Source organism: Sorex fumeus, unplaced genomic scaffold (genome assembly GCF_029834395.1).
Source record: "Sorex fumeus unplaced genomic scaffold, SorFum_2.1 ptg000010l, whole genome shotgun sequence".
NCBI lineage: Eukaryota > Metazoa > Chordata > Mammalia > Eulipotyphla > Soricidae > Sorex > Sorex fumeus.
In genome coordinates, this window is record NW_026606067.1 from 27,437,027 (window position 1) to 27,581,205 (window position 144,179).

The window sequence follows — 144,179 nt, forward strand, 5'->3', positions numbered from 1 at the left end:
ACCAAATTCTTGCTGCCTATAAGAGCTACATCTGAACAGTCAGAGCAGAGAAAATACAGGCTCTAACACAAAGGCTGGAAAACAGTCATTTAAACAAATAATTCCCTAAAATGACTTTCTTTATTAACCATGCTTATATCAGAAAACATAGATTTTAAACAAATTATCTAGTAATGTTTTAAATTTTTCTAGAAAAAATAATTTTAAATAATGTCACAATCCCATAAAAATTACATTCTGCCATCTCATTACATTAAAAAGGAATCACAGTTTTTGCAATACGTCTACTGCTGAGTAATTTCTTGATATGTAACAAAAATTGCTATTAGGGCTAGAGTAGCCGTAGAGCAGATAGGGCACACACATGCTCAAGCAGCCCACCTGAAGTTTAACCAACAGCACCATATATGGCCCCCTGAATCCCGCCACAGTAATCCCTGAGAAACATTGAGTGTAGCTGAAAAACAAACAGGAAATGTTGTAAATGTAAGCTTAGCCTAGACAAATTAATACATACTACATCTTGGCTCATACTATTAAAGTAAAAATTGCACTGAATAATGCTTAAGACACAAAAATGTTTTATTCATGATTATTGAAATAGAGAAGCGTGATTGAAGGAACTCATGTTAACACCCATTGTGAGGATCTCTAGGAGCTGACTGAAAGAAAAGTATTGAATGACAATAAGGAAGGATTGATTGTGTGGCGTACTAAGCATATCGTGTCATTCTTCAGATTGCATCTTCAGATTGAAGATGCAGCTTTCTATCAGAGAGAATAATTCTGTATCAATCCTCCGACTGATTTCATTCAGCATAGTCTCTGGATCCATCCAGGTACTAATAAATTGCAAGATTTTATCTTTTCTTATAGCCCACTAGTATAACATAGTGTACATAATAATATTGCTTCAAAATAATGGATTCAGGTTCTTAAAAATATATGTTTCTTTGTAAGTAATATACCATCAGTCTGAAAGATCTACCTACATGACAAAAGGCAGAGAAATATTTTACTACTGTGAGATTTCTGAAGTAAAATGTTCTTTGAAAAAGGTCATACCCATAACCAGTAAAAAAAATCTATCTAAGTTTTGTCAAGCTGAGGAGAATTAAAGTCTTGGTCCATAGAGAAAATAATTTTGAATTTATATTCCAGGTTGCATTTTTTTATATTAGTAAATTTTAAATGTTCCATTATTTCTTATTTAAGTTTAATAAACTTTTTAGTTAAAATTTTAAGTAGCTATTCTACATACATCCTACATATTTATAACATATGACATAAGAAAAATTATTAGCATATTCATTTCAAGGATTCTAGAATGCTTAGTATTGTTAAATTTTATTTTATTTTATTTTTTTCTTTAATTTTTGTTAGTGAAACACCATGAGGTACAGTTGTAGACTTACAAACTTTTGTGCTTGGAATTCTGTTATACAATGATTGAGTACCCATCCCTATATCTGTGCCCATTCTCCACTACCAATGATCCCAGTAGCCCGCCCATATCCCTATGCCCCCATCCTATCCCGCCTCTGTGGCAGGGCACTCCATTTTATTCTCTCTCTCCTTTTGGGTGCTGTAATTTGAAAAGAGGCATTGAGTGGCAATTATGTTCAGTCTACAGTCTACTTTCAGCATGCATCACCCATCATGGGAGCATCCTCGCAACACCCTTTACTTGGTGCTCCCGTCTCTATCTTTGCTGCCTTTTCACCTAGCTGGTCTCCAAGCCATGGAATGAACCTCCTGGAACTTATCTAAACTATTCTTGGGTGTTAGTCTCCTATTTTCTTTTTAATTTTTATTGGTGAGACACCATGAGGTACAGTTGTAGACTTACAAATTTTTTGTTAGTCTCCTATTTTGATATTTCATATTCCCCAGATGATTGCAATCTTTCTATGTCTGTCCCTCTCTTTCTGACTCATTCTGCTTAGCATGATACTTTCCATGTAGCACTACTTGTATGTAAATTTCATGACTTCATCTTTTCTAACAGCTACAAAGTACTCCATTGTATAGATATACCAAAGTTTCTTTAACCAGTCATCTGTTCTGGGGCATTCTTGTTTTTTCTAGATTTTGGCTATTGTGAACAGTGCAGCAATGAACATAGAAGTGTAGATGTCATTTCAACTATGCTTTTTTGCCTCTCCAGATATATTCCCTGGAGTGGTATTGCTGAGTCAAATGGGAGCTCAATTTCTAATTTTTTGAGAATTGTCCATACTGTTTTCCCAAAGGGCTGAAACACTCGGCATTCCCACCAGCAATGAGGGGAGTCCCTTTCTCGACACATACTAGCCAGCAGCTGTTGCTTTTGTTCTTTTGGATGTCTCCGTGGTGTGAGATAATATCTCATTGTTGTTTTGATCTGCATCTCCCTGATGATTAGAGATGTAGAGCATTTTCTCATGTGCCTTTTTGCCATTCGGATTTCTTCTTTGAGAAATTTTCTGTTCATTTCATCAACCCCTTTTTTGATAGGGTTATATGTTTTCTTCTTGTAGAATTCAACCAGTGCTTTGTAGATCCTGATATCAACATCCTGATAGGGTGAATATCCTTTCCCATTCTGTAGATTGTCTTTTGTATTCTGGTCACTGTATCTTTTGAGGTGCAGAAGCTTCATAATTTAAGATAGTCCCATTTGTTTATCTCTGTTTCCACTTGATTGGTCAGTGGAGTGTAGTTTTTTAATATACCATTAGACTCAATGTGGTGGAGGGTTTTGCCGACCTAGTCTTCAATGTACCTTATGTTCTTTTGCATTATGTTCAGATCTTTAATCCATTTTGATCTAACTTTTGTGCATGGTGTTAGTTCGAGGTCTAAACTCATTTTTTTTTGCATTTGATTGTCAAGTTATGTCAGCACTGTTTGTTGAAGATGCTTTTCTCGTTCTACTTCACATTTCTTGCTGCCTTATCAAAGACTAGATGTCCATACATTTGGGGTTGTGTATACGGATATTCCACCCTGTTCCATTGGTCTGTGGCACTGATTTTATGCTGTTTTAATTATTATGGCTTTGTAGTAGAGTTTGAAGTTGGGGAGGGTAATGTCTCCCCATGTCTTTTTCCTAAGAATTGTCTTAGATGAACTAGACTGTAGAAGTGGGCTGGGGGATCAGAAGGAAGAGAAGAAGGATGAAGGGGGATGGAGAAGGAGAATGAAGTAACATGGGGGAGGAAGAAGCAGGGGCAGAGGCAGAGAAGTGAGACTGGTGTGGATGGAGAGATGGAGAGATGTGAAGAAGACCAACCAGTCTGGCCCTTGTTCCTTCCTTTGCCTGCCCATCGCCATCAACCTCCCCGGGGTGGGGGAAGAAGGTTGTGTCCCACCCAGGAGCACAGGGTGCTGCCCCCAGCTCACACAGTGGCTGCCCTATTTCCTCTCACGCCAACACTTCGGACTCTAGAAGCTGGGTCTTCCTGGGAGCTGTCCTTCTCAAACAAATTCATTTTTTTAAAAATCAATCCTGGATGGTGGCCGCATGGGAGCCTTGTGGACAGCAGGTATGAGCCAGGGGTCTGGGGGCGATGAAAACCTCATAGGAAGAGGAGCGTTCCGGCCCATCCTTCACGCCCTACCGAGGTCACCAGTTGCCCCCCACGAGTGGCTCTCCGGCATGGCCACGGCCCCAGAAGCACAAGGACTTAATGCAGAAAACCAGCAGCTTGGAGCAGAAAAGAGAACGGACTATGCGTTAATCCATGCCATCATGCCTGCCCGGAGGGGAAAGGGTGTTGCTCCATTCTCCATCTCCTCTCTGGAAAGAAAGATGGCAGCCGCATGGGAGCCTTGTGGACAGCCGGTATGAGCCGGGGGTCTGGGGGTGATGAAAACCTCATGGAAAAGGGGGCGTTCCGACCCGTCCTTCACGCCCTACCAAGGTCACCAGTTGCCCCCCACGAGCGGCTCTCCAGCACAGCCATGACTCCAGAGCACAGAAACCAATCTCTTAATTATCTGACTTTTAGTAGAAATACTTCCAGGGTTAATAAGTAAAATAGCAGAAATCCAAAATCGCGTGGCCGCTATTGGTATTGCGGCCACGCGACGACATTTATTTCTTGAACCCAGCTGTAGAAAGCAAATCATTTCACAACATTTTTTCAGCATGTCTGATTTGGGGGAGGGGGTAAACTCTAAATAATAATGGTGCATCTTTTATCAAAACAATGAATCTAGTCAAAATAGATAGGTGTTAACTAGAACTCATTTGCCTCACAGGAATTGGGAGGGGTGGGAGGTGGGGTTTTATTGGGGTTCGTGGTAAAAAATGAGTATTGGTAAAGGGAAATGTGTTTGATATTTGCATGACTGAGACCTAAACCTGAAAGCTTTGTAACTTTTCCCACATTAATTCAATAAATAAATAAATTATTTAAAAGAAAAGAATTGTCTTAGCTATTCGTGGCAGTTTGTTGTTCTATTTGAATGTCAGGAGTTTTTGATCTATTTCTTTGAAGAATTTCATGGGTATCCTTATAGGGATCGTGTTGAATCTGTATAATGCTTTGGAGAGTATTGCCTTTTTGATTATGTTAATTCTTCCTATCCATGACAGGGGATATGTTTCCATTTTCTCCTGTCCTCTTTTATTTCATGGAGTAGCGTTTTGTAGTTTTCATTGTAGAGGTCCTTTATCTCTTTATTTAGTATTTGAGGTATTTGATTTTCTGGGGTACGATTGTGAACAGGATTGTTTTTCCATGTCACTTTACTCTGTCTCATTATTTGTGTATAAGGCCATGGATTTTTGGGCATTAATTTTATAGCCTGCTGCTTTACTGTACAAGTCTATTGTTTCTAGGAGTTTCTTGGTAGAGGATTTATGATTCTTGAGATATAGTATCATATCATCTGCAAGTAATGAGAGCTTGATTTCTTTCTTTCCTATCTGGATTCTTTTAATGTCTTTTTCTTGCCAAATCGCTATTTCAAGTACTTCCAGCACTATGTTAAACAGCAGTGGTGATCGTGGACATCCTTGTCTTTTCCCTGATCTTATACGAAAGGCCCTTAGTTTTTTCCATTAAGGATAATTCTTGCCATAGGTTTGTCATAAATTGCTTTTACTATCTTGAGGAAAGTTCCTTCAAAACCTATTTTGGTGAGCGTTTTCATCATAACTGGGTGCTGTGTCTTGTCAAATGCTTTCTCTGCACCAATTCATATGATCGTATGGTTTTTATCTTTACTTTTTTTTGATATGATTGATTATGTTGATTGATTTCTGAATATTAATCCATCCTTGCATCCTTGGGATGAATCCCCGTGGGTCGTGGTGTATGATCTTTTTGATGAGTTGTTAGTTGAGGATCTTCACATCCATGTTCATCAGAGATACTGGCCTGTAATTTTCTTTGTTAGTGATGTCCTAGTATGCTTTTAGTATTAGGGAGATATGTGCCTCATAGAAACTGTTTTGGAGTATTCCTGTTTTTTTTTTCTTTTTCCAATTTCCTGGAAGAGCTTGAGGAGAACTGGTAACATCTTCTTTAAATGTTTGTAAAAATTCACCAGTGAATCCATCTGGACCTGGGCTTTTGTTTTGGGGAAGATTTTAATATGGTTTCAATTTCCTTGATTTGAATGGGTCTATTCAGGTATTTCAAGTCTTCTTGGTTTAGTCTTTGGAGATTGTGGGAATCCAAGATTTTATCCATTTCTCTATGTTCTCTTGTTTCATGGCATACAGACTCTCAAAGTAATCTCTGATGATGTTTTGAATCTCATTGGTTTCTGTTATGATGTCCCCCTTTTCATTTCTGATTCCGCTTATTAGGGTTTTCTCTTTCTCTTTCTTTGTGAGTCTTGCTAGTGGTTTGTCAATCTTGTTTAATTTCTCAAAGAACCAGTTCTTGGTTTCATTGACTTTTCTGATTGTTTTTTGTGTTTCCATGCTGTTAATTCCTTCTCTAAGTTTTATTATTTATTACCTGCGGGGGGACCCGTGGAATCACCTCCCTGTCCTGCAGGGAGGATTCCGGGTTCTGTACATGCAAGGAGGGATTGACCAAATGGACACACAGACACAAGAAGAGACAAGAAGCTAAGAGAAAGGATAGGACAGGACAGAACATACAGAACAGGACAGACAGGACAGGACAGCACTTTATTCAGGGCATCAGGGGCTTATATACCTATCAGTACAGGAAACTATGCATACAAAGCATAAGCAGTTACACAAAAAGGTCATATCCATATATGGTTAGGAAAGTTACAAAGTCTATACAAAGCATAAGGCAGTTACACAAAAAATGTCATGTCCATATATGGTTAGGAAAGTTACAAAGTCTATACATTTCACATACATGGTTAATCATTGTCAGTTACTTCTTGTTTTTGCGGACCGCCATGGCAGATGTTTCTGTGATGGAGGTTTCCTCAAGATAACCATGCATATTACAGGATTCCATGCATAGCACAGGATTTGCGCAAGTTGGGACTTGGCCTGCCACGGGTCACGTAGGCCCGTGGTCAGTTAGATGGCCAGCATCCCACAATTACCTTAAGCCGGGCTTGGGTTTGTTTTGTTGGTATTTTTCTAAGATCTTGAGCTGTGAAATCAAGTTCTCTATGAAGGCCCTTTCTTCCACCCTTAGGAATGCTTGCAAAGCTATTAATTTTCCTCTTAACATGGCTTTAGCAGCATCCCGTAGGTTCTGGTAGCTCGTGTCTTCATTCTCATTTATTTCCAGGTATCTTTTGATTTTGTCCTTGACTTACTTCCTGACCCACTCATTTTTCTACATTGAGTTGTTTAATTTTCAGGTTTTTGATTTGGTTGTCTGCGTCTGTGTGTGATTTGCTTCTATCTTCAGTGCATCGTGGTCCTAACAGACAGTTGATACAATTTCTATCTTCCTGATTCTTTTGGGACATATATTGTGACCTAACTAACATGGTCTGTTTTAGAGAATGTTCTGTGTTCACTGGAAAAGTATGTGTATTCTTTCTTTTGGGGGTGTAAAGCCCTGTATAGGTCTGTTAGCCCTCTCTCTTCTATTTCTTCCTTCATAGCCAGTGTTTCCTTGCTGAGTTTGGTTCTTATTGATCTATCCGGAGGTGACAAGGCAATGTTTAAATTTCCAGCTACTATTCTTGTATTGCTGGCAATGTCCTCCTTAAAATCTGTTAGCAGTTGTTTTAAGTATTTTGCTTGTCCCTCACTAGGTGCATATACATGAAAGATTATATTTCTTCCTCTTATACGTACCCCTTAATAAGTAGAAAATGGCCTTGTAATATTTTTCAACCTGAAATTTGTGTTGTAGGATACTAGTATGACCACCTCAGCTTTTGGAGAAAGTTTTTTGCTTGCAGGATTGTTTTCCATCTTTTAACTTTGAGTCTATCTTTGCACTGACTGTTCAGATGAGTTTCTTGTAGGCAGCAGAATGTTGGTTTCTGTTTCTGGATCCATGTTTCCACTCTGTGTCTCTTGATTGGTACACTTAGAGCATTGACATTGAGAGAGATTATTGTCATAGGGTTTTCTGCCATCTTTCTATAAGGGTTTGTTGTGCTTATGGTGTATTCCTTCTTGAATTACAGTAGCCCTTTTAGTCCTTCTTTTAGGTTTGGTTTTGATTCTATGAAGTTCCTGAGTTGTTGTTTATCTATAAAATGGTGCATCGGTCCATTGATTTTGATTGAGAGTTTAGCTGAAACAAGTATTCTAGGCGAGGAATTCATTTCGTTGAGTTTTTTCACTATATCCCACCATTGTCTTCAGGCTTGGAGGGTTTCCTCTAATAGGTCTTCTGTAAATCTAACGGGTGCTCCTTTGTATGTGATTTGTTTCTTTGACTTGCTCCTTGCAGTATAGTGTCTCTATCCATAGCATCTATCATTCTGACTATGATATGCCTTGGAGTGTTTTTATTAGGGTCTATTTTAGCTGGTACCCTTCTGGCTCCTTGGATCTGGATTTCTGCATTCCTTCAATGCTGCGAACTTTTCAGCAAATATTTCTTTTCACTGTGGCCCCTTTTTTTCACTGAGGTTGCCTTCCTGTCCTTCTGGTACTCCGATGATTCTAGTGTTGTTCCACTTGGAGTCATCCCCTAGTTCTCTCATTCTGCTTAGAGCTATTTTGAGGTCATTTCCCATTGTTTGTTGTTGCCTGTATTAATTCTGTTGCTCATCTTCAAGATCACTAATTCTGTCTTCAGCTGTAGACATTCTACTGCTGAGGGTACCCACTGAGTTTTTAATTTCATCTACTGAATCCTTTATTTGGGGCACTTCTTTTTGTAGCTTTCTTATTTCTTCTCTCATTTTCTCCTGTATTTTCTTGACTATTCGTTGCACTGTTTCTTTCATTTCTTCCTTTAATTTTCTGGATGTCTGCTCCATTGACTCTTTTAGTAATTCCTTGAACATCTTCAGCATTTCATCTTGGAATTCTTTATCAGAGAGATCGTATTTGTGGGTAATCCCTGTTGAGTGTTCCGGACTCTTTTCTTTGTCCTCTCCTCGTAGTGGAGATTTGCGCTGTTTCTTCTTGCTGTTGTGTTGTATGGAGGTAAAACCTTGAGGTTCACTAGCAGTGTTTCTTCTCATTGTGGAAAAGCATTCTGAATAAGGTTGGTCAATTGTGCTCAACTTTCTCCCATTCAGACATTAATCTGTGGCTTACGATAGAAATCTAGCAAAGTGTTGGAGGAGGTGCTCTTTTATATTGGGCTTGAACAGCATCTTGCCAACTGGCCTTTCGTTGGAATTGGAGTAGGTCAGTGGATTATTATCGTAGTGTGTTTGAGGTGGCCAGGACTTTTTCCAAAGAATTAGGTGATATAGTTTGGGATGTGAGTCGAGAATGCTGGGAGTGGGAGATATATCTATGGCCACACAGAAGGCCACGCCCACTTTGAGGAGGTCACGCCCCCTACATGGAGGCCACGCCCCCAACCAGTCAAAATGCTATTCCACAGACTGGCCCAAGGGCCTTTTTGTAGGAGAGGCGGGGGCTGGGTGGGCATGCACACCACACCGGACCTGGATGGGGGGAGTGCCCTCAGCAGCTGTCTGGGTGGCAGGCGAGTGGGATCGCAGGGCTGGAATGGACTGGGGTATTGTTAAAATTTTTATAGTTTATTATGCTATCTTCTTTGTTAAGATTTTTTTTTCTCATTTTCTGTATTCACTATTGAAGGAAATAAAAAATAATTAAAAGAGAATGAATGTTCTTACAAAAATAGAGTAATAAAGTAATTGCTTCAATCAAAAGACTTCTGTTAATTTTTTTGAGATGAAAATAGCTTTTAGTTCTCACCTGCCTAGTTTAATAATCATTAAGTAATAGATGTTAGTAACCTCTCTTTCTGAGCTTGGAAAGAATTATTACTAGTGTTGTTTGAGATTCTACAAGTAGTTAATATGTGTTATATAAAAAAGGTTTAATGAGAAATAAATTCCTTAACTTGAATCTGAATAACTGTTAGAAATTATTGTCTAAAGCATAAATTTGTAGTCCATGAAAAATAATGATCTTCTGTATCAGATATATATAAATCATATATACATGTGTGTATGAGTAATTAAATATATAGAGATATATTTTAATACTCTTTATATATATACATATATGTATATATATATTATTACTCCAGGTTGTTTCTTTCTGACATCCAGTTTGCTAAAATATAAACATTTCCATAAAAATTATGTCCTTAAAAGATAAATTCTACTAAATATTAAATATTAAATTCTAATATTTAACTTTTTTTAAAACGTTTAACATAAGTACTAAGCAGTGTAGAACAGGCTTGGAGGGTCCCTCCTGGTGATCCTAAGCAATCTGGCTTGTGGTTAAATATGAATCTCCAAAGAATCAGTTGTTGAGGTTTACTAGGTCACTCTGGTGGTGCTTGGGGGTCTCTAGGGTCGCACCTGGTGAAGTGTGGGGAACAGAACTAAGCTCAACTGCATGCAAATCATAAATTATAACTACTCTATACTATCTCTTTGGTCCCTGATCACCATATTTTATTTTATAATTTATTTACTTTTGTTTTGCGGTCATACCCAATGATGTTCAGAGGTTACTCTAGGCTCTGAATTCAGGAATTACTCCTGGTAGTGTTCAGGGGACTATATGGGAAGCCAGGGATTGAATAAAGGTTGGCTCTTTGAAACTGCTTAGGAGGACTTACCACAGGTAATCATGTTAGTATTTCTAATTTTTTCCTATTCAGCCTTCACTCAGTTTTCTTAATGCTCCCAGTCAAGGCATCCTGAGAAATATTCTCACACATGCTACCCTATTCCTACTTCTGCTTTTATACTCTTCAGTCACACCCTAGAATTTAATCATTTTTTTTTTTGCTCTCATAATTCTCTGGTCTTCAAAAGGAGGTCAGAACCAGAATGTCCCATTTTGACTCTGATTGTCATGTAGGGCTTAAATTTTACTAGGAGAAATTATATTAAGACTTGTATTAAAGCATAGTTGTTATTGCTATCTAATGTTTTCTGCTGGTGATTCTGCTGGGACCATCAAACTTATTCATTGTACTGAGGATATGAGAATTCTTTGATGTGGATAAAATTGCTTATTACCATTTAAAATTATTTCTCAATTTGAGATGATTCTTATTAAGACTTCTTATAGTTATAAACTATGGAAAAATTATGGCTATATATTTTAATCATAACTGTTTTTCAGTTACATTATTATTAATGTACACTTTTAAAGGTATATCTTCATTATGATAAAAAATAGTAATTAATAATAGCATATTAAAAATTGACACGAAAATTTTTAAATTAGGTCCTCTACTACTTTTAGCAAAATCAAGTTATTTAAGTAGTTTATTAAATGCTCAGTAACACCTAATAACTTAATATGCAAGTCACTGTTTTGACCATGAAAAGAAAGCTTACTTTCTTTTTTGTTTGTACTAGAAAGGAAATAAAATTTGTTTTATTGAAATCCAAATGATTTGTTAATCTGAAGCTTTATTCTCGAACTAAAGCAATGCTTACAGATAACTCATAATTTATAAGAATTGAATAGAAAATACTCTGATGATTAACTAATTTCAAAGTCCCATCATCCTTCAAATCAATATATAATTACATTTTATTTTAAGAGTATCCCTAAGAAAAAAGTAGCAATGTTGTTTGTGGTATACAGTGAAATGAATGCTTTTATGTCTACTAGTAGGGAAATTGTTCTTTAAAGAATATGTTTGTTTTGTTTGGCTATCATGAATAGTGATACAATTAACATAGGAGTGCAATATATCCTTTATTGGGGGTTGGGGCAGTGCTCATTTCTGATTCTGTACTCAAGGATCACTTCTGGTGTTGCTGGGGAACCATATGTGGTGCTGGAATAAAACCCAGTGTCTTAGCTGTTCTATTCTCTCTATCCAGCCCAGCATGTACATTTGAAAGCAGAGCAATGACTATCACATCAAGCGTTGTAGAAAGATAGCTTTTAAGAAGGTTAATAACTCATGTACTATTTTAATTTTGGTACGTTTTATATTTATTTTTAAAATCATTATAAGTCATCATTTTCTTGTAAACAGTTTATACATATGTCTTTTACAATGAAGGTTTATGAAAATATCATAAGATATGCTCACTTGAGAACATGTAGGGGCTGGAGAGATAGCACAAAGGGTAGGGCATTTGTCTTGCATGCCGTTGACCTGGGTTCGATTCCCAGCATCCCATATGGTTTCCTGAGCACTGCCAAGCGTGATACCTGAGTTCAGAGCCAGGAGTAACCCCTGAGCATCACCAGATGTGACCCAAAAAGCAAATAAATAAATAAAAATTAAAAAATAAAAAATTAAGAACATGAAGCTGTTAGTATTTTATTTTAGGGTGTCAACTTCAAACATAAACAAATGTCCTTCAGAAATGTATGCCTATTATTAAAATTTAACTTTCCTGAAAGTTATAGTGAAATAATCAGAAAACACCAAATCAGTAGAAATTAATCTGTTCTGACAGATAAGCATAGTGACTGCTTAATGTGGTCAACAAATTTCTTCTCGGGGTTTAGCATTAAATTAGTACCATTCTGCGGACAGATGCTGCACCCATGCTGACTTTGCTGACTAGGAAAATGCTTCTGTGTTTGAGTTTGGAAAGGAGTAAACTCACTTTCCCCATATATCTTTATTCTTTCACTTGAGCTTTATTTGGGAGGGATGACACAAAAGACTCTGTGGAGGTAGTAACTTCCAAACAGGGTCCTTACTTTCCCATAAATCCTGAAACCCACCACTGGAAGATAACATAATTGATAGATAATGTTGGCAATGCTAGTCTATGGATTATTTTTCAAGAAATTGGGCCCATAACTGTAGGATGACAGCTTTCAGACAGATCTATGGAAGGTGCTGAAAAATATCTGAAACCAATGAAGCCAATAATAAATGAGAATAGGTAAATTGTTACCAAAATTCAGAAATTATAATTTCCATCAAGACATCAGGAAATGCAAAATAGTTTCAATGTTTACAAAACTGTGTATATGAAATATAACTAAAGTATTCTGCAAGACACAATCTCTTCCATGCCATTATTACCAATAAGCAATAAATTATTAACAGTTTCTTAAAATCCTAGTTTATCCCATAAACTAACTCTGTGTTTTCTCTAGTTTCCTTTCTGTATCCCTGACTCAATTTCCTCTTCTGTAAAATGAATATGCTATACTCGCTCAAAAATTAAGATGAGGGGTGATAACTAGTATAGGCATTAAGGTGCTTACTTTGCATGTAACCAACAGATTCAATCCCTGGAAAGACATATGGTCTTCCGAGCACTGCCAGTTGTGGCCTCCAAAATATAGTTATACTAGTATAGGGATGTTGCTCAGTTATAGACATATGCCTTTTCTGTGTGAGGACGAGGATTTGATCCCTGCTTGGAAAAAAATAAAAGTAGATTTATAGAATGGTATGAACTATGTATAAATGTTTCTTTAAACCTTAACTTCTATTTATATGCATATTGACTTATAGATTTTTTGTCATTTTTTAAAAATGTTATTGATTCACCATGAGATAAGGTTACAAGCTTTCATGTCTGAGTTACAATCACACAATGATCAAGTACCCATTCCTCCACCAGTGCACATTCCCACCACCAATGTCCCCAGTATACCCACACCTTTCCCACCCTCCCACTGCCTCCATGGCAGACAATATTCCCCATACTCCCTCTCTACTTTTGAGCCTTATAGTTTACAATATAGATACTGAGAGGTTATCGTGTTTGGTCCTTTATCTACTTTGGTCACACATCTCCAATCCCGACTGATTCCTCCAGCCATGATTTTCTTAGTGATCCCTTCTCTATCCCAGCTGTCTTCTCCCTATTCGCTGGTGAGTCAGGCTTTGAACTATGAAGCAACCTTCCTCACCCTTCTATCTACTGTCCTTGGGTGTCAGTCTTGTGTTTATGTAATTTTTTACTCCACAAATGAGTGCAGTCCTTCTATATCTGTCCCTTTCTTTCTGACTGATTTCACATAGCATAATACTCTCCATGTCTATCCACTTACAAAGAAATTTCATGACTTCATCTCTCCTAACAGCTGCATAATATTCCATTGTTTAGATGTACCAAAGATTCTTTAACCAGTTGTCTGTGCTCGGGCACTTGGGTTGTTTCCAGATTTTGGCTATTGTGAACAGTGCTGAAATGAACATATAGGTAGCACTGTAGTACTGTCCTCCCATTCTTTATCGATTTGCTTGAGCGGGCACCAGTAATGCCTCATAAAAAATTGTGAGACTTGTTACTGTTTTTGGCATATCGGATATGTCATGGGTAGCTTTCTAGGTTTTGTCATGCAAGCAAGATACTCTCTGTAGCTTGCCAGGCTCTTCAAGGGGGCCGGAGCAATCGAACCTGGGTCGGCCTAGTACAAGGCAAACTTCCTACCCGCTATGTGCTTTTTTGCAGTCTTGGGATATATTCCCAGAGTGGTATTGCGGGGTCATATGGAAGCTCAATTTCTAGTTTTTGAAGGACTGTCCATATTGTTTTCCCAAAATGATGGACCAGTTGGCATTCCCAACAACAGTGAAAGAGCGTTCCTTTTCCCCCACATCCAGGCCAGCACTGGTTGCTTTTGTTATTTTGAATGTGTGCCACTCTCTGTGGTGTGAGATGATATCTCATTGTTGTTTTGATTTGCATCTACCTGATAGCTAGCGACGTGGAGCATTTTTTGATGTGACTTTTGTCCATTTGTATTTCTTTTTTGAGGAAATTCTGTCCATTTCTTCTTCCCATTTTTTGGTGGGATTGGAGATTTTTTTCTTATATAATTCTACTAGTGTCTTATATATCCTGGATATTAATCCCTTATCAGATGGATCACAGGTCACGGTCCTCCCGTTGTTCATCGATTTGCTCGAGCAGGCCCAGTAACGTCTTCATCATATGAGACTTGTTGTTACTGTGTTTGGCAAATCGAATACGTCACGGTAGCTTTCCAGGCTCTGCCATGCAGGTGAGATACTCTCGGTAGCTTGCTGGGATCTCCGAGAGGGGAGGAGGAATCGAACTCGGGTCGGCCATGTTGGCCGCTTGTAAGGTAAACGCCCTACCGCTGTGCTATTGCTCCAACCCCATCAGATGGATATTGGGTAAATACTCTTTCCCATTCTATGTGATCTTTGTGTATTTTGGTCACTGTTTCCTTTGAAGTACATAAGCTTCATAGTTTGATATAGTCCCATTTGAATCCCATTCACAATAGTACCTCAGAAAATCAAGTGCCTCAGACTCAGCTTAACCAAAGAGGTGAAGGACCTATACAAGGAAAATTACAAAACACTAGTTCAAGAAATAAAAGACGACACTAGGAAACGGAAACCCCTTTTGATGGATAGGGAGGATTAACATTATCAAAATGGCAATACTGCCCAAAGCACTATACAAATTTAATGTGATGTTAAACTTTCTGATCTATGACAGGAGATGCACCTCCATTTTTTCATGTCCTCTTTTATTTCTTGAAGCCTCTTCAACATGTGATTCTGGGAAAAGTGTAAATTTACTTGTAAAAACATGAACTCAGATCTCTCTAGCACCAGTCACAAAATTCATATCAAAATGGATTAAAGACTTAAAATTAAGAGCAGAATCCATATAGTACTTGGATGAAAACATAGTCAGAACCCTCCATGGAATTGAAGGTAAAGGCCTCTTTAAAGTTTCAATACCACTGACCATGCAAGTGAATACAAAGATATACTAATATGACTACATTAAACTGAGAAGTTTCTGCACTTCAACAACAACAACAACAACAACAAAACGGTGACCAAGATACATTTACAGCTTACAGTTGGGGAAAAATGACTTACCCAAAACCCATCAGATGAGGGGTTTATATACAAGATATATAAAGTACTGGTAGAATTTAATGAGAAAAAAATCTCCCACCCTATCCGAAAATGGTGCAAAGAAATGAACAGAAACTTTCTCAATGAATCAACACAAATGGCCAAAAGATGTATGTAAAAATGTTCTACATCATTAATCATCAGGGAGATGCAAATCAAAACAACAGTGAGATACCACTTACACCACAGATGCTGGAACACACAAACAAGAACAAGAACAACCAGTACTGACGTGGATGTTGTGAGAAAGGGACTCTCTTTCATTGTTGGTGAGAATGCTGGTTGGTTCAGCCTATTTTGGAAAACAATATGGGTGCTCCTTAAAAAACTAGAAATTGAGTTCCCTTATGACTCAGCAATATTAATTCTGGGAATACATTCTCAGGGTGCAAAACCACACAGCGGAAATGACATCTGCATTTGTACATTTATTACAGCACTGTTCACAATAGCCAGAATCTGGAAACAACCTGAGTGCTCTGGAACAGACAACTACTTAAATAAACTATGGTATATCTATTCAATGGAATACTATACAGCTGTTAGGGAGAAAAAATGGAGTCATGAAATTTGCTTATAAATGGATGACATGAAGAGTGTTATGCTAAGTGAAATAAGTCAGAAGGAGGATGGACAGCACTCTGTATGGAATATATTTTAAAAAACATAGTATGAAACTAACATCCAAGGACAATAGAAACAAGGTTCAGGATGAATGGTTCAGGACTGTAGCACTGTAGCACTGTCCTTCCATTGTTCATTGATTTGCTTGAGCGGACACTAGTAATTTCTCCATCATGAGACTTGTTACTGAATTTGGCATATCAAATATGTCACAGGTAGCTTGCCAGGCTTTGCCGTGAGGGCAAGATACTCTTGGTAGCTTGCCGGGCTCTCCGAGAGGGATGGAGGAACTGAAGTCAGGTTGGCCACATGGGCCACATGTAAGGCAGACACCCTACCTGCTGTACTATCGCTCCAGTCCAATATTAGGCATTGAAAATATGTCAGGATCTCCGCTAAACTTTTCATAAGCATGTCACTTAATCCTCCCCCAAATGCTTATGTGAAAATCATAAGCATGCCAAACTTAATAATTAGAGGAAGTCTTAAAATTCTATTTAGTTCACATAATCTATTTGTGGTGGGGGTGGTGGTTTTTGTTTCAATGAAGCCCCATATTTAAAAAGAAAAGAAATGACTTTTGGCTCTGAAGTAGCCAAGGCAAGCACTGGTAGGCATGGAATAAATATGAGCGAGCTTTGGACTCCCTGAGGTAGAAAAACTAAATTTATTTACCCAGGCACATAAAGGGCAGATAATTATATAACACAGCATATTCCCAAATCATATTATAGATGAGCTTCTATTTTGTACAACCATTACCAAGGATGACGTAGCTTTAACTTTTTTATCCCTGCCATCAGAGTTAATGAAGAAGCGGCGGGTCAAATCTTGAGGAAAAGAAAGAATACAACCAGCAAGGCCCCACTAAGCAACAAACTAGCCATGTTCAATAAATAGTCTAGGTCGGTTGGGCTATGGGAAAGATTAAGCAAACAAAAAAGGCAATACCATTAACATAGAAGAATTCAAATTTTGTTTTGCAAGGCATGGAAAAGGAAGGACTGATCTTCAGGGGCCAGAGAGTAAGCTCATGCCGGCCACGGGGCAGTCCTGGATCCCTACACTGTGGGGCAGTGGGAATATTAAGAAAGGAAAGAAGTAAGGAAGGGAGAAAGAGAGGAAGGAAGGATGAAGGAAGAGAAGGGAGGAAGGGAGGAAGGAAGAAAGGGAGGGAGGAAGGAAGGAAGGAAGGAAGGAAGGAAGGAAGGAAGGAAGGAAGGGAGGGAGGGAGGGAGGGAGGGAGGGAGGGAGAGAGGGAGGGAGGGAGAAAGAGAGGAAGAAAGAGAGGAAGGAAGGAAGGAAGGAAGGAAGGAAGGAAGGAAGGAAGGAAGGAAGGAAGGGAGAAGGACAAACAAGAGACAGAAGAGTCTCAATCTTAAAACTTAGGCACGTGAAAGAAGTGGGGCACTAAATTGTATCACACCGCAGTAGCATACACTCAGGTGAAAATATTTTCCTTCGGAAAAACAATTTGTGAACTCATACTCCCTGGATCTATCCTTGTTGGGTCTCTAAGGCATGGATGTGAAGAAACAGCCTCGTTCCTGACGCTCCATTCGCTCTCAATGGAACCACCATTTCCGAATGCAACAGTTATATATATCTAGGTCGAGAAATCCACATGATGAATGACCTGGCACCTGAGTTATGCAGGAGGAAGAGAGCGGCTTGGAATGCTTTCAAGTGCGTTGAAGAAATAACTAAGAGGACAAAGAACTTCCAGCTATGAGCACATCTCTTCGATCCCACTGTTCTTCCTGCATTAACATATGCCTCAGAGACCTGGGCCCTATGAAAACAGGATGAGAACCCTATTTGGTTCTCTCAAAGAGGAATCGAAAGAGCTATGCTTAGAATATCATGCTTCACTCAAATGAGAGATAGAATCCAGAGTTCTGATCTCCATCAACACTCAAGAATCAGGGACGCTGTCTCATTTGCCAAATCATCAAAAATCAGATGGGGTGGACATGTAATGAGGTTTACAGACAACTGCTGGACTAGAGCCATTACTGACTAGATTCCACGGGACATCAAAAGACTGCGTGGATGCCCACCTACAAGATGGTCAGACTTCTTCATCAAGACCCTGAATGATCGGTTTGAGGCTCTGCATGTTCCTAAAATGAACAGATGCCACTGGGCTACGCTAGCACGCAACAGGGATGAATGGAGACGTTACTGGCACCCACTCGAGTAAATCGATGAATAACAGGGGATCAAGTTATCAAGTGATCATGGTAATTCAGTTTTAAAAGACCACAAAATATATTAAATGCAAATATCATATATGGCACTTTAAAAAAAAATCTCAGGACTGGAACGAAGGAGATGTTACTGGGGCCTGCTCAAGGCAATTGACGAACAACAGGATGGTCGTGATCGTGATCATTGTCCAGAAAAACTAAATTAAAATAAAAAATATGTATGCCAAATTTGTACTCTTAAAGTTACTCACTTAATGTTCTAGTATATATGAGTTAATTTTATTTACAGACAAACAGAGAGACAGATACACACACACACACACATATATTTGCAGTTTTATATATCCATTCAGTTTTCCATATCATATTCTTGTTTAAAATTTATTTATTTAAACAATGTGAGAACAGTCAAAAAGCCTTTTAGTTCAAGTCTCAGTTGGTAATACAATGATTAAACACCCGTCCCTTCACCAGTGCACATTTTCCTCCACCAACGACTGCAGTGTAGCCTCTCTCCCAACCACCCCCTCCTGTGTGGCAGATTTCCACTTTATTCTCTCTCTCTTTATGTTGATCACATTCAATATTATGACAAAAGACCCAACATTGTTTTTTGGAATTTTCCCCAACATTCAGACCTGCCACAAAGACATCATTAGATAATTTATTTTCTATTACTGATTATGAAGACCATATGATGTCATGTGGCCACAATAGCAGCCACGCAAATTTGAATTTCTAATATTTTAGTAATAAAACTAGGGGAAATTACTGCCAGAAGCCCCTGGGTTTTGAAATTTGTATGTGTGCCTCTGGGATCATGGTCAGTCAGAAGTCAGAGGAGGCAATTGAGGGTGGCAACCCGGAGCACTGTCATGGTGGGAAGCAGGGTTGATTCCACCCCCTATCCCATGAGGCCCCACGTTCCTCGTCAATGCAGTCTCATGTCTGTATGTTCATTAGGCTTTAAAAGATGCTGACTACCATGCCGCAGCCACAAGGGCTCACAGGTGGAGGGACACCCTTCACCTCCCAGGGCAGCATAGCACCATTATTTAAATGCACAGTCCAGATGCATTTCGGTTGGGCATTATATTTTGCTCAGATTTTCCCACCACCATTCAAGCCTGTTTTTCAGGGACAAATGCTAGATCATTTACTTTCCATTGATAGCTTTGCACGTGACCGCGTGGTTTGAAAATAGTCCTGGTAACCTGCATAGCAGAGCCATGCTTGTGGAAACTCATGGTCACCGGGATTCCATCTGGAGAAGGTGGGAAGACAGCACCTACCCCATCTGGGACCTCGCGGTGATATCGGCTCAGTATGAGGCTTGGAAAATTCTCCGGGAGTTGTGGAGCCTGACAGCTGGTTTTCTTTGCTGCTGTGTGCTGTAAACATATCATATTCTTTCCCCTGGTTTCCCATATCATATTTTTTCCCCTGAAATTCTCAAGTATCTAGATTTCCTAAATAACTCATGCAAGCAGCTTCAGATCCAGATGGTGGCAGAGATGGATTTACCTTAACTCAGCTTCTATGCCTCTTTCCTCCTCATATATTTCATTTCCTCTTTCAATACTTTGAACCGGAATGATTCACAACACAAATTCCTACCTATTTAATGTAACTGAACTACCCAGTATTTCATCTACTCACTTCTTCATCCTATAACAAATGTCATAAAAAATGAGGCAGCATTGTGCAACCATATTAAGTTGGAAATCCAGGAAACAAATCCATAATATTAAAGGATGGGAACTCTTTATTGGTTGCATTCCCCTGAGATGAAAGTCTGTAAATGCAGCACAGAAAAAATTTTAAGTATAAAAATATGTTATTGCACTGCATAAAATATAGTTTCTATACTCTTGTAATTTTACAATTCCCCAAATTAAATTTTTAATATTTGGGGATCCATTAAAATATTCCAGATGGTACATGGCCACTTTTTAATTTCTACTTAAGCAGCTTCAGAGACTTCAGGATCTATGACTTGCACAAATGATTTAACATGATGGCATATATGGGAGGTGACCATGGCTATTCCCATTATTAAGATAAGACACCAGAGATCTTAGCCTGGGCACTGGGATATCTAAAATTGTTCACAGTTTGGTGTCTTTGTCAGGAATATGGGTGGAGTGGAGTTAAGCATTTGACAGGGCTATAGCAATGGTGTGTGGGTGCAGCTGCAGGTGCTTTAACAAAAACACATTATCAGCCCCCGGCATTACCAGGGCTCCCTCAGTGTTTTTAGCCAGGGGACCAGTGTTTCCATAAATTTTAGTTGCTCAGCCTCTGTCCCCTTAAAGGTTTATTCAGGACCCAGTAGAGGAGGGCAAGGGCCAGTGGGTAAGTGAACATGGTGACGACTCTGTCTATAACCAGGTTATTCAACAAAAATAAATAAGTACAAATTAAGTTCCTATGAGTTTCAAAGTTATTCATATCCAACACCAATCCTATCACCATGTCAATTTCTCTCCACCAATGTCCCCAGTTTCCCTCCCATATCCCAGGTCTGCATCCTTGAGAGGCACATGTTTAAGTCTGATTGTTGTAGTTTAGATCGTATACTTTTAGATCTAATGATTCTGTGGTTCAGATATGTAAATATATATAAAACAACTCTACACTTCCAAAAGTTATTGTTACCAAATAGGGTGGGAAATAGAAGCAACTAAGCAGTTTCCCACTAATTTCATGTTCTTTGATAGAAAGTATTTTGTCTTCATATATGTTGTGGACTCTAGATTAAATCCACATATTTAGATCCTTGTGGTTAATAAAGATTCTAATAATTTACCTCTCGTGACTGACAAATGCGCAAACTGTAACAAAGGTTTCTATTATTTAATTTAACTCCTGGGGTGATAGCACAGAGGGTAGGCCATTTGTCTTGCATGAGGCTGACTCAGGTTCAATTCCTCCATCCCTCTAGGAGAGCCTGGCAAGCTACCGAGAGTATCCTGCTTGCACCGTAGAGCCTGACAAGCTCCCTGTGGCGTATTTGATATGCCAAAAACAATAACAACGTGTCTCATAATAGAGATGTTACTGGTGCCCGCTCAAGCAAATGAATGAACAATGGGAGGACAGTGCTACAGTGCTACACTTCTAATATGTCATATTCCTACCTCTTGCATTGTAAAAGAGACTGTCTGCCTCCCCTTTAGTTTTCTAGCCTTCACTTTACTTACCTTTAAAACTATTTTTAGCTGCTGTAACAGTAATTTGCATGCATATTAACAGTTTGGGCAAGAGTCCTGTGTGAGAGGAAAAGAGCAAAATTCAAAGAATGAGAAATGTAAATTGAAAACAATAAACAGACCTTTTAAAAATATGCAAGACAGGCTTCTCTGCCTTTGGGGAAGCAGGTGCTCTCTTGAGCGCATCACTGTACTCTCTCCCACTTTCTCTCCCTACTTCCCCTTCCTAAAAACCTCCAAAATAAAATCTGTTTTTATTAAAAATGCAAGACAGTTCAAAGTAGTATAGTATTACAATAGAATTTCACAAAGTCCATTTCAATTGAATTGGGGGCTGAGAAATGAAATTTCAGGTGCATGGATAATCAATTTAAAGCACTGAATCCACAGTAATAAATGGAGAAAGTATCCTAGACAAATAATATAAGAATACAAGATCCCACCTGCAAAATAATTTAAGTGTAGCACTATATTACATCTTGTAAATCAGTTGACCAAAAATGGATTTATATGGTTGTCAAATCCCAAAACATTAAATATATTAAAGACCATAAAAGAAACAAACACAAAACATGTTGTGTTATTAATGTTTGTAGTATCTGTGAGTCCAAAATACGTGGGTTCACTGCAGCCCAAAATAACGGGCAAATGAAGGAGGGAATGGGGGCCACACTGGTTGGTGATCAGCCACTGTTTACTCCAGTCTCCATCCTTCTATTCCCTTCTCACACTGCCCCCCATTCCATTCTCAGCGCTAGTATATAATAATCCTGAAGGATTGGAGTAGCAATTACCCATAAGTGTAGGTGCGGTTGTACAAACAAAAGATGTAAAGCCCTCTCCTCGGAGGATGCTTTTTCTAGAACAAAATATCATCCTTTTAGGAGATCCATCCAAAGGTAGAATTCCATCTAAGAGTTTATTTCTCCTTTTCTTAGTGGATATCAATTTAAACAGTCATCTTAAATTTACTTCTTAATAATATTTCTAGTCATTTTGTATGCACCCAATAAGACAATAAGAGACATATTAAGCTTAAAGGGTAGCTATCCTGGTGACATCTTGCTATATATCCTTGAGATATATATATATATATATATATATATATATATATATATATAGTCGATCACGACCATCTTGTTGTTTGTCGATTGCCTCGAGCAGGACCCAGTAACGTCTCCTTCATCCTAGCCCTGAGAATTTTTTAAAAAGTGCCATATTCAAGGCTTTTTCAGGGTTAGGAGAATGACACCCATAATTGTTACTGGTATTTCGCATATTGGGTAAGCCACGGGGAGTTTGCCAGACTCTGCCGATATATATCAGACTACAGTCCTCTGGCCAGGTTAGTTTTTTCTAACATCAGCAGGGTCCTCATCCAGTTACTTCTTTTTTGGTCATGATTGCTCTTAACTTATTTTAAGTTTTACGGTTCTTGGCCTGTATCTTTTCAATGCCAAATTAGCTTACAACTTGTGCCTTGCCAATGCCTTGGTAATTTATGGCTATCCCTGGGTCCATCCAAGTCCCTCCTTGGAACCCTCCTTTTGGGGTATTAGGAACTAAGAGAAACTGAGGCTTAAGGCAAGTAAATATAACAGATGCCCAGGAGTAAATATTATTCAGGGTCAATTAATTCCCAAGTTACAAAAGCATAGTGTCAGCTGTCTTCCTGTGTCTATACAAAAATTATTGCTCTAAAGTAAACGTTACAAAGTACATCAAGGAAAGGAAAAAACAATAGTACACTTGCATATACAAAATCCAGAATCTTTAGAAGAATCTGACTATATAAGTCACAGTGTCTGATTTGGGGATATAAGTTGATTAATGGATACGGGAAGCTGAGTACAAAGGAGAAGTTAAAGATAAACAGAGCAATGGGAGTGACTTGGGAGCACTGTGATGGCTGTTATTCAATAAACTCCTTGCAGTGGAGGAGAAAGGACAAAGCAATGTTATCCAACACTATCTTCAATGGCATTACTTTAATAGCAAGAAAAATAAAAGCAAATTACAACAAACTAAAACGCTTCTCAACAGTGAAAGAAACTATGATTAAAACAAAAAGACATCAACTGAATGTGTAAAAAATATTTGCAGACAATATATCTAACAGATGATTAATATTTAGGATTTATAAGAACTTCCAAAACTGGACAATAAGACAAGCCCATGAAAAACGTAGAGAAGAGCTTGGTAATCAGTTTTACAAAGGAATGCAGTTACATGAAAATTTGTTCATCATCACTTATTATCAGTAAACGAATACAAATTAACCCATCCTTTGTGGGAAGTCGTATGGAAATTCTTTCAACAATTGAAAACAACTACCATATGATTCAGTAATTTTATCCCTAGGTATCTATCTCAAAAAACAAAAGACACTCAAAACAATTCATGCACAATTTCTTTATTGTAGTGCTATTTCAATAACGTCATCTGGAAATCATTGAGGTGCCCAGTAACATATATGTAGATAAGAATATCACTTGGCTATAAGAAGAGGAGAAATGCCACATTTGTTATAGCGTAATTTAACTGGAGAAACTCATGTTAAGCAATAGAAGTCAGAAAGAGAAAGGCAGCTACGGGATGACTTTACTTATTAATTGGTTCATAAAGAAACAAAACATGCAGACACAATGTCAACTAAAACAAACCCTTAGGCTCTGCAAAAAGGATCCGATGATGTGTGTGGAGGGATACTTGCAGTTTCTCTTCCTTCTTTCCTTCCTTCCTTCCTTCTTTCCTTCCTTCCTTCCTTCCTTCCTTCCTTCCTTCCTTCCTTCCTTCCTTCCTTCCTTCCTTCCTTCCTTCCTTCCTTCCTTCTCTATCTCTTCCTCTCTTCCTCTTTTTCTCTCTTTCTTTCTTCCTTTCGTCACACCTGAAGATGCACGGGGGTTACTCCTGGCTTTGCACTCAAGAATAACTCCTGGCGGTGCTCAGGGGGCCATATGGGATTCTGGGAATGGATTCTGGGTTGGCCACGTGCAATAAAATCATCCTACCCATTGTACTATCACTCCAGCCCTGACACTTGAATTTTAGGGATTGCACCTTTTAACTGTAATATATGTAAAAAATGTAAACGGTAAGGCAATGCTATTTCAACAGAAACAAATTATAACATAAATCTTTTACAAGTACCCTGACCTTATTTTAAAATTTCCTCTTTCCTTTATACAAAAACCAGTTATTAACTTATTTTTGCTTTAGGGCTGGAGTGATAGCACAGCGGTAGGGCGTTTGCCTTGCACGCAGCCAACATGGCCAACCCGAGTTTGATTCCTCCGCCCTCTCAGAGAGCCCAGCAAGCTACCGAGAGTATCTCGCCCTCACGGCAGAGCCTGGCAAGCTCCCCGTGATGTATTCGATATGCCAGACACAGTAACAACAAAGTCTCCAATGGAGACGTTACTGGGCCCGCTTGAGCAAATCGATGATCAACGAGAGGGCCTTTACTTTACTTACTTTGCTTTAGTATTGGATATTGGCCTATATTAATAAATTAAAGATATAAATTTTAGTATTCCATATTTGTAGAATTAATTAGCTTTATTTTAAAGCTAATTTGTACTTGTTAATAAAAATTACATGTGCAACAAACAGAAATACAGATATATTTAGTGAAGTAAAATCTTAAAATAATCCAGTGAAGATCAAACCTGCAAATTATTTAATATGCACATAATTAATTGCCAAACTTTTTATTGTAAAATTTAAACCTATTCTAGCTATTTAGTTTTGAAGTGCTAGGTACATTAAGTGAAAGATGTGAGAAATCAATATTATCCTTCTGGCATTTTTGTTTTAGCTACATGTTCGCTTTCTTACTCAGTATGTAAGAGCTACTGATATTTTGCCTTGATCTATAGAAAAATAAATATTCTATAAAGACAAATCTATTAATTAGAGAGCTTCACATCTTTCCTTTTTGTTAGTGTAATCTTTAAATTGATTTTCCCAATCCACCATGTAATTGTTCCAGCGATGAAATCCTGCTTTCCACTCTCGTTCTGCTTGATCAATGTTTCCTATAAAACATGGAACACATTTAATTAATCTAATTTTTAACCTGTTTACATAAATTGAAAAATTACTTTGATTACAGATGTCATTTTCTTCAAGAGCAATGTCCCCAAATTTTTAATTATACTTTTTATCAGTTTATTTTGCTGTCTGAAGACATTTAATAAATTTTTCAATCATTATATGAAAATGTGAATATTTATGTGAATACTTAATAGAATATGTAAACAGAAAAATCAAAATTAAGTGCAGGCATTGTATTGTCAAATTATTTTAACATTACATATAAATGCTACGTTACTTTTGTGACACATATTCACAGCTAAAATCTTATTTAATGAATATAATTTACATAATAGCTGAATATTACTAATGATGAAAATATCCACATGCAAAATCTCATTAAGACACCAAAAGATTGTGATTATCTTTCTATATAGATGCTACACTTTCCCTATACTAATATTTTTAATGCAAAGTAATGCTTATCAATTTAAGTAGTATTATGGATTTGTCATGGGAGAAGAGTTTATATATCAGGAACAATGTAAGGCAATGAACCATAAAAGTCTATGTAATATAAAAATCTTCACATATTAAATAATATAAAAGTGTATTTTACTAAAACTGAAATTTTGGAACAGTATGAAATCTTAAATTATCACCTTTTAAAACATATATTCATATTTCTAATATAAATACATATGATGAGGACAAAGTGGTTTAAAGTATTTAAATCTATAACTATGTAATTGATTGGTACTTTAAATTGAATACTTTAAAATTTTGAAATAGTGTTTATCTAAGAGCAAAATATTAACTTATTCCAAGTACATAAGTTGTATGCTGACAATTTGCAATATAACACTCCATTTGTAATGTTTAAAATTAATTTTAAGTTTGTAACATATTAATTTGAAGAGAATTGTATTATTTTTACTTTTTATATGACATATGTAGATATACTTATATTTGAGAAAGGATCCATTTTTTTAATTTATACTATTAAGAGAAGAGCATATTCAGTGTGTAATTTTTATAATATATAAAATTACAATTTTTGTACAGTCATCAAAATAATACCTGTATTTTTAAAAAAATTTTTATTAGTGAGATACCATGAGGTACAGTTGTAGACTTTCTAATTTTTGTGCTTGGGTTTCAGTTATACAATGATTGAATACCCATCCCTCCACCAGTACCCATTCTCTACGATCACCAGTTCCAGTATCCCTCCAACTCCCCTTCCCCCATCCCACCATACCACTGTGGCAGGGCATTCCCTTTTGTTATCTCTCTCCTTTTGAGTGCTGTGGTTTGCAAAAGAGACATTGAGTGGCAATCTTCTTAGGAGTATAGTCTACTCTCGTCACGCATTTCCCATCCTGAGTGGAATCTCCCAACACCCTTTATTTGGTGCTCCCTTCTCTATCTGAGCTGCCTTTTCCCTTAGCGTGTGCGGCTGTCCTCAAAGCCATGGGGTAATTCTCCTGAATACCTGTAATTTAAGGTTTGCTGGAGCGATAGCACAGCAGGTAGGGCATTCGCCTTACACGCGGCCAACATGGCTGACCCGAGTTCGATTCCTCCGCCCCTCTTGGAGAGCCCGGCAAGCTACCGAGAGTATTCGATATGCCAGACACGGTAACAACAAAGTCTCCAATGGAGACGTTACTGGGCCCGCTCGAGCAAATCGATGATCAACGGGAGGGCCTTTACTTACTTTACTTAGTTCGAGTGTTTTGTTTGGGAGTCATACAGGTATTGCTCATGGCTTACTCCTGTCTCTATGCTCAGGGATCACTCCTAGTGATCATGGGACTATGGGTGTTCATGATACTATGTGTGGTGCCAGGGATCAAACCAGGGTATGCCATGTGAAAGGCTAGCTCTCTACTTGATATATTATTGCTCCAGCGACAATATATACTTGGGTTTTAAATGTATGTGATGATTTGATATTGGAAAAATATTTGAGAATTTATACAAAATATATCTATTTAAGCAAAACTAGTATTATAATCCAATATCTTTAATGATAAAGAATTATTTTAGTAAGCCAAACATTTTTTATGTTGAAAAAGGACTTTAAATATACAAACTATTCATACTCTATGACAGATCGAAATATTGCTTACGTATAAAATCTACTGTCAAGAAAGAAAGGATAATAATTTTTACATAAAAAATTGAAAATTTAAAATTTAGGCCATCCATGAATTTTAGTATTTCCATCAATGGTCCTAGAAATGATTTTCCATACTAATACATGCGATTTTACCAAAATCATTTATTTATATAAAATTTATTTCTCTAAGTGCTTTCTAGTGTAGAAAAATTCTGTAAACACGAATATATTTTTCTAGAATTATTGAACATTGTCATTGTCAGATACAATGACAACTGAAATCATTATTTTCTAACAAAATTCGGAATTGAACACAACATAGTAAAGTTAATAAATATTTGAATCCAGTGATGATATAAACCAATGCCCAAATTAGGAGTTATTCTCCCCTCCTATTTTCCGATTTTTCTCTTTCATTTCAAGTTATTTTCTTAATATCTGTACTAATTATAGTCACATACAACTATTTTATGCAACTTTCAATACCAGAAACATTATAGATGTAGTCACACAATTTAAATGTGCTGCAATATAACAAAGTGGTTATAGAATTATATTTTATTAGAAATAATATATTTAAAAGTTGACAGATAAAAGACAATTTTAGTACTTTGTTTATTCTGTAGTTAATAAGAATAAATTATTTCTTGAAATATACTTTAAACTCTTCCAATAAAACCCACTAAAACTCAAGCAAAACAGGTGTCCTACCTCATAAACTTAAGCACGTGCAAGATTTTTATGAAACAAAATATTTTTAAAGAAGTTAATATATCTTTTTCATGATTTCAGAAGATAGATGAAAATTTTCCTGCTTGACATTGTTTCTCCACATGTTCAGTGATGAACAACTGACCACAAATATAATGATATAGCAATATTTATCACTGTCCTTTAATTATTTCTTAATAATAAGGATAAAAAAATTCTGCATGTACATAAGTAAAAAAATTTCACATTTTCATTGGAAATAGATGCAATAAAATATTTTATTTGATTTAAATTTATACTTATTTTTCACTTATTTTAGTTATCATATTTAATTGAAGGTGTTTTGCATTACATAAGTTTAAGTTAGATTGCATGTGTTTATGTTTCATTAAAAACAGCATGAAAAATCAATTATCTTCCTCACAATATTATTGCTTCTTAACCTGATTTACTGATATCCACCACTGCATCTGAATCTTCAAAATCATCACTTTACTTATTCCTGATGAACCCCCAAGCTCTGTTGGCTTAAAACCAGAAAACGACTGTTGATGTTATGGGGTGTTGCTCCTACTTATCCATTGTACGTGTGTGTGTTTCTGCTTGTTTGTTTTGGAGCCACAGCCTGCAGTTTTCAGGGCTTAGCCCTGGCTGTGTGCAAAGGGATCATCCTTTGTGGGGCTTGGGGGGGCCACATGTGCCGGATGTGGAACTCAGGTTGGTCATGTGCACAGCTATTGCTTTATTGTACTGCTAGTGTGGCTTCACTGTTCACATATTTCAAAAAATATATTGGTTTAAAACTATAAACATTTTTTAAATTTTGCGTTCTTTATGAAAATGTATTTTACATTTTGTAAAAGATAAAAATTAGGCATGAATGAAAAAATTTTATTTATGTCAAATTCTGACAGATTGAAAATTTTTCATGTGGTATGAAAAAAATACAGTGTAGTTCTTATTCTTAAAAAATTAAGGGAAGAATAGTAATTTTCAAAAATAACATGCACACAAAATTATTTACATTATATTGTAAAATACATTAACATTTAATATAATTCAGATTATTGTCCAACTTAAAAGGTGATAGTTCAGTATGACAGTTATTGCTGGAAATGATCACTCTGGACAAGAACTGAGTGTTGAATGTAGGTAAAGGTATATACCTTTCAGCATCTGTATTGAAAACCATAATTGCCTAAAGGAGAGAGAAAGGGGTGAGGGGATCATTGCCAGTCATATGGACGGCCGGGGTAGGAGGGAAACTAGGGACATTGGTGGTAAAGGGAATGGGTGTCGGAACAGTGTATGACTAAAACCCAATCATAAGCAACCTTGTAACTGTGTACCTCACTGTGATTCAATTAAAGTAAAATAAATAAATAAAAAGCGTTAGTTCTCTAACTATAACTATACCTATTTGAGTATATATCTTATTGAGATAAAATTGGCATAGAACATTCCATGACACAATATTTGATATTTGAATATATTTAAAAAATAGATAATGTGTCATTTCACATATTTGCAATCTTTTTCTTGTAATAATAGCACGATTGTTTTCAGCTTCCTCTGCCATACGTTAAAACCAATGAAGTTAAATTGATTTCAGCCATGAAGGATAAATAAGTGAGTTAAGTATTTTGATATGTTTTCTGAATGTAAAACAGAGTCAGTTTTCTCTCTCTCTCTCTCTCTCTCTCTCTCTCTCTCTCTCTCTCTCTCTCTCTCTCTTTCTGTGTGTGTGTGTATCTGTGTGACTGTGTGTCTTTATATAAATGGAGGAAACAGGTTTCCTGTTGGTGATTGACAGAGGAAAGAAAAATAAGTCTGCAAAGCACCTTTTGTGTGATATAAGTTGAGCAGGAATACGTGAAAGCAGTTCAGTGGTGACTGAAAAATTTCTACATAGGACCTGGGCTTCCTTTGAAATATAGCAAAGAATAGTAAGGGTAAGATATGAGGTTGGAAAAGACTTAGAAGATTCTGTGAACAACAAAGAGATCAGGGTAACCTGAACAGTATTGGCAAGGAGAGAGAAATAAAAAGTGAAAGGGAATAAACAGAAAAGTATTGTAAAATAATTCAGAATGTAGTAGGCTATTGTGAGGACTTTGGTTTCTATTCAAACACAAGTGTGAAATAATTAAAGATTTTGTGTAGCATAGTCCTTAAATATTTTTCTTGGTGGTGCTGAAGTACAACTGGTAGGGCATTTGCCTTGCAGGCCTTTGACCTGGGTTCAATCCTTGGTGCCACCTATAGTCCCCTTAGTCAAAATCAGGTGACTTGATAGCCCAACTCCTGTCCCTTAAACTCTCCAAAATTTTCTTACTATTAAATCTGAACATTTTTATTGAAGTAAACCTTAAACAACTTTAAACAACGTTCCCTTCTACAATGTGCCTAATAAGTGCTCATCATCTTAGCTTTCCTAATAGTGTGTTATTTTCCTGAGTGAAATTGAGAATGATCCTACATTTTTATGTCGGTTTGACAGTGACAGCTGTCTTAAAGGTCAAGTGTATGATTAAATTTGGAAAACATATCTTACTACTCTAAACATGAAATAGTGGTATATTAGTATTTAGATTTATCTTACCATCTTTCTAGACTTGACAAGTAATGATGTTTTTTAATTTAATCTAAGACCAAAATAAGAATTATTGGAATGAATTATTGGGTCAAATATGTTTCCCTTTATTGAGAAGAAAAGGTTTGTACGTTTTAGTAAAATCTTATGTAATTGGTGAAGATTATTGATCATATTGGCATTGATATATCTTGGATATATTTCCATTCATTTATAAATGGTTATGCAATGCTATATAATTATACTCATAATATATGAATTTCCCCACTTCAAAAAAATCAGATCAGTGCATTTATGTGCATTAATAGCATCGGCATATTTTAAAATTTTAGTCATAAAATTAAGTGCGAGAACTTATTGTTTAAACAAATTGCAAGTACTCCTACTTGAAAGCACATATTTTTCATATCCAAACCATTGTTCAAGTGGGTTGGATTTCCATCTTAAACATGGTAAGTATATTTCTTATAATAATCCCAATTAGGAAAGGCTGGAGAGACATACCAGTATGTAAGGAATGTGCCTAGCACGTGGCCAGCTTCTCTGACCATCAACACTAAACCTCAGACATTGAACACCACTGGGAATTATCCCTGAATACAAAGCAAGGAGATCCCTGAATACAGAGCAAGCACTGATGACTGCTGGGCACAGCCACCACAAAGAGGAATCCAATCTGTAATTCTTTTCTATATTACTCTATTTGCATATCTCAATTTTAATTTAAAAAATTTATTTTAATGTAGGAGTATTGCTATTTATTCAGCTATTGATTAGGCTGGTTGAATTGGACATGAACTCCACCTTACTTTTTTTTCTCTTTTTTATAAATTTATTTATTGAATCACCAAATTGCAAAGCTTTTGGGTTTAAGTCTCTGTCATACATTGATGAAATACCTGTTCCTTCACGAGTGCCCATTCTCCACCACCAAAAACCCCAGCATACCCCCATCCTACACCCCCCCCCCACCTGCGGGGCAGATGATTTCCACATTACTCTCTCTCTACTTTGATTACATTCAGTATTTCGACACCAGACCCATCATTACTATTTGGGATTTTACCCCAACACTAAGATCTGCCAAAAAGGCAACCATGGACAATTTGTTTTCTATTGCTGATTATGAATAACATATGATGTCGTGCGGCCGCTGCAGTGGCCATGTGATTTTGGAATTTTGAAATTTTAACAACTAAATCTGGAGGCATTTCTGTCAAAACCTTCTGGGTTCTGAGATTTGCTCCTGAGTCTCTAGCATCATGGTTGTTAAGCAGCTTGATCAGGGACCAGAGAGGCCATTCGTGGGTGGTGAACCAGGATCTCATTGAGGCAGGGAAGAAAGGGCCGGTTCCACTCCCATCCCTTGAGCCTCTGCATATCTTGTCACTGCAGTCAACCTGACTGACCAATGGCCTCTGGAGGATGGCAGCCACCGAGCCACCAGGAAGGACAGACCAAGGCACGAAACCTTTCCCACCTGGGGTGGCCTGGTGCCGGTAACCTACTGCAGGGACAGGACGCATTTCTGTCAAAAGCCACTGGGTTCTGATATTTGTTTCTGACTCTCTGGGATCATGGACGCTAAGCAGTTTGATCAGAAACCATAGAATTCTTGCCTCCAATTACATAGCTGAGGCAGAGGTGGTTTCTTTGTGTGTCTCCTACATGCCTAACTTTTTCTTTTTCTTTTTGGGTCACATCCGGCAATGCACAGGGGTTACTCCTGGCTCTGCACCCAGGAATTACTCCTGGTGGTGCTCAGGGGACCATATGGGATGCTGGGAATTGAACCCGGGTTGACCGCGTGCAAGGCAAATGCACTACCCGCTGTGCTATCAATTCCGCCCCCCCCCCCCCACATGCCTAACTTTTGGCTGTCTACTTTCTTGGGAAACTTGGTCCCAAGTGGTTGGGGTCTGGCCAAAGGCAGAGCAGCAATTTTGGGTTATCTAGAAGTCTGAAGGCACCATCATGTTGCTGAAGCTCTTGCCTCATAAATATAGATTGACCTGCTGGTGGCACCATACCCGAATTTCTCAATTTTTAAAAGCAATAGTTAATGAAAAGTTTAGACCAGATTATCTAAATAATTCCAAAATTTTACTGATGACTAAATTTTTGATGTATTACGGTTTGAAAAACATAAGGTATGATAACTTGTGCTCTTGATTTTTTCATCACTCTAAACTATCTATTCACTATCACTATCACTGTCCATCTGTTGTTCATCGTTTTGCTCAAGCGGTCCCAGTAACATTGTGAGACTTGTTGTTACTGTGTTTGGCATATCAAATACGTCCCGGGTAGCTTGCCAGGCTTTGCCATGCAGGTGAGATAGTCTCGGTAGTTTGCTGGGCTCTCTGAAAGGGGTGGAGGAATCGAACCTGGGTCGGTAGCAAATTATCTATTCATAAATTAAAAAAACATTATTTTAAAACTGGGTTGTTTAAATTTAAATGAATTATTGTCAACACAATATTGATGAATAATTTTGATATGCACTTCCAGTAAGATTTACAAATATTTTATATAATTTTGAGATGTATATGAAGGAAAATTATAAAGATAAAAGTATGCTTTAAAACATACAAAACTCCCTCAGAAAGTGATAATAAGCTGGAGCAAGTTATATTATTTCCAAAAAATCTAGAAGATTGTTCAGCACTTCAGGCAGGAGTAGAAGCTAGACAAAGATTTGGGGGATCGTTTATTCAATATTACATTCAGCAGTTAGGTTTTTAAATGTAAAAATTTTGAAATATATCTTTAAAAGTTCAATATTTAAAGTTTGTTTAAATATTCTACAAAGAAATAATCATCCATATCAAGAGAGGGTTTCGGCAGGGTGATACCATTTCACCAAAACTCTTCAGTGCCACCCTCGAGAACATCATGCGACGACTGGAATGGGAAAGCATGGGAATGAAGATAGATGGTCGGCAACTACACCACCTCCGCTTTACTGATGACATCGTTCTAATAACACCAAACATCAGCCAAGCGGCACAAATGCTGAACGACTTTGACCGTGAATGTGGAAAGGTCAGACTACAGCTGAATCTTATGAAGACAATGTTTATGAGAAACAGCCTTGTTCCTGACGCTCCATTCACTCTCAACGGAACCACCATCTCTGAATGCTACAGTTATATATACCTAGGTCGAGAAATCAACATGATGAATGACCTGGCACCTGAGTTGCGCAGGAGGAAGAGAGCGGCTTGGAATTCCTTCAAGAACATTGAAGAAATAACTAAAAGGACAAAGAACCTCCAGCTACGAGCACATCTCTTTGATTCCACCATTCTTCCTGCATTAACATATGCCTCAGAGACCTGGACCCTACGAAAACAGGATGAGAATGCTACTCGGGTCTCTTAAAGAAGAATCGAAAGAGCTATGCTTGGAATATCACGATTCACTGAAATGAGAGATAGAATCCGGAGTTCTGATCTTCGTCAACGCTCAAGAATCAGGGACGCTGTCTCATTTGCCAAGACATCAAAAATCAGATGGGCTGGACACGTAATGAGGTTTACAGACAACCACTGGACTAGAGCCATTACTGATTGGATTCCATGGTCAGACTTCTTCGTCAAGACCCTGAATGATCAGTTTGAGGCTCTGCATGATCTTAGAACGAACAGATACCATTGGGTTACGCTAGCACGCAACCAGGATGAATGGAGACGTTACTGGCACCCGCTCAAGTAAATCGATGAATAACGGGGATTAAGTGATTAAGTGATCTTTAAAAGTTCTTATATTTAAATTTCCTTTCATCAAGAAACTAATTGCAATGACTTCATGGTCTTGAACCAGGACCCTCATTTTGATTTTTAATATAAAAATTAATAATTTTAAAGTCCTCTTCATCCTTTTCATTTTCCTCCAATAACTATCTCTTTAAAAATACTTTGGGCTGGTGTGATAGCACAGTGGGTAGGGCATTTGCCTTGCACACGGCTCACCCAGGTTTGATTCCCAGCATCCCATTCCCCTGAGCACCGCCAGTAGTTCCTGAGTGCATGAGCTAGGAGTAACCCCTGTGCATCACCGGGTGTGACCCAGAAAACAAAAAACAAAAAACAAAAACTTAATATGTCATTTATGTTACGCTAAATTGTACCTTTCTCATCTTTTGTCAGATTAAACATGTTATTTCATTGTTATTCATACAGGGAAGAAACAAGGGCAGTACTGTAAGTCTGCCAAGGGAAGACAAAGCCCATCTCTGAATTTATATTATATATTATGTCACAGAACATTTGATAAACACACAGACCACTCGTATATCAGAAGCATCTCCCAAACAGATGGAGTACATAATTACAATTTTTGTGAGAAATACCTGGCAACAAAAGGCATATTAAACAATCAAATATAGTTCTGATATGTGCATGTTTGACTTAAATGAACATCCAAACGCTCTACACTAGAAACTAGAAACATCTACTGTATTATTATACAAAACAATGCTAAAAATTATAGATGTACAATTGTAAAGTCTAAGGTAACTTGATTGCAAAGTGTCTTATGGTTGAAAATCAATTAAGTTTATTTAAAAAATATAAAAAATAAATATAAATATATTTATTTTTAAATAAAAATAAAAATAAATATAAAATAAATTCATTTCATTTCATTTCATTTCATCATCCTGTTAATCGTCGATTGCCTCGAGCAGGCCCCAGTAACGTCTCTTTCATCCTAGCCCTGAGATTATATTCACGGCTCTTTAGGAGAATGAGACCCATCATTGTTACTGGTATTTGGCATATTTGGTAGGCCACGGGGAGTTTGCCAGACTCTGCCCTGTGGGCAGGCTACATTCGATAGCCTGCAATAAAATAAATATAAAATAAAAAAAATAGAAAATGTTATTTTTAAAATATTTGACCACCTCTGGCAGTGTGCTGGACTTAATCCTGGCTTTATACTCGTTTTATTCCTGGAAATGTACTAAGAACCATTTAGGGTACAATAGTTTGAACCCAAGTTGTCTATATGCAAAGCAAGGTCCATACCTACTATACTACTTTTCCTAACTCTACAATTCTTCTTGCTGTAAAACTTTGAAATAATAAAATAATCGGAAGGAGTCTTCCCACTATTTAATTTTAAAATTCTTATTAGTTATGTCTGGGATAGTCTATCCTTCCTTACTTTTAACAATACAATCAGTAAATTATCAAAATAAAATACACATACATACCTGTCATTTCCAATACTTTGGGAAAAAACAATTTCCAAAATCGACATTGTTGAGCACGTAGTTTTGTGTTTACTCTTGGTGCCTCTGTACTTAAAGTTAAATATTTTTGGTCAGTGATTTTAAAGACAGGCCATCTTGTACTACTGTTCTGGATCCCATCAGGATTTCTAAGAAGATTAAAGAGACACAATATAGGTCTATTTGCTTTTCTGGATTACGCAGAATATTAATTTTTCTAAAAATATTTACAATAACTTTTAAAAAGCCAGAGAAATTTTGAATTTGTTTTGATTATGTAAGAATTTATCCATATTAAATACATTTTTCATTATAGTGAAAAATTATGTAGCTAAAATTACAAGAGTTGATATTTAAGAAAATTTTCAAGTGCATTTCTTTTAACTATATAAAAACTTATCTAGTCTTTTAATAATGTTAATGTTCTATTCACACTTAAACATGAATAGATTTTATCTTCTCCCTTATTCCAGGCCTAGTCTTTTCACAATGAAAATTAAAACTTATTTATTCAATATTCCTTGCATGTATTTAATTTTTTTTTGTTCCTTTCAACGTTGCCGGAGTTTAGTATCACATACATGGTGTTCTTCTAGAAATTTTGTCTCACTTTTAAGTTAATATTTCATATTAATATTTATTGTTGGTTCCAAAGAAATAGTACAGAGTTAAGGTGCTTGATTACCCCCTTCCAACTTAAATTGTCAGCATTGCATTTGTTTTCTCTAGCACTTCCAGGAGTCTAGGAGTGATTCCTCAGCAGAATCAGGCATAAGCCCTGACTACCATCCTATGTCTCCTGCCTTAACACACACACACACACACACACACACACACACACACACACACACACACACCACACACAATCCATTGTTGAAAAATTCTTTCCTCTTTCCAAAGTTCCCCACTGGGATCTCATAAATGTGCAACTCATATTTTTTCTTATTTTTAGAGATTCTTTTGAATTAAATAATAAGAATTACTGATAATTCTTTAGATTTGCCTTACCTATGTATCTTCCTTACATTTACTCCAGCTATTACTTCTAGCTGGCATCCATTTGGTTGCCAAAATTATGATAATAAGCTAATTCAGAATTTTCACATTCTTTATCATACCAATATTTACTACATTTCATGCTGTGATTCTTTCTTTTCTTTTGTTTGGCATGTTCAGGGCTTACTCCTGGCTCTGTACTTAGGAATCACTCCTGGCAGGTTCTGGGAATCAAACCTGGGTCTTCTGCATGCAGTGTGATTTATAATAGTCAATAACCCTTGACTTACATATTGGGGTTCATTTGCATATCTGTAGCAATCAACAATATATTATTACTCATACCACAGTAACAGAATTTCAAAGAACAAATATTTCTAAAGCAGTTCCATGTATTTCAACATGAATTTTGTGGGTTCATTTTATTTTTATGATTTTATAATTAATCAGACACTACTGTAGTCTTAAGAAATACAAAAAACCCTAAAAAATTTTTTTAAAAAAGGACATTCAAGGAAACAATTCACAAAATCAGGTATAAATAAAGGCACACAAATTGCCAAAAGAGGAATCAGTCACAGTTTTCAAAAAATAAAATTATGTAAGAAGAGAGAGTCTAACTGAAGAAGTAAAATAGGAGATGTAAATTAGAGAAGCTGAGGAAGTTAAAGAAAGTAAACAGAATTTACATATACATAATAAATAACAAGTTAACAAGCTTAGATTTAAAAAATTCCAATCTATATACTTTTGATTATTAGAGAATAGAGAGTAGTATAGAGAACATAAAATGTTTTTTCCCAAAAGTCTCTCTACCAAGTCATTTTCAAAGAGTAGCATTCATCCAGCATGGCTAACTGGAGGCAAATTTTGCCATCAAGGACTTGTATTGAATAAGGAATACAAATTCATATTTTATCATAGAAGCAGATATATTCAAACATGAATTTAGAAACTTTAGACATAAATAGGTTCTTGATGGACTAGTCGGTTTTATGTATAGAAACTAGATGATTTGACAAGAATTATTAATAACCAGAGCTACTCAAGTTAAACCAATATCAGAATATAATTGAAACTTCCTGCTTTAGGGTATTATTTCAAAAGAGGTCATAAAAATTTTCTTCAGATCACAGATGGCACAGTTGTCTAGGTGAATTATGAAGCATCTTTCCTTTTTTTTTTTTAAAGCTTTCAAAACTAATGAGTACAGCTGTTAGAGGCTGGAACTTAAACCAGGAAAAACATTGATCTGATTCAGAACAGTAATTCTTATGTACCTAAATGGCCCACTTTCCTTCTAATTCTGCTCTAATTAGCTTATGGTGCCATTGTAGCTGTTCATTCATTTCTGGCTTCTATAATGGTGACTTAACCAGAGCTGACTTGCACTTGAGTTCAAGATTGAAGCATTAAAGACACTGCGAGAGTTCATTTAACAAACTATCCTATGAAATAACTCATGAAATTTTAACACATTACATAATATAACTTTTTAGTCCATGGATTCAGATATAGCTTTCAAAAAGTGATTTAAGTGGAAATCAAAGAGATGGAACATTTTACCTTATAATTTGAAAAATCTTTATCTTAAAAAAGAGTTAGATATTACAATATTTCTTTCTGTATCAATTAAACATCTTGCTCAATATATTTCCCAGATAAACAATTCTAAAACATAATGTAAAATGTAATCTAAAAACACAAAATATTTTAAATATCTTTACTTCTATATTTTCAAAAACATATTTTCTTACTCAATTAAATATTTCTTTGATAATTCCTAAAAGTTTCTGTGGAACAGGGAAATATACACTCAATTTTTACTATAAAATAATTTTTGCTTTGGATGTGCAAAAATCTTCTAATTTAACTTTCTTCTTATGTGGGTTAAGTAAATTTCTTTTCATTTATCTTGTTTTTGGATTACTCCTGATAGGCTTGGGGGAATCCCATAGGTGCCAACTGAACCTAATTTGGATGCATATAAGGAAAGTCTTTAACTACTTGGCTGTAGCACTATTTTGGAGGGGCATCCTAAATAGGATACTTGGTATCACAAATCAGGGAATTTCTGTCTGTTACCTATGATTCCTCATTACATAATTATCTTGAAGTAATTATTTGTCAGGTTGTTTACAAAACAAATAAAATAAAGACCAGGTTCATAGCTTTCACTTTCACCAGAAATCTTTCATTCATATGAAGTCTCAGAAAATAGTTTGTGTTAGATAATTTTATGTATGTAAATATTTATAAGTATTGATATGTCACACTAAAATAAAATTGTATTTAAATTTAAGATGTATCACTGTTTTAAGAGAATATGAATTTAGAGAAAAATTATTTTATTAATTCAATAAGGGCTTATTTAGTACAAATCATATTATGTTTCTTTGAGTGCTGGGAAATAGAAGACAAAATATGAATTCCTGCCTCTCGCATTTTTCATATGAGTAAGTTAGTCAAAAAAGAAGAAAAATAAGTGAAATAATGTAAATCATATATAAAGATACTAGATTGTAGTGATAATTTCTGAGAGGCAGTGATGAGAGGTGTGTGTTGGATATCATGACTGGATTTTTTCTATAGTTCTTATGAAGTAACGTTTAAATCTATGATTTTTTCACCGTATCTGAGTGTGCTAAGACGTTGACTTGTGCCTCACTTTGAATATCAATATAGAAATTGGGATATTTGTAGAAAGACTTGTAGAAAGATTACTTGATGGTAATTGTGTGATTGTAGCACGGTCCTGTAGCACTGTTCACCGGAGCAGTAACACGGCGGGCAGGGCATTTGCCTTGCACGTGGCGACATGGATTCGCCTCCTCTATCCCTCTCAGAGAGCATGCAAGCTACCGAGAATATCGCCCCCACACGGCAGAGCCTGACAAGCTCCCGGGGCGTATTCAATATGCCAAAAACAGTAACAAGTCTCAAAATGGAGACATTACTGGTGCCTTCTCAAGCAAATTGATGAACAATGGGAAGGCAATGCTACAATGCTACAATACAAATGCATGATGAAGACTTTGAACCAGAGATTACCAGCCTCAACTCTAGAAAAGAAAGGGATGAGGGTAGGATTCAGCAAGTGTAAAATTATTTCATTTATTTTACCTGTATAATAATATTTCAATTAAAATGTACAACTCAAACTCACTTTGATTGCCCCTACTCTTTAAACACGTGGCCATAACTAATAACATGTCAATATTGGATCTCTAACAATGCAGATGCCATGCATTGGGAGCTTCTCACTCTTAGATTCCAGCCTTCCATTGATTGAGAATGATACAAATCCTTTCATTAAAATAAAACTATAATTTAAATCTTAGCACTTAACTGAGTAATTTGAGTTTTTCTAGCAAATCAAAGGACTCCACAAGCATTTTATATTATCTGAAGTGAAAATGACCCTGTAAACTTTTAACATGCAATCGATGTCAGAAGGATAGCTCTTTCAATTCCTCTTTCGGATATCCAAATAGCATTCTCATCCTGTTTTCATAGGCCCCAGGTCCCTGAGACGTGTGCTAGTGCAGGAAGAACAGTGGAGTCAAAAAGATGTGCCTGGAGCCGGAGTTTCTTTGTCCTCTTAGCAACTTCTTTGATGCTCTTAAAGGTGTTCTCTTCCTCCTACACAGTTATAGTGCCAAGTCATTCCCCATGTTGAGTTCTCGACCCTGGTACACATAGCTGCTGCATTCGGAAATGATCGTTCCATTGAGAACAAACGGAACGTCAGGGACTAGTTCATTTTTCATGAGCATTGTCTGTGTGAGATTCAGTTGCAGTCCAACCTTTTGACACTCCCGGTCGGAGTCGGCCAGCATTTGTGCCGATTGGCTAATGTTTGGTGTTATTAGAACAATGTCATTAGTGAAGTGGAGGTGGTGTAGTTGCCAATTGTCTATCTTCACTCCCATTTCTTCCTATTTCAGTTGTTGCATGACATTTTCAAGGGTGGCACTGAAGAATTTCAGTAAGATGGTATCAACCTGCTGAACCCCTCTCTTTACATCAATGATCATTTCCTTGTAGAATGTTGAGATACTGGTTGTGAATTTGTAATACAGGTCAAGGAGGATGCTGATGTACTGAGACTGAACCTGTTTGGTTAGAGCTTCAATGACTGCTTCAGTCTTAACAGAATCAAAGACATTCTTTAAATTGATGAACGTTAGACAGAGCGGCATCTTGAACTCTCACGAAACCTCAATGAGCTTGGTCACCCCATGTGGATATGGTCGATTGTGCCAAATCCTTTTTGGAAACCGGCTTGCTCACATGGTTGTCCTTTGTCTAGTGTTCTGCCTAATCTATTCAGGATGACTCGAGTGAATGACTTGTAGACGATGGACAACAGGCAGATTGGATGATAGTTGCCATTGTCGTGGATGTCTCCCTTCTTATACAGTAGAAAGTTCCTACTAGTTTTCCATTGGGATGGAACCTTGCATTCAGACAGGTAGTGTGTGAAGAGCCGAGCCAGTGCATTGACGAGTACTGGTGGCATATTCTTCAGGTGTCCAGGTCTGACCATGTCTGGACCGGTGATGTATGCTTCTTTATCTATGAAATAAGTGAAATCACATTTCACTCAAGTGAGAGAAGGAATCTGGAGTTCCGACCTCCATTGAGAATCAAGAATTAGGAGCAAGCAGATGCCACTGGGTTACACTAGCATGCGGCAGGGTGAGTGGACATGTTACTGGCGCCCATTTGAGCAAATCGATGATCAACGGGATGACAAGTGATACAAGTGATATCAGAAATCTTTTTAACTGATTGACAGTTTGAAAGTCCTATAACACTACTTTTTTTTTTTGCTTTTTGCTTTTTAGGTCACACCCGGCAATGCAGAGGGATTACTCCTGGCTCTGTGCTCAGGAATTACCCCTGGCAGTGCTAAGGGGATCATGTGGGATGCTGGGAATCGAACCCGGTTGGCCATGTGCAAGGTAAACACCATACCTGCTGTGCTATTGCTCTAGTCCTAACACTACATTTTTAATCTTGGTTTTTGCTTATTTATTTTTTATAAAGGGAAAATGCAGTATTTGATAGGAAAAGAACACTTCTAACTTTAAGGAAGAGAGAAGTAAACATTACAGAAGTCCCCTTTCTGTAACCTAGACCCTCAGTCAATCAGCAAGTAACAAGTAGTGGAAAGTCCCCTAAACCAGTGCCAACAGATTGTAATGCTGGAAGATCAATACCCTGTACTTTTCTGGCTCAGAGCCGCTTGTTCTGGGGAAGCCGCTGTGTCGGTAAGCCTGTTCAAAGGCTCTAGATGGAGCAAGTCAATAAAGATCTGCTTGTGCTTGCAATGGAGTTGGCTCCTTGGTAGTCTTTGGGAAACTGAGTCACAGATGTAACAAGAGCTGTACTAGAAAATGAGAGATACTGTCAGGTCTGCCATTCCCTTGTAATTAAACCAGCTTTACACAATTTAGAAGGAGGGATGGATTTGCAATTGCTGAGATTAAAAATAAAATTAACCCAATCATGATCAGCTTTGTGATTCTGTGTATTGTCGTGATTCAGTAAAAAGAAAAAAATCTTTTTTTTTTCTTTTTGGGTCACACCTGGCGATGCTCAGGGGTTACTCCTGGCTCTGTACTCAGGAATTACTCCTGGCAGTGCTCGGGGGACCATATGGGATGTTGGGAATTGAATCTGGGTCTGCCATGTGCAAGGCAAACACCCTACCTGCGGTGCTATTACTCCAGCCCCAAGAAACACTTTAAGTCATATGTTTCATTGAAAATATAGAGCTTAACTTTTCACATGTTAATTTTGAGATCCAAACAGAAAGGATAAGAAAGCAGTTGAAATTCACAGGCCAGGCCAATCTTCATTTTACTGAGAAATCACTATTAAGTGAATCCTAAATTCTAAATATAGTGTTCCCCAGGAGCATTAACATATAACTCAAAAGATAAATTTTAATACAAAAGTATTATAAAATATATGCATTTCAATAATTATTTCTTAGAATATAAAGAGCCAAAAACAGCTAGATCTTCAGTTTTCCAAATGTTTACTCTAATATCTCCTCACATAAATTTTCCTTGATGACTCAATTAAAATGCAGTCTCTATTTTTCAAAATAATTGAATTTAATTTCAAATACTAAATTACCAAACTGCCGTTTAGCCTATTTTATCACTAGAGATTGCAGTGTCTGAATGTTCAGATAGTTTTAGTAGTTTGGGCTTTGGGGAAGTGTATACACCCTACCTTAGCATCTAGAGGGTCCAGAGACATTGTATATCTCTTTCACTTGAGAAAGCACCAGCTATGAATCAGGTAAAGACGACTTTTATTGTATTAAAAGACAACCTTGCTGGTCCCTTAATATTAGACTTCCAGCCACCAGAAATGTGTACAATACAGCTTGGCAATTTATCATTTAATTAGTATTTGATTTTTATAATGATTGCTCAAACAGTCTAAGACAGGGTTTATGTTCTATCAAAAGATCATTTGACCCCCAGTCTCCAGCCACCCAGGGGTCACGCCCATAAGCCACCTCCTGCCAGCCCCAGATAATCTCCGCATCAGCCACCATCCAGATCACATGGCTTTTTTCTCCCAGAAGGGAGCAACATGACGCCTGCCATAGCGATGCTACCAGACTCTGTGACAGGCTATTTCACTTTGGGTGCCCCAGAGGGTACAGGCGTGGGCCCCACCCCCTGAAGGACCCAGCCCTAGCAGCCACAAACCTCCAGAACCCAACTGCCACCACACTCAAAGACATTCCCCACACACTCAGGTCGAGCCTCATGTTCAAGTGAATGTTTGGGACAGTTTGTGGGTGTGACTGCCTAGCTACTAGAAAACTCAGGAGCTAGAGGGAGGAGGCCCAGTACCACTCTGAGCAAGCCTGGAGATTTCAGTCATGGGTCCCGCATACCTGTTTTTCTCTGAAGGTTCTCTTGTGGGTGAGGCTTGTCTGAGTCTGTGGAAAGTGGCCTTGGACTGTGGTTGAGTTCTGGAGGTTTTCGGCTGCTGGGGTTCTGTTGGGGCAGAGAGGGGAACTCAACCCATCTCCCTCTGAGTTGCCCCAGTGAATTCAGCCTGGCACGGGGTCAGGACCCAACTATAGTAAATTCTTAAGATGAAAAATTATCACTATATAGATAATTGTATTTCTCACATTAAATATATTTCTTAAATTTCAAGAAAATCAGTACTATAAATTGAATAAAAGTATGCTTCAACAATTTTTCCATAGCTATAGAAAATTGTAGGAAATAATTTTAGCACATTCATTAGGTATAAGTTAATGGTACAATTATATCTGAAGATTTAAATAAATTAAAATATTTGATAATGTAGCATATATCCTGTGGCTAAGAATTCACCTCTAGAAGTGAAGATTTAGTACTTTTGAGAAAAACTGAATCAATTGAGCAAACTGCAATAAATGAAAATTAAAGAAATAATAAGTAGTATTATGATTAGTAGTGGTAGCAGCAAATAACACATATCACAAGTTCTTTCTATTATTTTGCATATATAAAGAACAAAAACATTTGTGTATTTATTCTTCATATTAACTATACTATATACTGTAGATAGCACAGCAGTAGAGCATTTGCCTTGCATGCAGCAGACCCAGGTTTGATTCCTCCACCCCTCTCAGAGAGCCCGGCAAGATACTGAGAGAATCCAACAAGCACGGCAGAGCCTGGCAAACTACCCGTATTTGATATGCAAAGAACAGTAACAAGTCTGACAATGGAGAAATTACTGGTGCCCACTGGAGCAAAATTGATGAACAACTGGAGGACAGTGCTATGCACAAAATTAAATAAATTATAAACCAATTATTTCCATCATTTTCAATAGCCATAAAAAATTTAATGCACATTTCTATTCAATTTATTCGAAAATACTTATTTTCCTAATTTTGAAGAAATATAAAAAAAATTCTGAAATTCAAAAATACAAGATATACAATTTTCTATGTAGCAATAATTTTCATCTTAAGCACAAATTGTTTACTTAAATTAGATAACATTATAACATTATTGTTATCTCATTTAATGAAATGAGAACATTATTATCTGTCTTAAAAATATAATGATACAAGTTAAGCAGTTAAACTTATCACTGGAGGATAAGCACAAGTATCTGCACACAGACAGCTCATTATAATAAAAATATTAAACTTTGATGTGCTTTTATTCCATTTTTGAGTGTATTACATTTAAAATTTATCATGATAATTTTTATAAATTTGATTAATTTTAGCATCATTGTCACTGTCACTGTCCTCCCATTGTTCATCAATTTGTTCAAGCGGGCCCAGTAACATCTCCACTGTGATACTTGTTACTGTGTGTGGCATATTGCTTTGCTGTGCGGGCAAGATACTCTTGGTAGCTTGCCGGGCTCTTTGAGAGGGGTGGAGGAATCAGACTTGGGTCGGCCATGTTGGCTGCATGCAAGGCAAACGCCCTACCCGCTGTTCCATGACAAGTAAATATAAAACCTTTTAACTCTATTCAAGCAAGTTAGTGTTAATTCAGCAGAGCATTACCAATACATTTATTGATACTGTCACATTCACGGTCCTCCCGTTATTCATCGATTTGCTCGAGGAGGCCCAGTAACGTCTCCATCGTGAGACTTGTTGTTATTGTGTTTGGCATATTGAACACGTCACGGGTGGCTGTATCCTAGTGTGAGGACTAATTTTATAAATATATTTCAGTAAAATTCATGGTTTTCTCTTAGCTGCCACAATAAATAAAAAAGATGTATCAATAATTTGTGTTTGTATATATATTTATCTGATTTATGAGTCCTATATTTATTATGCATGTGTACATATATGTATTTTATGCTATTTTAATATTATGAATAGCAAAATAAAGTGTAAACGTACCATATATACAAAGTTAAATTTATGTATTATAATTTTTTAAACTAATTGGAATATTACCAAATTAAATAACAACTGAAAATCTTAGACCTACAAGGAAAACATTTGATTAAATTTTTATTTTCAGCAACTTTATTATAAATCTAGGTAAGATGTTCAATAAATAATTGAAAGGACATAATTAATAATTAAGGAGGAGCAATAGCACAGCAGGTAGGGCATTTGCCTTGCATGCGGCCAACCCGGCCGACCCAGGTTCAATTCTTCCGCCCTTCTCAGAGAGCCCCTTTTAGAGAGCCTAGCAAGCTACCGAGAGTATCTCGCCTGCATGGCGAAGCCTGGCAAGCTACCCATGATGATTTTATATCCCAAACACAGTAACAAGTCTCACAATGGAGATGTTACTGGGCCTACTCGAGCAAATTGATGAACAATGGGAGGACAGTGCTTTATATAAATAATATATCCTTAATAATTTGGACATATTTTGGATTAGCATCAGCTATACAGTATGAATTTTTCTAGTACTAAAGATAGAAGTTCTCTTTATCCTAATCTGATCAAATGAAACAAAGTCTCAAATATCACATTTTAAAGATTTAAACATGAACACTCTCATTGATGCAAATTTCCTAAATAAAAAAATATTTGGTTCTAAAAGTCTTACATAGTTTCCAACTGTGGACCATTCCTCCTGGCCCTTGTTTCTACTGTCTTTGAGTATTAAAATCATACCCTTTTTTTTTAAACACCACAAATGAATTCAATCATTCTGGGTCTGTCCCTCTCCCTCAGATGCATTTCATTCAACATGATATTCTCCATGTCCATCTATATATAAGCTACCTTTTATAACTTCATTGTTCTTTGTGGGTGCTTAATATTCCATTATGCAAATGCACCATAGTTTCTTAATCCAGACATCTTTTCTTGGGCTCTAAGGGTTGTTTTCCAAATTTTGGCTACTGTGAGTAGTGCTGCAATGAACATAAAAGGACTGATGGGTTTTTTGCAGTGTGTTTTTGTACTCACAGGATATATTCCCAGCAGTGATGTTGCTGAATTTCAAGTTCTTTCAGGAATGCCCATATTGCTTTCCCTGACTCTGTCAGTTGGCATTCCAACCAACAATGAATGAAAGTCCCTTTCTCCTCCCATCCATACCAGTACCAGCTGCTTTCGTTCTTTTTGGTGTGTATCAGTCTCTGAGATGTGACATGGCATCTCATTTTTGTTTTGTTTTGCAAGCCCTGATGTCTAGTCACATAGAGCATTTTTTCATGTGTCTTTTGGCCATTTGTATTTATTCTCTGAGGAAGTTTCTATTCATTTCTTCTCCTTTTTTTGGTGAAGTTGGCTGTTTTCTTCTTGTAAAGTTCTATCAGTGCCATATATATCTTGCCACAAGTAGTGGTGAGGGGAGGCAGTTGGATAGAGAAGGGATGACTATGACAATGACAGTAGTAAATGATCACTCTGGACAAGAACTAAGTGCAAAGGGAACATTCTCCAATGTTCCTTTTTAGCTGATGATGGAAATTCAGTCATGTTTGGGCAGCATGCAAGGATATTTATTTGTTTGTTGATGGCTAACGGTTACTAACTAAATTATATTTTAAATAAATACTTCCTTAAATGCAACAAGAAACATTTCCCTTCTAAATATAATTCTTCTAAATTGTGCTCACCTTCAGTGAGATGCACTATATTACACCTAAATTTTAAAACTAAATAACATGAAAATCTTTAAAGTGCATTTCTATATTTTTAAGAATAGTTCTATCTTTCTTAGTACTAAAAGAAGTCCTTGTGCTTAATGCAGTTTCCTAAATACAATACTAATGTAGCTGGAGAGAATCAGGCAAAAAAAATTGTTTCCCGGTGCACAGTTCCCATTTAGCAATTAGATTGCACTGCACATTTTTAGTTGTTCATCAGCTGAAAGAGCAACAAAGCGCCACACAAAAGACACCTAAAACCTTTGCTGTACCGTTAGTGTGATTGATGAATGATTCATGGCTTGGAAGATTATCCACACCCCCCACATTTTTTTTCTCAGTATTGTTTGGACAGAAAGATTTGCTTAATTAGCTGGAGAGTTAAAGAATGCCAGACAATTGTTTAACTTCCTCAAGCTTTCAAGAAAATTAACAGGATTGAATGAAAAATTGATTTTGAAGAATAAGAAATTCCAGTTTCCTTTCTTCCTTCTCTCCATTTGCCCTTCTCGGTTTGTCTCCTTCCTTCTCTATTCCCCTCCATACATTCTTTCTGTATGTATTAGCTTGTCAGATGTAGCAAGATATCATGTATAATTTCTAAATGTGAAATAATTTTAAACTTGAAGTTATTTCTAAATGTGAAGTGTGCTATATATATGTATATTTATACACACAGACAGACAGACACACACATATATCTTCCTATTTTGTGTCTAGTGATTGTAGAACATCTATTATCATTTAACATAATCAGAGTCCAGTGGTTCATAGTTGCACTTAAACATGATAGTTGAACTTAAACATGACATAAGCAAACACTTTAATAAGATAACATAATTAAACTGCATTAGTTCTGAATGAGAAATTTAGCTGGGACTGAATATAAATTACAGGGAGGTCTGATTGTAGCAGATCCTGGTTTGATTCTCAGAATCACATAGGTGCTCTGAGTATCAGCAGGAGTAATACCTTTGCATAGCATTAGGAAATTCTGAGCACAGTCAGTAGTGGTCTAATCCCAATCAATCCCCACAAAAAGAAAAGAAGCTAAAACTTTTTCACAAACTAGCATCTTTGCTGAGTCTTCCCACTTTAATTAATTAATACTTTTCTTTTCTTTTTGTAAATCTGCCTTAGTCTGTTAGCCTAGCAGTAAGCCTACAATTTGAGGAATAAGCCTGCGAAGTGCCAAATAAAAACTCCTGGAGATGGTTTTGTAGTAGCATATATAAAACTCAAAAAAATCTTGATTTTAAGGGAACTCATGAATGTTAGAAGAGACTTGGGAAAACAAAAGCTCTAAAGAAAATTATATAAACTTTACTCATTTCAAGTTTTCCTTTAGTGAGTCTTTTGTGCATATCAAATAATTATTCTTGAGTTTTATAGTTACTATCTTTATATCACTATCCTGGAGGTCTCTATATTTGATAATTCCCCTCATTACACCACAAAATTCCACAAGAACACAGAATTGACATTTTTATGCATTCTCTGAGCCTAGCAGTCAGTATTTAATAAAAATGTGACTGAAACAGTTTTACCTAAAGGAAGACTGCTTAAGAAAGTAAACCATTAGACTGATTGAACAGAAATAATCACTTAAAAGGATTGTGTTTATATTGCAGGTGATTAAAAATTGCAACTTGTCTTTCTAAATAAAACGACAAAGTGTTTTGCTTTTCTCCCTTCATTAACAACTGTTGATGGTTATGGCGAAGGTAATTAGAGACTCCTTTCACAGTGATGCAAATAAAACATATTTTTTATCAAATATTAATAGAATCTCTATATATATTTATATATTAGCCTCTGTACAAAAATTTTCTACACTCAAATTCACTGTATTTTCGCAACAATTATCTAAGCAGATTCAGGTCAAATTTACAAGTGTATAATACATTTTGAACTTGTGTTTGTGCATGGTATGAGACAGGACAAATTGGCCAAAGGCAACAGATGATGAGAACTGATATATAGACCTAAGCTTACTAATGTCACCAAGGTAGAGGCATAGCAGTTGGAGGAAGGTAGGGGCACTGAAAATGGTGCAGGAAGGTAGAGAATCTTTGCCGATTGTGATGATGGAAAACCATATGCATGACCCTTATAATTAACAATATTATAAATCACAAGACCTCAGTTGTTGATGGATTTATTTTATATTTTATAAAAATTATACCATTTTATATAGAATCACCACGAAATACAATTACAAAAGTTTCATATTTGAGTTTCAGTCATCCAATGATCAAACATCCGTCCTTCCACCAGTGTACATTGTCCACAATGAATGTCCCCAGCACTAATCCTCCCCAACTCTCCCCCTGACTCTATAGAAAACAATTTCCCCATAATCTCTCTCTTATTTTGGGGCATGATGGTCTGCAGTACTGATACTGAGAGGCTATCATGTTTAGTCCTTTATCTAACTTCAGCCCATATCTCCCATCAGGAACGATCCCTCCAAATATCATTGACTTAATCAGTGACCTCCCCCCCCCCCATCTATTTCAGCTGCCTTCTCCCCCAGGTTCCCAGGCTTCCAACTATGGAGCAATATTCTGGGCCCTTGTGTCTACTGTCCTTAGGTGTCAGTCTCATATTATGTTATTTTATATTCCAAAAATGAATGCAGTCCTTCTATGCCTGTTCCTCTCTTTCTGACTCATTTCACTTAGCAAGATACTCTCCATGACCATACACTTATAGGCAAATTTCATAATTTCATCTTTCCTTACTGCTGCATAGTATTCCATTGTATAGATGTACCAAAGTTTCTTTAACAAATCATCTGATATCAGGCACTCGGGTTGTTTCCAAACTCTGCTTATTGCGAACAGAGCTGCAAAGAACATGTAGGAGCAGATGCTATTTTCTACTGTGCTTATTTTTTTGCATCCTCAGGATATATTCCAAGAAGTGGTATGTAGAGTCATATGGAAGCTCAATTTCTAGTTTTTAAAGGAATATCCATATTGTTTTCCAGAAAGGCTGGACCAGCAGCATTCCCACCAACAGTGAAAGAAAGTCCCTTTTTCCCCACATACATGTCAACACTGGTTGCTTTTGTTCTTTTGAATGTTTGCCAGTCTCTGTAGTGTGAGATAATATCTCATTGTTGTTTTCCTTTGCATCTCCCTGATGATTAGTGGTGTAGAGCATTTTTACATGTGCCTTTTGGCCATTTTTATTTTCTTTTTATTTTTTAGGAAGCTTCTGTTCATTTCTTCTTCCCATTGTTTTATGGGGCTGGAGGTTTTTTTCCTTACACAGTTCTTCTAGTGTCTTGTATATCCTGGACATTGATTCCTTATCAGATGGGTACTGGGTAAATATTCTTTCTCATTCCTTGGCCTTTCTTTGTATTTTGGTCACTATTTCTTTTGATGTGCAAAAGCTTAGTTTAATGTAGTCCTGTTTGTTTATGTTTGTTTCTACTTGCTTGGTCAGTGGTGTTTCATCTTTAAAGATGCTTTACACTTCAGTGTCATGGAGGGTTCTGCCTACATTTTCCTCCATGTATCTTATGGATTCAGATCTTATACTGAGGTCTTTAATTCACTTTGATCTGACTTTTGTGCCCGGCATTAGACAGAGGTCAGAGTACATTTTTGCAGTTAGCTATCCAGTTTTCCCAGCACCACTTGTTGAAGAGGCTTTCCTTGTTCCACTTCACATTTATTGCTCCTTTATTAAAGATTTAGTGATCAAATATTTGAGAGTCTGTGACAGAATATTCAACTCTATTCCATTGGTCTGTTGGTCTGTGGGTCAGTTTCTAGCCCAATACCATGCTGTTTTACTTACTACTGCTTTGTATAAAGTATAAAGTTGAGGAAATTGATGCATCCCCCCATCTTCTTTTTCTCAAGGATTGCTTTAGCTATTCATGCAGGTTTGATGTTCCATATACATTTCAAGAGTGTTTTGTCTATTTCTTTGAAAAATGTCATGGATATCCTGATAGGAACCACATTAAAACTGTATAGTGATTTAGGGAGTACTGCTATTTTGATAATGTTAATCCTCCCTACCCATGAGCAGGGGACATGTCTCAATTTACTATTGTCCACTTTAATTTCTTGAAGTAGTGTTTCGTAATTTTCCTTGAACAGGTCCTTTAACTCTTTAGTTAAACTGATTCCAAGAAACTTGATTTTATGAGGTACTATTGTGATAGCACAGTGGGTAGGGCATTTGCCTTGCACGCTGCTGACCTGGGTTCGATTCCTCCGTCCCTCCCGGAGAGTTTGGCAAGCTACAGAGAGTATCCTCCCAGCACAGCAGAGCCTGACAAGCTCTCCGTGGCATATTCAATATCCCAAAAACAGTAACAACAAGTCTCAAAATGGAGACATTACTGGTGCCCACTTGAGCAAATCAATGAACAACAGGATGACAGTGCTACAGTGCTACTATTGTGAATGGTATTTTTTAAAATATCTTTTTCTTCTTTTTCATTATTTGTACATATAAAAGCCATGGACTTTGGGATGTTGATTTTGTAGGCTGTCACTTTTTGATATAAACCTATTATTTCTAGGAGCTTTTTTGTAAAATCTAAGATTTTCTAAGTTTAGTATCACATCGTCCTCAAGAACCTTTTCCTTTCCTATCTGTATACCCTTAATATCTTTTTCTTGCCTAACTGCTATGGACAGAACTTCCAATACTATATTGAATAGGAGTGGCAACAGCAGGCAACCTTGTCTTATCCCCGATCTTAGAGGGAAGGCTTTCAGTTTCTCCCCATTTAGAATGATGATTGTCATGGGTTTGTGGTAGATGGCCTTACTATACTGAGGAAACTTACTTCAATGCCCAGTTTGCTTAGACTTTTCATCATAAACTGGTGCTGGATCTTGTCAAATGTTTTCTCTGCATCTATTGATATGATCATGCATTTTTTATCTTTTCTTTTATTGATATGATGGACTACATTGATTGACTTGTGAATGTTACACCATCCTTGCATCTGCGGGAAGAACCGTACTTGGTCATGGCAAAATAATACCACATTTTCTCATAGCTTCATAGTATTCCTTTGTGTAGATGTGCCATAGTTTCTTTATGTTCTCAGTCACTCAGGCTATTTCCAGATTCTGACTATTGTGAATACTGTTGCAATGACCATAGCAGTGGAGATAGTAGTCATAAAATGGATGTACATGGCGAGTATAAATAGATATACATGGCGAGTATCATGCTGAGAAAAGTGAGTCAGAAGGGGAGGGACAGATATATCATTTGTAATATATCTACATATATATATATCACTAATATCCAAGGCCATGGAAACAGGGGCTAGAAGGGATGGTCAACGGTTAAAATCTACAAGTGTGTGTTTGGCAGAGGGTGGGTAAAATACAAGAGGTACCAGTGGTATCAATATGATAATAATTGTTGGAAATGATCATGCTGGACAGGAACTGTGTGTTAAAAGTAGATAAAGGGATATACATTACAACTTTTCAGTATCAGTCTTGCTAGCCACAATGACCAAAAGAAAGAAGAAAAGTGTCTGCCATAGAAAGAGGCTGGGGTGAAGTGGAGGGTGGAGTGATGGGAGAGAAACAAGGACACTGGTGCTACAAAATGTACACTGGTGGAGGGATGTTGGAACACTTTATTACTTAAGCCTTATCATGAGCAGCTTTGTAAAGGTCAAAAAGTTAAACTGTATCAAAATAAAATTAAAATAAATAAAATTATATATATGTATATATATCACTTAATCACTTAACTTCCCGTTAGTCGTCGATTTGCTCGAGCGGGCGCCAGTAACGTCTCCATTTGTCCCTGTCGCGTGCTAGTGTAGCCCAATGGCATCTCTTCGCTCCGGGAACATGGAGGGCCTCAAACCGATCGTTCATGACCTTGACAAAGAAGTCTGACCATCTGGTAGGTGGGCGGCCACGCGGTCTCTTGACATCCCGTGGAATCCAATCAGTAACAGCTCTAGTCCAACGGTCATCTTTAAATCTCATTACGTGACCAGCCCATCTGATTTTCGACACCTTGGCAAATGAGACAGCGTCCCTGATCCTTGATCGTCGACGGATGTCAGAACTCCGGATTCGTTCTCTCATTTGAGTGAAACGTGATATTCCAAGCATAGCTCTTTCTATTCTTCTTTGGGAGACCTGAATGGCGTTCTCATCTTGTTTGCGTAGGGCCCAGGTCTCTGAGGCATATGTTAATGCAGGAAGAACAGTGGAATCAAAGAGATGTGCCCGGAGCCGGAGGTTCTTCGTCCTCTTAGCTATTTCTTCGACGTTCTTGAAGGCGTTCCAAGCCGCTCTCTTCCTCCTGCGCAGCTCGGGTGCCAGGTCATTTGTCATGTTGACCTCTCGACCTAGGTACACATAGCTGTTGCATTCGGAGATGGTCGTTCCATTGAGAGCGAATGGGGCGTCAGGAACAAGGCTATTTCTCATAAACATTGTCTTCGTAAGATTCAGCTGTAGTCCTACCTTTCCACACTCACGGTCAAAGTCGGCCAGCATTTGTGCCGCTTGGCTGATGTTTGGTGTTATTAAAACAATGTCATCAGCAAAGCGGAGGTGGTGTAGTTGCCGACCATCTATCTTCACTCCCATTCCTTCCCATTCCAGTCGTCGCATGATGTTCTCGAGGGTGGCACTGAAGAGTTTTGGTGAAATGGTATCACCCTGCCGCACCCCTCTCTTGACATCAACGATCACTTCTTTGTAGAATGGTGAGATCCTGGTAGTGAATCCGCAATACAGCTCACGGAGGATCCTGATGTATTGGGCTTGTATGCCCTGATTGGCTAGGGCTTCAATGACCGCTTCCGTCTCAACAGAATCAAAGGCCTTCTTTAAATCAATGAACGTTAAGCAGAGCGGCATCTTGAACTCCCGAGAAACCTCAATGAGTTTGGTTATCGTGTGGATATGGTCGATGGTGCTGAATCCTTTGCGGAACCCTGCTTGCTCACATGGTTGTCCTTCATCTAGTGTTCTGCCAATCCTATTCAGGATGACTCGAGTGAACAACTTGTAGATGACAGACAATAGGCAGATCGGGCGATAGTTGCCAATGTCATGGATGTCTCCCTTCTTGAACAGTAGTACGGTCCTGCTGGTTTTCCATTGAGATGGAACCTTGCATTCAGACAGGTAGCGAGTGAAGAGCCGAGCCAGTGTATTGATGAGTACTGACGGCAGGTTCTTCAGGTGTTCAGGTCTGACCTTGTCTGGGCCGGGTGCTGTTTGCTTCTTTACTGACGAAATGGCGTGTCGGATTTCGGAAGGGAGAACGTTGGGAACGACATACCCATCCTGTGGAATTTGGTATGTCGGCAAGTGGACATGGCTATCGAAGAGATTTGAGTAGAAGTCATGGATAATCTTCTCCATTGCCGTTCTGGAGGATGTGATGGATCCATCAGGACGTCGGAGGGCAGTCATCTTGGTCTTATAGTTGGCGAAGGACAGGCGGGCGTTACGAATACTTTTCCCGGCTTCTGCCGCATCTACCAGTACTTCTGCTCTTCTCTCTTTGAGGTCTTCCTTGATCGCATCTCTGCACTGCTTTGCAAGCTCGGACGTTAGCTTGCGGTTGCCTGAGGCATGCGCCAAACCACGCTGGCGAATTAGCTCAAGAGTTTTCGAAGATAGGCGACTTTTTGTGGCTATCTCTCTCTTGGCGTTCCTCGCACATTCATGGAGGTGCTGAACCAGTCGATCGTATTCCTCGTCAATGTTGTCAACAATGGCATCTTCCCATGTTGCCGCAATAGTACCAAAGAGTTCCCAGTTGGTGGTCGTTCTGGGAGTTCTCTTTTTGAACTTTGCAGCCCTTTCTCCCCGCTCTGTGAAGTAGAATTTTGCACGAAGGAGACGGTGGTCCGATCCCGTTCGAAATTTTGGGACAACAGCGACATCAGTCAGGCAAAACCGTCGATTGAATATGATGTGGTCTATTTCGTTGTGGAATCGTCCACCGGGAGACTCCCATGTCCATCGTTTAGATTCTGCCTTCTGGAACTGTGAGTTACCATGAATGGTCTTGGTCGACATGATGAACTCAGACAGTCTCTCACCCTGTTCATTCCATTCTAGGCCATGGGTCCCGATGTGAAGTTCTTCAGCTGATCTTCTCGGTCCTATCTTGGCATTAAAATCACCCACAATGATCTTGTAGAAGGTGTGGTCTTCTTTATAGAATTTCTCTAGCTCCATGTAGAACTTCTCGATTTCTCTTTCATCATAATGAGATGTTGGTGCGTAGACAACGAAGATAGAAACTGCAGGCAGTGAGCCACATCTATTCAAATGTAAACGTCCGATTCGGGTTGTTAGGCATTCGAATGAATCAATGCTCTTGGCCAAGTTTGTGTTGATAAGGACACCGACGCCTCCAACACCTCTTTTATCGCATGTTCCGAGGAACAATTCTTCTCCAGTGTCGAAAATGGCATGGTGAGATTCGTGTCTTCTTGTCTCGGTCAGACCAATGATGTCGTACTTGATCATTCGCGCTTGTACCATCAGGTCCTCGATGGATGCATCTGATGCTAGCGTACGTGCATTGAAAGTACAGACGATCATTTTTGTCTTCCTTCGTTGTGGCAGCCTAGGTCGGCCTTGAGATTTTGTCGGCCTCTCCTTTCTCATCCTTCTCAGTGCTGCCATGTCGGTGAAGCCTTCAGGGTCAGGTGAATGAGACCAGTTGTAGTTACTGGTTTTGGCATATCGAATACACAGCGGATAGCTTGCCAGGCTCTTCCGTGCGGGCGGAATACTCTCGGTAGCTTGCCAGTCTTTCCGAGAGGTATAGAGGCTTTTGGGGTGACCTCTAATCACCCTTGTAGGTGTTACCATATTTGAACCCTATCAAATATGGTACGACAATTCCAGAAGACGGGTATTTAGTGTCTTATGATGTGTCGCGCGGCCGCTTCCGGAAAGCGTCCTGGAGTGTGGCGACGGCTGGGTAGTGGAAGTAGTGTCGAGAGTGGAAGTCTGCCAGTGGGGTATTTATCTGGGTAGGGTGGGTCTCCTGTGCACAATTCGATCCCTGGGTGGTTGATGGAAGCAGACAGGGCAGGGTAGGGTGGGGCTCCTGATTAGAATCCCTTTGTCACCTGTGGTGGTGGGAGCAAGCAGAGAAGCTCTGTCCCTGGGTCCGCCGAGCCTGGAGTCCAAGGTCTCAGAGAGTTCCGCTTACCTTGTTCTGTGGGTCTTCAGTTGTGCGTGGGTCTCGGCCGGAGCTGCCGCGCGGTTCCGGAAAGCGTCCTGGAGTGTGGCGACGGCTGGGTAGTGGAAGTAGTGTCCATACATATATATATATATATATAACTACTGAGAGAAAGGCCAGGTTAGTCGGTGTGTTGGGGGCTCTACAGAAAACTCAGAAACATCTTTTTTGCTACCCAGTCCAAGACGCCACTCCACTGTGAAGAGGCAAGTGCTATCCCTTCCAGATTGTGCTGCCCAATCCAGCTAAAGTCCAAGAAAACTAAGAAAAGAGAGGAGTGTTAGGTGAGCCACAATGTCATGTTGGGGACTCTGTTATGAACTAAGAAACACCCATTTTACTACCCATTTCAGGCAGTAAGTACCCCCACAGGCAAAGGTGCTCATGGGCAAACATTCTTCACCTGTTCGTAACACACCATAAACATACAAAGACATCTTAACTCTAGAGTACTGATGACACAAAAATACACAAGAAACAACTTCAAAATGCAACAAAGATCACAAAGGTAAAGAAATGTAAAAAGGAAACTGGCTTAGTGAGTGAAGATACTCTGTTATCAACTTGAATAAGGAAGTTAAATGGAATTGATTAAGGATGCATTAGGAGCTCACAGAAATAATGAAAAACACTGCTGATGAAATACAAGAGAATATGCAAGCAAAAATGAGGAAAATACAATAGGAGCAGAAATGGCAGATCTGGAAAACCTGTAGGTGAAATGAAAAACTCACCAGAAGGCCTCAGCAACATTGCAACAGCTGCTGAGGACAGAATCAGTGAGCTCCAAGATGAGGTGCAGAAAATCTTCAGACAACAGCAGAAGATGAAAAAGAGCTTCAAAATAAACCAGTGGGCGACAAGAGAACACTGGGAAGAATTCAAGGAGAGCAACATAAAAGCCGTAAGTGTCTGAGAGGGGCGGGATAAAACCATGATAAAAATGCAACTATCAAAGCCATCACTGCTGAGAAGTTCCCTGAGTTGAATCGCATGCATCGAAATACAGGAGGTTCTAAGGTACCAGCCAAAGGAAATCCAAATAAGCATACCTGAAGACACATCCTAATCAGAATGATTAAAAACATAAAGACAGAATACAGAAAGCAGCAACATAAAATATGTAAATTACTTATATAAAAGGTCATCCTTAAGTTTCACAGCAGGGGGCTGGAGTGATAGCACAGCTGCTAGGGCATTTGCCTTGCAAGTGGCCAACCCGGGTTTAATTTCCAGCATCCCATATGGTCCCGTGAGCACCGCCAGGAGTAGTTCCTGAGTGCAGAGCTAGGAATAATTCCTGTGCATCACCAGGTGTGACCCAAAAAGAAAAAAATAAAAGATTTACATCAGATAAAACACTCTGGGCCAAAAGCTCATGGGGTATAGTGAAAAAACTCAATCAAATGAATGCCTCACCAAGAACACTTTATCCACTCAGACTCTCATTCAGATTTGAAGAAACAACACACAACTTCACAGACAAACAACTCAGGAGCTTCATAGACTCAAAACCATTGTACAAGATGAATTCAATGGGCAACTTAAAGATAAGACAAGCCCCTCACCAAACAGAAAGATGGCACCAAACCCCTAACAATAATCTCTCTCAATGTCAGTGGGATAAATGTGCAAATAAGAGACAAAGAGTTGATTAGATTGATTAGAATATTGAAGCCAACACTATGCTGTCTACAAGAAATACCTTTGAATAGAGTGAAAACAGATTCAAAACCAAAGGCTGATATACTTCAAGCAATCAACCCCCTCAAAAGTATCCTGGGTGGGCCATAAAAGTATTAGAAGACATAGCCTTTAGACTAAAAAGGTTTACAAAAGATGGTGAAGATCACTTCTTAATGATCAAGGACCTATACATCTGGAAAAATTCACACTCCTAAATGTTTATGCACCTAATGAGCAATCAGCAAAATACATACAACTGCTAATAGACTCGAAGAAAGGCATTGATAGCAATATAATATTAGTTTTAGATTTCAACACCGTTTTGTCACCTCTTGATATATCAACAAGACTAAAACTCAGCAAGAAAATACTTTATTTGAAGGAAGAGATGGAAGAGAGGGAGTTAGTAGATATATATAGGCCTTTTCCCTCCCAAGATCTGAATACATTCTTCTCCTATGAACATTCTCTAAGATACACCACTGAGGCACCATACACAAAAATCAAGAAGATAGACATTGTACGAATTATCTCTTCAGACCACGATGCACAGAAGATAGAAGTTAATCACATACAGAAATTGAGAATCAAATAAAACACCTGGAAATTAAACAGCTCAGTACTGAACAAACAGTATCTTAAAGAGAAATTCAAAGAGGAAATCAAATGATTCCTGGAAACAAATGAGAATGAGGACATGAACACCCATAACTTGTAATTCATAGAAAAAGCAATATTAAGAGAAAAGTTTATAGCTCTCAAGCATTCATCAGGAAGGAAGAAAGGGCGCACATAAATAACTTAATTTCACAGCTTAAAGATCTTATAAAGTGACCAACAAATGGAGTCCAAGACAGGCAGGTAGAAGGAAATGATAAATCTTAGTGAAGAAATTAATGAGTTGCAATACCAACAAACAATAGAAAACATCAATGAAACCAAGAGCTGGTTCTTTGAGAAAACAAACAAGATAACTAAACCAATAGCAAGATCACAAAGAAACAGAGAGAAAGAACCCTAAGAAATTTAAGGATAAATGAAAGGAAAGACATCACAACAGAAATCACAAAAATTCAAAGGATCATTATAGATTACTTTGGGAATATTTATGCTGTGAATCAAGAGAAACTTGAATTTCTGATACATTTCTGTATTTATAAATCAAAATTTCTAAAACTTGAAATTGAAGAAACAGAAACAGTCCTAAACAGTCTATAAACAGATACAGACATCACACACACACACACATATATAGACACACAGACAAGGACACAAACATACACAGAATGAGAGAGATTTACAGGTCAATATCCCTGATTAACATTGATGAAAGATCCTCAACAAAATACTAGCAAAGAGAATCCAACAATTCATCAAAACAATTGTACACCATGACCAAGTAGGATTCATCCTGGGGACACAAGGATGATTTAACATTAGCAAGTTAATCAACATAATCAACTTTATCAATAAAAATAGAGATTAAAAACCATTTTCTTATCAATAGATACATAGAAAGTATTTGACAAGATTAAGTAGCCAATCATAATAAAAACAAAATGGAGTTGAAGCAACTTTCCTCGATACAGTCAAGCTACAGGAAGTATTATTCTCAAAGGAGACATGCCAAAAGCCTTCCCTCTAAGATAAGGCACAAGACAAAGTTGCCCACTCACATCACTTCTATTCAAGTATTTGAAGTACTTGCCATGGCAGCTAGACCATTGCATATATTGAGGGGATCCAGATAGGAAGGGAAAAAGTCAAGCTATCATAATTACCAATGACATACTATACTTATAAAATCCTATATCACAATCACAATCACAACCATCCTGTTATTCGTCAATTGCCTCGAGCAGGCCCGAGTAATGTCTCCTTCGTCCTAGTCCTGAGATTTTTTTTAAAAAGTGCCATATTCAAGGCTCTTTCAGAGTAAGGAGAATGAGACCCTTCATTATTACTGGCATTTGTCATTTTGGGTACGCCACGGGGAGTTTGCTAGACTCTGCCATGTGGACAGGTTACATTCAGTTACATTCAGGTTACATTCAGGTTACATTCAATCCTATATACTCTACAAAAAGCTTCTAGAACAAAATAGATGGGTCAAGTAAAGTACAGGTCACAAAATCAATACCCAATTTTCCATGGATTTCCTATGAAGAAATAATGATATTAAAAAAATCTGTTCACAAACGTGCCTCAGAAAATTGAGTGCCTTGGAATCATCTTAACTAAAAAGGAAATGGATCTATACAAAGAAAACTGCAAAACACTATTTCCATATATAAAAGAGGACATGCACATATCCTGCTCATGTATGTGGAGGAAAAAGATTATCAAAGTGGCAAAACTGCATCAAAATTGGTGAGAAGAAAAAAATAGAAATACCCTCAGAGGAAAAATTAAAATGGCAAAAAAAGCAGATGAAGAAATGCTCTCCATCCCTAATCATTAGGGAGATGCAAATCAAAACAACAATGAGATATCTCACACCACAGAGACTAGAGGACATCAAAAAGACTGACACACATCAGAGAGTGGCACAGATAAGGGCAGAAACGGACACTCATTATTGTTGGTGGGAATGGGGACTGACCCAGCCATTTTCGATGACAATATGGGCATTTCCAAAAGACTAAAAATTGACCCAGTAATGCCACATCTGGGAATATACCCGGGGGTGGGGGACACAAACACTGCAGAAGAAACAATGCGCTTCTATGTTCATTGCAGCACTATTCACAATAGCAGAATTTGGAAACAATGAGTTCCAGAGACCAGATGACTGGATAAAGAAACTATGATACATCTACACAATGGAATATACATGACCACCAGGAAAAAGTAAGTCATGAAATTCGGTTGTAAATAGATGGACATGGAGAGTATCATACTGAGTAAAATGAATCACAAGAAGAGGGGACACACCTAGAGTGATTGCACTAATTTGTGGGATGCAAAAACACATACTATGAGATTAATACACGAGGACAATAGAATTAAGGGCCAGGATAATTGGTCCACAGTTGTAAGCCTGCCTCAGTTGCTGGGTGGAGAAAATAATTGGGATAGATGAGGAACAAATACAACCATGATAGTTGGAAATGCTCACTCTAGATAAGAACTGCTTGCTTAAAGTAGGTAAAGGAACAAGCATGATCACCACGCAGTACCTGTATTGCAAACCACAATGCCCAAAAGGAGAGAGACAGATAGACAGAGGCAGACAGAGACAGAGGTAGAGAGACAGAAGAATAAAAGTTCCTGAGCGAGAGGCAGGCTTGGGTGGGTGATGGGGGTGGGAGGGAAACTGGAGACACTGGTCTTGGGAAAAGTATATTGGTGGAGAGATGGGTGCTGTGCTACGTCTACCTGCCCTGCAGTGTTACAAGGTACACAATGGTCGTATTCATATCAAGGAAATTGAAACTGTAATCAAAAGTCTTCCCTAAAACAAAAGCCCAGGTCCAGATGGACTCACTAGTAAATGTTTCCAAACATTTAAAGAGGACCTATTGGCATTTCTTCTCAAGCTTTTCCAGGAAATTGAAGAAACAGAAACTCTCACAAACAGTTTCTATAAAACTTATATCTTTCTAATTACAAAAGGAAACAAAGAAACCACAAGGAAAGAAAACTACAGGCTTATATTCCTGATGAACATGGATGCAAAGATTCTCAATAAAATACTAGCAAATAGAATTCAACAACTCATCAAAAAGATCATACACCATGACCAAGTAGGACTCATCCCGGGGATGCAAGGATGGTTCAACATTTGGAAATCAATCAATATAATCCATAGTATTAACAAAAGAAAAGATAAAAACATATGATCATATCAATGGATGTAGAGAAAGCATTTGTCAAGATCCAGCACCCATTAATGAAGAAAATCCTCACCAAAATGGGACTTTCCTCAATATAGTTAAATCCATCTAACAGAAGCCTACAGCAAGTATTGTCCTCAATGGGGAAAAACTAAGAGCCTTCCCTCTAAGATCAGGGATGATACAAGTATGCCCACTCTATCCAATGCTGTTCAATATAGTACTGGAAATACTTGCAATAGAAGTTAGACAAGAAAAATATATTAAGGGCATTCAGGTAAGAAGGGACAAAATCAAGCTCTCTCTATTTGCAGATGATATGATACTATACTTAGGGAACCCTAAAACCTCTACCAATAAACACCTAGAAACAAAAGACTTGTATAGTAAAGTTGCAGGCTATAAAATTAATACCCAAAAGTCCACGGCTTTCCTATTTGCAACTAATGAAAGAGAAGAAAGTGACATAAAAAATAATCCCATTCTCAAATGTGCCCCAGAAAATAGAATACCTAGTAATCCGCTTAACTAAGGATGTAAAAGATAAGTACAAAGAAAACTACAAAATGCTACTTCAGGAAATAAGAAGACATGAGAACATGGAAAGATATCCCCTGCTCATGGATTGGGAGAATTAACATTGTCAAAATGGCAATATTTCCCAAAGCATTGTAGAAATTCAACATGATCCCTATAGCAATACTCATGACATTATTCAAGGAAATGGAGCAAACACTCCTGAAATTAATATGGAACAATAAGCACCCAAGAATAGCTAAAGCAAATCTTGGGGAAAAGGAAATGGGAGAAATCAACCTCCCCAACCTCAAAATCTACTACAAAGCAGTAATTATTAAAACAGCATGGTATTGGAACAAAGGCAGAGCCACAGACCAATGGAATAGGGTTAAATATACTGATATCTCCCCGCAAACATGTGATCTTTGAAAAGGGAGCAAGAAATGTGAATCGGAGCAAGGAAAGCTTCTGTAACAAATTGTGCTGGCGAAACTGGACAGCAACATGCAAAAGAAATAGGCACAGACCTCTACCTAACACCATGCCTAAAAGTCAGATAAAAATGGTTTAAAGACCTCAACATCAGACCAGAATCCATAACGTACATTGAAGACAAGGTTGGAATAAACTTCCATGACATTGAAGCTAAGTGTATCTTCAACGATGATAAGCCACTGGCCAAGCAAGTAAAAAAAGAGATAGATAAATGGGACTATCTTAAAATAAGAAGCTTCTGCAACTCAAAAGAAATAGTGAACAAAATACAAAGACAGTCTACAGAATGGGAAAGGATATTCGCTCAATACTCATCCAGTATGGGGTTGATATCAAGGATATACAAAGCACTGGTTGAACTACACAAGAATAAAACATCCAACCTCATCAAAAATGGGGTGACAAACTGAACAGAAACTTTCTCAAAGAATAAATCTGAATGGAAAAAATGCAAATGAGAAAATGCTCTACATCACTAATTATTCGGGAGATGCAGATTAAAACAACAATGAGATATCATCTCACACTACTGAGAATGGCACATCGAAAAGAACAAAAGAACCGGTGTTGGCATGGATGTGGGGAGAAAGAAACTCTCCTTCACTGCTGGTGGGAATTCTGACTGGTTCAGCCCTTTTGGAAAACAGTATGGATAATTCTCAATATATCATAAATTGAGCTCCCATTTGATCCAGCAATACCATCCTGGGAATATATCCAAGAGAGCCAAAAAAGTACAGTCTAAATGACACCCGACCTTCTATGTTCATTGCTCCACTGTTCACGATAGCCAAAATCTGGAGAAAACGTGAGTGCCTGAAAACAGATGACTAGTTAAAGAATCTTTGGTACATCTACACAATGGAATATTATGCAACTGTTAGAAAATATGAAGTCATGAAATTTGTATACAAATGGTTCTATATGGAAAGTATTGTGCTAAGTGAAATGAGCCAAAAGAGGACAGACATAGAAAGACTGCACTCATCTGGGAAATATAAAGTAACAGAATGGGAGATGAACACCCAAGAATAGTTGAGATAATTTCCAGGATGTCTGCTCCATGCCTTTGCAGCTAGCAGCATATGCTGGGGGAAAAGGGACCTCAGATCGAGAAGGGAACACCAATTATAGGATACTTGAAGGACTCGTTCGGGATGCGAGGTTCGTGCTAAAAGTAGACTATAGACCAAACAGGATGGTCACTCAATACCTCTATTGCAAACTACAACACCCTAAAGGAGAGAGAAAACAAAAGGGAATGCCCTAACACAGAGGCAGGGTGGTGTGAGGGGATGGGGTGGGACATGGGAGGGCTACTCCGATCATTGGTGGTGAACAATGTGCACTGGTAGGAGGATGGGTACTCGATCATTGTGTAACTGAAACCCAAGCACAAAAGTTTGTAAGTCTACAAGTGTACCACATGGTGTTTTACAAGAAAGAAAGAAAGAAAGAAAGAAAGAAAGAAAGAAAGAAAGAAAGAAAGAAAGAGAAATAGAGAAAGAGAAAGAAAAAGAGAAAGAAAGAGAGAGAAAAAGAGAGAGAAAGAGGGAGGGAGAGAAAAAGAGAGAGAGAGGGAGGGAGAAAGAAAGAAAGAAAGAAAGAAAGAAAGAAAGAAAGAAAGAAAGAAAGAAAGAGTGAGTTGGAGGAAAAGGGAAAAAAACACCAACATGAAAAAAATAAAAATTAAGTAAATAAATGAATGACAAACCACATAGTCAAATATACCTGTTATGGAAAGGAATTGTGCAGTAATCTAGAGAAGTATATTGAAGGCAAATCTTATCTTTCTGTACTGATAATTTTTAGAATATTTAATTTTGAGATTTTTATTTTTTGGTCAGTGGTATAGACTTATTTTAGGCTCTGTTCTGAAGATCACTCTTGGAACGGAGTGGGAATTGTAAGTGGTGCCAGTGATGAAGAAGGGACAGTAGAAAAAGGCCTGACCACTGTATTATGTTCCAGCACATCATTTTTTAAAATTTATCTAGAAATAGAAATATGAGGAAAATGATGGTGGGTCATCCTCACAGAGGCTAATTATGGCTCAATAAGTTCCTTCAGCTCTTCTTTGGTGTCAATGATGAATATGACTTCTAAGTGATTGCTAATTGCCACAAAATAAAATTTATCTCATTAGTTTTTTATTACTTATTTGAAGGCTCTAAGTAGTAAAGAAGTAATGACAGACACTGAGGTTATACAAAAGTTCATTTAGATTGATAGATTTAGTCTAAATCTATAAAATTTAACTTACTGTCATAGGTAGATGAACCATAATATTGAACATCAATATTTTATCCCTAGAAGCATTATTTAATAACTATGAAATTAATGCGCTATATTTGGATATACTTCTATTAGTAGATCATTTTAGGAAGGGTGATTTTCAAGTCCATGTACCAGCAAATCACTGTGAACATAAAAGTAATCTTCACTAAATAATGTCAAATATATTTCATACAAAATTCTGAAATTTTGTATGATCTCACAGATCATGATAAATAATAAAATTATATTTTAAATTAAATTATATATCGTTTTATTATTAAAATACAGAGATATTTATTTTTCTATCATGTATATGTTATATATATTACACAAAGTACATTTTAGATATATTTTGTTATAGTCATATCACATATTACATTATGTTTACATTGAAATAATGTAAGAATTAGTACAATATTTTAAAATTAAAATTTCATGCATCGTTAATCTTAAAAGTGCAATAAAAGTTTATTTTCTCCATCATGAAAATAAACATTTTTTTTTGTTTACTGGGGCTAGGTGTCTGTGGTTTAGTTCTGTCTTTGTGCTTAAGGTGCTTTGTGCTTTTGGTGGGGCTTTTGGGATCATTTACGGTGCCAGGTATCATCTTCCATAAGTAAGACAAGTGCCATATCTGCTGTTTTATTGCTCTGATAAAAAAAACTGTTTTAAAGATGAGGAGTGTTTCTAACATATCTATCTTATGTTTTGCAACATCTTCTGTTTGTGATAATAAGAGTTATTTTCAAGTGTTATTTCAGAGAGCATAATTAAAACAGTAATACCAACAAATGTGGTGAAATGCAATTAGTCATTAAAAGTGTGATCAGCCCCTGGGAAATTACTCTAAATTCTCCAATCATTTGCTTTTTGTGCAAAATTGATATATTAATGCTATTTTCATGGAGCAGTTGTGAAGGAAAGCATAAAATATCTACCTAGAGTGTTTACAGTCATGCCTTAATGTTAAGAAAGTACAGAATATTTGAAAATTATTATGAAAAAGCAAAAAGTTATGGTGATGATTGAATATTGGTGTCAATTTCTACAGTGAGATACAAATTAATATTGAGCAAGCATCCATAATGATGACCAATGATTTTATTTGAGAAAGGGACCAAGAAGTAAAGTACCTTGTCAATTATAATTAAACATGAACCTCAAAATCTAGTGTTTTTCCTCTAAGATATGTTTCTCCGATTCATTGAAGGTTTCTTGTTACTTTTAAAGTGAAAAAAGTAGGTGGAAGAAAAATAAGAAAGCCATATTAAGGTGTAATTTTTCAGTTTCATCTGAAATTTTATTTTATTGTTTTTCTTGAAAAATCATTAAATACATTTTAGTTACTTGAAAGTTATTTCATACTCTGATATCTTTTAGGAAGTGCAATTTTTAGATATACATATACTTGTAAAATATATTTATATATATAAATATGTATTTACTGTTAAGCTGACTTTTTTTGCTATTGCCATTTTACCATTTAAAAAAATTGACCACACCCATCTTTGTTCAGATCCCTGGCTCTGAGCTCAGGGTTCACTCTTGATAGAGCTCAATGGACCATATGGGGTGCCAGGGATCAAACCCAGGTGGTTCACACGCAAAGTAGACAGGTTTACCCGCTTGACTGTCTCTCCAGCACTGATTCTTTTCTATTTTTCTTTTTTAAATTGTTAATTGACTGTTTCATCTGAGATATTTAAAAGAAAACATTTATGACATATTTCTGTTTGTCATGCGATAAATCAGGAATTTTCCTTTAGAAGGGAAGTGTGAGGAGACAAATGTTGGAGATAAGGAAATGCATCCTGTTTTTGTGACTTAACTCCCCTTTTTATAATATAACCAAACTTTTTTGTTTTTTGCTTTTCGCTCTACCTCATAAATCATTCCTGCAGGCTACGGGGTCTACATACTGGATCTCCAGACTCTGGAAAACCTACCCCAGGTTTGCTGTGTACAAGACAAACAGGCAACCCGTTTTACTATATCTCCAGTTCCTCTATAAATGATCCTGTTGGACTATATTAAAAAGAAAAAAGAAAAAGAATAAAGATTTCTGAAAACACCACATGGGAAATTTTCAATAATGAAAAAAATTGTATCTTTAACTAAATAAACTAAAGAATAACAGGAAAATTATTGTCAAGACAAATATTTCTCAACTGGGGTGCATATGGACTCCTGTTTTATTCTAAGGATATTTCAAGAAGGCTGCAGGTGAAAAATCACATAAATCACATGTAATACTACTACTCAGATGGAGGTAACGCAAAGGGAGGTGTTACAGTCAGCAGTTTACATGTATAAGCTATTATTCTAATTGCAATGAGGAAAAATGAACTAAAAGGAGATAACATTACAGTAGGAGAATTGCTATTGTTACAAACAAAATGATTTCATGATGGCACCATTTTAGCTTATTTCTGATAGCAGCATATCCAAATTATTTTGCCTTTATAAATAAAACATTCTAAAGGCAGGGTTATACAATTTACTAATATAGAATGGAGAAAGTTAGGATTAAAATACTTCTGGTGTTAGGAGGATTACTCCATAACTTAGAGGCCAGCCGGGTATCCTAGAGGAAAGGGCAGTTCAGATAGAGAAGGGAGCACCAAATAAAGGATGTTTGGAGGATCCTCCCAGGAGGGGAGATGCATGTCGAAAGTAGACTATGGACTGAACATGTTTGCCACTCAATGCCTCTTTTGCAGACCACAACACCCAAACGGAGAGAGAGAACACAGGGGATTGCCCTGCCACAGAGGCGGGGGGGATGGGGGGATGGGGGTGGGAGGGATATTATCCATGGTGGTGAAAAACGGGCACTGGTGGAGGGATGGGTATCTGATCATTGTATAATTGAAACCCAAGCACAAGAAATTGTAAATCTACAACTGTAAAAAAAATAAAAATAAAAAAATTTAAAAAAATACTTCTGGTGTTTATTATTTGAGCCACTGGCACAGGAAGGAGACATGGCATTTATGAGCATGAAACTAGCTACGGAGGAATTCAGGAAAGGAAAAGTGAAATACATCACTGAAATTCTAAAGAGCTTTAGAGAAGTAGCAGATGGGGAGAGTTTGTACAACCATTTATTTACTTACAAAATATTGTCATTCACAACGTTGCCTGCAAAATAAATAGATAGGTACCAAGTAGGTAGTTCCATGCAATGTAAAAACGCTACAATGCCACAATTTTGTTGGAAGAGTGATAGTAAAATCTATTTATAAATAAGAGATGCTAAGACAATAAAGTCAATGAAGAAAAGCATTAAGAGTGTAGAAAGTAGGGCTGGAGAGACAATATAGTGTGTTAGGATTGTATATCTCTAAACAGTTTAATCCCTGCATCACATGTGATCCCTGAGCACAGAGTTGGGGTAATCTCTGAGTACTTCAGGGGTATATTGCCCCCAAACAAACAAATAAGCAATGTGTATTCTGAAAAAAATCTTGGCTTGGTTACTTTCAAAAAATTATTTTTATTTTTTGGTTTACAGTTCAATTACTAATGGTTTCGCATGGACATCATTCCAACGCCACACCTATCACCAGAAGACTCTTCCGACTTGAATACTTTAAAAACATCCAGTTGACAAAATTTAAAGAAAAGTAGAAGTGGAAAAGATAAAACATGGGGCTACAAGTCCTGTGATGGCTCCATGCCCAGCATTACATCACATCACATCACCCCAACAACATGCACTGCCAAGAGAGGCCCTGGCGGTGCTCCAGTACTGCCAAGAGTGGTCCACACAACAAATTAACCAGACACATTAGTTTTTGGGTTTGAAATTCTTAGCAAATTCTGTGCGTGTTTATTTCAGGAATATTAATATGTTTGCTGACAGATACTTAGATATGAATGACGGGATATGAGTTCTGAAGGTGAGCAAGATTGAAAAGGGTCATATGGTTAAATAACTTAACATAATTAATTAAAATCTTTAAATGATTTCTAGTAGGAAGTAGGACAGTAAGCGAGAGAATATATTTTAATTAATCCTAATAGAATCCACTATGATTTAAGCTAGATTGCTGTATCATTAATGAAGTGTAAATAGTCGTAGTCTGAGAAATCAGTTTCAAGTGAGTTTTTCTTGAGTCAGTCAAGTGATTTATTCCTAAATTATTCTTCGACAATTATAATAACATTTTAAAAATGGCAAGGAGTTTTCAAGTTAAAACATTATATATATATATATACATATATATATACAGAGCTTATCTGCCATATTATATACAATGAAATAAAATCAATTATTTATTGACTTTACTAAATTTAAATAAAATATGCAGTAGTAGACATTAATTAAAGTCAGTGAAGGGAATGTTTGGTCGTTGATATTACATTTGATCTTAGCCAAAAGGCTGAGAAGCAGTGTGTTTGGTAGTTGAAACTGCCATGTATTTCTTTGTTAGAATGGAATCTAAAAAGAAGAGTTGCAGAAGTTTGAAAAAGATGGACATTCAATTTATTTATTTCACTGATGTTTATTAAAGAAAAATAAATATATTTACAAAGAAAATTAATCCACGGGATTGTTTCTTAATATCGTAAGATATTTTGTTACGTATTTTGAATTAAAATTAATGTTTCTACACTCATTTTTTTAATAATGTAGAAGTATTGATTTTAGAAACCACACATTTCCTGTACTATTTTTTGGGGGGGTCTTAGTTGCAGTTTATTCCAATCCTCTCTCCATTCACTCCTGTCTCTCCTCTGCCCCCAGCCTACTCTTACAGACCCCTCTGCTATTTTTGTATTTATTCTTCTTTTCTAGTCATCCTTACTCTGCAATTTAGGTATATTTTCATTCCTTCCCACCTCAGTGGGTATTGTGTGGACCTGTACATTTACTAGGTTTGTCTCTACATGTATATATCTTACCCAGTTTTACTGCTCAAGTAACCATTTATACCCGATATATTATTCAGCCTAACCCATGTATATCTTGTAATTCCAACTATATATAAAAGATCAAACTTTTATATTTAATCCCGTCATTCACTTAAGGCATTAACAGAGTAGTGTCAAGTCAGAAAATTAAGAATCTTTCAGCAAATTTTCCTTTCTTCGCACACTCTGTATTTCTCCAAGTAATCATTAAATCTCTAAAACACATCATCTTCCCTCCCAGTTTATCTGTTTGTTTCAAGTGTAAAACCCTAACGTATTATTCTTGTTGCCCTGAATCATTATAAGTTTCTGAGTTCCCCTCCCTGTCTTTATTGTTTTTCCCCTTCAGTAGCCTCCACTTGGGTGAAAGTACAATCTTATAAAAATTAAAATTTGCTAGCATTCCCCTTTACTTACATAAGCAAAACACATTTTTCCACAATTGTATAAAATCCTGAACTAATGTGATACAACTTCAAGTTATTGCTATTGCACAGATCTCCAGAATTATGTCTCCCCGAACATCTCCTTAATTTTCTGTCTCTTTCATTCACTTTTGGGAGTCTTTGTCTAATGGTCAAAGGTCTCTGTAATATCCTAATAGAATGAGGTTCTTAAAGTTTTTACTCCACACCATCGGTAGTTAACCATTTCTTGCCATTGAAAATGATAAAATAGTTATTTTTCTTCAGTGCAGGATTACTTTCTGCATTTTATTCTGTGCTCTGTTTCCACAGATAAAAAGGCTTTAGGACTGTAAGGGTCTCCCGTTTGTTGATCTATAGATCTTTGTTAAATGAATGAAATTTTATAATGTTATATAGAGGAAGTAAATTTAATCTAAGACATTGCAGTTTTATAAGTTATGCTCATAATATTGAATAAAGCAAAAAGGGACTAGAACCAGATGCCCAAAATAATGATATAATCACATTATTACAACATTAATTTGTGTAAATCTATCTGAATATTAGATAAAATGGAGGAAATATTGTTCTGTTTGAATGATCAAATTGGATGGTTTACAAAATTGTGCTTATTGAAAATTGTTTTTCAATTAATGAGAAAAACATAGCTTAACTAGAACACTATAATTTTTTTTTTTTTGCTTTTTTGGGTCACACCTGCTGATGCACAGGGGTTACTCCTGGCTCTGCACTCAGGAATTACTCCTGGCGGTGCTCAAGGGACCATATGGGATGCTGAAAATCGAACCCGGGTTGGCCGCGTGCAGGGCAAATGCCCTACCCGCTGTGCTATCTCTCCAGCCCCGAACATTATAACCTTACAGAAAAAAATAATAATGATGCTGCATCTTTAGAATTATTTTTTTCTTTTGGTCAGAAGTGGAGAAATAGAAATTTAAATTGTAGCATATCAGTTGAATTTTGTTATTAAATTTAAATTTTCATAAAAGCACAACTTATTTAATGTGTTTCTTAATATTAATACATTTTTAACAAATGGATTTTTGCTCGCTTGAGCGGGCCCAGTAACGTCTCCATTGGAGACTTTGTTGTTATTGTGTCTGGCATATGGAACACATCACAGGGAGCTTGCCAGGCTCTGCCGTGCGGGCGAGATACTCTCGGTAGCTTGCTGGGCTCTCCGAGAGGGGCGGAGGAATCGAACTTGAATCGGCCATGCTGACTGAGTGCAAGGCAAGCGCCCTACTGCTGTGCTATAGCTCCAGCCCTAACAAATGGATATCTTATTAAATAGAAAATAAAACAGAAGAGTGTGGTAAAATGTATAATACCTTTTCAAACAATACACTAGTTTTTGTTGTTATTTTTCAGTATCTGGGTTGCAAACTCTAATGCCTAAAAGTAGAGAGAGATAGAATGAGAGCGAGAGAGACGGAGAGAGAGAGAGAGAGAGAGAGAGAGTAGAGAAGGCAGGAGGGAGGGAGGGAGAAAGTGCCTGCCATGGGGGGGGGGGTGCAAGCTGGGGGAAGGGCAGGAGGGAAGTTGTTGCGGAATGAGGGAACACTGGTTGTAGGAAATGTACACTGGTGGAGAGACGGTTGCTGGAACATTGTATGACTAAAATTCAATCATGTAAAATTTTATAACTGTGAATGTTACTATGATTCAATTTAAAAATAAAATAAAAATTCATTTAAAATCTTAGTTTTTAACACAGGTTTGATCCCCAGAACTCCATATGGTATCATGTACATTGCTAGGACTTACCTTTGGACACAGGTCCAGAAAGAAGACCTGACCACTACTGAATGTAGATCCAAAATACAAAAACAAATAGATGTAAGTACAAGTGTATAGGTATATGTGTGTGTTGTTTTCTAGAAGCTTGTCTAATTAATTCCCTTAGGAAGTTGATAATAGTTTTTCTCATCTGGAACACAATAATAATTTAATACTTTTAAAAGTTTTGTCCACAACAACGAATATTTCTATACTGTGTACTGTAATGTCCATCTGAGAAATTGACTACAAAATGAAAGAACTTTTAAAGCATGTTACTCATAATGAAAATTTGTAGTTGAATTTCATTAAGAAAATCTGTCTTGTATTGTCTTTCCTGCTTTAAGTAATCATAAACACTCTTTCACTAGCTGTTAACATGCTTATAATTCATATATGCTTCTATAAATTCAAGGATTTTTTAAAAATTTGAGTCACCATGAGAATCATAGTTACAAAACTGTTCATAATCAGGCTTCAGTCAGAAAATGGCCCAACATCCATCACTCCACCAGTGTCTATTTCCCACCACCGATGACCTCAGTTTGCCCCCGCACTGCCCCGAACCCCCCTGCTACCCCGCAACCTGCCTTTATGACTTTATGGCAAGTACTTTTCTTCTTCCCCCCCTCTCATTTTGTAAATTTATCCTAGAAAATTGAAAGTATTCTTTCAAATATTATTCATTTCTACAACATATATAGCACACAACAGTGTTTATTATAATCTAGTGAGAGATAATTTTCAATGTAGTATAGGAAAAGCTTTCATAATTTATACTGCAGGTTTGTATTCCTTTCAATTTTACAGATAATATTGGAAAAAAGGCAAGAACTACTTTCACCTATAAATCTTTAAAATAAAGTAATCCGTAATGATAATTATGGTACTATAAAAAAAATCTTTTTTTTATGCTTTTTGGGTCACACCCGGCAATGCTCAGGGGTTACTCCTGGCTTTGCACTCAGGAATCACTCCTAGCGGTGCTCGGGGGACCATATGGGATGCTGGGAATTGAACCTGGATCAGCCGCATGCAAGGCAAAAGCCCTAAGCGCTGTGCAATTACTCCAGGCCCTACATGTACTCAAGTGAGCATATCTTACCATAGTTTCATAAATCTTCATGGTAAAAGACCCACGTATAAACTGTTTATAAGAAAATGATGACTTATAAGCCATTTTAAAAATAAATATAAAACTGACCAAACTTAATATACCAATGCACTGTAATCACACTTTCGTGTCCAAATTTTGTAACTTATCAAGTGTATGGGCAGAAACACTTAGTTTTATGAGTGATGCCTGTGAAATATGGGAACTGATCAAATTTGAAAATAGAACATGATTGATGTGATCATATTAAGGGACAAATAACAAGAATTACTAGCTTTTGGGGCTGGAGCGATAGCACAGCGGATAGGGTGTTTGCCTTGCATGCAGCCAACATGGTCAAACCGAGTTCGATTCCTTCGCCCCTCTCGGAGAGCCCAGCAAGCTACCGAGAGTATCTCGCCCGCAGGGCAAAGCCTGGCAAGCTCCTCGTGACATATTTGATATGCCAAACACAGTAACAAGTCTCACAATGTTACCGGGCCCACTCGAGCAAATTGATAAACAACGGGAGGACAGTGACAATGACTAGCTTTACAATATGTAGGTGGCTTTTTACTTAAGAAAGAACAAAATGTTTAAGTGAAGTATTGGCACTGTGCGTAGGGAGATTGCCTTGCACAAGGCCCTCCAGGACTCAATCGTTGGCACCCCATATGGTCTCCTCACCCCAGTGGTCTCCTCACCCCAGTGGTCTCCTCACCCCAGTGGTCTCCTCACCCCAGTGGTCTCCTCACCCCAGTGGTCATATGGTCTCCTCACCCCAGTATCCACCAGGAGTGATGCCTAAACGTAAAGACAGGAGTAAGTCTTAAACAGGAAGTCATTCCTTCCCACAAAGGAATTCTGTACTGGTTAATCTTTGCAGTTTCTCCTTGAAAGAGAGCTTTCTTTCCATTTTTTTCATTTTTTAACCCCAACCCAAGGGGTAAGTTTCCTCATTCTTTCTGTGTCTACGTCAATTGAATAATACATCAGCTGTTCTCCTGCTTTAACTCTCCAATAACAAATATAGACAATTCAACCCCATGGATATTAAACAAAATTTAATTTCTTAATTAGTAGTTAAGTAATTTTTTTCATAGTAAAATAATGAAATTCAACAGAGAGAGACAGAAAACAATGAGTACCACTCTATAAATTTAAGCAGAGATTTTTTTAAAAATCTATTCTCATTTATAGAGTCTACTATAAATCTGAACAAATCGATGAACAATGGGAGGACAGTGCTAGATTGCTACAGTGCTATTATAAATCTTCATAACTAATAGGATATATGAACTCAAAGTTAATGGAGAAGACAAGAATAATTTTTTTTTAACTCTGTAGGGCCGGAGAGATAGTACAGCAAGGTTGGTGTTTGCCTTCCATGTGGCTGATGCTGGTACAATCTCGGGCATCTCATAGAATCCCCTGAACCTGCCCAGGAGTGGTTCCTAAGTGCTGACCCAGGAGTAATCCCTCAGAATTGCTCAAAAAGCAAGCCAAAAAAAATAATAAAATAAAAATTTTACACCTTTGAATTCTAATAAATTTAGATTTCTATTATGTTTACTTTGTAATAATATCACATTATTACTAGACCTGAATAATTTATTCTCTAAATATCTTGATTTGATTAGTAAAGAAATTAAAAGCAATTATAAGTGTGAAAAATTTGAAAATAAAAGTGAGATTCCAAGTCTACTGTAAATATATAATTTACTTTGTAATTCAACAAGTAAAATCATATCTCAGATTATTATCTTCTAATTGTTTATTTCCAGGCTAATTATTATGTTTGAATAAAATTTTTATATATGTTTTTATATGACACAGCAAACTTAAAATTCAATATAAAATCCAAAGTTAGAGCACTGTTTAGCCAAGTTCCCATTCATGAGTCTCCAATCTCTGTTAGTTTGATCCAGTTGTGAGAATTAGCTCTTCTTAGAGTCTTATTTTTCCCCAAATTCTTTGTTTTCCTCACAATTTGTGGGCCCTTCACTGACCCTCTATTTTAACTTCTTTCTTACCTTTTCCTATCCAGCTGCTAGAAACGATTTGTCATGCTTTTTTTTTTTTTTATTAGTGAGACACCATGAGCTACAGTTGTAGACTTGTAAGTTTTGTTCTTGGGTTTCAATTATAAAATGATCAAACACCCATCCCTCCACCAGTGCCGATTTCCCATCACCACGGATCCCAGTATCCCTCCCACCCCCCATTCCCCCCCATCCCACCCTGCCTCTGTAGCAGGGAATTTCCCTCTGTTCTCTCTCTCCTTTTGGGTGTTGTAGTTTGACACACAGTTACCTGTAAGACTTTGACTCATAGTTAGTGAATAAACAATTTAATAAGAGCAGTTAAAACCCCTTCTGTTTAACAAAGCAATATAAGAAGAGAGCCACACACTTCAGAGATGTCTCCCGCCTGGACCAGACTGATCCCGTCTGGGGAACCTCAGCGGGAGAGGAGTGTGTTCTCTCACCTACCCAAAAGAACCTTAGCAGCTGTGAACCTCCAGAACCCAATTGACACCATGCTCGGTCACAGGTCACAGTCCTCCCATTGTTCATCGATTTGCTAGAGCGGGCCCAGTAACGTCTCCATCGTGAGACTTGTTTTTACTGTGTTTGGCTTATTGAATACATCACGGGTAGCTTGCCAGGCTCTGCCGTGCAGGCGAGATACTCTTAGTAGCTTGCCAGGCTCTCCGAGAGGGGCGGAGGAATTGAACTCCGGTCAGCCATATTGGCTGCTTGCAAGGCAAACGCCCTACTCGCTGTGCTATCGCTCCAGCCCCCAGCCACCATGCTCATGGCCAACTTTCACAGGATTGGCCCGAGCACCCCACTCATGGGATTTAATCTGTTGAAAAACCCAAGTGTGCGGGACATGTTACTGAAATCTCCAGGCTTCTGGAGTCAGGAAAGTGCCCCTCCTCCCATCTCCCTGCACTTCCACTTTCATGGCAGCCATACCCACAAACTCCCTCTGGGCGACATTTAAGTGCATTAAACGGCCATGGTACAGAGACCCACAAGTGAATCTTGGAAGATACCAACATGCTACAAAGATGTCTTCATACCCCCAAATCACCATCCAGTTAAAAAAAAATTAACTCAAATTCTAGCATAGCGGCTATGTGACATCTCATGCAATTGTGCCAATTGTACCGAGTAGTACACCACATTTGATGGAATGTAAGGTAGAACAAACAATCATTATAAAAACTATATATGTGTGTATATATATATATTCTATGTGTATATTCTATATATGGGATATATAGAGAGAGTGTACACACATATATCTCTATGTATACATATACATATATTCTAGCACACAACTCAAACTCTAACAACATATTAATGATCTCTAATACAGGGGCTTAATGGCTCCTTAATGAGATACAACAAATTTTCACACACTTTCTTCCTTTAAGGAAATATTTTTGGATCATTTTAATTCAATCATTCAAAGCAATCAACACAAAATAATTTGGCATCAGTCTTTGGGGCAGCCTTGGGTGGAAAAAATCAGAATATTGGTGGTGAAAGGTGTAATGGTGGTGGGATTGGTGTTGAAATATTAAATGTAATCAATCAATTATTGTGAACTATTTGAAAATAAGTTTTTTTAAATAAGAGAGAATCTAAAAACATGTTTATCTCTTTTGCTAATGTTGATTCAAAAAGCTGAATAGATGAAGAGACCATGATCCACGCTATTTCAAGAATCATATTGTCTTTGTTATAAATGAAGACTTGGTTTGAGAAATAGTAAGAAAATTCTTGAAGATAAATCAAAGGAAGTCCTTATGTTCTTATAAACACTGGAAATTAAAATATTTTATATCAAAGTAGTACAGATGCCTGGTATTTTAAGAAAATTAAAATATTTATTTTTCTTTTTGAATGGATATTCATGCTCCTCAGTTTTCCTCCTGGGTTGAATTGTTAGAATGTCTGACCCAAGATGCTTGTGAGCAAAAGTAATTGTGATAAATAAAATATGTTTTAGAATTTAAAAACTCGATAGCACAGCGGTAGGACATTTGCCTTGCATACAGCCATGGCCGACCCGAGTTCGATTCCTCCACCCCTCTCGGAGAGCCCGGCAAGCTACCGAGAGTATCTCGCCCGCACGGTAGAGCCTAGCAAGCCACCCGTGACGTATCCGATATGCCAAACACAGTAACAACAAAGTCTCCAATGGAGACCTTACTGGGCCTGCTCGAGCAAATCAATGAACAACGGGAGGACAGTGACAGTGACAGTGACAGGTTATGTAACATACTATGTCTAAAGTCATAAAAAATTATGGCTGGAGCTATAGTAGAGCAGTAGGGCATTTGCCTTGCACATGGTTGACCCGGTTCGCCAGGAGGAACCCCTGAGCATCACTGGGTGTGACCCCAAAAAAAGCAAAAAAAAAAAATTAAAAAGTTATAAAAATGATACAGAAAATTTATCAAGCTTATTAGTCTGAATTAAGTCAAGTTATTTAAGTAGTGGAAAAAAAATCATCTTACAAAAGTTTTGAATAATGTGAGACAAAATGATGTTCTTGTGCCGACAACATCCAGGGATATTTTTATGTAATAGTCGACTAAGTTAAATCTTACTGAAAAAAATTAAACCGAGTGATATAAACACGACAAAAAATACCCTTCTGCTTGCTGCTCAACCATTCCAGGTAAGGCTTGCCTTACGCTGACATCACTGAACCTATTCTGAAACAGAAGGCAGAGCCCTAAATGGGTTGCAGCAGCCTCCACACCTACCTGTGCCATACTATGTACCACAACAAAGCTCCTGATACACTTGTCCATTTACATAGCAGCAGGATTGATGTTTTCAGCAAACTACATATTGCTCCTTCCTGAAAATTCTGTGAGACCAGGCAGAAGACAGAGAGCAACTTCCAGCTTAATCCCTTAGCATTTGAGAGTAGGTAGGTGCAGTGATTACTGCAAATGATTCACCCCTAGCAGATTAAAACTACTATAAAACCAACAGGGAAAACATGCAGAAGCCCACCTACCCCAATGAGTGAAACAAAATCACCAAAGGCATTAACAACACCAGCAAATTCTCAGTGTTGTTAGTGACACTATGATGAGGGTGTTCAATAAATTTAAAGAAACAACAGTACAGGTAGTCAGAAAAGCACAAAAATGATGAGAATCAAAATGCAAAGATCAATACAGTCAAAAATGATAGAAATACAGAACATTGTCAGTGATATTAAAATATTAATAGAAGCGGCAAGAAACAGAATGACAGAATTTAGCAAAATATGAGCTCCAAGATGAGAAGAAAATGGCTAGGAAACTGCAGATGGTGGAAAATAGTCTGAAAAGAAATGAATAGCATACCAGAGATCTATGGGATGAGTTCAAAAGGAACAATATAGAATAATATGAATCCCTGAACTGCATGAAGGCAAATGTGATGAAGAAACAATAATTAGAGGAATTATTGATAAGAACTTCCCTTACCTGAAGCAATATCCAAGAAGCCTGAATGGTCCCAGTGAAAATTAACCCAATTAGAAAAACTCCAAGAGACATTATATTCAAAATGATGAAGTCCAAAGAGAGAGAATATTGAAAGCAGAAATATCAAAAAAGAAAATTACATAAAAAGAAAAGCTCACAAGATATACCACAGATTTATAAAATGAGTCTCTAGAAGCCAGGAAAATATGGAAGGGTATAGTACAAAAACTTAAAAAAATGCACACCTCACCAAGAATTCTCTAACCCGATTGATTATCATTCAGATGTGAAAGAATTATATATTATAGCTTCATGGATGTACAATGGCCTAGGATTAAAACCAATTTTGCAAGAAACATTAAAAATCTCCTTTAAGCGATAAGATCCCCATCATGTGAAATTGTGTATGACACTCACCAATTGGTGTGCATGATTATCCTCTACTTGATTAAGAAGGATTAGAAACATAAACCAACTAATGACCAAAAGTGACTTTTATTTATAATTTTATTTCCCATTGCTTTAAGTGTTATCAAACAAAGCAATATGAAATAAATTTGTTATAAACCTTCCAAAGAGACAGTCTGGAGGGTGGGAGGGTGCTGGGGATACTGGTTGAAGTAAAGGGACATTGGTGGTAGAATCGGTATTGGAATACTATATGCCTAAAGCAACTTAGGTAAAACTTTGTAAATTATGGTGTTTAAAGAAACATTCCTTTTAAAAATAATATTTTTAATGTTTAAATTAAAAAATTGAAAATAAAAGAGCAGTTAATGTTACCAATTAATTATAACAAAATGAAGCAAATACAAAATACAACGTGAATTGTAGATAAAGAACAAAAAAATGTTTAGAGTAAGAAATCTCACTGCCGATACTACCTCCACTACCCAGCCGCTGCCACACTCCAAGATGCTTTCCGGACAAATTATAAGACACTAAATACCCATCTTCCAGAATTGCTGTACCATATTTGATAGGGTTCAAATATGGTAACACCTACGAGGGCGATTAGAGGTCGCCCAAAAAACCTCTATCTGTCTCGGAAAGCCTGGCAAGCTACCGAGAGTATTCCACCCGCACAGCAGAGCCTCACAAACTATCCGTTGTCTATTCAATATGCCAAAACCAGTAATTACAATGGGTCTTATTCACCTGACCCTGAAGGCTTCACCAATATGGTAGCATTGAGAAGGATGAGAAAGAAGAGGCAGATAAACTCTCAAGGTTGAACTAGGCTGCCACAACGAAGGAAGACAAAAATGATTGTCTGTACTTTCAATGCACGTACGCTAGCATCAGATGCATCCATCGAGGACCTGATGGTACAAGCGCGAAAGATCAAGTACGACATCATTGGTCTGACCGAGACAAGAAGGTACCAATCTCATTATGCCGTTTTCAACACTGGAGAAGAATTGTTCCTCGGAACATGCGACAAAAGTGGTGTCAGAGGCGTCAGTGCCTTTGTCAACACAAACTTGGCCAAGAGCATTGATTCATTCGAATGCCTAACAACCCAAATCGGACATTTACATTTGAATAGATGTGGCTCACTACCGGCAGTTAATATCTTTGTTGTCTATGCACCAACATTTAATTATGATGAAGGAGAAATTGAGAAGTTCTACATGGAGCTAGAGAAGCTCTATAAAGAAGACCACACCTTCTACAAGATCATTGTGAGTGATTTTAATGCCAAGATAGGACTGAGAAGATCAGCCAAAGAACTTCACATCGGGACCCATGGCCTAGAATGGAACGAACAAGGTGAGAGACTGTCTGTGTTCATCATGTCGACCAAGACCATCCATGGTAACTCACAGTTCCAGAAGGCCAAATCCAAACGTTGGACATGGGAGTCTCCCGGTGGACGATTCCACAACGAAATAGACCACATCATATTCAATCGACGGTTTTGCCTGACCGATGTCGCTGTAGTCCCAAAATTCTGAACAGGATTGGACCACCGTCTCCTTCGTGCAAAATTCTACTTCACAGAGCGGGGAGAAAGGGCTGCAAAGTTTAAAAAGAGAACTACTAGAACGACCATCAACTGGGAGCTCTTTGGCACTATTGCGGCAACATGGCAAGTTGGCATTGTTGACAACATTGACGAGGAATATGATTGACTGTTTCAGCACCTCCATGATGTGCAAGGAATTCCAAGAGAGAGATAGCCACAAAAAAACGCCTGTCTTCGAAAACTCTCGAGCTTATTTGCCAATGTGGTTTGGTGCATGCCTCAGGCAACCGCAAGCTAATGTCCGAACTCGCAAAGCAGTGCAGAGATGTGATCAAGGAAGACCTCAAAGAGAGAAGAGCAGAAGTGCTGGTAGATGTGGCAGAAGCTGGGAAAAGTATTCGTAACGCCCGCCTGTCCTTCTCCAACTACAAGACCAAGATGACTGCCCCCCGACCTCCTGATGTATCTATCACATCTTCCAGAACGGCAATTGAGAAGAATATCCATGACTTCTATTCAATAGCCATGTCCACTTGCTGACATACCAAATTCCACAGGATGGATATGTCGTTCCCAATGTTCTCCCTTCCAAAATCTGACACGCCATTTCGTCAGTAAAGAAACGAACAGCACCCAGTCGAGACAAGGTCAGACCTGAACACCTGAAGAACCTGCCGTCAGTACTCATCAATACACTGGCTCGGCTCTTCACACGCTACCTGTCTGAATGCAAGGTTCCATCCCAATGGAAAACCGCAGGACTGTACTACTGTACGAGAAAGGGAGACAGACATCCCCGAGATTGGCAACTATCGCCCGATCTGCCTATTGTCTGTCATCTACAAGTTGTTCACTCGAGTCATCCTAAATAGAATTGGCAGAACACTAGATGAAGGACAGCCATGTGAGCAAGCCGGGTTCAGCGCCATCAACCATATCCACATGATAACCAAGTTCATTGAGGTTTCTCGCTCTGTCTACCGTTCATTGGTTTAAAGAAGGCCTTTGATTCTGTTGAGAATGAAGTGATCACTGAAGCCCTAGCCAATCAGGGCATCAAGATCCTCCGTGAGCTGTATTACGGATTCACTACCAGGATCTCACCATGCTACAAAGAAGTAATCATTGATGTCAAGAGAGGGGTTCGGCAGGGTGATACCATTTCACCAAAACTCTTCAGTGCCACCCCGAGAACATCATATGATGACTGGAATGGGAAGGAATGGGAGTGAAGATAGATGGTTGGCAACTACACCACCTCCGTTTTGCTGATAACATTGTTTTAATAACACCAAACATTAGCCAAGCGGCACAAATGCTGGCCAACTTTGATCGTGAATGTGGAAAGGTTGGACTACAGCTGAATCTTATGAAGACAATGTTTATGAGAAACATCCTCGTTCCTGATGCTCCATTCGCTCTCAATGGAATGACCATTTCTGAATGCAACAGCTATGTGTACCTAGGTCGAGAAGTCAACATGACAATGACCTGGCACCCGAGCTGCGCAGGAGTAAGAGAGTGGCTTGAAACGCCTTCAAGAGCGTCGAAGAAATAGCTAAGAGGACGAAGAACCTCCAGATCTGGGCACATCTCTTTGATTCCACTGTTCTTCCTGCATTAACATACACCTCAGAGACCTGGGCCCTACGCAAAGAGGATGAGAACGCTATTCGGGTCTCTTAAAGAGGAATTGAAAGAGCTATGCTTGGAATATCACATTTCACTCAAATGAGAGAAAGAATCAGGAGTTCCAACCTCCATCGAGGATCAAGAATCAGGGACACTGTCTTGTATCCCAAGGTGTTCAAAAATCAGATGGGCTGGTCAGTAATGAGATTTAAGGACAACCACTGGACTAGAGCTATTACCGACTGGATTCCACGGGATGTCAAAAGACCGCGTGGCTGCCAACCTACCAGATGGTCAAACCTTTTCATCAAGATCATGAACAATTGGTTTGAGGGTCTTCGTGTTCATAGAGCGAACAGACGCCATTGGGCTACACTAGCACGCAACAGGGACAAATGGAGACGTTACTGGCGCCCACTCGAGCAAATCGATGATTAATGGGAAGTCAAGTGATCAAGTGATATATAAGTATTGCTCATAATTTTTCAAATTTGTATCAACACAAGAAATAGGTAATAGCATTGCTAGGTAGTATATATGGTAGTCAAAAAAACTGTTCTTCCATTTTTTGCTGTCTACACCATTAGTACACTAAAATTCTATAATTTATACAGCAAGAAAATAGAGAAAATTATTTTTTCCATCCTACTTTAAGGGTTCAAAAATGGAGTATGTATTTTAGTAATTCTTCTGGAATTTTGAGCAATTTAAATTTTCTAAACCTCAATTCTTTTATCACCACCTGTTGAGCTTACTCAGAGTTATGGTTACTCAGAGAGCTGTCATTATAGTAGTAAAGTCCTAGCATAGATTTAGCATATGTTATTTAATAAACATTTTACCTGATGTGATTATTAATACAAATAAACATAGTATTATAGTTATTAAAGACAAAATGGTCAGAACTTTATTAAGATATTCTGACAACAAAATGAGCTATGTTATTTACAGGTCATAGGTGAAGCATGATTTTTAAGCATTCATAATTTTACTATATCCAAATTATTTTATCAAATTAATTTTCTTGTAGACAATGCCTCCTTTCTAGAATGTTAAATTATACATAGAAAAAACTATCAAGCATATTCTGTAGTGTTAGGGTCATTATTTTGTCATTACTTAGAGTAGTTATATATCAAAGTTCTATATCAAGTGCAAAGGTCATATGCACTCCAGTTGCTTGTCTTTGCTAATCTACAATAATTTAGTCAACTATGAAGTTGCTAACTCCTTATAATTATCTCTGAGAAGCTTAGAAATGCTTCAATCAAATAAATTGGAAATGTCTTATGTATTTCTTCTCTTAAAAATAAATCTCTAAGAATTTAGGGCTCATTGCAAGCCAATAGGAGCTATATTTAATATAACGTTTTCTGTTTATAAAAATTACTTTATGATGCTTTTCTTATGCTTAGTGTATTTGGACTGTAGTTTTGTTTATTTTTCCTTTGTTTCCCACCTTACCTTAGTGTTTTGTTCCAACAAAGTCCGAATAACTAAAGATCTGATAGTTTACCAAAAGGCTTACATCTTTTTTAAAGGCATTATTTTCTTAAAGAAAATAAATGAATAGGGGCCAGAACAATTGTACAGCGGGTAAGACACTTGCCTTGCATGGACTTACCAAGCTGGCACTCCAAATGGTCTCCGGAGCCCACCTGGAGTGATCTCTAAGCACAGAGCCAGGACTAAACACTGAGCACTGCCAGGTATGGCCCGCAAAGGAAGAAGAAATAAAACAAATTTTGTTTTATATACTTATTCACTTAAATTGATTAAACAGATAAAATAAATGGATGAATAAAACCATGTAGATGATTATGATGCTGAAACAAAATAAATTAGTAACAGTATGATACCAATCAGTTCAGAAGTGTGTTCTCTTTTCTCCTCATATGCTCTTTTTTGATTTTCTTGTTCCATTTAAAAATAAAGCTATTTCAGGGGCCAGTGAGACAGTACAGCAGGCAAGGCACTTTGCTCCTAATAGCCTTTATATTCATGAACTTACATATGTAATGAAAGCTTACAATCATAAGTAAAGTAAGTAAAGTAAAGGCCCTCCCATTTTTCATCGATTTGCTCGAGCGGGCCCAGTAACGTCTCCATTGGACACTTTGTTGTTACTGTGTTTGGCATATCGAATACATCACGGGTGGCTTGCCAGGCTCTGCCGTGTGGGCGAGATACTCTCGGTAGCTTGCCGGGCTCTCCGAGAGGGGCGGAGCAATCAAACTCGGGTCGGCCATGTTGACTGCAATCATAAATTTGATAAATATATCCAGTACCTGCATTTAATGTTTTATTTTATTTCGCGGAAATAAGCTTTTTCTACTTGCACCCCTACTCTTAATCCATGCTCATTCTCTCTGTTTACCTTTTACTTTTACATATTTTGAGCTAGGAATATTTAAACATATATATTAAACATATATATATATATATACATATACATACATCCTATTTTGTATCTTTAAATAATTACCTATATGAAGTCAAATTTGATTATTTTATCCAAAATTTGATTATTTATTCAGTAATTTTCCTTTAATTTCAGATTTGTCCAAATAGCTACTCTAATGCTACTGCTTAAGGTGCAAAGTAACCTAAAACTTTATCTTAAAACTAAGTATTCAAAAATAGAGCTATTTTTCCCACTTTAATTAAACACTAAAGCTTATATAGTTGTTTAAGATTCATTTGTTACAGGTATTCAATATTCCACTACCAAATCCACCATCACTGTTATCTTCTCTTTACCATTGTCCTATTCTCACAATCACACCTCAAGCCTGCCCCTATAGTATGCCCAAAATAATTTGTTTTTTATTACTTACTACCACCTGTTTTTTATTACTTACCCACCACCTGGCCCCCTGGCGCCGTGTAATCCCATCAGCGGCCAAGACTCAGAGACTATAAAATCCAGATCCCGGACGAGAGCAGTGCAGTCTCTGCCCCCGCGCCTGGGTGTTCCTTCCCGGAGTCCCTTGGAGGGGAGCGGGTTGAGCTTTCCTCCCCACCCCGACCAGGGCTACGGCAGCCGAAGACCTCCAGGACCAGCCACCACCATGCTGAGACCACTCTCCGCACACATGAAGGTACTGGCAGAGGGACAAAGCCACGCGGGTTCCGGGGCCGAGACCTCCAAGCCTACTCGAATTGGAGTCGAGCATCTTCCACCCAGATCCTCCAAATTCCAGTAGGCGGGGGTCACACCCACCACCTGGCCCCCTGGCGCCGTGTAATCCCATCAGCGGCCAAGACTCAGAGACTATAAAATCCAGATCCCGGACGAGAGCAGTGCAGTCTCTGCCCCCGCGCCTGGGTGTTCCTTCCAGGAGTCCCTTGGAGGGGAGCGGGTTGAGCTTTCCTCCCCACCCCGACCAGGGCTACGGCAGCTGAAGACCTCCAGGACCAGCCACCACCATGCTGAGACCACTCTCCGCACACATGAAGGTACTGGCAGAGGGACAAAGCCACGCGGGTTCCGGGGCCGAGACCTCCAAGCCTACTCGAATTGGAGTCGAGCATCTTCCACCCAGATCCTCCAAATTCCAGTAGGCGGGGGTCACACCCACCACCTGGCCCCCTGGCGCCGTGTAATCCCATCAGCGGCCAAGACTCAGAGACTATAAAATCCAGATCCCGGACGAGAGCAGTGCAGTCTCTGCCCCCGTGCCTGGGTGTTCCTTCCCGGAGTCTTATTACCTCATTCCTACTTTGGACAAACTTGCAGGCTATCTGAATGTAGCCTGCCCACAGGGCAGAGTCTGGCAAACTCCCCGTGGCCTACCAAATATGCCAAATACCAGTAACAATGATGGGTCTCATTCTCCTAAAGAGCCGTGAATATAATCTCAGGGCTAGGATGAAAGAGACGTTACTGGGGCCTGCTCGAGGCAATCGACGATTAACAGGATGATGAAATGAAATGAAATGAAACTACCATATAGTGGCTAATAAATTATCAAAAAACTTTAGTAAATAAAAATTTGTGAAAATTGTTATATCTCATCATGGAAACAATTCCTTGTCTGAGGGTTTACTAAGTTGTTGTTTCTAGTTAATAACAAACTGTTGTTAATGTTTTCTGAACAATTTTAAGATTTTGAGAACAGTTTAAGATCAAGTTTAAGGTTACTTTGCACCGTTAAGCAATAGAATTAGAGTAGTTATTTGGACAAATCTGAAATTAAAGTTGTTCCTGTGTTAATGTTTTTTGTTAATTGATATTAAGTTGGCTTTTAACATTTTCATCCAATCTGATGTGGTCCTACTAGGATGTTAGTATTGTAGAGTTTGAAGATGTCACTCCAGAAAATCCAAAATCCAGAACACAAAATAGAACTTTTGATTACACAGTTCAAGCCCTATCTCCCATATTAATTCATGTCAGGTCTTCTGGTGGCTCAATTAAAAAAGAAATCCATTATGAGATATCATTATCTTTCTTAATTCAATTAATCAGAATATTATGTCAGATCTTTTCCACTTAACACTGAATCCAAGACATCATCATTCCTCATATCAAATGCTATCACAGACTTCTAACAGTTATCCATCCCTGCTTCATCTGTCTTTACAGACAGTCAGATATGTAAACATTTTGAGTCCAATCATGTTACTCTGCACCTCTAAATTATTCAAAGCTTTTTTATTCAAGTTGATCACAAAGATTTTACAAGCTACAAATTCTATGTATCTTGATCTGTATTTCTCTGATTTCACTTTCTACTACTTTATCCACACAGGTGCTCTCCCTCATATCAGTTTTCATGAATATCTGTAAAATCCTAAATCATCTTTGAAACATTGTTATAAAATAGCTTTGCCTCTACATATTCGTATGATTTTTGACACTTTATATCAGAGGCTTTTCATTACAACATTACAAATGATGTCATATTTCACACAAATAATATTTGATATTCCCAAATACACTTAATATTTCATATGTTATCACCATGAATTATTATATATTTGCTATCTTTCAATTACATTGTAAGATAATTGAATATAGAGATTGTTACTGTGGTGATTTCCTATTACTGTATTCCTTTTAGGAATTTATTCCTTTAACTGTGTATGTCTTGATTCCTACAATAGCTTACTACCTCTATTACAACTTGGTAATGCCTACCACACATAGGACTTAAAATGTATTCAAGAAATATCAAATAGAATAATGATAAACAAATCACCAAAATATATTACCGAGGTCCAAGAGGGAGAGAAAAGCAGGTTGGGAATTTTTCTTGCATGCAGATCACCTACGTTCAATTATTGACACCCTATAATTTCCCACAAGACCTGCAAGGAGCACAGAGCCAGGACTAAACCCTGAGTACTACCAGGTGTGACTCAAAAATAAAGCAAACAAGCAAATGTGTGTATACATATATATGCAAAATATAATATTTGTAAATAAAGACATGTAATTTAGAAATAAATGTAAGTAAATATATGTAAAAATATAAATGAATATATGTAAATATATGTAAATATTTATATGTACATATATTCTAATTTTGGGATGAACTTGAGCTTTCCAAAAGTGTACTAAATGTCAGAATTTGAGCAAATGCAGTTATACTTGGAAAACAAATTTTTTTTTCTTTCTGCTGAGTCCTCTCACTAGTGCTAAAGATTTGATTTTTCCGTACTTCACTGTTATAAAGAATTTCAAGCCCCACAGTCAAACACATTTTAGCATTATAGCTACCATCTTAGATGTAGCCCTTGGGGTGTCTAACTTTTGTTTCTTATACCACTGTCATTGATGATAAATTATTCCTGTTGTTTTAAGTGGATTTTCAAGTGATCATCCACAGTTTTTAAATTTTCTGCAACCTGATTCTTTCTTCTCATGTAGCTAGAATAATGTCTTTTTCTACCTACATTTATGTTATATCTGTAAAACTTAAGATACTTTACAGGAAGATTTTGCCCAAATTCTCTGGCCAAAGAAAATAGGTCCAAAGAGGAATATTGAGTAGAAAATAAATCAAGATCATCTATATTGATGCTACTCCATTATGCGCAAAGAAATTTTGTTTTATATAAATATCATTTTTTCCCCTTTATTTTATTTTATTTTTTTTAAGTTGTAGATTTACAATTTTTTGTGCTTTGGTTTCAATTATACAATGATCAGATACCCATCCCTCCACCAGTGCCCATTTTCCACCACCATGGATAATATCCCTCCCACCCCCATCCCCCATCCCCCCTGTCTCTGTGGCAGGGCAATCCCCTGTGTTCTCTCTCTCCTTTTGGGTGTTGTGGTCTGCAAAAGAGGCATTGAGTGGCAAACATGTTCAGTCCATAGTCTACTTTCGACATGCATCTCCCCTCCTGGGAGGATCCTCCAAACATCCTTTATTTGGTGCTCCCTTCTCTATCTGAACTGCCCTTTCCTCTAGGATACCCGGCTGGCCTCTAAGTTATGGAATAGTACTCCTGGTGCTGATCTCAGCTATTCTTGGGTATTAATCTCATACTTTGTTACTTTATATCCCCCAGATGAATGCAATCTTTCTATGTCTATCCCTCTCTTTCTGACTCATTTCACTTAGCATGATACTTTCCATATTGTACCACTTGTATGTAAATTTCATGACTTCATCTTTTCTAAGAGCTACATAGTACTCCATTGTGTAGATGTACCAAAGTTTCTTTAACCAGTCATCTGTTCTTGGGCATTCAGGTTTCTTCCAGTTTCTGGCTATTGTAAAGAGTGCTGCAATGAACAAACAAGTGCAGATGTCACTTCGACTACACATTTTTGCCTCTCTGGGATATATTCCCAGGAGTGGTATTGCTGGGTCAAATGGGAGCTTTGAAAGTGATGGATTTGTTTCATTTTTTCCCACAGTGACTCCCTACTATAACTGATCGAGTCCCTTTCAAGCACAGTGTCATTAATAAGTAAATCTTAGTGCTTAGGCCAACCTGCCATAGCTCTTTACCTTAATATTGGCAGCAGGAATTCCGGCTCTACCTGAACAATAGGCTGACATTCAGACTTCAAAGCTTCATGGAACTTAGTGTCAATAAAAAGGGAAATGTTGGTGTATTTTATTTGATACATCTTTTATGCTCATCCAAGTATGAAAGAACTTAGTAAAATAATTCACAAAGGGCATGGAGGGGGCACTTAAATGCTACCCACTACCTGCAACAAGCAGCCTTGAGCCTGGAGTCTCTTACCCGGGCATTGCTTACCCACTAATTCAGATAATGGTTGAAGGCCTGGCAAGGAGGCCTTGGGGTTTGCGTTGACTGTCATGCTCTAAGATCCAGTCTTAATCTGTTGATGTTTTCACCTGCCAGTGGTGGCTCACAGTTGAATGTGGTTTGATTCACACAGATGACAGCCCCAGTGTCCATCCATGTTTTAAGCTTCAGTGAGGTACACCCTGCAGGTCTATCCTCACAGTACAGAGTTAGAATCTCAGTACCATTGCTGAGAAATGACAAAGACACCATTAACTTTACTTTTTGACTCCTGACAAATGCTGAGATAATTTCTTCAGGGAAAGAAGCTGGACTAACTATTTTAGTTACTGCTCTTGATGCTGCTGTCAAACCTTAGGAGATCTTGATGCTTGTGTATGTTTTGTGCTCAAGAATATACTTCCAAAGTAAATCAGTTATAACATTACTAAATGGATTAATAGGGATTTATAGTGTTTATTTTTTAAAAACCTACTATTTTAAACAGGGCTGGAGTGATAGCACAGCAGTAGGGCGTTTGCCTTGCACATGGCAGACCAGGGCTGACCCGGTTCAACTTCTCGGTCCCTCTTGGAGAACCCAGCAAGCTACTGAGCGTATCTCGCCAGCACAGCAAAGCCTGGCAAGGTACCCGTGATGTATTCGGTATGCCAAACACAGTAACAACAAGTCTCACAAAGGAGACGTTACTGGGCCCGCTCGAGCAAATTGATGAACAACGGGAGGACAGTGCAAAAGTGCAGGGCTACAGGAAGATTGCTGCTAATGGTTATTGCTTTATACTTTACTGAGTAACGCCTCAACTATTCCTTATGAGGAAAAAGTGATTTTAAGGGAAAGGAAATTTAAGGTGATAGAACATTAAAGTTCTCATGGCAGCAATAAAATCATTCTAAGGTGATTTGAACTTTGACTCTCTTGCAAAGCAAAGTCATCAAAATGTCCCAGAAAGGCTAATTATGATAACATGCAAAAAATCGTTATGGAATCAAAGGGTAAGAATTTTTTATTCACTATGAAAACTATTTTCAGTCAGCAAATATAATTACAAGTCTGAAAATAATTAGCCTCAATGGCCAGATGACTATTTCACAGTGACTTATGCATATATTTTATGATGTCTAATCTTAGTATAATCTCTGTCCTACCTTTATAAAATTAGCAAGACAGGTATCAACATGCTAACATGCTTAAATTATAATTATGCAGTCAAATGCTCTTTGAAAATAATTTTAATGACAACTTTTAGTTATTCACAGAGCAAGCAGCCTGAAAATTACCTAATACAGGAAATGGAAATTAATAATCTTGAGTCATAGTTAATTTTTGTTCTATTACCTGTTAATTTAAATTCACTTTTCTTCTGCCAAGCATACTTTTTCTCATCTGAAAACGTTATATAATGTAATCATTTCAACAGTGATATAACTATATGTAATGATATAATGACATGTAATAATATAATCCATAAATGTCAAATCTTGTCAGTGTAATGGTTCTGTCATATAAAAAGTATCTTATTCGAATATTTAAAATGTATCATATTAAGCACTGTCCTATAATAAATTTTCAGGATATTCCTTGAGTAGAAATATAATAAAAGTAGATAATAGTGTAATTTAAAAAGCTGCAAAGGAGTATGCACTGTTCCATATAATTAGTTTACACAAAAGCTAAATTATTATAAGAAGATTAAAAATGAAATCAAATTTCTATATGCTTCAGTTTTCAACATTTGCTAGTTCATTTTTACTTAAAAAATTAAAAGTTGGGGGCTGGAGCAATAGCACAGTGGGTAGGGCATTTGCCTTGCACGCAGCCGACCCGTGTTCGATTCCTAGAATCCCATATGGTCCCCTGAGCATCGCCAGGCGTAATTTCTGAGGGCAGAGCCAGGAGTAAACCCTGAGCATCTCCAGGTGTGACCCAAAAAGCAAAAAAAAAAAAAAAAAAAAAAAAAAGGTTCCAAAAGCAAAATCTAGTGCAAGATAAAATATACGAAGTAAGACCTGAAACACTGAGAGTGGCCCTTAAAACAATGCAAACAAATAAATTGAATTGAAATTTTATTTAAATCATTTTATTTCTAGAGATAGCTAAGACTGAATTATGCCTGCTATATAGTGCAAACTAATAAATATGCTTTATTATATAATAAATATTAAAAACATTTAATTTACTATTGAGTATAATAAAGTGAAGGATATCTTTTATATGCACACTATTAATGTTTATGTGTTCATATTAAATATATTTCTTATTTAATTGTACTACAGTGATATCTTAAGTATACATATATCACTTGATCACTTGATCCCCCCGTTATTCAACGATTTACTCGAGCAGGTGCCAGTAACGTCTCCATTCATCCCTATTGCGTGCTAGTGTAGCCCAATGGCATCTGTTCATTCTAGGAACATGCAGAGCCTCAAACCGATCATTCAGGTACTTGACGAAGAAGTCTGACCATCTTGTAGGTGGGTGTCCAAGTGATCTTTTGACATCCCGTGGAATCCAGTCAGTAATGGCTCTAGTCCAGTGGTTGTCTGTATACCTCATTACGTGTCCAGCCCATCTGATTTTTGATGCCTTGGCAAATGAGACAGTGTCCCTGATTCTTGAGCATTGACGGAGATCAGAACTCTGGATTCTATCTCTCATTTGGGTGAATCGTGATATTCCAAGCGTAGCTCTTTCGATTCCTCCTTGAGAGATCCGAATAGCGTTCTCATCCTGTTTTTGTAGGGCCCAGGTCTCTGAGGCATATGTTAATGCAGGAAGAACAGTGGAATCGAAGAGATGTGCTTGTAACTGGAGGTTCTTTGTCCTCTTAGTTATTTCTTCAAAGCTCTTGAAGACATTCCAGGATATATATATCTCAGAAATAGAGTTGACTAATTTAGAAATCTGACAAATCTGGTGCCAAAAAGATAGTATAACAGGTAGGGTGCTTGTCTTGCACACTGCTCACCAGGTTTTATCCTTGCACAACAAACGTTCCTCCCAAGACAACAGGGGTGATCCCTGAGCACGGAGCTATCCTGATTGCAGAGCTAGGAGTAAGCTAGTAGCTAGGTGTGAGCCCCCAAAAGAAAATGAAAGAAAAAAAGTCTTTAATTTCTGTTCATTACAATTATTATATATTATCCAGAAGTAAGTGTGTTTAAAAATTATCCAGTTATGGGCCCAGAGACTTGCCTTGCATGTGGCACACCCAGGTTTGATGCCTTTTATACAATATGGGAAAAGATAATTATTAACCTCAGAGAATCAAAATACATTTTTTAATTAGCCAATTATTTTTAAATTTTGTTTCTCACAATTTATGACTTAATATAATTTCAATTTACTTGTAACTACAAATGTCAGAAAGTGCTCTAGTTTGTACAAATCAGTAAACCATGGAATTGACTATAAATATAGGTTTTTTTCCATTTAATAAATCTTTTTTTCTGTGAATAACTCCCTTACAGTAGAAGAGAATAAGCAAATAGCTATAGAGGAATAGCAACAGGTTTTATTACTTCATTTAAGTAACAGATTAATTGGATCAAAATGTACAAAATGAAAGTGACTATGTCATTATTCTTAGCTGCAGCAAAGACTCAGTAATTATTAAAGAATTTGAAATAATTATAAAGAAATGAATTATCTAAAATATTAAAACAACTCTCACAATTTTATCCAATGTCATCATTTGTTTGAAAATGTAATGGTCTAATTTTTGTATGATAAAAAATTTTTTGGAGAGGGGTGTTTAATTTAAATCTTAAATGGAACAAGTTTGCTGATTTTATACATGTTTGAGAAAAGATATATTTTTTAGTAGAAAGGAGAAATACAACTTATTATGTTTTAAACTATATTTTACATTTTATGAGTAAGAGAAAATACAATAGGGATTTTTAAGTAACATATTTTTAAGTAATACATATTTTGACTTAATTTCCTTAGTTTCTCATATTTGTCTGTTAAATTGATTTTATCTATTTTGTGTATCACTCAACTAGTACTAAAAATGGTTCTTAAGTGTTGAGTAGGTAATGTGTTGACTCTCAAATTATTGCTTGGCTAAAATATTGATATATTTATATGTGTGTATTATATATATTATATGAGGATGAATATAATGAAGTATAATTGACCTCTAATATATTTGTGTATAGTAAAAGTTCACTTCTGATATGGTGTTGCAGAAAAAAATTATCAACAAGCTAAATATATAGGTGACAAGAATTCTTTATAGAGGTAACCTGCAGATTTAGGCTTGAGGACTGGGATAGATATATCTTATATATGATGCTGGAAAGGGAGAAAAGGACTGAGCAACCTGATGAGGATCAGAAATAGCACTGTCCTCCTGTTGTTCATCGATTTGCTCTAGCGGGCACCAGTAACATCTCCATCGTGAGACTTGTTGTTACTGTTTTTGGCATATCGAATACTTCACCAGTAGCTCGCCAGGCTTTGCTGTGCATGCAAGAAACTCTCTGTAGCTTGCTGGGCTCTTCAAGATGGGCGAAGGAATTGAACCTTGGTCCGCCAGGGTTGGCGGCGTGCAGGGCAAACGTCCTACTGCTGTGCTATGGCTCCAGTCCTGAGTCGCGAAAATAGACTGTAAAATGGGTGCCTTTCGATGTATGAATACTGTTTTAGCCTGAGCAGAAAGCCAGATCTTAAAAGTAAAGAATACACTGAGACCTAATATATCCTCACCAAAATGACTTCTAAATCAAATACCTATAATGCCTTTTAAAGTCAAGCTTAAATTTAAGTTTTGTAGAACTTAATGTAATGTCTAAATGGTTTGAAGAATTCAATGGATCCATAGTATTCACAATATATTTGGCCTTGACACATTTTTGAAAACATCCCTTAATCAAATTATCTGCTAAAATTAAAAATAAAACTTTATTATAAAAATTCATGCTTATAGTTCGATTCCTCTGCCCCTCTCGGAGAGCCCGGCAAGCTACCGAGAGTATTAGATATGCCAGACACAGTAACAACAAAGTCTCCAATGGAGACGTTACTGGGCCCGCTCGAGCAAATCGACGATCAATGGGAGGGCCTTTACCTTTACCTTATAGTAGAACAGAATGATACAATATTTCTACTTCAGAATATTCACATCAGAAGCCAGAGTGGGTAGGAGCTTTCCTTGCTTGCCGCCAACCAGGTTTGATACCCAGGACCCCAAATCGCTCACCAAGTCTTACTGGGACTGATTTCTGAGTGACCTCAGGAGTAAGCTCTGAGCATCACCAGGTGTGCCATACACATAAAAACTTTTCACATCACTAGCTATTCAAATAGGAAATAAAAACTTAATGAACTATATACTAAATGACAAGACAGATTAATATATTTAAATATATTAAAGAATATAAAAAATATTCCTTCTAAACTAGGAAAGAGAAGGGCCTCCTAGCAAATTAATAGAACTACTAAAAAAAGAAATATTTATATAGAAAAGTTAGATTTTAATTCACTGAATAATTCTAACCACTGATTGGTGGGGGGAGAGAAAAAAAGTTTGTGATATTTCAAAGAAATCAATTAAAAGTATACAATTTATAAACAGATATGAAACAAGAAAAGTAAATCTAAACTCACAGAAATGTGTAATATCAAATGGCTTATATATGAACAAAAACTTCTGGAAGGAGATGAACGGGAAAAAATTTATGAAATAATCTTTTTGATGAGTTGTTGGATTCTCTTTGCTAATATTTTGTTGAGGATATTCATATCCATGTTCATCAGTGATACTGGCCTGTGATTTTCTTTGTTAGTGGTGTCTTTGTTTGCTTTAGGAATTAGGGAGATATGTGCCTCATAGAAACTGTTTGGGAGATTTTCTGTCTTTATAATTTTCTGGAAAAGCTTGTGAAGAACTGGCAACACGTCTTCTTTAAACGTTTGGAAGAATTTGCTAGTGAATCCATCTGGGCCTGAGCTTTTGATTTTGGGAAGACTTAATTATGGTTTTGATTTCCTTGATACAAATGGGTCTATTCAAGTATTCCAAGTCTTCTTGGCTCAGTCTTGGGAAATTGTAGGAATCCATTTCTTCTAGGTCTCTTGTTTGATGGCATACAGACTCTCAAAGTATTCTCTGATAATCTTTTGGATTTCATTGGTTTTTACTGTGATATCCCCCTTTTCATGACTGATTCAGTTTATTAGGGTTTTCTCTTTCTCTTTCTTTGTGAGTCTTGCTAGTGGTTTATCAATCTTGTTTATTTTCTCATAGAACCAGCAGTTGTAAAGGATGAAGTCATAAAATTTGCAAACAAGTGGTTCTACATGGAAAGTATCATGCTAAGTGAAATGAGTCAGAAAGAGAGGGACAGATATAGAGAGACTGCAATCATCTGGGGAATATAAAGTAACATAATGGGAGATAAACACCCAAGAATAATTGAGATAAGTATCAGGAGGTCTGCTCCATGGCTTGGAAGCCAGCAGCACGTGCTGGGAAAACTCAGATAGAGAAGGGAACACCAAGAAAAGGGTGTTTGGAGGACTTGCTCGGGATGCGAGACACGAGCTGAAAGTAGACTATAGACCAAACACAAATGTCACTCAATACCTTTATTGCAAAGCACAACAAGCTAAAGAAAAGAGAACGCAAAGCACCCTGCCATAGAGGCGGGGCGGAGTGGGGGGATGGGGAAGGTGGGAGGGCTACTCTGTTCATTGGTAGTGGAGAATGGGCACTGGTGGAGGGATGGGTATTAATCATTGTATAACTGAAACCCAAACACAAAAATATGTAAGTCTACATCTGTACCTCACGGTGTTTCACTAAAAAATAAATAAATAAATAAAACTGATGAAATAATGACCCCAAACTTTTAAAATGTGACATTAAAAAAAGAGGAAGAATCATAGTGAATCTTTGAATGGTTACATATGCATGTATATACTCTCTATATATTATATATCACACATATTACTTATGACAGAAAATTGGTTGAAAAGTCAAAATAAAGAGAAACTTTCACAGTAATCCAGGAGGAAAGAAGTAGCACACTACTACATACTGAGGAACAATAATATGAATGAAGGTTCACTTTATATCAAAAATTAAAAGATAATAGAACACATGTTTGTTTAATTTGATAAAATAAAGAATCCTCCTCAGAACTCTACATTCTTTAAAAAATATCCATCCTTCGAAGTAAATTAAGTGCATTCTCAGACAATGAAAAACTGATAGAATTTAGTATACAACCTGCACAGTAAGAAATCTCAAAGGATGTTCATCAGTATGATGTCATATGGAAATTAGAATATGCAGGCAATAATAAATAAGGATAGAAATGTCAAATATCAAATACATTGGTAAGTATGAAAGTTATTTTTTATTTTATACATTTTCACAAAATATATCATTAAGGTCAATAATTTTCATGAGGAATTTTATATCTTACACTGCAGTGGAGTACACAGGAAACTACTGTTAGTGGCTTATATTCTTGAAGTAGTAAGACAAATGAAAAATGGAAAACATTTAGTGTGACTGTTTTAAGTGTCATATATGGAGTGAAAAGAGGTTCCATACTATGGTTAAATAAACTGATATAAGTTAAAGAACTATTTTTTATTTCTAAAACAACCACTGAGAAGAAAAAAATCTGAAAAATTAACAACATTTCTATATAAAAATTAAATGGAGTGTCATGAAATATACCCAGTTATTAAGAGGTTCAGGCCTGGAGCCCCCTGAGCACAGTCCTGGAAGCCCCCACTGGAACAGGGGTGCTAATTAATGTTGACATCATAGAGCCTGATTAGCACCATGGAATCTGAGTAACAGTATATCCTCAAGCCCTAGAATAGATGGTCAGATGGTTGGCCAAGAATTAGGGGAATGATCCTAGACATCCAGAGTAGAAATAGAAAGGCCCACTATTGAAAAACTTAGAAAAACTTAGTACCATTAAGAATTATTAGTATATTGCTAAATTGCTGATAAAGCAATGGGGGAAAACTCATAAAGAGCATTAGGAGACATTAATTAAAATGCAACTTAAATGGAAAGAGCTAGACTTAAAATTATATTGTATTAAAAGTAAAAAAAGTGATAATAAATATTAAGCAAGCTCCTTTAAAATATCAGTGAGTTGGGAAGTACAAAAGTCTAAAAAATAGAAAAGCTTGGATTGGGTTATCTACCAACTTCTGAGCAAAATAATGTACTTCGTAACTATAAAACAGTTAACAAACCAAGATTATAAGATTGTAACGTTCATGGAAGTATTGGCAGATTTAAGAGATGCAAAGAAAATGAAGAAATAGATAAAAGCACAATTGAAGTTAATACTTACATTATTCATTCAGCATTTGAAGTGAATAGAGGGGCTCTAGAGATAGTGAATAGGCTTACTGCATGCCTTGCACGTTGTGAACACTGGATTTGATTCTTGGCACTCCATACAATTCTCTGAGCACTGCCAGCAAAGATACTGATGGAACAGGGTGGCTAACCAATCCTGACACCATAGAGCCAAGCATAACTATTGAGTCAAATAATCCCTCAATTTTTTTAAATAAGGCCAGAAGTTGGAGAGATAATGCAATTTGTAAGTCACTTGCTTTGCACTAAACCAAGCAACTAAACCAAATTTGACTCCCTGCCATGCTATGTTTCCCTGAGTTCCACCAGGAGTGATCACTGTTCACAAGTCATGTGTAAATCTCAAGCACCACCATGTATGGCCAAATAAATTAAATAAAATAAAAAGAAACACACAAATAAAACCATAATTTGACAAACACACAGAATGAAGAACTGAAGGAAACATCTTTGCAAGAATACATGAAATACATGAAAGAATACAGACACGTTGATATAAAATAATCTCAATATTTTAAAAGTAAGAAATTTGACAGAATATAACCCCTTGCTATATTTTAAAACTATCAATTTACAATGATAATATAACTAAAATTCCCCCCAATATTTGAAAACATAAAGGCTTATTCTTGTGGCTGTGTTGTTGGACACTGGAAGTTACTTGACGCCAGGCTCTGCAAATGACCTAGATATTTATCCTTAAAAACATTAAAAAAAGAGGGTAATGTTCTTTGAGAACCTGCTAAATTAACCAATCTATAGCTGAAATGAAATATTGCAAGTAAAAACATAAACTTTATAAATTAATCAAAATAACAGTATGATACAGAGAAAAAAGCTAAAGCTAGAATAACCAAAGAGAGCAAAAATGTGAGATGAACAACCAAAATAAGAATAACCAAAGATAGAAAAACTGTGAAATGAGCAATACTAGAATTATTAACAAGGTTAATAATAGAAACAAAAAATATTGAAAATATAATAAGTGACAATTAGGAACAAGATAATGTTATCAAACAAAGTTTAATTAAAATATTAGAATATTAATTAAAATATTCCATTAAAATAACTTAAAATGATGAGTCAAGAGCAAATTATTGTCCTTTTTTAAACGTAGAGCATTAAAACTATACTATCAGAAAATTCTAGACCCACATGTCTTCAATGGTAAATTCTTTCAAAATTGTAAGGACTACATAAAAACATTGTACTCAATCTCTATTAAAACTAAAGCTTAAGGGCAACTAACTAATGATTTATAATAGCCTTTAAGTCTGCCATCTAAACTTGATTAGATGTTAAACAAAATAAAAATATAGTAACCTCATAAATAGAGAATATATATCAAAATAAGTTTTTAAATTTTTTGTTTGTTTTTTGGTGCCGAAACCTGGAAAAATAAATTTTAAAGTAAAGAAAACACAAAAATCTATTTAAGAATATTTGGTGAGGTAGTTTTTGCAATTAGATAGCAATTGTTTCAACATTTGAGAAATGAATCATTTCAATTCATTATGTATTTAGAGCACCAGCTAATTATCATTAAGATTTGAAGAAAGGATGTAAACATTCATGAACAAGTAACAACTTAGGAAGTTCATACAATTGAAAGAAATTTTCCATGAAGCATCGAGTGTCTTTCAAAGATTATAATAAGCCCACAAACAATTTCTACAAAATGATGAAAATAAATTAATTGATCTAAATGATCTCACTCATTATCAATAGTCTATATTCACCAATCAAGAACACAGAGTGACAAAATGGATCAAAACACTAAACTCAATTTTGTGTGACCTGAAGGACACATCTGAACAGTCCCAATAGTCAAAGGCAGATAAACAATCTTACAGGATGACAGCTCTCTCAAAGCAAACAGAGAAAGAAAGAAACCAACAGGGTAGAAGAGGAGAAATAAAGGTTAACAGGCATCAGGGCTTCAATTATACCAGTGATATGAGCAAGGAGTACAGCCATGTATATAAAACACAGATTCAACAGAACTGAAAACATGAGATCTAAGTGACAACCACTGAAACTTTGTAATGTGCCTGTCAAACTGACAGGTGTGGATGGAGTGGGAGTTGGGATGGAGTGGGAATCTGGGATCACTGGTGGAGGGAAGTTTACACTGTTGGAAGGATTGGTTTTGAATTATTGTATGCCTAAAATACAAATATCACTCACTTTGTAAATCATGGGTCTTTAATAAAAAGTTTTTAAAAATAATAGAAAAAATTCAGAATGTATATACTTATATTAGACAACATTGAATCCAAATTAGAGGTAAAAATTAAAATTTATACAAGAGAAATAATGGTTATCACTTAATGCTTAATGGAGAAATACATCAAGAACTTACATTCTATACATATATAAACTAAATTATAGACCACACACAAAATATATAAAATAGACTTAAAAACACAGATTGAAAGACTGTTTTAACTCTCCTCCAGCACTCCTATGTAGATTACTAGGGAAAAACTCAACCCCTCTAAAAAATTTGCCTTAGAGAATCAGAGAGATAGCACAGCAGGCTAATGGTTGCTTGTAGGCTCTCAGCCTGTATTTAATTACTAGCGCCCCATATAGTGCCCTGAGCAGCACCAGGAATGATTCCTTAGCTCAGAGCCAGGAGTAACCTCTGTACACTGCCATGTGAGACCCCAAGGCAGAATAAAACAACCAGAAAAATAGTCTTAGAGAAAGAAATGGAAGCGATGGACATAACATATAGTAACGCCCCTCATCTCCCCAATATTGAGTACACATTTTTCTGTAATGCACAGAAGACTTCTCTCCAAGATAGACCACGTACTTGGCACACATTCTTTCAGATCACTGTGCTTTGAAAGCAGAAATCAATTGTGAAAAAAAAAAACTTGGGAAAAATATCTCAACCTCTTGAGATAGATGATCTTGCTACAAAGAATCAAAGAATCAGTGGGTCAAAGAAGAAATAAAAAGTTTTTTAGGAACAAATGAGAATTAATAACTTTGTGACAGAACAAAAGTGGTATTCTAAGGAAAGTCAAGGGGAAATGTTCCTCATGAAGCAATAAAGCATAGACATAATCTAAATGCATAACTTAAGCTCCTAGAATAATTTCAACAATGATAATACAAAGCAATATGAAAAAATACTAATTAAAAAGAAAGCTTTAAAAATTTTTAAAAGATCTTGAGTCATGAGTTTTGTTTTATTTTTTTTAACCCCTTAGGTGGTGATAGTGCGTAAAAAGGAGGTATAGGATACTGACAAACCATTAGCTGGATTAGGAGGAACTGAGGAAAACACTAGTTGATCAGATCAGAAACAAAATTGGCAGAGGTTACAGCAGACAGTAGACATTCAGAGAATTGTTAGGGACTTCTATGAGAACTTTTACGTTACAGAACAGGAGAGCATAAAGGAAATGGATCTATTTTTGCATCATCTTCTAAGACTGAATCAAGAGGACATTGAGCACCTTGCAATTACTAGCAAGGGAATTTAAACAAGAACAAAAATTCTTCCCCAAAGCAAAAACCCAGACCTAGATGAGTTAACCAGTAAGTTTTTTCAAAATCTCATAGAAGACCAAGAACTGGAGAGATAGTATAATAGGTAGGGTGCTTGCCATGCACAAGGCCAACCTGGGAATTTCATAAAGTCCCCTAAACCCTCCAGAAATGTTTCTTGGGGGTAGAGACAGGAATAATCCTTAGCATCACTGGCTGTCACAAAAAAATTAAACAGAGAAAAAAAAAGAAAAGAGAAAAACAAAAAAGACTCTCCAGCCTTGATCTCCAGATTCATGATTAAATGTACAAAAAAAAATGTTAACAAAGCCACTTCAATTACTGAATATACTGTTCTCCCAACTGAAAATTCTGAGGCACCCTCAGGAGGGTGGGAACATGCCATGTCCCTGTCCTGCTGAAGCCCTGGCAGTCACAACCATAACCCACAGCTGCTACAAAACTAACAGCCTAATTCCACATCATCATGAATAATATCTGCAGAGATATCAAACCGTCCAAATTCCAGGTACACACCAGTTTTCAGGCTGTGAGTTCTGGGGTCTTCTAGGAGTGGAGGCAGGCATCCTCCCACCCCACCCCACCCCACTCTCTTCCAGAAGCCCTGGAAGCCATACTCCCTTCACATAGCCACTGCCCTGTCAACTCATGGCCTAGTTCTAGAGATACTAAAGTTCTGAATCAAACAGCCACATATGCACACATGTGGCCACAAGACACCTCCAAATTCCTCAATACTGACATTTCAGTAGGAGTGCACCAAAGTACACGAGAGGGATATAGAAGCAACTAAACTCAACAAAGAGTAACAGTATCACAAAACGCTCAGCTAGCAACAAAGAACTTAGTTAAACATAAGATAAGGATCTATTGCACTTCCCCACACAGTAAGATAGAAAAATTTTCACAAATTTTCTTTTACTGAAATAATTCAAAAACTTCTATTACTCATTTAGTTGTAATAAGCAATAAAAATCAATTATTGTGCACCTACTCAGCGGGAATTGGTGTGGTTGGGAAAATGGGGAGAGAAGATCAATCCCATAGTGGGATTGTGGTTGGAACATTTGAAAACCCTTAACAGCTGCATTATGGACAATTTTGTAAACCATGATGTTTACAAAATACATTTCTTAAAAATTATAAAGAAAACTAATTAATATCCTTCTCATACTCTTCCAGAGAGTTGAAAATACAGGAAACTTTTTAATCAGTTTTCATAAAACTAATAGATATTGGATATCAAATCAGAAAGAGTCATCATTAAAATAGAATCTATAGATAGGTAATTTATATATAGTTTACATCACAAAAAAGAAAATTATAGATATATAGACAGAAAACTGTATATATGCATATATATACACATTTTGCCTTACAAAACCCCCAAATTAGGATAGTCCCCTGGGCAAAACAATGGGTTTTAGAGAAAACTAGGCAAGGAAATGGGAGAAAAGAATACACGATGGCAAACAAACGCGAGCCCAGGAAATACTAGAAATGTACCGTTTCAGTTCTTTTAGAACAGAGAGCAGCACAGTCAACAACAGAATAGGAAATTGTCATGAGTTTATACTTTAAGGATGCCTTCTGATTGGTTGTGTGAAACATCTCAGCCTTGTGACCTAATGAACCCATTGAATTTTGATGTGCGATGTCATTGTGTGTTTGTCTCCTTGTGTGTTTCATTTTCTGCAATCAACCCCTTCTGGACAGAGGACAAAGGTGCCAATATGACTGGCATTACAGTGGTACACTGCCACATATATAAGGTGTATTTTTTTCCAGGGATGCAGGATTTGTTTAATGCACAAAATCAATTAACATAGTATGCCATATCAATTCATGGAAAAATAAAACCATGTGACCATATCATTGCAATAAGCTTCAAGTTCAAACTAAAATTTAGTGCAATAATGTTTTAGATGTCAAAGCTGAAACTTAGTTATATAAGTGACAAAAGACCATATACTAAATTTTATTAAATCATTTTAATTTCCTTATTTACAAAGGTTAAAAATGCAGTAATTGAACACTGTAAACTGCCTTTTTTGAATTATCTTTTGATAATACCATTTGCCATTTCATAAGTTTTGTTGGAGGTGTGTTGTATGCCTTCCAAGGTGGGAGGTTGGGGGACGGCAGGACCCTGGTCTGGTGGGATTGATGTTGCAAACTTATATGCCTGAAACAGTGCTAATATGGACAATTTTATAAATCATGGTGTATTAATAAAGAAAAAAATGAAATGTAGAGAAATAATTTGACAAGATCAAGTAGCCATTCATAATAACAAAAATCTCAAAAAATGGGGAGGGAAGAAATTTTCCTCAAAAGATTAAAGTCATTACTCACAAACCTACAGTGAACATCATACCCATTAGTGATAAACCAAAAATTTCTTCTTTCGGATCCAGCACAAGGTAAGGTTGCTGCACTCATTAATATTATTTAATTTACCTAAAATAATTTAAATATTATTTAATTAATATTATTTAATTTATTATTTAATTTACATTGCCCTTAGCAAGAAATTAGGCAATAAAAAGACATTAACGGGGCACAGATTGCAAAAGAAAATGTTGAATTGTCACTCTTTTTGGATGGTATAATACTATACTTAGAAATAACTAAAGTATATGAAAACTCCTATAAATAAAAAATAATACCACAAAGTGATAGTCTACAATATCAACACAGAAACCTATGTTATTTCTATATGCAAACAGTGACAGAGATCAGGGAAAAATTAAAATATCAATTATTGTCATATCTCAAAAAGTCATGTATCTGGTAATCGGCTTCATAAAAGTGGCAGAATACACAGAAACTGTTAATAACTTATTAAAGAAATAAAAAATGAAATAAGGAAATATAAAACACATTTCCTAAATGTTGATCAGAAGGATTAATACTAACAAAAGGACAATTCTATCAACGTCTTATATTGATTCAATGCAGTCCTATAAAAATACCTGAAACATTTTAGACTTAGAACAAATCTTGTTGAAATTTATATATTTTATTTCATCTCAATCTTTAACCATATATTTACGCATTATACATACCAATGCAGTACTTTAATGACTATACATCAAGCCAGTTTCCGTTTGAAGCTATTATAATATTGTTCCAACTTTCTTAAATTGTTTCTTAAATGCCCCATTTGGGACATATAATGTTTTGAAAGATTGCTACTAGTGGTTGTCACTAGTGGTGGATTTGATGCTGGAATATTATATAACTAAAACTCAAATAAGTATAAGTTTGTAAATCTTAAATGTTTTAATCAAATAGATATTTTATTTTAAACTTTATATAATTGTGTTATGATTTATTATCCATGAATATTTGATTTGCATGCTTATTTTAATTGGAGTCATTTAAATTTTTTCAGGCACAAAGAGGTTGTGTATGAAAAAATCTCCTTCAAGAGGCTCAAGAGACAATGAATAAAAGGTAGACTTTTCTTTTTGTGGAAAAAGAGTTCAGGAGCACATTCAACTCAGGAAATAAAAGACATGCTGGATGACATTTGCAGTTTTCCAGCATAAAGGAGGGGAATTGATGGTCTTAATAGAAAATACATGGGAACAACAAAACTGTTGTGTAGTTAGCTTGTAATTTGGCATTCATGAGTAAAATGACATTCCACATTTCTAAATGCTGTTTTGGAATAGAAAGCAGAAGATGGAAGAATTTTAAATTTATATACATACACAATAAGCATGGAAATTTAGAAGAACTGTAACACTGTACCACTGTCCTCCCATTGTTCATCGATCTGCTCTAGTGGGCAACAGTAACGTCTCCATTGTCAGACTTGTGTTACTGTTTTTGGCATATTGAATTCGTCATTGGGAGCTTGCCAAGCTTTGCCATGCGGGTGAGATACTATCGGTAGCTTGCCAGGCTCCCCAAAAGGGACAGAGGAATTGAACCCGGGTTGGCCGGATGCAAGACAAATTCCTAGCCATTGTGCTATCACTCTAGGCCATATTAGAAGAATTATGTTATAAAAATACTTAATAGAAAGATATAAACATTAACTTGAATCAAAACAAATTTTAGATGAAGAATAGGAGATAAAACAGAGAGCAATAGTAGCACTATCAAAATTATTTTTGATTATAAATTACAGCATAACACATTGGAATAACATATCAATGAATTTGAGATTTAAAGCACTCTTTTAAAAATATATATATGTCCACATCTCTACTTTTAATTAGCATTATTGATATAAATTATTCCAATATACAAAATGTGTATATTTATTACAAATCAAAATGTGAAAATATGTTAAAATATATTATTTTATTATGAATTTAAACAGCATATACCCTATAATTTTTATTTATTTATTTATTAGTGAAACACCATGAGGTAAAGTTATAGACTTACAAATTTTTGTGCTTGAGTTTCAGTTATACAATGATCAAGTATCCATCCTTCCACCAGCTCCCATCCTCCACCACCACGGGTCCCAACATCCCTCCCACCTCCCATCCCTCCCATCCCACCCTGCCTCTGTGGCAGGGCATTCCCCCTTGTTCTCTCTCTTTTCTTTTGGGTCCTGTGTTTTGCAAGAGAAGCATTGAGTGGGAATCATGTTTGGTCTATAGTCTACTTTCAGCATGCTTCTCCCACCCTGGGAGGATCCTCATAGTACCCTTTATTTGGTGCTCTCTTCTCTATCTGAGCTTCCTTTTCCCCTAGCACATGTGGCTGGCCTCCAAGTCGTGGAGCAAAATTCCTGGTACTAATCTCAGCCACTCCTGCATGTTAAGTCTCCCATTTTGTTGCTTTATGTTCCCCAAACGAATGCAATCTTTCTGTGTCTATCCCATTCTTTCTGACTGATTTCGCTTAACATGATACCTATAATTTTTAAACATATAAGGAAAAATCATATATTTGTCTAGTCAAGAGGAAAAACCATAAGGATCCCTACAACTCCTGTACAACAGAGATTACCTGAAATCTATAAACCTATTAAAAATAAATTTTAAAAAAATATAAAATTGTATAATTGGTATCTGACAAAAAACTTCATTGCCACTTTGGCTTTAGTTTTCCTGAACACATATGTGTTATTCTTATTATTATTTTTATGTACTGGGAACATTTATGCTATTCCTTAAAGCATGCAAAGAAAAATGTAATACAAACAAAAAACTAATTATTAAAAATGTTCTGTAAAATAGAAAGATCATAGTGATTTGAGTATACGATTTTGGCTCTCAAGACAAACATCCATTTACATATGACATCATCTAAAATTATTAAAGTTGCCTGCAGTATTTTAAGATTAAATTTAGAATATTTTCATTGATATACTCAATGATTTATTTCAAGAACTTGGTATAAGTCAGTTAAATTTATTATGATATTTTTTAAAATAACACAATAAATTTAACTGACTTATATAAATAGACTTTTTTTTTTTTGCTTTTTGGGTCACACCTGGCAATGCACAGGAGTTACTCCTGGCTCTGCACTCAGGAATTATTCTTGGCGGTGCTCAGGGGACCATATGGGATGCTGGGAATTGAACCCGGGTCCGCCGCATGCAAGGCAAACGCCCTCCCCACTGTGCTATCACTCCAGCTCCTAAACTTTACATAAATAAAGGTAGAAAGAAAATACATAAACACTTATGTATTTTCAGGAGACCAAACAGAATTAGCAAAATCAAACAAATTAAGAACAATTAAAAAAATAAGCACTTACCCATATCTTGCAAAATTTGCCCAGTGTTTCATCATGAACCTACTCAATATTTCCTCAGGTCTTGTATAATTAGCTTCTCTCTCCAGAGGTAAGCCAAATACAAATTCAATTTCATAACCATGCATGACTCCCATCCATTCTGGCCAAGGAATTTTGGAGGATCGGTGATCAAAGTAGTAGAAAAAGGCATCATTTCCTAATTCAGAAAACTTTTTGGTGAACTCCAAAGCAGGGCAAATGAAGTTATAATCCCCCAAAACATCATCCAGGGCTTCCCGGTAATTCTCAGGTCTCTGATCATCTATCCAGTCTATATAATGGAAAAGAATGGATTCCTTTCCCAATTCATCCACTTTTGGAAACAGCATTTTTAAACCTTTCTCAAACTCTTTTCTAGTTATTATACTGTTATTATCTTTGCTGATGCCAGGAGCACCATATACTAAAAACGCTGTCCCTTCATCTTTATTAACACCAACCAAGATCTGAGTTTTTTTCAGTTGTCCAAGTTGGAGTAGTGTATTCGGCATGTCAGTGAGGAAGTCACCATCAAGAGTAGGTCCAAAATATATTGACAAGAGTGTATGATAGGGAACAACAAATATTTCATTTAAAAGAATTTCGCGGGGGTCTTTATTTCTAAGGCATTTGATTATTTCAGTCTCATTTTCTCTAAAACAGCCAACAAATTTAGCCAGGGTCAAAGTTCTGTTCTTAGCTTCATTCAGAGGCATGACAGCCCATGGGGCATTAGAAGATCCACTTTGCAGAATAGCTCTGGTAAACAACGGGTGGCTTCCTGGAGAGAGCAAATGAAGGCCGACTGAACCTCCCCCTGCACTTTCCCCGAAAAGAGTTACACTTCTAGGATTGCCACCAAAAGCGGCTATATTTTTTTGCACCCACTGAAGTGCCAGTTGTTGATCAAATAAACCCATGTTTCCTGGAGCTTCAGTATTTCCCGGTAAAGCTAAGAAGCCTAGAGCACCCACTCTGTAGTTCATTGAAACCACAATAACTCTTTCAACACGAGCCAGAAACTTGCCGTCGTAAACATTCAATGACGCTGTTCCAGTTTGAAAACCACCCCCATAAATCCATACCATTACAGAAGCATTTTTTGGCTTAGGTGCTGGAACCCACACATTCAGATACAGGCAATCTTCACTGAGGTCTGTGTTTGGATTCCACATCTCTGATCCAGGGAAGCCTGGGAAACTTTGATCTATGTTCTGATAGCAGGAATTTGCATATTGTGTGGCATTCCAGATATCCGACCACTTGGAAAAAAATTGTGGTTTTTTGAAGCGAAGATTACCAAGGGGTGGTTGTGCATAAGGAATTCCAAGAAATGCTGATACTGTGCCTCCAAGAACGGGCAAACTAATCCCTCGAACTTTTCCATTCTTTGTCGTAATGATGATATCTTCTTCACAATGTGTCTTCTCGATAAACACCCAGAGCAGAAGAAATCTCAAGAGGAACTGGATACATCTGTTCGTACCCTTGTTCTGCATACCGATTTCTGAAAGACATGTAAGAATTTTAGCAGTACCACACCTAAAATATTACATTTTATTGAAAATAAAACTAAAAATTGGTAATTCTAATTATATAAATTTAGAACATACATAATAACTAGAATGAAAAATTAGGTGTTATTTTATTTTGAAAGTATTAAATCCCAAAATTAGGTAAGGAAGGCATAATATAGTGATGGCATCTGGTGGGAAGTGTTTGGGGTACACCAAAGATACCCCTAATGGTGCTCAGGGAGACATAAGAAATGTATGTGTATATATCATTTCTGTGCCGAAATTCTGCACAAACCCACACCAACATTAAAAGTGGAATTTAAGATAGACTACTTAATTTAATTTCAACCTTGATTAAAGGAGGAAATTCAAGCTCATGTATTCTGAGACAAATGCAAAGCTCCAATCATGACTGATTCTTAATAAAACTGTGCAACAGCTTTATAACATTTCTGAGTACTTAAACTTATATCACTTTGTTGTTATTTTTTCTTAGTTATTTGCTCTTCACTACAAAGATTATGATCAAAAAAGTTTTTTAATACACTGTACATAGAATATAAATCAATGAAGATATAGTAATTATTTAGACTTTAAGCTGTGAAAACTAACAATTTTTCTACCACTTTATATAAAGGGCTATGTACATATGGAGGAAATGAAGAATGTGTGTAGATACTCTACAATTTATATGAAAGTATAAATGACCAAGAGCTTCTTTCACTGGATTAAAACGTGAAAAATGAGAACAATTTTCTAATTATATATTGAATAGGGTCTGGAGCCATCGCACGGCAGCCAACCCAGGTTCGATTCCTCCGTCCCTTTCGGAGAGCCCAGCAAGCTACCAAGAGTATTCCGACTGCACGGCAGAGCTGGCAAGCTCCCCACGGTGTATTTGATGTGCCCAAAACGGTAAGAACAAGTCTCACAATGGAGACATTACTGGTGCCTGCTCGAGCAAATCAATGGACAATGGGAGGACAATGCTACAGTGCTACAGTGCTATGTTGATCACAAGAAACTGACAGGAATTTTATTTTCAGGAGTTATTTGAAGGACATCTGTTAGTTAGTTAATGTTATTTATTGAGACTGTTAGGTAGGTCAGATTTATATTTTGTAGTGTAGAAAATGAGTACAACAGATAAAAGCTGATAAATAACTGAAAAATATAGTAAACCACTATTAAATCTTTGAAAACTACAAAATTCCAGCTATTAACAATTTATGGCATTGCCAATTTATTTGAAGAACCGGAATTTAACCAAAATTTAACCTGCACAATTGGTTTTCATTTTAAATTAAAAAAACAGACAAAATTGTATCAATCCATGACAGAGACATATATTATGCAACAATCATTTAAAATAATGACAACCTTCAAGTCATCTTAAGTAAACATGGTTATGAAAACATCATAGAAGAATACTACTAGCATTCACATAATAATAGCAATGGTTCATAAATATATATACTATTAATATGCATTCAATCCTATGTCCCAAAAGAGTATCCTACCTAGAGCTACATTATTTAATTTATGTTTTAATGCAAACTTTTTGAAGGACAGAAAACAAAACATTCTGACATCTTCGATTTAGTATACTCATATTTTTATATCAGCCTTATTCACTAATATTCACAGGAAAGCTAGTAATAATTTTTAATGTTGCTACTGAACAGTATGTTGTTCAGTGCCCAGTAAAGACAGATATATTTCTACCTCTGTAATTATTTCTGCCTTTACCTATATCTCTACCTCTACTACCTCTATATTTGTCTCTACCTCCATCTTTATAATTATCTGTCTCTATCCACATCTATTTCTCTGTTACCAATCTGTTTTATGCACATGACTAGCTAGCTAGCTAGATAAATAGATATGAATCTATTTCAATATGAATATGAATTGATGCATAATATTTTATATAATGCTTGTTAGAGTAATATGTTTTGGGTCGTTGTTAGCTTAAAAATGGTATTAAAATTGTCTGACAATTGTAAGAAAAACATATCACACTATAAGAAAAGGATAAAATAATTGATTTATAATTTTTGATATTTCATTATTTGCCATTACTGAATTTCAACTAAAATTGAAAATAATGAAATAATGGATCAACTGAAGTTCTTTTTTTTTTTTTTTTGCTTTTTTGTTTCACACCTGGCTATGCACAGGGGTTACTCCTGGCTCTGCACTCAAGAGTTACTCCTCCTGGCAGTGCTCAGGGGAACATATGGGATGCTGGGAATCGAATCTGGGTCGACCGTGTGCAAGGCAAATGCCCTACCCGCTGTGTTATCTCTCCAGCCCCACCAGCTGAAGTTCTAAGAGCTAATCAAGTATTTATAAAATTTTCAAGTATAGATAAATTTTTGTGCCTTTTACAAACTTGTAAAAAATGCATTCCTTTATTATAACAATAAATACTCTTACAATGGTAGAAAAAAGAGTGTAGTCTGGATAATAGTACCTAAAACCAGTCCTACTAAAATATATTTGAGTCACATTATAAGAACTATGTCTTTACAAGCCTAAATAGCTTGTTCTGTTGCTAGGTGAAGACCAAGTTAAGAAGTTCATTTATAAATAGATGATATCACTGTCTTTTATAATTCTTCAGATACCCACTATACCGATTATAAAGATAACATATTTTATATTAGGTGTAGAAGTAGAATGCATTTATCTGTCCTCTCTGTCAGGGAAAATAAAACAAAACTTTTCATTGAAAAGTAAATCAAAATTTTAATATTATATAAATTGTGCATATGAATAGTGAATTTTTTCTTAGACATTTATTCAATGATAAATTTTCTAATGACTTGGATTCTTTATAAGAATAAACAAAATTATATACAGAAGTATTAAAACAGGGACACTATACAACTCAAGTGTAATGGTGTCAAAAAATAGCTATCACAATTTTTTTAAATAAAAAATTTTATAGGGGCTGGAGCCATAGCACAGTGGGTAGAGTGTTTGACTTGCACGTGGCTGTGCCCAGGATTGATTCCCAGCATTTCACATGGTCCTCCGAGCACTACCAGGAGTAATTCCTGAGTAAAAAGCCAGGAGTAATCCCTGTGCATCGCCTGGTGTGACCCAAAAAGCAAAAAAACAAAAAAAAAACAAAAAACAAAAAAACAAAACCAAATAATAAATAAAAATTTTATAAAGAAGGAACTAAATTTGGAAAAAGGAAGTTGCTGATTATTATTAGCACATTTAAAAACTGATTGTGGATTAGATCCGATAGTCTTCCAACTTAAGCTTGGGGATATAAAAATAAGAATAAATCTAAGAAAATAAAACAGAATTATTGAACTCCAATTAGAAATTCTGATATTTAAATGGCCATGCTTTTTCAAATTCGCAAAGATTTAAACTCATTTTAATTTAACATATAGAGCTACTCTTTAAAAAATCAAATTTGTCCTTAAGCTACATATGACATATAATTTTATTTACTATAATTATGAAATAGCTTATTTAATGGAAATAATTATAATATTATTCCTAACTGGATTAACTATCATGTATATAATTAAGATATAATTTTAAAAATTTACAAATATAAATCATCAGCAATAAAACAGTTTTGTTTACACTTCAGTGTACCTTCATTATTCACAGATCTTATGTTAAACGCTTAACTTGGTTATAGAATCTATAAACGAGAACTGATACCAAAATAAAGATAGGTTAAGACTACAGAAGGAAAAGAAAGTTTATATTTGCTTCTATTTCTCTAATAAAATTCATGGCAATTATAAATATTTAGCTCAAATCTACACACACACACACACACACACACACACACACACACACACACAGAATAAGAACAAAATGTCCAAAAGGGGTAAAAGTTTGCAAATCAAATTAGGAAATAGGTTTTCCCTTTAGGTAAAAAAGAAACTCAGGCATTTTCTAAAAATAAGGGAACTATTCATCTCATGACAGTTGCAATGCAAAAGACAAGGGAAAATCAGAGTAAGGCTGGTCAAACATAACTTTAGTTTCTTTGCAGGGGTCATTAAGTAACGCGCTGGAGGGTGAAGCTCTGCATACTCTGCATATGTTGCCTCTTCCCTGGAGAGTGCACTGATGCCACAGTGATCGCAGTAATCCCGCAAGCGCGGGTGTCCTTTTTTTGTACAAAGTGCAATAAATTGCTTAATACTCGACGGTTAAATGGAGTCCGTTTGCGTTTTCCTCAGTAAGACTCTATGCATGTGCTGCTCTCTGGCTTTGTCCTGTTTGCAATCACCGTCCCCCACTGAGCACCACAGGGTACAGCAAACACTGGAAGGGATCCTAGTGCTCCAGAAAGAGTAACACAGTGATACGCATATTTACACGAAGATGTAAATTCAGAGAACTTACCCCGACTCACTGTGGCAAAGATGGTAAAGTTTGTAAGCAGCAGCAGCAGTCATGTAAGACCTCAGGGAAATGCAGAATGCAGCGGCTGCTCTTGCTGCGAGCTGGACCGCACTGACATTCCAAGCAACTGTCCTGACAAAGCTCGCGAGAGCCGGCAGCAGCGGCTGGGGCCAGGGACAGCCCATCTCTCACTTCAGACATCTGTTCAGAGGCTAACGAGATGAGTGCAAAAGTGACTCATTTACAAAAGCACCCCTAGATTTACCTCTTCACACATGCAAGGGCTACCCTGAGTGTAAAGAAGAGACAGTCGAAGCTTATATAACACAACCTCACACTAGACAATAGAAGCTTGTTTGACAGAACAAGCACTTGAAAAAGGAAAGTACTAGAACTCAAGGTTTTTTTCCATTATAAATATACGTTTTTGTTCTGCTGATGAAAATCAAAGGATTAGTTATAATACAGTTCTCTCTAAATAAATGTCTCTGATACAGATGTCCTTTGGAATGCCACACCCCAATACTAACATTAAGTCTTATAAATCTCATCATCGGTAAATACTTATTAAAGGGCCCTGCAGTTAAGTGGGTGTAATAAGAAGCCACAATTTTCTTCTTAGATAAGGAAAATACAATGACTACTGTTGGCCAAACATTATGCATTTACCTGCAGGAATTGGGCAATCAGTCGGGCAATGACAAACTAGTTACACAAAAGTTATAGTTTCCATGTTTCTGTTTAGTTGACATTCTGTGAGCCACATAAAAAAAGAGCTAATAGTTTTATTATTCAAATGTCAAAATTCACTGCAACAACTAAACTGCATTTATTTCTGGGTTTGTATGCTGCATATAGTTTACCTTATTCAAAATCTTATGCATATGTTCTTGTGTGTTATAGAAAATTAGAATATAAAATCCATAATCTCACATGTATACGTAATATGCTGAAACAGATCTTCAATTCTGCAGTTAGTGAGGAATGGGTGTTTTGTTGTGAATTCACATTTATGTTCCTATTAAGTACTCATTCACCACTATGTAAAATATATGACATACTTCATATAATCTTTAAATAGAAGGTGTACAATACAGTAAACTGCTACTAAGTTATTTATGTCTAAGTACATGCTGTTTAAAATGTTTTGACAAGCAATATAAACTGATTACAAAGCCTCACCAACTTTTCCTCAGCTCAATGTTTTGATTCAGCCAACCTCCTTCAGCAAATATACCTTTAGTTTATCTTTCTCCTGACTTCTCAGTTATACCACATTATTTGATGCCTTAATTAAGTTGGTGTTTAAATCATTGGTGTTTTCTAATTTCTATTTTTTCTTTTGTTACACAGTGTACAGTGGTTGCATCATTTCTGCGCTATCATTTTTGCACATATATGCAACCAAAGGGTGATACATAAGTGTTGTTTCATTATCTGGCACCTGAAAGGTTAATATATGGTGCTAATCATTACTGAAAATGTTTTCTAAGTGAAATATCACAACAACAAAGCATTAGCAAGCTCAGATTTTGCAAACATGTTATAGAAACTTAGGTATGACAACTCTGTTGGATCTTTACTTTATGATCATTTTCAGATAGTTTATCATGGAGAGTTTAACCACTTTTATTGTAATGTGATCACCAAAGAACTGATTGTTTCCTGGATACAATATCTTTTTCTATAAAGTTGTATTCAGGTACATAAGATAATATGTCATATCTTGATTCTTAATGACGTAATCTGAAATTTCTGTATGTGTGGTGGGGGGGTGAAGAGGGAAGGGTGCATAGACCAAGCTTACTCCAGTGCTCAGAACTTACTCCTAGCTGTGCACTCAGCTACTACTCCTTCCCAGGCTCGGGAACCCTAAGTGGTGCTAGACATCAAACTTGGGTTGGCTACATGCCAGGCAAGTGCCCTATATGCTGTACCAACTTTCTGGCCCCTAATCCATAATGTTGTCACTGTAACTGTCCTCCCGTTGTTCATCAATTTGCTCGAGCGGGCCCAGTAAAGTCTCCATTGACAATTGTTACTGTTTGGCATATTGAATACATCACGGGTAGCTTGCCAGGCTTTGCCGTGCGGGTGAGATACTCTCGGTAGCTTGCCGGGCTCTCTGAGAGGGGCAGAAGAATTGAATTCAGGTTGGTCATGTTGGCTGCTTGCAAGGGAAACACCCTACCCGCTGTGCTATTGCTCCAGCCCATCCATAATGCTATCATGCAAAATTACATTAATAAAATAAAGTATAAGTCCAACGTTAATTTTGTATTATACGTTACTTGTCTTTAAACTTAAAACTAAAATTCTCTGATAAAATTTCAGAGGTTAACAAACAGCAGAACTTAGGGTTAACTCCTAGCTCTGTGCTCAAAGATCACTCTGGTAGTACTCAGGGACAATATGTGGTACTGGGGCTCAAACTAGGGTTGGTTCAGTCGGGCAATGACAAATTAGTTACACAAAGGTTATAGTTTCCGTGTTTCTGTTTCTTTCACAAAACAAGTAACTGACTCCCTGTACTATCTTTCCAAGCCCCTGATAATTTATTAGTTATTTTCAAGAAGTGTACTCACTAAGGAAAATTTGAACTACAAAACAGATGTATATTTCTATTTTTTACATACTCTAAAGACTTCAAATATCAATTGATTATTTAATTCTGGTTTTATTATGAAGTTCAAGCTACATAAGAAATATATAGCAATAACCAAATAGACCATCACAATTGTTTTTACATACATTAGTATTAAAGTATTTTAATGTCATTATACATTATTGAGACTATATTAATTGTATAATTTATTCTTCATGCAATTATAATTTTCCAATTTAATGTGTTTCTGAGTATTTTGAATATTACTGTGATTTAGAACTCAAACCATGCATTGCTGCCTGAGAAATAGTAGAGTGTGTGAAGTGTTAGCTTTGTGGTCAATCTAGGTGTGATTCCTGGTTTCCCCGAGACCCACCAGGAATGATTTCTGAGCACAGAACCAGGAACATATCCTGAGCCCACCAGGTTATAAAACAATAACAACAAAAAATGATAATACATAAATAAAATCCAGACCATGTTTTAAGTAAACATCATTATTATTCTTATATTAGACCTGAGAAAATTTGATGACTAGGAATTTAAATAACCTGTCAGAAAAAAAGGATCAGAGAGAAAATACAATATTTGTCAGAAATAGCACCAGAGAATAAAAATAATAAAATGCTTAACTTGTATGCAGCCAACAACCCAGCTTTATCTGTGGTACTGCCTAAGGCTCCGGGAGCAAAAACAGAAATGATAACAGAGAACAGAGTTTAAAGAAACTCCTGAGCACAGAGTCAAGAGGAAGCCTTGAGCACTGCTCCCCAGCCCTCCAAACAAATAAATTTTTCCAACTTGGATTAATGTTAACATTCGATTCTCAGGGAAAAAAAATTGGCATCTGATTAAATCACAGCCCATCACTGTTTTCCCATTGTTCTCTGATTTGCTCGAGCAGGCCCAGTAATGTCTCCATTGTGACAATTGTTACTGTGTTTGGCATATAGAATACGTCACAGGGTACGGGCGAGATACTCTCAGTAGCTTGCCAGGCTCCCCAAGAGGGACAGAGGAATTGAACTCGGGTCGGCTATTTTGGCTGCGTGCAAGGCAAACACCCTACCCACTGTGCTATGGCTCCAGCCACCGATTAAATCAATGTAAGTAAAATTTAGATATCCACTATCCTGTGCCACATCTTTGGCTTTTGGTTTTATAGACTTAGGGATAAATCATTTAAATCAGCTTCCTATGTATGATTGAGCTGGGGAAATTATACTGTCTATTCTTACTAAAGATCTTGTAAACAAAAATACATTAAAGAATCTGTTATCTATATAATTTTTATCTAGACTAACTTCTCACTGACCTGTCTCCAAATCTTAAAGGATATTTGTATACATTGTGTGTTTGATGTTAAATTATATATAGTTATTGATTGAGAGAAAGATCAAACACCAGGCCCTCTTGAAAAATTCATAATAATGGTTATACTGTCCATGTAGAGTTGAATATAGTTTACCAGTTTTATCACAAAATTTTCAAGGAATGAAATTCCATCCCTTTATCCTGGAATTCATTAAATCAGTGATTAAAACTGAAATCCCCAACGTTCTTTTACTCATTATGCATCACTATTCTAACTTACTTTCCCTTGCTATAATAGAGTGAGAGTTTGGATTTAAAAAAAATCTCTTCAAGTTACTAGCATAAGAATAAATATGGTGTGTGTGTGTGTGTTGTGTGTTCATTTTCTTATCACCAAACCTTGTCTTTCATGTATTAACCTCCAAGAAGCAAGCACCTGCCATGGTTTGTATAACAGTGTGAACTCTTGCTCCTCAGAAATTTCTTAACCTCCCAGTGAGCTTTATTTACATTTATCACCTCAAAGTTAATAAAATATTTTGAGAGTAACTCTTAATATACTCACTTAGCAATTTTTAAATACACAATCCAGTATTATGAGAATTATACAATCCAATATCATGAACTATATTCTCATCGTCAATACTTTTATTGTTGGAGTACACAGATCTTAGGTTTATCAGGTTGCACCTATCACAGTGCTCCAGAATCACTCCCATTACTTTGTCTGTCTGTAACCACTTCTATGCTCTCTTCCCCAACCAATTTGTAAGGTCTCATCCTTCTTGGACACTGAAGCTGTACTGTAAGTAAATATTGCCTTTCTCCTCTTCTTATGTCTTTTGAATAGTTTACTTTAATGCAATGTCCTTTTTGTATAGATACAGGAAGACAATTAATTAATATTATGCTTGAGCGATAGCACAGGGCTGGAGCAATAGAACAGCGGGTAGGGCGTTCGCCTTACACGCGGCCAACATGGCCGACCCGAGTTCGATTCCTCCGCCCCTCTCGGAGAGCCCGGCAAGCTACCGAGAGTGTTCGATATGCCAGACACAGTAACAACAAAGTCTCCAATGGAGACGTTACTGGGCCCGCTCGAGCAAATCGACGATCAACGGGAGGGCCTTTTTTTTATGCTTTGTAACATAGGAGTTGATTGGCTTTGAATATTATTCACTCCTGGGCATCTGCTATCTCAACTTAAGCCTCAGTTGCCCTTACTTCCTAGCACCCCAATGGCAGGGTCCCGACGTAGGACTGGATGGAACCAGGGCAAGCCGAGAAGTTATGTGCTACCCTGGCATCGAGATGGGCCAGGCCAAGGTGCCACAATTCTTAACTGTAAGTTAAGAGTTTGATCATAGGCAAATCCTCTCATGATCCAAAAGTAACGACGAAACTAGGACCCTGCTGTTAGGAATAGGAAAGATATCTGGCCTGAGCACTGAAGTCTGAGATTGAGATGGCCCTAGGAGAGCAATTCTATAAGCTCAAAGTATTTCTTACTGTGTCCATACAAAATGATTAATATTATGTATGCTTATATGTTGGTTGGACAAGGAGAGGAGAAACACATCCTAGAAGCAGTTTTCTTTGTGTCCTGACTAGCTTGGATGAGACTGAACTTTCTCCCCTTCAAACTGCCTTCAGTAAATGATTTCAGTATATTGAGGCAGTTTCTCTTAACTCACAGGAACCTAACTGGCCTTAGGTATGCAGATCTCAGGTGCTAAGCCAGGCCTGATCTTTGGGATGTGGATGCCTGGCTCCAGGCTGGCTGATTTTGGAAATGTAAATTCCAAACTCTAGTGGCCAGGTCTTTGTTGTGCTAATCCAAGTATTATAGCTTGTAAAAAGGTGAGGCCAGGATTACTAGCCTGCAGATGTAAAGAAACAATGTATGTTTTGCCTCAATGTTCTTTTGTAATTGCGGACCATCTATCTTCACTCCCATTCCTTCCCATTCCAGATGTCACATGATGTTCTCAAGGGTGGCACTGAAGAGTTTCAGTGAAATGGTGTCACCCTGCCGAACCCCTCTCTTGACATCAACGATCACTTCTTTGTAGAATGGTGAGATCCTGGTAGTGAATCCGCAATACAGCTCACGGAGGATCTTGATGTATTGGACTTGAATGCCCTGATTGGCTAGGGCTTCAATGACTGCTTCCGTCTCAACAGAATCAAAGGTCTTCTTTAAATCAATGAACGTTAAACAGAGTGGCATCTTGAACTCCTGAGAAACCTCAATGAGTTTGGTTATAGTGTGGATATGGTCGATGGTGCTGAATCCTTTGTGGAACCCGGATTGCTCGCATGGTTGTCCTTCATCTAGTGTTCTGCCAATCCTAATCAGGATGACTCGAGTGAACAACTTGTAGATGACAGACAATAGGCAGATAGGGCGATAGTTGCCAATGTCATGGATGTCTCCCTTCTTGAACAGTAGTATGGTCCTGCTGGTTTTCCATTGGGATGGAAACTTGCATTCAGACAGGTAGCGAGTGAAGAGCCGAGCCAGTGTATTGATGAGTACTAATGGCAGGTTCTTTAGGTGTTCAGGTCTGACCTTGTCTGGGCCAGGTGCTGTTTGTTTCTTTACCGACGAAATGGCGTGTCCGATTTCGGAAGGGAGAACGTTGGGAATGACATATCCATCCTGTGGAATTTGGTATGTCAGCAAGTGGACATGGCTATCGAAGAGATTTGAGTAGAATCAGCCAAGCGGCACAAATGCTGGCCAACTTTGACTGTGAGTTTGGAAAGGTAGGACTACAGCTGAATCTTACGAAGACAATGTTTATGAGAAACAGCCTCATTCCTGATGCCCCATTCGCTCTCAATGGAACGACCATCTCCGAATGCAACAGCTATGTGTACCTAGGTCGAGAAGTCAACATGACAAATGACCTGGCACCCGAGCTGTGCAGGAGGAAGAGAGCGGCTTGGAACGCCTTCAAGAACGTCGAAGAAATAGCTAAGAGGACGAAGAACCTCCGGTTCCAGGCACATCTCTTTGATTCCACTGTTCTTCCTGCATTAACATATGCCTCAGAGACCTGGGCCCTACGCAAACAGGATGAGAATGCTATTCAGGTCTCCCAAAGAAGAATAGAAAGAGCTATGCTTGGAATATCACGTTTCACTCAAATGAGAGAAAAAATCTGGAGTTCCGACATCCATCAACGATCAGGAATCAGGGACGCTGTCTCATTTGCCAAGGTATCAAAAATCAGATGGGCTGGTCACGTAATGAGATTTAAAGATGATCGCTGGACTAGAGCTGTTACTGACTGGATTCCACGGGATGTCAAAAGACCACGTGGTCGCCCACCGACCAGATGGTCAGACTTCTTCGTGAAGATCATGAACGATCGGTTTGAGGCTCTTCATGATGCCAGAGCGAGCAGATGCCATTGGGCTACACTAGCACGCGACAGGGACAAATGGAGACGTTACTGGCGCCTGCTCGAGCAAATCGAAGACTAAAGGGAAGTTAAGTGATTAAGTGATTAAGTTCTTTCTGTAACTCCTTTTGATGACGTCACTATATTGCACCCTTTAGTGGTACTATGATCTATATAAGGGAGATTTCAGGGCTCTCTGGGGCGACACGTGCATCAGAGAACCTGGGAAGATGGGGCTGAGGACAGAAGCTGAGAGAACAAAGGCGCACGTGCTTGAGAGATCCTGGGGCCTCCATGACATACATCTCTTCCGTTTAATAAACTGCTGCTAAGACAAACCAGCCTGGCCTCCGTTTCCTTCCTTTGCCTGACCATCGCCATCAACCCCCGTGGAGTGGGGAAACAGTCTGAGACTATCGAACGCGGGTGGTGGGAGAGATAGACCGCTTGCCCTTTTTATTTTTTGTGTGTTTACACATTTTATCTCATGTTTTTTATTATATAATAGAAGTTCATATTTTTAAATCTTTTACCCATATGGCCTAAACTCTTTATTTCAGGAATAACAATCACCAAACTATTTTCCATTTATATATTTTAATTTATATTTCACATATACACTATAATACCCTACATATTTGCCTTTCTCTGTCTTACCCCTTTCTTAGAGCAATGACATCAAGAACTATTTGTAACCATTTGTAACCTGTAACAAGCATCACCCTCTTTGGAATAGTCTATTTTATTCCCTGGACATATTTCCAGGGAATATGTCTCATCAGTTAAAAAGCAACTCATTGACTTACTTTCTTCAACATAGTAGATAATATTATAATGTATATAAGGAAATATGTAGATGATACATGGGAATCTTGATTTTGAAGATTGTCTTTAAAATATTGACTTCAGGGGTATGGTGCCGCCAGCAGTTTAATCTGTACCTGTGAGTTGAGTGCATCAGCAGCCTGAGGGCACCATCAGACTTTCAGATACCCCAAAATTGCTACTGTGCCTTTGACCAGACCCCAAAAACTTGGGGCAAAGTTTACCAAGAAAATAAATGGCCAAAATTTAGGTATGTGGGAGACACACCCACAAACCACCTTCGGCTCAGCTATATAATTAGAGGCATGGCCTCTCTGGTTCCTGATCAAACTGCTTAACAGCCCTGATCCCAGAGACTCAAAAACTAATCTTGGAACCCAAAGGCTTTTGGCAGAAATGTGTCCTGCAGTAGGTTACTGGGGCTGGGCCACTCCAGGTGGGAATAGGTTTGTGCCTTGACCTGTTGCCCCTGGCTGCCTGGTAACCGCCATCGTCCAGAGGCCACTGGACAGTCAGGTTTGGACCTGCAGTGACGAGACACATGGGGCCTCACCAGATGGTGGTAGAACCGGCCCTTTCCTCCCCATCCCAACGAGACCCCAAATTGCTACCTACAAACGGCCTCTCTGGCTCCTGATCAAGCTGATTAATGGCCATGATCCCAGAGACTCAGAAACAAATCTTGAAACCCAGCAGCTTTTGGCAGAAATGCATCTGGACCACAGACAAGGTGGTTGCCACCTCAGAGCTTATTGGAAATTCAGGTATGAGCCAGCGGTGAGAGGGCAACTGCAGTCTCATGGGAAGGGGGCCAGTACCGGCTCATCCTTCATGCCCTACCAAGGTCATGAGTTGCCCTCCTTGAGCATCTCTCTGGCACAGACATAACACCAGATGCACAGAAATCAATTTTGTAATTATCTGGCTCTTTGTAGAAATCCAAAATCACTATATGATTCTCATAACCAGCTGTAGAAAACAAAGTATTTCACAATGCCTTTTCAGCTATTCTGATTGTTGGGGGGAAATTCTAAACAATAATGGTGCATCTTTTGTCAAGAAAATGAATGTAATCAATGTAGAGAAGAGTTAAGTAGAAATCATCTGCCTCACAGGCATTGGGAAGGGTTGGAGGGGTGTAAATTGGGGTTCTTGGTGGTGAAAATTGAGTACTGGTGAAGGGAAAGGTGTTTGATCATTGTATACCCGAGACTTAAACCTGAATCTTTGTAACTTTTCTCACAGTGTTTCAATAAATAAATAAATAAATAAATAAATATAAGAAGGAAAAAAATAAATTACGAAATAAAAAAGTAAGGTGGAGTTCATGCCCAATTCAATCAGCTAATCAGTGGCTGAATAAATAGCAGTATTCCTACATATAATAAAATAAAATATTGACTTCACTTACTTTGTTTATATTCTTAATAGTACATGTTGCTGGATCATATTTTCCAGTTATAATTATTTAATAAGCATCTATAGTGCTTTACTTAGTGGATACTACAATTAATTTAACATTTTCATCAACATTACGAAATGTATTTTTTTTCTCCACATCTTTACCAACTTTTAGTATAAAATATGCAAAAGATATTGTGGGGATGAAATTGATACCATGACCAGCTCCAGCTAACATTAAGTCTCAACTAGGCTTCATTTTCTGTTTCCCGAGTCAGGACTTGCAGTTTTCTGGTAATCTCCCAGTTGAGTAATTCACCTAGATGAGAAACTGGGCAGTTGGATCTGGCCAGTCATGAGGGGTCGCCACACCCTTCTGGGAAGGAACCCCAAATTGTTACTGGTACCTGCTGCCTAATTGCTAACCACTGCTGTAATAAGGCAGATGCTAAAAATAGACCAGTGCTCTCAACTCTGAACCCTATATAAATTGTTTTTGATGTGGATTCAGGGTCCTTGTCAAGATTATACTGCGTTGGATGATATGAGGCCCCTAGCTCGAGCTAAGCCAATAGAGACCCTCTTCTTATTACATCACAGCTTTTCTTCCTGTGATTCCTCTGGGGAGATCTCAGCCCAGTTTAACAGTATCATTACAGTTTCAAATTGCATGTTCTGATAATTACCAGTTTGAGCATATCTCTCTCTTTGTTTTTGTATTTCTGCCACACCTGGAATTTACTCTATGTTCATAGAATCTTGTTATCTTTTTTTTCTCTTTGGGTCACACCCAGCAATGCTCAGGGGTTACTCCTGGTTTTACACTCAGGAATTACTCCCGTGCAGTGCTCAGGGGCCCAGATGGCATGTTGGAGACTGAACCCGGGGCAACCATGTGCAAGGCAAATGCCCTACTCTCTGTGCTATAGCTTCAGCCCCTCATAGAATCTTTACTCTATGTTCAGAAGTGATTCTGAAGAATGGGGGACCTTACTTGGTGCCAAAAATTGAACCATAGTAGGCCACATGTAAGGTAACTACTTTAAACCTTGTAAAATTACTTTAGTGTTCAGCTTCTTTAAAAGCACTGATTGGCCATTGTAAACAGGAAAATTTTACAGTGACGTATGCATTTGAAGGGTCAGAGAAACAATACATCAAGTAAAGCATAAACTTTATGAGGAGTTGACTCAATTATTATTGCTGGACTAAATATGGTCCCCCAAAGCCCTCCAGGAGGGACCTCTGAGTTTAGAGTCAGGAATAATCCCTGAATAATACCAGGTATGTCTCACAAACAAACAAACAAACAAGCTATGTGCGTTTGTGTATTCATTTGTACTTTTTAGAGGTCAATTTAATGTAACAAATACAAATGTTGGTTTAGTATGACATTTCTTTCTTTAAGAAAAAAAAGGTTACTCTTTTCTGTGCATTTAAAGTCATACTACATTGAAATGTTCATAGTTCAGTGAGTTCAAAAAATGTGGGCATGGATCCCATGGGTTCAGTGGCCAAGAGCAGTCTCCCCATCAGGCATGGCCAACAGCAGTAGATAACCAGCAAAGGAGGAAATAGAGGTCAGGCTGGTTGGAGATAAATCCTCCTTTATTCTAACCTCCCTGCAGGCCTACTCTAGTCTGACTGTGAGCCCCAATCCAGTCTTACACTGTTCCTCATTCCAGTACCAAAGAGTTAGTTAAGAGAAAAACATCAAAGGTTGGGAATAGCAATTACACATAGGGGTGGTAACATGATCAACATATGTAAAACCCTTCCTTCCAGGTAAGCTTCTTCTAGGACAAAACCTCATCCTGCAAGAAGATCCACCCAAGGGCAGAATTCCGGCAATCATTTAAACAGTCATCTTAAATTTACTTCTTTTTTGGGGTGGGGGTCACACCCCGCGATGCACGGGGGTTACGCCTGGTTCTGCACTCAGAAGTTACTACTAGCAGTGCTCACAGGACCATATGGGATGCTGAGAGAGAGAGAAGAGAGAGAGAGAAAGAGAGAGAGAGAGAGAGCGAGCGAGAGAGAGAGAGAGAGAGAGAGAGAGAGAGAGAGAAATGCGCACTTAGGAAAGAATCTGGGTTTCTCCAAGGGTGAAGAGAGCACCTACACACATTCCAGCAATTAGACACAAAAACATAAAAGTACACACCTCAAGAAGGGAGATGTGGGGTCCCAGATGGGAGAGGTGGATGGGGAAAAAGTGACTGTCTTTCTCCTCCCTGCTTCACATAAGACCCACCAACATCAGTTCCTTTTAAATCATGACAGAGTTTGTCCACAAGAGTTTTCTTAACTTATAAGTTTTGTGGAGCTTGACCAGTCCCTTTTTTTATTCCAGGGTAACTTACAGCTCATGATTTTTCTATGTCAGGGCAGCTTACAGCTTGCCCTGGTCCACGCCCTTGGTCCATCCAAGTCCTTTGTTAAAATCCTCCTTTTAGGGTGCTATGTTCTAAAGGCTTAAATCGAGTAAGTATGACAGATTCCAAGAAGTAAATATTTTTAGGAGTGAGTTAACTCCCAATTTACAAAAGCATAGCATCAACAGTCTTCTTGTGTCTGTACAAGAAGGGCATTACTCTAAAATAAACTGCAAAGGATATAAAGTGAAGAGAAAAGCAGTATTTCACTTACAAATGCAAAATCCAGAATCCTCTGAAGAATCTGACTCTAGAAGTCACAAGTTCTGATTAGGGGAAATGAATGATTAACAGATAGGTAAGCAGAGAACAAAAAAGAAGTTAAAGATGAATGGAAGTGCCTCAGGAGCATTTGATGGGAGTTAATCAATAAACCTAAGTTTCGTGTGGGGGGTAGTGGAAGGAGCAACCAATGTTTTCCAATAATTCTGGGACCAGAGAGTAGGGTTTTGAGAGCTTATCATGCTCCAGCTTGATTGTCAGCACAATATTTGATCCCTGAACATTACTAGGAGTGATGCCTGATCACAGAGCCAGGAATAAGCCCTAGTATCTGCCATAAGTGACCCAAAATTAAAAATAAAAATATATTGTTTCAGGTCATATTGCTGTGTAAGAAGTAAAATACAAAAGTGTTCTTTTCTTTAGTTTTAAATTTTCTGTAAGTTTTAATAATTATTGCATATATATACCTAAATAAATTAAATATATAAATAAAGTAAACAATTCAATTGCATCTCATGCCCAATTAGCATATAAGAGACTTTTATCTTGTATTCATTATATTAAAGAGATCAGAACTGGGGAAATAGATAGTATAGTGGATAAGGCACTTGCTTTGTACTCAGGCAAACCATGTTTGATCTCTTACACTAGGGCTGGAGTGATAGCACAATGGTAGGGCGTTTGCCTTGTGCGCAGCCAGCCCGGCTGAGCTGGGTTCGATTCCTCCACCCCTCTCGGAGAGCCTGGCAAGCTACCAAGAGTATTCAATATGCCAAACACAGTAACAAGAAGTCTCACAATGGAGACGTTACTGGGCCCGCTCGAGCAAATTGATGAACAATGGAAGGACAGGACATGACCCCCAGACTACCAACAAGAGTGGTTTTGGAACTTGACTGCAAAACCAAAGCTGCACTTGTGATATTCTTAAAACGATATAAACTTCATAATAAAACTAAGTATCACTGTATCAATGTATCAATGTATCACTGTCATCCCATTGTTCATCAATTTACTCAAGCAGGTGCCAGTAACATCTCCATTCATCCATTCATCCCAGCCCTGAGATTTTAGCAGTCTCTCCTTACTCACCTTTCCCAATGATTGGAGGCTCTTTCAGTGTCAGGAGAATGAGACCCATTACTGTTACTGTTTTGGCATATCAATACACCACGGAGAACATGCCAGGCTCAGCCATGTGGGAGGGATACTTTCTGTAGTTTGCCAGGCTCCCTGAGAGGGCCAGAGGAATCGATCCCAGATTGGTCACGTGCAAGGCAAACGCCCTACCTGTTGTGCTATTGCTCCAGCCAACCAACCGAGTGGAATATATATATATATATATATATATATATATATATATATATATATTGCTACCCATGGTGTACTTGATATGCCAAAAAAGTAAAAACAACTGGCCTCATTCCCCTGACCCTGAAAGAGCCCCCGAGATGGCAGCATTAAGAAGGATGAGCAAGGAGAGGCTGACAAAATCTCAGGGCCGAACTAGGCTGCTAAAATAAAGAAGGAGGGACAGAAGGTTTGAGCCGGGGGTGGGGGCGGCGGGGACCTCATGGGAAGGGGGGGCGTTCCGGTCCGTCCTTCACGCCCTACCGAGGTCACCAGTTGCCCCCCACGAGCGGCTCTCCGGCATGGCCACGTCCCCAGAAGCAGAAGGACTTAATGCAGAAAACCAGCTGTTTGGAGCAGAAAAGCGAATGGACTATGTGTTAAACCACGCCATCATGCCTGCCCGGAGGGGAAAGGGTGTTGCCCCATTCGCCCTCCCCTCTCTGGAAAGAAAGATGGCGGCCGCACAGGAGCCTAGTGGACAGCAGGTTTGAGCCGGAGGTGAGGGCGGCAGGGTCCTCATGGGAAGGGGGGGCGTTCCGGTCCATCCTTCATGCCCTACCGAGGTCACCAGTTGCCCCCACGAGCGGCTTTCCGGCACGGCCACGACTCCAGAACACAGAAACCAATCTCTTAACTATCTAACCTTTAATAGAAATTCTTCCAGGGTTAATAAGTAAAATAGCAGAAATCCAAAACCATCATTTAATTCTTAAAACCCAGCTGTAGAAAGCAAATCATTTCACAACGCTTTTTCAGCATGTCTGATTTGGGGGGGGGGGTCATAAACTCTAAATAATAATGGTGCATCATTTATCGAAACAATGAATCTAGTCAAAGTAGATAGTGTGTTAACTAGAACTCATCTGCCTCACAGGAATTGGGAGGGGTGGGAGGTGGGATTCTATTGTGTTCACGGTTAAAAATAAGTATTGGTAAAGGGAAATGTGTTTGATATTTACATGCCTGAGACCTAAACCTGAAAGCTCTGTAACTTTTCCCACAGTGATTCAATAAATAAATAAATAATAAAAAAAAATAAAATAAAGAAGGATTAAAATGACAGAATCTTCAATGCATGTATGCTGGCATCAGAAGCATACATCAAGGAACGGTTGATGCAAGCACAGAAGATGAAGTACAACATCACTGGTCTGACCGAGAAGAGAAGGCATCAATCAGATCACACCATTTTTGACACTGGAAAAGAACTGTTCCTCAGAACATGTGACAACAGGGCTATGGTGGTGTCAGTTTCCTTGTCAATGCAAACTTGGCCATGAGCATTGATTCATTTGAATACTAGAAACTCAAATTGAATGCTTACACTTGAATAGATGTGGCTCACTGCTGGCAGTTTCTACCTTTGACCTCTACGCACCAAAATCCAACTACGATGAAGAAGAAATTGAGAAGTTCTACATGGAGTTGGAGATGTTCTATAAAGAAGACCATACCTTCTATAAGATCATTGTCAGTGATTTTAATGCCAAGATAGGATTGAGAAGATTAGCCAAAGAACTCCACATAGGGAACCATGGCCTAGAATGGGAATGAACAGGGTGAAAGTCTGAGTTCATCATGTTGACCAAGACCATCCATGGTAATTCATAGTTCCAGAAGGCCGAATCTAAACGTTGGACATGGGAGTCTCCCAGTGGACAGTTCCACAATGAAATTGACCACATCGTATTCAATCGATGGTTTTGCCTTACTGATGTCACTGTTGTTCCAAATTTCCAAACGGGATCAGACCACCATATCCTTCATGCAAAATTCTACTTCATGAAGTGAGGAGAAAGGGCTGCGAAGTTCAAGAAAAGAACTACCAGAATGAACTCCAACTGGGAGTTTTTTGGCACTATTGTGGCAATATGGGAAGATGCTGTCACTGACAAAATCAATGAGATATACGATTGACTGGTTCAGCACCTCCATGACTGTATGGGGATTGCCGAGAGTAAGAAAGCCAAAAAAGAGAGGCCTGTCTTTGGAAACTCTCGAGTTTATTCACCAACATGGTCGGCATGTGCTTCAGGCACTCAAAACCTAATGTCCGAGCTCACAAAGCAGTGCAGAAACGCAATAAAGGAAGACTTCAAAGAGAGAAGATCAGCATTGTGGGCCAATTTGGTAGAATCTGGGAAAAATATTTGAAACACTTACCTGTCCTTCGCCAACTACAAGACTAAGATGACTGTCCTCTGACGTCCTGATGGACCTATCACATCTTCCAGAAGGGCAATGGAGAAGATTATCTATGATGTTACTCTCATCTCTTCGATTCCCATGTCTGCCTACCAACATACCAACTTCCACAGGATGGATATGTCATTTCCAACATTCTCCCTTCTGAAATATGACATGCCATTTCATCGGTAAAGAAGCATACAGCACCTGTTCCACAAAAGGTCAGACCCGAACACCTGAGAAATCTACCATCAGTACTCGTCAATACACTGGCTTGACTCTTCACACCCTACCTGTCTGAACGAAAGTTTCCATTCTAATGGAAAACCAGCAGGACTGTTCTGTTGTACAAGAAGGGAGACAACCACATCGGCAACTATTGTCCAATCTGCCTGTTGTCTGTCATCTATAAGTTGTTCACTAGAGTCATCCTGAATAGAATAGGCAGAACATTAGATGAAGGACAAACATGTGAGCAAGCTGGGTTCTGAAAAGGATTCAGCATCATCGACCATATCCACATGGTGACCCAGTACATATAGGTTTCGCGAGAGTTCAAAATGCTGCTCTGTCTAACGTTCATTGATTTAAAGAAGGCCTTTGATTCTGGTGAGACTGAAACACTCATCAAAGCCCTAGCCAAACAGGGTGTTCAAACTCAGTACGTTAGGATCGTCTGCAAACTTTATTACAGATTTACCAGCAGGATTTCACTATTCTACAAGGAAGTGATCATCAAAGTAAAGAGAAGGGTTCAGCAGAGTAATACCATTTCACTGAAACTCTTTGGTACCACCCTCAAGAATGTCATATGATGATTGGAATGGGAAGGAATGGGAGGGGAGATATATGTCCTCCAACTACGCTACCTCTGCTTCACTGATGACATCATTCTAATAACATCAAACATTAGCAAAGCGGCACAAATGCTAGCCGACTTCAACTGTGAGTGTGGAAAGGTCGAGCTGAAGCTGAATCTCACCAACACAATGTTCATGAAAAATGAACTAGTCCGTGGTGTTCCATTTGCTAAGGAAAATCTTCGAATGCAGCAGCTATGTGTACCTGGGTTGAGAACTCAACATGAGGAACAACTTGGTGCCAGAACTACGCAGGAAGAAGAGAGCATCGTGGAACGCCTTTAAGAGTGTCAAATAAACTGTTAAAAGGATGAAGAACCTCTTGCTCCATGCACATCTTTTCAACTCCACCATTCTTCGTGCAATAAAATAACACATCAGAGACCTGGGCCCTATGAAAACAGGACGAGAAAGCTATTTGGGTCTCCTAAAGAGGAATCAAAAGAGCTATGCTTGGAGTATCACGCTTCACTTAAGTGAGAGAAGAAATCCGGAGTTCCAACCTCCATTGATGACCAAAGATCAGGGATGCTGTCTCGTTTGCCATTTCATTTCATTTCATTTCATTTCATTTCATTTCATTTCATCATCCGGTTATTCGTCAATTGCCTCAAGCAGGCCCCAGTAACGTCTCGTTCATCCTAGCCCTGAGATTATATTCAAGGCTCTTTAGGAGAATGAGACCCATCATTGTTACTGGCATTTGGCATATTTGGTACGCCACAGGGAGTTTGCCAGACTCTGCCCTGTGGGCAGGCTACATTCGATAGCCTGCAAGTTTGTCCAAAGTAGGAATGAGATAATAAGATGTCATAAAAAGATGTCCTGATAAGATGTCGCGCAGCTGCTGGTCCTGGCTGGTCCTGGAGGTCTTCGGCTGTCGGAGCCCTGGTCGAGGCGGGGAGGAAAGCTCAACCCGCTCCCCTCCAAGGGGCCCCGGCGAGTAACAGCCAGGCGCGGGGGCAGAAGACTGCACTGTTCTCGTCCGGGAGCTGGATTTTATAGTCTCTGAGTCTTGGCCATTGATGGGATTACACGGCGCTGAGGGGCCAGGTGGTGGGTGTGATCCCCGCCTACTGGAATTTGGAGGATCTGGGTGGAGGATGCTCGACTCCAATCCGAATAGGCTTGGAGGTCTTGGCCCCGGATCCCACGTGGCTTTGTCCCTCTGCCAGTACCTTCATGTGTGCGGAGAGTGGTCTCAGCATGGTGGTGGCTGGTCCTGGAGGTCTTCGGCTGCTGGAGCCCTGGTCGGGGCGGGGAGGAAAACTCAACCCGCTCCCCTCCAAGGGGCCTCGGCGAGGAACAGCCAGGCGTGGGGACAGAAGACTGCACTGTTCTCATCCGGGAACTGGATTTTATAGTCTCTGAGTCTTGGCCGTTGATGGGATTACACGGCGCCAAGGGGCCAGGTGGTGGGTGTGACCCCCGCCTACTGGAATTTGGAGGATCTGGGTGGAGGATGCTCAACTCCAATCTGAGTAGCCTTGGAGGTCTTGGCCCTGGAACCCACGTGGATTTGTCCCTCTGCCAGTACCTCGTTTGCCAAGGTGTCGAAAATCAGATGGTTTAGATGCGCAATGCGATTTAGAGATGACCACTGGACTAGAACAGTTACTGACTGGATTCCATGGGATGTCAAAAGGATGCGTGGCCACCCACCTACGAGATGGTCAGACTTCTTCATCAAAACCCCCTGAACAAACATTTTGAGGCTCTTCTTGTTCTTTGGGCGAGCAGATGCCATTGGGTTACACTAGCATGCTACAGGGACGAATGGAGATGATACTGGAACCCGCTCGAGCAAATCAATGGTCAATGGGATGACAAGTTATACAGTGGTGTATATATACATATATCTTTATATATATCTTTATATATATGTAGATTATCTTTGTTATCTACAAATCATAGAGGAAATATATTTCCTCTATGATTTGTAGATAACAAAGATAATTTGGTTTTTATATTTACTCTGAGGCACAGTTATTAAAAGCAAACCCTTCCAGCTAACACACTGAGTAGCCATCAAAATACTGATGAGTTTTGACAAATCTGAAGGCAGGAGCTGTTCACATGAGTAAAGGGGGAAAAAATGACTAAAAGTAACCCAGAGCTGCCTAAGAGTTTTGAAGAGAAATTTAACTCTCAGAAGTTGTATCAAAACGGCTTTTCCATGAGTTTCCTCAACTAGAATTAGAGGCTTACACTGAGTGTGCACAGTGGAACACACATATGAAGGGTATTAGGAAAACCGAGTGTGAAGTGGGCACTGAGGGGTCACTGACTTGGATCTGGTCGAGAAAGTCATGAGGTCCCTGGCACAGTTGACAGTGAAATTGATCAGTGGCTTGATGGTGAAAGCAGCTTCAGAGAAGAAGCTGAGAACTCCAGCGCTGGAAGCGAAGCTTCTGCCGAAGGACAAGGGACCTCGGAGTTCTTGCACTACCCCCCGCTCCCACAGCCCTGCCATGGTCGACTGCTCTCTTCGGGAAGTGCAGGTGGTCTGCACAGTGACCGTCCAGCTGCTTTGTGGGGTCTTTGAGCTGTTATGCTCACTTAATGCCGGCTGCTGCCCTCGGGGCTATGCTGCTGTCCTTGGGCCATGCTGGTGGCCTGTTCTGCATCTGCCAGGCTGCTGCGTGGGGTCGTGGCACTGGTTGACAGAGTCGCGAATCTCTTGACTGGTCACCGTGAAGTTGGCCCCATGCTCATAAGAACCAGGACTATGTATCAGTGTGACGAAGCTTGATGCTGGTTTCGGCTCTAGTCCGAGGCTCCATTCCGGCAAATGGCCCACTGACATGGGCTGCTGGGCTGTCCCAGGCTACAGCTGCGTGCCTCTTGATCCTTTCTTTCTCGTGTTTTCTCTCTGGTCAGTGGTCAGCTTCACCATCTTTCTTTCTCTCACAGAATCCCTGGTTGCCCCCCACACTGGCTACTTCCAGTTCCAGCAGTTCCTCAGCAAGGTGACAAGGTGGGGGACCCCGTTATCAGAAGGGTCGCATCAGCAGACAGGTGGGTGTACCTGGAAGAGACTGTATCTATTTCTACAAAAGCCAAGGTCAAGACAGTTTCCAAGTGTTTCTCCATAGGAAAATACCCAGGACCTTCCCTGTGCTTGTGGCAGAGGTCTGCAGCCTGTGTCGGGCTGTGGAACACACACAGTCAGCACTTACAAGCTTTCATGTTTGGGTCACAATCACACAATGATCAAACACCCATGCCTCAACCAGTGCACATTCTCCACCACCAACATCGTGAGTATAGCCTCCCTACCCTGCCTCCACGGCAGACCCATTCTTGAAGTCGAGCACGTGGTGGGTGAGTTGCCAAAATCCAGCGGTCCCTGTTCTTCAGCACTGCCTGAGCTTTGAGGTGCAGCTCATGCGGGCCAGCCTCACATGGAGGATGGGCTTGCCGTTCGTGATGCTGGGCGGCAGCAGGATGGGCTTGTCCATGTGGTTGTCCCAAATGCCGAAGCTGTCCCAGGTGTAAAACTAAGTAAGATAACAATAAATAAATAAATAAATAAATAAAGAGAAAAGTTGCCTGAAGAAGTGGATGCAAATATTTTTGATGACATTTATTAGAAAATAAATTAGTTGTACTTACAGATTACGGAGAAGGAAATAGTTCAGGCAGTAATTATAAAAAGTAGAAATGTAGGCAAGGGACATAAATGAGAAAAATATTTAGGAAGGTATGGTATGGTGTGGGATAACATTGAATTGCCCTTGCTCCTCCCTCCGGGAGCTTAAGGTTTATTGAGCTACTCCCACAACAGAGCCCCTGAGGTACACCCAATTCATCAAGCACTAATAATCCATATTGCTTTTCTCTTTCCTTCATGTCAATGTCCTTTTTTTTTTGTAGACACTGAAGGACAGTTGACGCTATGCTTTGTAACATGGGAGTTAACTGACTCAAATTCATCAAGCACTAATAATCCTTATTGCTTTTCTTTCCTTCATGTCAATGTCCTTTTTTCGTGTAGATACTGAAAAACAGTTGATGCTATGCTTTGTAACATGGGAGTTAATTGACTCCAAAATAATATTTACTTCTTGACATCCATATTTACCTGACTTAAACCCCAGTTGCCCTTACTTCCTAGCACCCCAGAAGCAGTGTCCTGATAAAGGGAGTGGATAGACCCATGACAAGAGGTAAGCTACCCTGGTATCAAAAAAAAAAAGAGACAAAATAAGTGCCATAAGTATAATTTGGTAAGAGCATGGTCAAGGGACAAACTCTGTCATGACCCCAAAAGAAATAACTGAATACAAACCCTGCTGGGATTAATAAAGACTAACTTGACCCAAGGACTGTAGTCTGGAATATGTAACAAGATGTCCAGAAAGAGGAAACGTTAAGCTTAATTTATATCTTACAGTGTTCATACAAAATTACTAGAAATATTATAAGAAATACATTTACTATGATTGTTTAAATGGGTTATTAGCTAAGGAAAGGAGAAAGCTATACACCCTGATAGAATCCCACCTTTGAGCAGATGTTGTAGTAATCTAATCAGGAGTTCTAAACCCTCAGATGAGATTTTGTCCTTGAGTTAATCTCCTAGAGCTGGCCCTGAAGGAGTGGCTTCCCCTCTGTTTGTTGTTATGAAATTGTTCAGCCTCACGTATGTGTACCCCACCCTGCATGATCCCTGTCTAATATACTGTTAGTGGAAAGAGCAGAGGATGAAAACTGAGACTTTGGAACTTTGAGGACTAGAAGGAGGACCAGATGATGACGATGACTGGAAGTGGAGGACCACGAGACTACGACAAGACAAGGAAGAGAATAGAACATGCCCTGTTTCTCCTTCCCCAGTTCGTCATTCGTGAGTTACCATTGTCCAGCCAGGGAGACGGCTCTTGACCACCAATTGCTCGAGTCCCCCATGTGTGCCCGTCTTCTTTCCTTGGAAACTCACAGTATGGTATGGTAATATTCTTTGTGAATGTAATAGAATAGGTAATTATCGTGACTTTGCTGCTATACTTTTAAGTTCTGAGGAAGGAGAGAAAAAGAGGAAAGGAGAGGAAGAAAAAGAGGGACAGAAAGAAAAAGAGGGAGAAAGAGAGAGTAATTAGCTCAAGATAGGGCTTCTCCAGAGTGGAGAGAGAAAGCCCCAGTACACACACTAGTGTCAAAACTCACATCACCCAAACTTTAACAACATGTTTGTGATATCCTATACAATGTCTTAATGGCTTCTGCCAGAATAGAGCAATATTAACACTGTTTCCTATATGAACACTTTTTTGTAAGCATGTTCAACAGTTCTTCATAACAGACAGAGACATCCACAACATTGGTAACTATCGCCTGATCTGCCTGTTGTCTGTCGTCTACAAGCTATTCATTCGAGACATCCTGAATAGGATTGGCAGTACACTAGATGAAGGACAACCATGCAGGCAAGCCGAGTTTTGAAATGATTCAGCACAATCGACCATATCCACACAATAACCAAGCTCATTGAGGTTTCTCAGGAGTTCAAGATGCCACTCTGTCTAATATTCATTGATTTAAAGAAGGCCTTTGATTTTATTGAGACTGAAGTGGTCATCAAAGCCCTACCCAACAGGGCATTCAAAATCAATACATCAGGATCCTCCATGAGCTGTATTATGGATTCACTACCAGAATCTCACCATTCTGCAAGGAAGCCATCATCGACATCAAGAGAGCGGTTTGGCATGGTGATACCATTTCACTGAAACTCTTCAGTGCCACTCTTAGAACGTCATGCAAAGACTGGAATGGGAAGGAATGGGAGTGAAGATAGACGGTCGACAACTAGATCACCTCCTTTTCACTGATGACATCATTCTAATAACACCAAACATTAGCCAAGCGGCATAACTGCTGGCCAACTTCAACTGTGAGTGTGGAAATGTCGGACTACAGTTGAATATCACAAAGACAATGTTTATGAGAAAGTCTTGTTCCTGACATTCCATTTACTTTTAACAGAACAAACATCTTTGAATGCAACAGTTATGTGTACCTAGTTCGAGAAGTCAATATGACGAATGACCTGGCACCTGAGTGGCACAGGAGGAAGAGAGCAGCTTGGAACGCCTTCAAAAGCATTGAAGAAATAGCTAAGAGGATGAAGAAACTCTAGCTCTGGCCACATCTTTTGATTCCACAGTTCTTCTTGCATTAACATATGTGCCAGAGACCTGGGCCCTACCAAAAAAAGATGAGAATGCTATTTGGTTCTCCCAAAGTGGAATCAAAAGAGCTATACTTGGAGTAGCATGCTTCACTCAAATGAGAGAAAGAATCCGGAGTTCCAATCTCCATTGACGATCAAGAATCAGGGACACTGTCTTGTTTGCCAAGGCGTCGAAAATTAGATGGGCTGGACATGTAATGAGATTTGTTTATGACCTCTAGACTATAGTAATTATCGACTGGATTCCTCGGGACTTAAAAAGATTGCATGTTTGCTCACCTACGAGAGGATCAGACTTCTTTGTCAAGACCCTGAAGGATTGGTTTGATGCTCTTTGTGTTCCTAGAATCAGCAGACACCATTGGGCTGCACTAGCATGTGACAAGGACGAATGGAGAAATTATTGGTGCCCACTCAAGCAAATTGATGTGTAACAGGATATCAAGTGATTAAGTGATTAAGGGTCTTGGAGGACCGTATGAGTTGTCAGGTAGGGCACATGCAAGACAAGAAGCCAAGTGTTCACAATTTTAATTTTGAAAACTGAAGGCTAGTTTGTTTTACTAATTCCCAAGAACTCATTGCAATGAGAGTGTCCATTTTCCTATCTGCCTGCCTACTTTAGTTTCTTTAGACAAACAATTATGTCCAGTCTTCAAAGAAATTGCTTCATTGAGTATATCCAACAGAAACAGAGGGTGTCCAGAAAATATTTGAGGTAAAGCCAAATCCCTAATGTGTAAAGTACCTACAACAGAAAACAGCTTTGAAAAATATCTCCTGCGTATTCGGAGTGTAAATCAGGGACTTTGGATGTATGATGTTGTGAATTTTATGTTTGTGTGTGTGCCTGCATATGTGTGTGTATATATATATATATGTGTGTATATATAAGTGTGTTTATATATATATATACAATGATTCTCTTTAAATAGGAGGAAATAATCACATGAATTATCCTACATACGTATGTGTATATATACACACATATATATTAATTATATGAATATATGTATATATAAATTTGTGTATCTCAAGTGATGAAAGGTATTTTAAGTTCAATTATGCTAACAATGTAAGTTGTATAAGGAGACACTTTATACTTTATAATTTTGAGAAAATTACTATTTTATGCACTAAGAATTACTTCTTATATTTAGTAACTGAAGCAACACATTAGCAATTCAGAGCCTAGCAGTATTTGACTGGTGTTGCGTTCATAATCCATTGGCCAAATAGAGCTGAGCCTCAAAAGTTTACAATATCCACTTTTTGATTTTTGATTATATTTCTTCCCATTAATAATATTGTTCAAATTTAGAAAATCTTTGTAAGACAATAGAGGGTTTCAAAGGAAAATAGAAAGAGCTGTATCAGAAATATTGCAAATAAGGGAAGAAAATAATACAAGGGAAGAAAAGGGAAGCAAACAAACCTGGGGACAAAGAGGCAGCCCTGAAAGCTAAGATGCTCTAGGTGCTCTCTGTAACTTCTGGATCAAAAGTACTTATAACTATCAACTCCAGTGTTACTCTAAGGATTACACACATGTTAAATGGAGTACTTATTATTGGGACCAGAGATATAGTACAACAGGTAAGATGTTTGCTTTGCATGCAGCTGATCCCAGGTTTGACCACACTATCACTTATGTTCCTCAAAGCCCCCAGGAGTGATTGTTGAGTGAACAGCTGGGAGTAAGCCTTAAGTAAGCTGAGTCTGCACCCCAAAATAAAAGTATTAAAAATGTATTCATAATGTAGGAAAAGTAAGAACATTTTTTAAATTAAGAAAAAAGAAAATACCAAAATAAATGTTATAATTTCAAACATTGATAAATTAGTAATATAGCTATTTTATTTCATAATGCATTTCTTTCTCTCTTACATTTCTACCAAATTAGGCTTTGATATACATTTATTTCCTCTGCATATTTTTTCAGTGTCTCTCTGACTCTGTATGTCTGCATGTACACACACACACACACACACACACACACACACACACACACACACTGTTCCGGATCAATGAAAGCATTGTTTGTCTTTACATAGGTTAGTTAAATGTGTGGTATTGTACCACAATAAATCCATTTCAGTTGGCACCTTTAACTCTGTCTATCAAGGCTGCAGTGAAGAGCAAGGCAGACTCTGGCATCTCCAGGTAGCAAGTTAGGCTTCAGTAGTCCAGTGGAAGGGAATAATATGTTTATTTATTGAACACAAAATCTGCTCCTCCACACTGCTTTCCTGAATCCAGACATGTGATCAATTGTATTCTTAATCAAGTACACCAAAATCAGCAGTTGCATTGAGAGAAAGAGCTGAATATTATAGCTGTTGCCATAGGGTGATACACAATCAGCCAGCACTTTTAAAGTACAGCAACAGTACAGGGGTAAGGCGCTTGCTTTGCATATGGCCTACCTGACACTCCATACAGTCCTCCAAGACCAACCAGGGATAATTATTGAGCACAGAGTAGAGCCAAGAGTAATCCCTAAGCATGCCGTTTGTGTGACTCCCAAATATACCAAAAATAACGTGGGTGAGGTGCTTTCTTGGGATCACTGCATCCCCAAGAATGGACAGATCACTGTCTAAGAGAAGTACCTTTTGGATCAAAGGGTGGAAAAAGAATAAGACTATCAACTGCTCCCAAATTCTTGTCCTTGGCAAGCGCTCTACTGAACTCTTAGCTGGGTAAAAAAAAAAACCCACATGGGTTAGGCTGGAAAAAAAGCCCATATAAGCTAACTTAAACAGAGGAAGAGCACGTTTGCTGCCTAAGCTCAGGTGTTGTCCCACATATGGATTTTCCTTACACATGTGTTTCCTGGTCTGTCACAGTACATGTCACCTGCATCTCCCCACTTTAGATGTATGCATTAATACTTAAATCCTAGGGTGTGTACTGGGGTTTTCTCTCTCGACTCCAGAGAAGACCTATTTTGGACATGATACTCTCTCTTTCTCCCTCTTTGTCTTCTGTCCGTCTTTTTCCTCTCCCTACCTCTTTTTTTTCTCCTTCCTCAGGATTTCCAAATAAAGCCTGCTTTTACTTCACACTTCATCTCCTCCTAAAATTATTTTCTATAAGGAAAAGGCCAGGGTAAGATTTAGCACCGACTTTCTTTTTCTGCAAAGAGCAAAGCTCCCAGCTGACTCTTATAAGTCCTAGAGTTCCACAGCCATCCCCAGGTTGTCAGAGGTAGAAAGAAAAAGTGGAAGGTTTCCTGCTTGAGGTAGCTGCATCTCTCCTCCCCACACCATGCAAGTCACCTGGGGAACTCCACCAACAGCAAAAGCAAAGAAGATCTGAAATATCAATTTCATGAATGTATTCTAGAACTCATAGATGTTTTCCTCAATTTGTGCAATCATGAAATATGAGAAACAATAAAATCAAGGAGTGCATAAGCATGTCATTATTATAAGTTGCATTAGAAGTTATAAGAAAAATCAATGCACAAGTTCAACAACACTAGCATACTCTTTTTTATTTTGAAAGAAAACTATCAACAATACTTTAGAACATTTGGATTAGAACTTAAGTTCTTTCGGAGGAATATTTAAGATGTAATGGATTTATATACTTTGGGTGTTTAAGCCACAGCCAGTGGTTTTCAGGGGTCACTCCTGATTCTATTATCTAGGGGTTTTCAGAAATTATATGGTGTCAGGGATCAAACCTGGATCAGTCTCTAGCAAAACATTTACTCCTGGATTTTAACACTGACCTGAGAAATTAAATTTTTGCATTATTTTAAATATTCAAATATCATATTCAATTCAATTTTGAATACATTTTAAATATTCAATACAAATTTTATAATAGCACTATAGCACTGCCCTTCCATTGTTTGTCGATTTGCTCAAGTGGGCACCAGTAACATCTTCATTGTCAGACCTGCTGTTACTGTTTCTGGCGTATTGAATATGCCACGGGGAGCTTGCAAGGCCCTGTCGGGCAGGATATTCTTGGAGCTTGCCAGGCTCTCCAAGAGGTATATAGGAATCAAACCTGGATTGGCCACATGCAAGGCAAACGCCCTACCCGCTGTGCTATCGCTCCATCCCCACATTTTATAGTATTAAACAGAACTCAGTTTAATCATATTTCACATTTTTACTTTGTTTGTCTGAGTCACTTCAGGTATAGGCCAACTTTCTCTACATAATTAATTGTTAGGCTGCTTTTTATTCTTAGAAATTTAAATTAAAAATATACAGGCCCACTCAGAGCTGAAAATGAGATAATAGGAAGTGTCAATGAAAAAGCAAAAAATGAAACTCAGAGTTTAATGCAAAGGTTTTATTTTATTTTATTTTGCCAGCCTCCCAAAATAAGTGGTACTAATGGGACCTGGGCCACTATCATTAATTTTTGATCAGTCAACCATGCCTAAGTATACAGTGCTGCTTGTTCCTACAAATCCAGTGTACACAGGGATATCCTGGTAGCACTAAGGGGACTACTAGTAGGCCATACCTTGAGCACAAGGATACTCAGGGGCTACATCAAAAAAATATTTGAGGGAAAAATGTGCTGTGAGAAATCAAACCAGGTGAGGTAAATGACAGGTATATACAGGCCAGTATATATACACCTCTATAGGATAACACTGTTCTGTCCTTCCTGCATAACCTCAGGAATAGTTGATAGTTTATTGGACTGAGGAAAAGAAAAAAACACCTTAAGAGGTATTTTGCCCTTGGGCAGTCAGGAAGGGCTTTCTTATGTTGATTTGGCTACCTAACTGGGTGGAGTGTCAGCCCAGACTAGAAGGGAGCTGGGGAATGAGATAGCAGGGTGGCAGGATGGACCGTGGAGAGGTTAACAAGGGGGAACACTGTGCTTGCGAGAACCTGGGCCCTCCATAACATAAATTTCTTCTATGAGATAAACTTCCTTGTAATAAACTGCTACAAATATCAATTGGCCTGGCCCTCATCTCTTCCTTCGTCTGCCCTTGGCCAACAGTGGTCCCGATCCAGGCCACACACAGCAGCTCTAGGGCACCTAATGTGGGCCGTGAGATAGAGCTGTCCAGAGAGCCCACGAACACACAACCTTCTGTGTGCATAGTTTTTTACACACCTCCAATATTTATATTTACTACCAGATGCTGGTAACTTCTATACATTCCATCAAAGAATAATATATCTACTCATGGTGCTATTCTATAAAATATCATGAAAGTGATCTCTTTTCACTATATTTATTTCAATGCATTGCTAAGGCATTTCTGCACACTGAATAAACCTAGTGTGAGAAGGACTAACTGACTGTATAGTATGGTCTGACATTGGAATGCACAGAGACCCATTTCTGCCAGTCATACTTCACCTCACAGTGTTGTAACTGTGCTTAGCAAAAGAATGTCAGATGGAAAAGAGCCATAAATTGATTAGTTCCCCAAAACAGTGCCAGCTACCAGAACAGATTATAGATAAATTGACAAAAACAATGCTATGTTTGCATCCTAGAATGATGAAATCCTTTAAATAGACTTATAGCTGCATTTAAAAAATGGATATTATTTAGAAAATTTTTAGAGGATAAGATTAAAATTGAATCTATAACCATGCATGCTTTGTGGAAACTTATGAGCTCATTCACCAATGTGGATTGACCCGAGCTTCAGTCAACCACAAGCTAACATCCAAGCTAACATCCAAGGCTATGCAGAGAAGTGATAAAGGAAGACCTTAAAGAGAGAAGAGCAGCAGTCTTGGCCAATGGGGCAGAAACAGGGAAAAGCATTCGCAACACCAGTCTGTCCTTTGCCAACCACAAGACCAAGATGACTGCCCTCTGATGTCCTGATGGATCTATCACATATTTCAGAAGGGCAATGGAGAAGGTTATCCACAACTTCTACTTGGATCTCTTCGATAGCCGCATCCACCTCCCTACATACCAAATTCCACAGGATGAATATGTTGTTCCCAGCATTCTCCCTTCTGAAATCAAACATGCCATTTTATCCGTAAAGAAGCATACAGCACCTGGTCCAGACAAGGTCAGACCCAAACACCTGAAGAATCTGCCACCAGTACTCATACACTACCTGTCTGAATGCAAGGTTCTGTCCCAGTGGAAAACAAACAGAACCATTGTTTTGTAAAAGATAGGAGACATCCATGACATTGCAATTATCGCCCGAACTGTTTGTTGTCTGTTGTCTACAAGTTCTTCACTCGAGTTATCCTGATTAGAATTGTTAGAACACTAGATGAACAACCATGTGAGCAAGATTGTTTCTAAAAAGGATTCAGCATCATTGACCATATCATACAGTGACAAGCTCATTGAGGTTTCAGAGATTTCAAGATGCCGCTCTGTCTAACGTTCACTGATTTAAAGAAGGCCTTTGATTCTGTTAAGAGTGAAGCAGTCATTGAAGCCCTAGCCAAACAGGGCGTTCAAACTCAATGCATCAGGATCCTCCATGAACTGTATTCTGGATTCACTACCAGGATCTCACCATTCTACAAGGAAGTGATCATCGATGTCAAGAGAGGGGTTTGGCAAGGTGATACCATTTCACCAAAACTCTTCAGTGCCACCCTCGACAATGTCATGCGATGACTGGAATGGGAAGGAATGGAAGTGAAGATAGATGATCAGCAACTACATCACCTCTGCTTCGCTGATGACGTCATTCTAATAACACCAAACATTAGCCAAGAAGCACGAATGCTGGCCAACTTTGACCCTAAGTGTGGAAAGGTCAAACTGCAGCTCAATTTCATGAAGACAATGTTCATGAGAAATAAACTACTTCCTGACATTCCATTTGCTCCCAATGAACGAACGTCTCTGAATGCAGCAGTTATGTGTAGCTGGGTCGAGAACTCAACATGAGGTATGATTTGGCATCAGAACTGCACAGAAGGGAGAGTGGCATGGAATGCCTTCAAGATCATCGAAGAAGTTGTTAAGAGGATGAAGATCCTTCGACTCTGGGCACATCCTTTCAACTTCACCGTTCTTCCTGCACTAACATAGGCCTCAGAGGCCTCAGAGTACTGGGCCATATAAAAATCAGATGAAAACAATATCTGAGTCTCCCAAAGAGAAATTGAAAGAGGTATGCTTGGAGTATCCTGCTTCAGTCAAGTGAGAGAAGGAATCGGAAGTTCAGACCTCTGTTGACAATTAAGGATCAGGGGTGCTGCCTCATTTGCCAGGGTGTTGAAAATCAAATGGGCTGGACACATAACGTGATTTAGAGACACCCGCTGGACTAGAGCAGTTACTGACCGGATTCCATGGAATATCAAAAGAACACCTGGCAGCCCACCTGTGAGATGGTTGGACCTCTTCATCAAGACTCTGGAGGTACAGCCCGCCCTCCAGGGCCTGGGTCCCTCTCTGGGCACGCACAGCTAGAAACAGCCCCTAGACAGCCGGTTTTCAACCCCTGATCTGCGTGGGAC

At 37.9% G+C, this 144,179-nt stretch overlaps 1 protein-coding gene across 1 annotated transcript; it reads right to left on the reverse strand.

The window, feature by feature from the left end:
* Positions 1 to 24,893: 24,893 nt before the first annotated feature.
* On the reverse strand, positions 24,894 to 114,039 carry BCHE (butyrylcholinesterase). The gene is made up of 4 exons (XM_056110658.1): positions 113,924 to 114,039; positions 108,000 to 109,524; positions 36,136 to 36,302; positions 24,894 to 25,490 (listed from the first exon to the last, which is right to left on the reverse strand). The coding sequence occupies exons 2-4, from the start codon at positions 109,514 to 109,516 to the stop codon at positions 25,366 to 25,368; spliced, it is 1,809 nt and encodes a 602-aa protein (XP_055966633.1). The 5' UTR covers positions 109,517 to 109,524; positions 113,924 to 114,039; the 3' UTR covers positions 24,894 to 25,365.
* Positions 114,040 to 144,179: the final 30,140 nt, after the last annotated feature.

Excerpts from the sequence above, each read along its gene's own strand:
- BCHE (XM_056110658.1), bottom strand. The coding sequence starts at position 109,516 with ATGCAGAACAAGGGTACGAACAGATGTATCCAGTTCCTCTTGAGATTT. Across the intron at positions 36,303-107,999 it reads GCAAATTTTGCAAGATATGG|AAATCCTGATGGGATCCAGA; the intron begins GTAAGTGCTTAT and ends TAATCTTCTTAG. Across the intron at positions 25,491-36,135 it reads CAAAGTATTGGAAATGACAG|GAAACATTGATCAAGCAGAA; the intron begins GTATGTATGTGT and ends CATGTTTTATAG.